The following is a 140,692-nucleotide window of genomic DNA, read 5'->3' as shown; positions in this document are numbered from 1 at the left end:
GTTCACTGCTTGATGAGGTTTTGTAACTTAATTACCAGCATGTATATCAGCAGTGCTTAATGTTCTAGGTGAACCTGTTTCAACAAGAGGGCTGGGCTAGATGATCTCTGGATGTCTCTTCAACTTCAACCATTAAGGATTCTGATAACAGCAATATAGCACTTTATGTAACAATTAATTCAGTGAATTATTTCTATACGTGTAAAATAAATTACTAAGTACTTCAGCTCTTCCATGCACAGAATAGAGATGTTCTATTTGGTTTCACATAAAAGATTCACATTCAACTTCCCAGTATAAAAGTCCAAATGTAACTGGAGAGTAGCATTGTGGGTATGTTTGGATAATTAACTTGAAATTAAGGACCTATAAAGAACAGGTTTATTTACAACTTTACACCCCCTTCATTTTCAGTGCTGTTTGAAGAGGACAAGTACAACAATAAACATTTTCAAAAGCACTTCAAGATCACAAGAGGTGCCCAATATTATTATTGCAATGGGTCTTACAGATGCTTAAAAGCACAGAGCAGATATTAATATCTTCTTTCATTTCATTGCTGCATTTACTGAAGCAAGAGTTTTATGAGAATTTAGTATTGTTGTCACTGACCTTTCCTCCTGAAAACATTTAATGCCATATTCACCATCATTCTTTCTTTCAACGGCATCTGTTTAAGGAAAAACAAATCTTTTATTTATTCTCTTTATAGCTTAATCTTTTTTTTTTCCCCCTGTTATTATTTTGACTTAATAAAAGGCTTTTTAAAATGATCAGTAACCATGCCTGTGAAATGTACCATCTGGGAGCAGAAACAGACCCAGAATACAGATGAGTCTTAGAAGTATTTTACAAAACAAAGCAGCCACATAAAAAAGGGAGATTTTTTTTTTTAATTTTTATTTTTTTCATTCTACCCCATCAAATATGGTTTCCACTACATGACAGAGAGGAGGGCGAACTAGAGAAGACACTGCACTAGTGAAAGACAAACAGCTTTTTCTCCTGTGTAATTTATGCTTGGGGTTACAATGCAGGAAATACTTAAGCCTTCTGTGATTCAAGGTTCATATGAAAACAAGCAAGTCCTCTGATTTAAAAGTTAATAAATCACTCTCAGGTTATCAGCTGTGGCAGTGATAGGAACATTCTCTCCTTGTTTCTGCGTTTATGACGTTTCTTTTACATTGCTATAAAGAGATGTTCAACTATCAACATGAAAATATGTGGCAGGCAACAAAAATAATCTTGGAACACGGAAGGATTATAGGGAAAAAAACATCCCAGATTTCCATCCAGTTCTTCAGCATCTGAGACACCCATTAAGAAGGTCCACACTTAATGCATTATCATGACCTAGTTCTATTACAGTCTGAGAGCTCTGAAAGTGCTTTTCACCCCTGTGTTCAGCAATTATTGGTATTGCTAGAAAAGCAGCCATCCCTGACATGAAGCACCCAAGGCCATTTTGTGCTATAAAATAGCACATCTGTTGAGTGCTTGGGAAGGATAGTGCAGACTTGCTGCCATGGAATAATTCCATGCAGTGCAGTTAGCCTTGACTGCAATCAAAAGCAACTGATTTACCCTGTTGAAAATGATTAAAATCTCTTGTGCTTGCTATTGGGTTTATGAATGATGTCATGCACATCATGAGAAGAGTGCCTTTAAATAGCGCATGACATTTCCTGTGCTGGGGATATTTCCAGAATCCATGCTTCCCATATTTCAGAAGGATAGCTGTGATTCACTAGCTGTTTAAGGTGTGTAATGATAAAAGGCTATTTCCTATGCAGGGAATATTTATCTAGGAAATGTATTTTTTCTGCTTTGTGCTCATGCAATTCCTCTGTAATACTACAGTGTATTTGTACAATCAAAAGTTCTGCCAGCTACGTGAACAACTAAAAAGTGAAAAAAACAAAACAGAAGGACATGTAACCTGACAGTTTAGACACTCTAAGATGGGTCTCTTCACACCATTCTATGAGGTCAGAGAATCATAGAAACATTCAGTCAGAAGGAACTCTGGGAGACCATCTGGTCTATTCGCTTCCTCAAAACAGGGATGCTTTCAAAGTTAAGTCCAAGGAATGCATTAAATATCTCAGGTGTAACTACTGGAGCTGGAACCAAGAAACATCTGCTGTTGTAGGTCTCATAAAAAGGAAAAAACCAAGAAGCATCTAGGGAAGAAAGTGAGGTTATCTGGTGGTTTGAAAGGATCCACTCAGCCACTGGGTGTGCCACTTGATTCAAACCAGGATTCTCCACTGGGATGCCAGTCGAGTGTTCCATGAGGACAAGAGTCTCTGGATCCTGACACAAACTCCCTTGCTGTTAAACCAGAGTCCCTAGATGTCAAAATGTCACTTCACCCATTCTTGGCCCATAAGTGATGTTCCCTATACTGGGAACTGTGTCAGACTGCCAGTAATCACCCAGAAAAATGAGCTAACAATGGAGTTACCTGAGGCTGGGTCTTCAGCCCAGCATGACAAAAGCTTTTCTCATCAATATAATGCCCCTTTTTCCCAGCTCAGAAGTGAACCATACACAGGTGGGTTTACTGCTCCTTACAAAGGTTTTTGGAGCCTTGAAGGCAGTAATAACACAGCCTCACCATGATTCTTATCTAGATATGAAGCACAGTCTTGAGGCACAAAAAACTAAGTTACCAGTCTTACTTTGCCAGAAATATATGTTCAATTATCTGTCTGCTTCAATGGTGTTAGTAATTTCAAAGCTGTAAGTAAAAAGAAAATGCAGGCTCTTTGTGTGTATACTGCCCAATCATAAAGTGAGTTAATGAACCTGAGAGATTAAACATAAGACATTTACAAATGAACATGGAAGGCAGAAAGCCACCAAGTGCAATTCTTGCTGCCATTTCTCTGCTGAACCATTTCAAAGTTTAATTTGCCTGTATTTGAGTCAGCAATCAAAGCAAACATTAAAACACCTGAGAGCTAAATTATCTAATAAATCAACACAAATTCAGCCCTTTGCTCACCTAAAGAAGCTTGTCTTTAAGACAAACCCATACCAGTTTCTTCCTGGAACAGTCCTAGGAGTCTTCATTTAGACATCTCTTAACTAGAACCCCTTGGCAACCTTGGGTTAAAGATAATGAGCAAAAAGTGAGAATGCTCTTTTTTTTTAAAAAAAAGGGTGCAATGTTCAATCATTTTGTTCTTTCCTGTGCAGCTTCAGATTAAAATACCGATGTCTTGTTAATGAGACACTGTTTTATGAGATACATTAATCACAGCTGCACCTTCTGAAAGTGCAGCCACTGTGGTTTAAAGCCTGGTGTGCTTTGCACAGACGTAAAAACAAAGCTGGTGTGAGGTATTATTCCAATGTAGTGGCAGAGCCAAAGGCCCAGAGTATGAATTCCTTTGAACTCAGCAGGTTTTGTGGTACTGAGTACATTCTTTGGCAGTACTACTGTGAAGGACACCTTACCTGTGCCCATTTGCTCACACAGATGTGCTCTGAGTCTTGGAGATCTCTTTACCTGTTCATTTCAAACACCCACAGGGCTATGAAAGTTCCATTTATGCTGTTTTCCTCTTTTTCAGAAAGGTTGGAAGCTTTTTTTGGTGACATCTATTTGGCATGTATGAGTTTAGGTATGGTCAGAGATTTTGAGGTAGATAAATGTTCCTGTTATCTTCAGAATCACAGAATCATGGAATGGTTTGATTTGGAAGGGATCTTAAATATTATCCAATTCCCTCCACGGGAATGGACACCTGCCACCAGACCAGGTTTCTCAAAATCCATTCTGGCCTTCAGCAATTTCAGGGATGGGGCATCCACGGCTTCTCTGGGCAACCTGTTCCACTCTCTCACCACTCTCACAATGAACAAATGCTTTAATGCTGCTTCATTTTGTCAAGAACTTCAGGTTATCTGGAGGATGTGTAGAGCAGCTGTTGCAAAGAGGACCATGAATTTTGGAGCAAATTTAGAAAAGATTTGTCAAATTCACCATAAATTTGCATCATTTACCAAGATGGGACAGCTTCCCAAATGTGTAAGTCAACCACATCATTAGATACTCATTGGAGAAAACATGGAATTGGTTGGATCCAATTTTCTGACTGATGCTTCGCCTTAGATCACTTTGTACGACTTTCACAGTTCCTCTTGATGTTTGATAGGATGGTTAAATTCCAAGCATGAAGACGGCCTGAGCCAAAAATGCCTTCTCCTGCCATCCAGTAGATTGCCAGGATGCGTGCAGAGGTGCCAGGAGCAGTGGGGAGCACAGCAGGGATGTTGTGGGGCTGGGTCAGCAGTGCTCACACACTCCTACTTTGTACCTCTCACACCTGGCATGTGTGGAGGGCATCCTAAAACACAGAATGTTCCAGCAATAAGTATGTGTGATCCAACTGCAAAACACCATGCGCTAGTTGGAAATGCAATATTAGTCAATTAAGAATGGAATCACTTTAGTGTTATTTAGTGTTCAGTCTTTGTAACTACTTTTTAGCTATTTTTTTGATGATTATTATTTCCTTTTATTTCAGAACAGATTTAGGCTTCAAAAGCCCTAACAAATTGCATCTATATCCAAATCTACATTTTTCTTTCTGTTTTTATTCAACCACAAGGAATGTAAGTAATTTCTTGTCTCCTTTAAATGTTTATAAAATAAATCACATGAATATGCAAATTTAGCAGAACAGATTTCTCGTGGTTAAAGTATCTGGCATAGGGATCATGTTTCATGATAGAGAAAATACTTGCTACCAAGTAATTTCACATTTTAATTATGTTATTTTTTAGAAATACTTTTTAAAAAGCTTTATCACATTTTGAAAAAGTAAGTTTATGGTGGTGTTCAAAAGAATAATTAAAATAACATTTTTAATTTTTTTTCCTTCATGGATTCAAACTTATGCCTTTAATCTTCCCTAAACTTTGAAATAGGAGAAACACAACTTGTACCTCCTATTTCAAGAAGTTAGAAAAATCTTGGTACAAAAACTGAAACAAAATTTAAGGAAGTCTGAAAGTCTGGAGCTATCAGAAAGTGAGAAATGCAGCTTTCATAATTTGAACCTCTAAATTTGAAGTCCAACTTACTGAATTCTTCAATTTCATCAGAATTTGGGCCCAGTCTCACACCCTGTGTCATTCCTTCACCCACTTTTGGCAGCAGCCACCCATCATAGTGAGGCATACAACAGATATAATCCCAGCACAGTGCTTGTTCACTTGAGTTACAGCATCTCCTTTCCACCTCACAATCTGAGGTTTGTTCTACAAAATTTTCACCCTGTACATTAATGTCTTGTTTCTCAACCTTTTTCAGTGGTTCTGCAAATACTGATCTGTACTCAACAGATATTTTCTTTCTTTTGACTGTATGTAGACCTCACATAGTCACAGATCCTGTTAGAAGGGCTTTGAATTTGTAGACAGAATTTTAGTCTTGCAATCAGTCATACATTGAAATTTCCCTTTCAGGAAAAAAGGAATTTCATTAAGTTGTGTGACAAGACATCTTAAACACAAAAATAGCTCCAGGGCCAGGCAAGTGGTCATTAAGCTATAAGGAATATGACATTGATTTTCTCATGACAATTTAAACCAAGAGAAACAAGAATGCAACAAACAACCTACCTTCCTAGCTAGCACAGACACCAAATGGTGTAATTTTTTCACCACAAACAGCCTATTAAAAAACAAAAATAAAAATCTATGTAATGCTTCCTTGTAAAGGACAAACAGTTCATTTAAATAGGATTCATAACTTTCGTGCCAAGTTTGAGAACCTGGAAAATTAATCTCTGTGTGGGTGGAAGTAGTGAGCTTTTTTCCATGACTAAACACAACTTTCCTCATTTTAAAAAAGGGCCCTCCAAACCACAGTGGAACTTCTTCCTGTGGTCTCCCAGGTGACCTGCCATGGTGACAGTGGAAGCACGTCCCATGTGTTTCCTCTCCAGGTGTTAGTGAGGCTGCACCTGTGCCCAGAGAGCTTCTTCTCCTCCTGCACAGCCTGTTCCTGCCACTGCAGGCTTCCTCCTCTCCTCCCACCCTTGAACATCCCGGTGGCACCAGCTGGGATGGGCCAGGACACGGCAGGCACTGACCAGCTTGGTTTGGCTCCAGGGGGTGATAGTCCATGTTAGGCTGCTCCAGGTGTCAGCGCTCCCCAGCACCGCCCGTGGTCCCACCTCCATCTCTCTTACAGGGCATGGTCTGCAGAGCTTTCCCAGGGGAATTCAGGAAAATTGTTCTGCCCTTTGTGGGGCTGGGAGTGGAACAGGAGCTGTTGGGAAAGGGCCTGAGGGCCTGCAGATGTCCTTCTGCACTCGTATGGGTTGGTCTGTCCCTGCAGAGCAAGGAGAGAGGGTGCCAGAAGAATCCCAAGCAGAACCCAGGGAACAGCATCCAGGCATGGAAATCTGCTAATCCAGGTCAGAGGCTGCTCCACATAGGATCCTGCTTTAACTGTGCAGAGAAGACTCTGACTGACACAGCCACGATCTATATAAAACTCATTTTTCCCTTCCCTGCCACAGTGGTGACAAGTCATTTTAAAAGTATGTGCTCTTCATGAGCCTGACTAATAGTCCTTTGGGCGTCTTTCTAATTACTTCAGTAGGCTTGGGTGGGGTCTTGAGGGTTGTAGTTTAACTTTTCTGCAAACTTTAACTTTTGTGGTCAGCTGCTTCTCCTCTGGTGGTGTGTGTCCCCATGGGAGAGAGAGACAACAGGGGGAAGGAAGGTTTTGGCACGTACATCTTCTCTGCTCTCCAGGAATTCAGCAATGCCTCAGCAGCCTAATTAGCAAGCCACAGGGAACCACAGAGAGATGGCATTTGTTGTAATTAGAGATAAACTAAGAAGAGCGTTTGGGCAAAGAGGGAGGCAGAGTAAAGCACCGCAGGTAAACTGCAAAGCCAAAAACCTGGCACCCAGTGCTTGGCTCCCAGCCCACCTGTGCTCCTGCTGTTCCTTCAGCCCCAGAGCTGGATACCAGGAGGAAACAAGACACTGGGTCACTGCTAGAGGAGACTGTGGGACATGGAGGCAGAGAAAGGTAAGGATAGCTGCAGGAGAGAATGTAAATCCTCCCTAATTTGCAGCTGCTATGGGTGGTGCAGGTGCTCCCCATGGAGAGACAGCCTCTCTGCCTCACCATTTGACTGTCCTTTCTTCTTTCCACCAAACACCAAACATAAAGTTCTGCCCCATTGTGCTGGCTTTGCATTAACTGATTTTTGGAGAGGAGGGAAGTGATTTTTCTGAGAGGAGCTGTTAAGAGCTTCCTCCAGGCCTGACAAAAACAATCAGTGACTCGTTTGGAAGATTGATACCCAGTTAAACCACTCTAAAAAGCGAAACACATTTTAAAGACAAGCCCAGGAACCTTTCTCCTTCTTCCAGCCTGGTAACAGGGCAGCCTGGCCCCCTGCGTGGCTTCCAAAAAATCCTCCACCATAAGCAGCTCCAAGCCCTGCTTGGCAGAGGTCACTGGAACAGCAGCAGAGGTAAATTCCTGATGCAAGGCCCAGGCAAGATTAACTCTTTCAGAGCTTAAATTCCCTTACAAACAAACATTAATCGTCTCTCAAGTGAGAGAAAAGGACAGAGTGAAGACATGTAGAAAACAACATGAAAACACCAAGGTCAGTGAAGAAAGAGTTAAATCCCAGATGGGAGGAGATACCTTAGTCTTGGGCTGAAATTCCTTTGGTAAGGCCACAGTGATAGACTGTGATACACTAGAATATCTCTGAATTCATGGAAAAGCATGGGGGGATGGAGTGTTCGAGCTGTAGGACATGAGCAGAGTCATCCATGCTGAAGCAAAGCAGATGTTGAAGTAGCTGTGATCCAACTGAGAAGCTTGAACACAGGGAAAGAAGACTAAAAAACCTTTGTTCACAGAGATGAAGGTGATCTTAGAGATAAATGAAGAGAACTTTTGCTTGTGAGCAGCTCAGCCTTAAAAGTGTACCCCATTAGCCAAAGACTGAGCCCTCAAAAACAGTTGTGGGGAAAGCTGTCAGTCGAGGGAAGGGACTTTCAGACGGCAAACAGATTTCTATCTCCAAGGTGGCTGATTCGCTGTGACATTGAAGCCACCAGAGACCTGTTTCTTGTAGAGAAGTCTCCATGGCATGGCGAGAGAAACTCCTCTCCCTAAGTAGACTGAAGACTATTGTAGAGGTGGTAAACTGACTGAAAGTCCAAAGTTTTGTCTCTTTACGTTGCTAGTTGGAAAGGAAAGAAGTTGTGGGGAGGGGGGGAGGAGTTCTGAAAGTTTTATTCCAATTCTTATTATTCTTTTAGTTCTGTTAATAATTTTTTCTTTATACCCTTTGAAGTCTGAGCCTGCTTTGCTCTCCTAATTCTTATCTCACAACAGAAAATTAGTAAATAATTCTAGGAGGTGCATTGGCGTTTGGCCAGAATTAGACCCACTGCATTAATTGCTGCATTGCCTGGGAAACTCAAATTGGTGAACCAAAACCACTACACCCATTCAGCTATCTGTGAAGACCAAACAGCTCTGTTGCAAATAATATTCTGTGATTAAAATAGGGCTCCTGAAATATGTTTGGGCTCCTTGCCTGGGAGAGTGTTTCAGGACCAAGCCCTAGTTTATTAGGAAAAATTAGAATAACATCATCACTATTATCTCCCTGGGAGACATGCTTAAAATCATTTATCTGCTCAGTGTCTTTCTGCTCTCCAACTAAAGACAGTAGGACATGCACATCCCCAGAGGGAGGAGGTGGGGGAAATAAAGGAGGTTATTGTCACAGAGGTAGTAACCTGCAAAATATGCGAAGCTGCCTTCACCTTTTCCCTTTGCTGTTTCAACAACCTAGCTCAGCCGTTGGTTTTCTATTAGGCTTGCTGTCAAAATAGAAATAAAAAAGAAAGATGGTGGCTGAAAGAGAGAGAGAAGGAAAAGAGAAGGGAACAGCCATCTTCTTTTTATAATTTCATAAAGGATTATGTTAAATTTCTTTTTCTTTCCCCGCTTCCCCAGTTTGTTAACATTTACATTTAAACTCTTTGATATTTCCCAGAATCTGTTTCCACTTAATTTGTCTTCTTCCCTTATTCTCCTGTTTTAACTCAAATGTGGCATAACCATTAGATCCAGCTCTTAAGAGTACAGGGTCAGTTTTGCTTTCTCTCATTTCTGCTGTCAACAGCCAGCATCATATGAGGACACAGAGGGACCTGTTAGAAGTGAAATGTGTATCATTTTGAAACCCTCCATTCATCTGGACGCTTTGTTTTAACTTAATGATCAAGAAATTTCACAGGTCACAGAAGGAGGTTATCTGATAATGACCTTAATAGTGACACAGACCTACGTTCAGAGATCATTGGGACGTGGAAGTGGTCACAAGAGGACTGTTATCTGAGAAATTTTCCCTACTCTTTTTTCAAGTCTTCTCTGGTTCCTTAACAACCTGCTAGCACAGACTATGCACAGGGCCTGCCTGTGTTCAGATAAAATTTGCCACACATGTCTTCTGTAGCTAGCCAGCCTGGCGGAGAAGGCACAAGATCTGTCCTGGAGGGGCAGCTCCAGGCCAGTGAGACCCAGCAGTTCCCAGCTGCACCATCCTGAGCAGCAAACTGGCCAAGAGGGGCCCCAGAGCTGTAATGAAGCCATGTAGGGTGGGGAGCCTGTCCTCATCCCCCAGCATGAAGCACAGGCTTCTCCTGGTGTCCAGGAGGAAGAGGGGTGCTCCTGGTGCAGTAAAGCACCTTGGGGAATGAGCTTCTGTGGAAACAGCAAGCTGGAAATGCCCAGTATCCTGAGGCTATAAAGCTCTGGAGTGGTGTTGTGACTAAATCCTCAGAGCATTGTGCTAAAATGGATTTTCTGTACTTTTCTCTTATCTCCAGCCATGCTGTGCAGTTCAACTCAAACCTTTGCTTCCAGCTACAATTGCACATGCATTAGATTGAGGTTAGCTCTTCCAGATTTCTTCTCCTCTGCTTTTTTCCTCCTTTTACTGCCTGCCCTGCAGCTTTGCCTCGATGGCATTATTCCTTATCTGCCATTTACACCTCTGCATGCTCTTGACCACTGTGAGAGCTTTTCAGTGTCAGCTGCCTCAGACAATCTCACCATGCCAGTGGTGCTGCACAGCTGTTCCCCCATGGAGTGGGGACGTTCTACTAACAGGGGGATGTGTCTGCTGTGGTTCTGCCCAGCTCCCATCACACCTTCCTCTGACTCTGTTGATGCTTTTGTGTTTCCAGCACTCTGAATATTGATACTGAGGCACCCCCCATTGATGCTGAGCTCTTTAAGATCCACATTATTAGAGAAATGAATTCTGCTTGAGGAAGCCTCATATCTGAAGCTTGGATAAAGGATGTCTCAGCCATGCAAACACAGATGTATGAAAAGGAGACAGGCATCTTGTTTTGCACTAGGCATTTTCACATCTCTACAAAGAGGATAATCATAAAACCTGTGTCTACAGATAAAACCAAGGCTTTCTGTGGAGCCTGAACATAATTTGGCTCCAAGGAAAGACAAACTTCTTCGTTTCTTCAACTGTTTGCATAATCCTTTTGAGCTCTGTAAGCTCCATTAAAGGTACTATATCTAAGCCATTACTGGTTTGAATTTTGGTGCCCAAACCTCTCTTAATGAGGTATTAAACATAGTTCAGCTCATCATAATGTCCTGTTACAGGGGCATAATTAATGCTGAATGGAAACCAGGTTTCCTGCCCTGCAAAAGATTTTACATTGTCAAGAATGTTCAGACAAATCCACCACCTTTCATAGAAAGAAAAGTTTGACTTCAGTCCTTTTGTTAAAGTGGTTTCTTTTTGTATAAGCGAATACTCATTAAGAAGGGTGAGGAAGGTGCTCATTAGGTTTAGAAAAGGCTGACAGGATGTGAAGGAGACAAATTGAAATCCCTGTCTCCATTAATACTGATTTTCTTGAAGGAGATGGAGGAGTCTGAAGGATTCTCTCCACATGTAGGTAAGTCACAGGTAAGGTTCTTGTCTCAAATGTGGGAGTTACAAGGATTTGAATCCAAATTTTCCATGTTTTTGTAGGAAAACGTTAAAAGATTTCATTCATTCACTGAGGACTGAATGCTCTATTAAGTTGGACCAACAGTTCTCTCTGGGTTTTAGAAACCTTTCCACATATTTTCCCCAATTCAGAAAATTTTGGTTTCATTTAGTTGACATTTTCCAAGAAGAAAGATATGAACCATACAGTTCCCCTCCACCTTTAAGTTTAACTGAATCTTATTGATTTTACTGTTTAGAAAAGGGAGATGGTACTTTGTCTCTGCCTTCTGCAGCATGGGTACTGGGGAGGGAGGGAAGGGAGGGAGGGAGGAAGTGGCGGAAGGAAGTGGCGGAAGGCAGGCAGGCAGGCAGGAAGGCAGGAAGGCAGGAAGGCAGGAAGGAAGGCAGGAAGGAAGGCAGGAAGGCAGGAAGGCAGGAAGGCAGGCAGGAAGGAAGGCAGGAAGGAAGGCAGGAAGGAAGGCAGGAAGGCGGGAAGGCAGGAAGGCAGGAAGGAAGGCAGGAAGGCAGGCAGGAAGGCAGGAAGGCAGGAAGGCAGGAAGGAAGGAAGGAAGGAAGGCAGGAAGGAAGGCAGGAAGGAAGGCAGGAAGGAAGGCAGGAAGGCGGGAAGGCAGGAAGGCAGGAAGGAAGGCAGGAAGGCGGGAAGGCAGGCAGGAAGGCAGGCAGGAAGGCAGGAAGGCAGGAAGGCAGGAAGGAAGGCAGGAAGGAAGGCAGGAAGGAAGGCAGGAAGGAAGGCAGGAAGGAAGGCAGGAAGGAAGGCAGGAAGGAAGGAAGGAAGGAAGGAAGGAAGGAAGGAAGGAAGGAAGGAAGGAAGGAAGGAAGGAAGGAAGGAAGGAAGGAAGGAAGGAAGGAAGGAAGGAAGGAAGGAAGGAAGGAAGGAAGGAAGGAAGGAAGGAAGGAAGGAAGGAAGGAAGGAAGGAAGGAAGGAAGGAAGGAAGGAAGGAAGGAAGGAAGGACATATAAAGAACAGGGTCAGTCTGTCCTCCATGACATTTTTTGCTACTGTGCATGACAGAAGGTGTTGGGAACAAAAGTCATGGTTCAAGTCCCACTGAACTGAAGTAACAGTGACAGAGAATTGTTCAGCTGACAGGTAGGAGGGAGGTCTCAGTGGATCCTCAGTTCACTGGAGGCTTGGTGCAAGTCAAGCTAATGAGAGTGTTCCCCTGGTGTCTTGGCACTTGATAGGGCCCAGGATGCAAAGGAGCAGCCAATAGAACCTCTGATGAGTGCCAACCATCAGAGGGGGAATGTTGCTGTGGTGCAGTAGCTTCTGTGCTACTGGGATTCACAGGCATAAAGACAACTTGTCCCCCCGCCGAGGGAGCTGCTGTCAGCAGTGAGCTCTCTCCCACTGTGTGATTGCACACAGACATGTGTACATGCCTCCATGTATAGCTCTTCAAGGAAAACAGAGGAGGTGAGAATTTCCTGGTTTTTCCATTACATTTGCCCTCAAGCTTTCGTGCCAAGCTGAAGAAGAAAGTGAGAGCACATCGGAGAGAGACCAGCCCACACCCTTCTCAGCAACAAGAGACGTACTTGGTTGTGCTGTCACCCCTGCACTGTGACGTGCATGATCAAGAAATCTTGGCAGATAGTGAGAAAGCTATGCTATAAATCTGTGTGGTTTGTGGGTGCTGGCGCAGCAGGGGCAGCCTGTTCTGGAAGGGATCAGAGGAACAGGGCAGGCAGCAGCAGCAAAAGATCAATTTTCCCCCCTCCCGAGGCAACATGTCTGACACAATTGGCAGCTCATTTCTCCTGCCCTCAGATGTGAGCTGCCTCTGAATGCCTCCCTTGTGCTGGGGCTGGTACTGAGCTAAATGTGGGCCTGGTGCCAACGATTACAATTCCCATTAGCTGGAATATACATTAACTTCAGAGGTTTCAGACCTCTCCAGCAAGGGAATTGCCTGCTGTATGCATCCATTATTTTTCTGGAAGAGAAAGAACTCTGTTTCATGCCTGTTATTCACTCACACAATCTGTTTGTTTTGGTTTATTCTGGGATTTTTTAGGAAGCTGGCACTGTTAGAAACAGTTTTATAAAGGCCCTGAGGCAGTTTTGTCACCACAGTGCAGTATTTTATGCTGTCGTGCAACGTGGCACTGGCAGCTGCTGGGGATGAGGACATGCCCCAGGCAGCTCCAGGAGCCTGGTGGGATGGCTGGAGGGCTGCACCTACCTCTGCCCCACCACCTGTGTGCACACAAGGTGAGAGGATGCCCTGTGAGCCCCGGCAGAGAGCCAGGGATCACAGCTGGGAGAAGTCTCTTGAAAGCTGCACTGATATAAAGCAGTCCTGAGAGCTCTTTTAAAGCCAGGGCATTACCTGTGCTTTCCATTCACCTTTGCTTCTTTATCCTTGATCAAATCTTGCATCCTGGACAGATTTTAGCTATAAACCTGAGTTGTTAAATCAATGAGCTCACTCCTCTCCTGAAGCCTAAGGTACAGTCTAGGGCTTTAGCATGCTATTCACATGACAGCTGTTTATCAAGAAAAATCCTGGTTCACGAGTCTGAAAAATGTGTTTTGAACTGAAATCCAACACTTAATGTCTTCAGGTTATTGATTTTTACTTTATTCTGTGCAGCCTAGGATATTTAATTGGTTCAGACCTCCTTTTCCCCTCCAACCTGTGTGTTATTTTCTGTGCTCTCAGTAAAACTGTGTCTCAACTCCTACCACTATGATATAGTTGCTAAAGGCAGCCAAAGAAAGTCCTGGAGAGGTGAGTTGATCTGCTGTCCCTCTTATGTATCCTCACACATCCCTACACCTGAAACCTGTTTTCTTAATTTTTAATTATTAATCTTAATTTTTAAGCTGAAGAATGTGGTCACTTTTTTAATCTCCTAAGGCTTCTAAACGAATCTGTGTGCTAAATATGGCTGGAATATTTCAGCTGGGAATCCTTCAGGATACCTGTTAGAATAAAATAAAGTGAAAATTCCTTTCTCCTTCATCTTGGTGGCTCATTGCAATCATAGGCAGAGTATGAGGGATTGGTCAGACATCTAAAGCACCCCAGGGCATCAGCAGAGGTGAGGTTGGTTAGTGTGGCATAGACAGGCTCTGGCTGAAGGATTTTAGTCTAAAGAGATAAACAGACAAAGATCAAGGGCAGTGTTGTCCTTACTTTTCTGCTCAGAGGTAAACAGGGCAGAAAAAAAGTCAGTGTTTTACTCAAAGTTTGCCCGAAGCAAATGTTTGCCTGCATCACACAGTGAAAGAAATGGAAGTGTCCCCAAATTACTCCTGAAGACCTTTGCTACAAATTTGTTCTCATATTTGAAAACTGCTGCTTCAGGAAATGATGAATGGGTTCCCTGGAGGTGTGACAGCCAAGTGTACTGGCAGCAAGGAAAAGTAACTCCTGCCTCTCTAAAGATCTGCACATTCTCAGTGGATCTGAGGGGTCAGACGCACTTCAGAACTCACATTTTTTGAGGATGTTTTGGCTTCCTGCATCTACCTAACTGCAAACTGGTTTAAGGGGCCTATTTAGGAACTGTCAATTTTCATTCTGCAGGAAAAATGCAATTGGTTTGTGATTCCTCAGTGTCAAAAGGCTTGGTGTGGCAGAGAATGCTCATTTTCCAGAGGGCAGTATCTGGAAGAGTCAGGCTGTGCTTTGCAGGCCTCCTGTTGCATCTCTCATTGCTTTGTTCTCTTGGCTGCCCAAGAAGAAGGGAAGAGCCGAATCACCCTTCTGCTTCTGCCTGAAGGGAATAGTTTGAGTTGTCTTCTCATCCCTCTCCTGTATTTAGTCCCCCACCCTTCCCTGAAGAGCCCCACCAGTGTTCCACTGGAGTAAACAAGTGGGAATATCAGTGTGTTAAAAGGCAGAAGCAGTGGATGAAGGCTGTCAGATCATGAACTGAACTTCATAAACTTCACACTGCACTCCCCTTTGGCTCTGGTTTGATCTCAGGGCTTTTGGAGAAGAGCCCAGCTCTGTTCAGCTCCTGTGTCTGTTTGCTCATGTCATAACCTCACCTGCATCTGGCACCCACTCCTAACCCTCCCCCTCTTCTGTCATTCTCTTTGCATCATCCAATCTCACCCCACTCATCTGAGCCTTCATGCAATGCTACTTCATTGCAGCCCACCTCTAATTCTATCACCACATAATCCATCTTTTTTTTTTGTCTCCAATCTCTTTATTCTATAATTACTAGCCAGAGTCTTTGCCTCTCTCTTTACCCCAGAACAATTTTATCCACAATTTCGATAAGCTGATGAACTAATACTCTGAAATAAAATGTAAAATCTCTAGAAAGCTCTGGTCTGGCTATTCTTGATAATGAGTGGAAATGAGCTTATGTTCAGCATTCGGTATTTCACTCTTCTCCTGCGATAGCACCAGTTATTCCTGGGCTTGTATTGTCAAGCTCTGTTTTTGTTTTGCTTTGGATTTAACATTTCATAACATTTGCTGAGGAGACTTTTTTTTTTCCCCCTGCAGTTCTGAGGATTTAATCATGAAACTTGCCCTGTGAATGTTCACTGCTGTCATTACTGGCTTTGCAGGCTGAAAAGCAGGAAATGCTCAGCATAGCTGACCTTCCTTTATGATATTAGCAGTGATTTGTGGCAGATATTTGTCTGCTGCATTTCAGACCCCGTTTTACAGTAGCACTGCTAACAGCATTTTCTGTTGCTGAAGCTGTAAGTCACGGCCCTGGTGTTTCCATTGGATTTGTGCCACTGGAGCTTACACTGCTGGCCCCAACAGGTTGCAACAAAGCAGAACTGATGGGATCTTTGGAAAATGAAACCATCCAAAAGGGTCATGCTGCATTTCCCAGCAAGGGCTACGTGCTTATAGGCTGGTATCAATCCTCAGAGAGTCTCTCAGGGAGCTGTAGCTGCAGTGATTTACATCAGCACTGCCCAAGCAGCCACAAGGAAAGTTAACAATCTGCATTTTATAAGGTGCAGCAAGAGAAAGAAATCAGCCTCCCTTCAGTGACTTTCTGTGCTATCTCCTGCTGACTCTTTCTCCTATCTCCATGCTCCTTCCACTGTGGATTGCTGTGAGCAGCAGCACCCTGACTGATGCTTGAGGGACTGAACATAAAAAGCCCTTGCATTTGCATCACGAGGTAGCAGCATTCATTTCTACGTAGTCTAACACACGTTTGACCAAAGCTGCCCTACTGACACCTCATTTTCTATGAAGTCTTGGTTTAGGAAAGACTCTGGCTCACTGCTGCTGGGCTGAAACTGTGAGCACCCCTCTGAGCTTTATTCACAGCTCCAGTTTCAGTATCTGAGCTGTATTCACAGCTCCAGTTTCAGTATCTGAGCTATCTGTACAGTGCCTGGGGAGAAAGCCTGATTTCTGAGAATGTTTCACGTAATCCAGGCTGAAACACAGAGACTCTAAGCTAGTCAAGAGGAAATACCAAGAAGAAAGGGGCGTATTAAATTTTGTGTCTCTTTGGAGTTTAAAGCTAGTGGGAGTTATTTGTCTCCGCTCAAGTTTTCATTGCAAACATGAGTCCTCTCCCTTTTTTTTGTATCTAAAGCAGGAGAGAGAGATCTCTTCTTTGATACTTAACATACTCTAGTAAGAACCAAGAACGTGGATTCAAATACCTCTTCTACTTGAGGCAACTTGAACTTTTATATGAGCTTGGTAAGTAATGCAGTATCCATGGAATGTATCCTGCTTCCAAATAAAAAAGATGGCTAGGCAGTAAAACCTGCATCTTACGTGTGAGTGCTGTGATCGTGGCAAAGAGCACCACCCTCCTTTTCCTTCTCTCTGCCACAATAAATATTTAATTACCACCCACAGAAAGTAAGAGGTTCAGCAGCAGAGTTGAAAAGCTCCATCCCAGAAGTTCCTGTCGTTCAGGTCCTAGGGTATTTCTTATGGTGTATATCCACATCTCCTCAGGCAGAGAATGGGCTGGGCCAGGACACCTTATGAAGCAGAGAACTTCTCAAACACACAAGTCACGGAGAAATATGTTCCCCATCTGCTTCCTGAATATGTGGAAAAAACTGAAATGTGCAACATGGGACTGGAAAGGGGCCTTTGCAGACATTTGTTTTTGTGAGTAGTACTACAAGTCTCAACATTTTGTTTGAAATATGAACTAGGATGTAAGAAGCTCTGGGTTTTTTTTAGGTAGATACAGTGATACAAGCATTTAAGAAGCCTCACAGGGGAAGCTGAAGCGCACAAAGAATTCAGATATCTGCAAAGCTGCATGTGCAGAATTTAAATTTCAGTTTTTCAAAAGTAAATCTGTAAAGTACCAGCTCAGCATCTAAGTGCTCCTGTGAATGGGAGCTCAGGCAGCTAGATGAAGGCAACAAGGGAGCTGTGGGGCACAAGGACAACTAAAAGGTGCCCTAAAGTCCCTTCCAGCTTCCAACTCATGGCACTGTGTGGCCGTGTAAGGTTCATCCTGGCTGTGGTTGCTCAGAGGCTTGCTGAGAATCTGACATCCAAATTGTTGCTGCAGGAAGCTGCAAGCTCAGCTGAGAGGCCAGCAATAGTCATTATGGACTATGGGGTTCAAATGCCAGCAGTTTAGTTTCAAAAGATCTTTTCTTCTCTTTGGAGCTTGTGCACAGCTATTTTTATTTTTTTTTCTGTCTCTTTATTCTCCTTGTTAAGAGGGTATTTCTTTTCCTCTTGCAGAAATCACTTTCTCTTTTTGGTAGATGGCAGTGTGAGCTCCTGCAGTGTCAGAGCAGTCCCTCATATTTTGGGCAGAGGAATGGATCTGCTCTCAGTGTCTGTGCCCAGCTCTGCCATCAGCTCGTTCAGTGGGTGAGTCACTCGTGTGCATGTCTCCATTTCTCCATCCCTATGGCAGGCAGGACATCAGTGGCTGTGTCACACTCATTGTTCCACTGGGCTGGCAGATCCTGCAATGCCTGTGGCACAGGGCTCTGGCTGCAGAGCAGAGAGTCTTGCTCAGAGGAGCTTTCCATATGCACTCTGTTTACCTGTTGAAACAGGGTACATCTTAAAAAAACCCAACAAACTGTCTGTTTGACAGAAGGTTTACAAGGGACATTCACAGCAACTGAGGTATCAGGGCAGGCTGCCCTGTCCTGCCTTGGGTTTGGGAGAAGCTCATCAGAGCCAGAGCTGGTATCATGAGTTGGTATTCCCCAGTGAAAGAGATTATTTTCCTTGGAAAAAAGACCCACAGGCTCCTGATCACTCATTCCTTGTTTCCCCTTCCATTCACTTTTTAATTATGTCATTTCACACAGTAAGCTACTTAAAGGAACACAAGGGACACCCCGCTTGATACACTGGTCACTCCACAGCATCTCCTGGGAAATTCAGGATTTCTATGTATCCAGCTGTCTGAAGATGTCCTTTCCCCATGACAGCATCTGTGATGGGAAGGAAGACAGCTTTGGAGTACCACTACAAGCCCTGCTCTGCAAAATGTCAGCTGGCAGCTTCCCTGTTGGGGTGTTCATGCACTTCTTTGTACCCTGCCCTATTTCCAGGTTCCTCAAAAGGACTGTGTGGGAATAGCAGTGACAGCCACTGACAGCATCAGGATGGAAGACTCAAATGGAAGAGTTGCTACTTATTATCTAGTCATTGGAGCTGCATAAATGTCGATTTTCACCCCAAAAAGCCAGCAAGAGGCGGCAGGTGCACCTTTCCTGTGCCTGACATGGTTCACAGGTACTGGGAGCGCTGGAGCAGCTCCAACACCTACACTTGTGAGAGTTGGTAAACATAAATATTCACCTTAACATAACTGTGACACTTAAGTCTAGCAGTACTCTGATTTAAGACCTGTATATTGACCTGCCAGCAGCCCTCAGCTTCCTGGCTTCAGCAGCGTGGCACCCTCTCCTTCTGGATGCAACTTCAGGATGAATTCTTCACTCTAAAGCTCCCCTGCTATATATTTCCAAAGCAATGTAGGCATGGTTAATATTTATAAATAGTGAGGATTTCTACCCTGCTTCAGCATTCATTATAGTTGCAGTGATTCAAACCTCCAGCATAGACAGGAACTGCCTTGAGCTGAAATTGAGGAACTATCTAATAAAATATAGTCATGAGATGAATAGGAGTTATACAGTTGAAGTGCCTTGAGCATGCTTGAAAGATTTATTTCCTGGCTTCCTCTGGAGGGCTTTTTAATAGGGAGGATTTGACTCTGTGTGTGTGCATACATCCATATAAGAGAGAAAAATATTTTAAAGTTTTAAGGGGGGAAGGGGACATTTACACTTCTCGAGGAGGTGCTACAGAGAAAGCATTCTTTATTTTCCATGGACCTGCTATATTTACAGCTACTGAATTTCCTGTAAGAAAACAGATGTGAGTGCACCATTCACAGTCTTACAGGAAAATCTGCTGTACAGTTGTGGTACATGCAGGGAGACAAAGCTGTAGTGCCTGAAGACTTCACTGTGGAGTGGGATGTGGGCAGAGATTGTATTTGAGCTCAGAGGAGGAAGAGGCTGCTGGAGAGGATTCTGTAGCCAGACTCAGATTAAGGAGAAATAAACACCAATTAAAAAATATGTATTATGTAACTTCAGAGCAACAACTCCAGGGTCTGAAAAAGGAGAGCTCAGTTATCATTTCCTACTCTCATATCCCTTTGATCTGTATGCCTGTCTTACCACACATCTCATTTGTCTCAGATGCAACTCCTCCATTGCTCCTAGGATTCTTGCTCCAGAGGCTGTAAGTAGGGGGGAAATTAGGCAAGGAAATTCCTAGGACTCTTCTCCTCAGCCTTTCTGGGCTGCATAGATAAAGCAGTGACAATTCAAAAACAGAGAGTGTCCCATTGTTGCCAGCCAGAAGAGAGAGCCATTCCAAAGGGCTCTTTAGAATATGGTTCTGATTCTGCCTTAGGGGGGGAAAGAGTCTGTTTGACCTCCTTAATCCTCTCTTATCACTGTTATTACCTTAAGTATAAGTTACACAATACAGCACCTCAGAGGTGTTCTCCAAATAACACTGTAAAGATGTTCCTTTGTCACCCCATGGGATTTTAGGTTCTCTCATAATTTTCTTCCATTTCTAAAGCCTGCAGCATACATCCCAAGTAATGCTTCTCCCTTGTTTACCTGACTTTGAAACACCTAGTTCGCAGACCCTGCTGATGTTAAGATCATTGTTCTTGATGCACATCACCTCAGAACTGGCCAAGCTGATGACTGAATCTACCTCCTTTAAGAACAGCTCATCCTATCCTAGGTGACCTGAGCAAAGTAGGAATAATCCTCTCTCTTTCTCTCTCCCCTTCTCTAGGGAGGATAGAACTCAGTTTCCTCCAGCTCTGTAATTTCTGGACAGACACAGGAGTGAGCCCACGCCTAAATTTAACCCTGCATCCAGACCCACCCCTAGTATGCTATGGTAACAGGAGTGGAACAGAGTTGGTGAGCCACTCTCCACTTGAATTGCACCTTTTGTCATCTCCTTGGCATGTAAAATACTGTCTTGCATTCATGTGCTGTTCATGTGGGAGTAACCTGGGGCAGTCTGAGCATAGGAAAATCTGTACATGTAGGAAAAGAAGTGGAGTTGCCTTCAGCAAGACAGCCTCATTTGACCCTCCTCCTTCCTTTACAGTTGCTGTTTCAGCTGGGACAGAGAAGAATGAGGGGACTGAGGCTAAGGCCAGATGTTGGCATCAGGCACACAGGAGCTGAACAGGTTTTCTCCATGCCTTCCTGCCAGTGCACATTAATCCTGAGCCACAGTGCCCTCTGTCATTCCAGCTCTTGATCCTTTCCCTTAATCCTTCTATTTATACCTTCTGAGCTGGAGTCTCCTTTCTTATGTGCCAGTTTTACACCGGTATAAATTCATGGATATCTGTGGGTTTGTTACTGGCTTACTCTCACCCACAAAAGAAGAGAATTAGACTCATCACTTCTGGGTACCAAATGGAATCTCCCCTATCCCTTGGTTTTGTAAATACTTCTTGTGTTCCTATTTTTCATCAGCCTGCTCTAACACACATCAGCCTGATGTTATTTTGGTGCTAGGTTCCCAAAATGTACCCCACGGTGCTGCTGCTGAAGCTGTGTCAGGGACAGTAGATACCTGCAACTTCCTCCATGCTGAGTCAGTTTGGGATAGACTCTTCCAGGGTTGTGTTCCTTGGCACTAGCATCAGCCAGGAGATGTCCACCAGCAGCCTTTTATTTTTCTGAGCTTCACCCCTCCACATTCAGCCTGGCTAATGTAGTATGTCCCTAAGATTGTTTAGCACTCCTCACAGTTCCATTGAGGAGAGCCAGTTAAGGATTTGGACCTTCCTGTTATCCATACTGGCCAAATGGAGGAAAAGGCCAGGACTTGTCTTGCCTAGAACTGAAATCTAAAGGCAGCATGATATGTTCTTAATAAAGGAGTGATTATATGAATCACAGTAGCAAAATGTTCTGCAGAGCACATGCCCCACTCCCTGACTTAAGCATCCAAGGGCAGATGTCCATCATTCCAGAGGAGGGAGTCTCCTGGGACAGGGGTTAGTGTGAAGCCCCCTGTGTTACAGAGGAGTAGCTGCAACCCAGAGTCTCTTTTAAAGAAGTTGCTTGTGGCTGTTTATTGGACGAAAATAAATTCCGACTGGCCCATATAACAAATGAAACTCAACTACAAAAATGTAATGATATTTATTCACCCAGCTGCCAGCAAATTCACATGCACTATGAGTCATTCCAGATGTGGATAAAAACAAAGTCTGTCTGTGAAAGTAAGTTTCCTGATCCCGAGGAGACTTGGTTTGGGAGAGGAGCTGCTCGCTGACTTCAGCTCTACTCAGAAGAACAGACAGGTTCTTCTGCAAAGGGGGAGGGGGAGAGGAAAAGCCATTATTTATTCCTGAAAAGAAAGGAGCTTGGAAAATAAAAAAAAGCTACTGTACAGCTAGACATAAGTATTTTAGAGAGAAGGATGCTTTGGAAGACTTTGGTGCTGCTGCTGTTCTATTACAGTGCTCATGCCACTCTAACCCACAGATGGAGCAGAGGTAAGATTTCAACCTGAAAAACTATTTAAGGAAAAAATTTGAGTTGTAGATTTGTTATGAAATTATGTTGCATTAAACATGTGTCTGTGTATATATAGATGTATACACACATATATATATATATGTGTATATATATATATACTATGATAATTTTATTCCCTCCCAACTCTAGAATTTTTTTTCTGCGTTAAACCGGTCAGGTAAAAAATACATAGATAAATAAAAAATACACATGAATAAGTGCAAAAAGGTAAAATGGTATATGTATTCTATTATAATAAAAATATATAAAATAGCCCGAGAACCAGAATTACATTATTGCACTTTTCCCCCTCTTAAATCTAATTTTTCACCTGCATTAACAAAAAAATATAGCTTATGAAACCTTAAAGTGAAAGCCTGTGCAGTCACAGAAGGCATAATCTACTCTAGCAGGAAGGTACCTGGCAAGAGTAAAGCAAAGAATGTCTAGATTGTTCGAGGTGCCTGGGAACGCTGCTGTCCTACCCTGGCAGAGGAGCACAGAGCACAGAAAGCACAGAGAAAGTGGCCTGGTGTGTTACCAGGCTTCAGCTGCCAATGTGACAATACATGGTTGTGAATCAATTGTAATTTTTTTAAGTGTGACAGCAGCATATGGAATGTTTGGGGATATTGGATTGCATAGGAGATGCTTGCTTCAAAGCTAGTGATGATGTCCTTTCCCTTTTTTGGTTTTATTCTCTCCTCTGGTATTTGGCACTGGTTCAGTAGCTGCTGGAAGTGGAGAAAGGAAACACCTCCCAAAAGATTTCTTTGGTTCTGATATTGAGATTCAGAGGCATTTAAAAGAACCAGAGTCTGCTAAAAAAAATAGAGCATTCAAATGCCTCCCTCCCTACTCCACTCTTCTGTGTCTTTCTCATCTCATAGCTGGTACCATTCCAGTCTGTCATTTGGGTTTGCTTTTGATTTTGTAGGAGAGGGAATGGTTGAGGGAATTGAAGAGGGGCTACACCATCTGTCTCAGGCTATATGAATGCTTAATTTTTCCTTACAATGCTTAATTATTCCTTTCAAAATCCCCTGTTAGTGGGAGCTCACTGGCAGGGCATTGACCTGGGACTCACCATAGCAGGTTCTTTCCACAACTTCTTCATCAGACTCTTGGCTGATATTGCATGGGTCATTGTACCTGCATGTACCTTACTTTTCTCTTCTGGTGTAAGACTGGAAATAGCACCAATATTTGTCATAAGATCCTGTAATTCTGTAGGTAAGAATTTGTTGTTCCAGTGGTGGCACAAAAATGTGAGAAGATCAGAACTAGATCTCTATATATTAATAAAAAAACCACAGCCCCACCCTTTGGAAGAACGATGTCACCTTGCCTAAGAAATAAAAACAAAAAATTTAAAAAAAAGGGAATTCAATTTCATGTAATAATCACTATGCAATTTAAGGATGTCCTTCACTTTTGCTAACACACTAATTTTAATTAAACAACATCAACAGCCCTAAAAGGAATTCATGCAACTATTAAAGTTCAGTTTTAATCACCATGAATATTTAAAGAAAATCATCAGAACTCTATTGTGCCTTTTGGGAAAGTAGATTTATTGTGTTTTTTTTTTCAAGCTGGAAGCTCTAGCACTTATTTTTGGAGACTTCAGAGGGAAGAGAATATTCATTCCCTGTCATAATAAGGAGTTCAGTTGTCACAAATTGTGTGTACAGATATTTTTTGAGGAGGAGACCAGATTTCTTTTCCACATCTACTGGGATTGTTCTGCTCTAAAGATGTTTTAGAGGCACGACTCCTTCAGCAATAATTACTTCAGTGGACCTCCACTCCCTTGAATTGTGTGTCAACCCAACCAAATCTGCAATATTTTGAAAGGATCCAAGCACTGTCTTAATTTTTGAATTGCTTAGAAACTAAGATAAAATTTGAGTACTGAGAAATGACACATTCTTCTGCATACTCAGAGCTCTTCCCTCCCTCCACAAATGACAACTGAGTCTTGTTTAGGTTAAACTTCAGTCATTTAAGTCTTATCCAAGTCCTGATTTGAGTTTTGCAATGACAAGGCAAAGACAGATCAGCATCTGGTCTGACGGAAATGAAAGTCAGATCTGTGTGTCAGCTCTATGTTGTCTTGTCATCCAGATTGTTTACAAAACAGTAGGGCAAAGGTCTTGCTTTAATTGCCAGCAGTTGTTGTTTGCAGTAGAAATGAGCAGTCAATATTGTATACAACAATGCCTGGCTTTGACCATTTTTCCTCTGGGAAGCACTGGGGCAGCCTGGGATCCCCAACCCTTGTAACCAATTGTCCAAGCTTTGGCTCAAGGAAAATTCAGACATGAGAAAAAGATGAACACACTCATACTGACTGGTGGCTGGAAACTCCTGACTGCTCCCTCCCTTTTCCCTTTGCTTGGAAGCACTAATGAGTGGGGAGAAAAGAAAATAATAAGCAATTCTGGCAGGAAAACAGAGGGCTTTATTAATTCTTTTTTTCTTTTTAAAGTGCCCCAGTCCTTTGCATTAAAAATCTCACACTCCTCAACCTGCCTTGACTGAGCTGTGGACACGAGTCTAGAAGTCACAGGCAAAACTTAGTCCCTAGGATGGGTGTGTTTAAAATAACAAAGACAAGATCCTGAGTGATGATTAAACGATTTTCTTGTCATCACCTCAAGTTTCCTCGAGCCTTTTCTAGCTGCATGGAAGTATTCTCTCAGATTTTGTGAAGCCCCCATCTAGGGGAAAAAAAAGGTAACAAAAAAAAGGCAATTAGAAGTCTCTACTGACTAAGTATTATTCCCTGTGCAGTGACAGAGGTGAGGTCATATAAATCCTTCAAGTTCCAAATAAGAATTTCAGATCTTAAGAGATGTTACTTCTGAAGAAACCAAGGAACAAACCCTGGGTTTTAACAACACAAATAAGCAAAAAACCCCTTCCATACAGCTATGGCAACCAGTGTCCCCGCTTGCCATCAAACTTTGAGAAGTACCAATCCACTGGAGAGCAGAAGCCAGCCTTGTGAGCATTACTAGAGCTGTCTGTTCCTGGAGGAGAAACCCTAAGGCAATCCTTATTAGCACATCTCAGGGAGGGAAGATGCAGATTCTTATGGTTGTGGCTTTTGGGCAGTGCAGAAGCAGCTGCAAGGGTGAGTTCACCCCTCAGTGGAGACTGGAGAAGGAGATGTTAAAAAACACAAAATAAGAAGGTAGAATGTTTTTCATTCGTCAGTGTCAAATGGATATATTAGCACCACAGAGGTTTCATGCTTTTGGGGAGTTTTTGTGCTCTTCCTTCTGGACCTCAAAAGCAGCATTACCATTCCATCCAGATCTGTCTGGTCCATGTGCATTGTTTTCTACCCAATCTATAGTGGCTGGTGAAAGTCAAATGGCTGTGTGAGAACACCAGGGGAACAGTCTGCTCTCCTCAAAGGTTTTCTGCAGAAGGGATTGCTTGGAAGAAAAGAAGGTCCATTCTCCTTGATTTCCCCACAACTTTGCAAACTCTTAGTATCTGATCTAGTGTGGTGAGAGTTCACTGTGGGTTTGATGGAGCAGCTGCTGCCTGAGCAACTTTTGCCTGCTACTTCTGCTTGTGGACTTAACTGGAGAAGGCTGGCAGCTCTCCAGTGCCAGGAGAGGGAAGACTGTAAAAGAGGAAGAGAGATTGGCTGTTGCTAGAAAGCCAGCCAGCACCTTTGTAAGGAAGCACTGTGAATATTCAAAATATTCTAATCTCTGCGGTCATTTGTCTGCTGGCGATCTCTGCTGTGTGCGCAAAGATTGAGTGCCTCAGAAATTGGAGCACGCCCTTTATCCCTACTCCTGTTCATCTTATTTCCCTCTCTTCCCTGCTACATCTCATGCTGCATCCCTACAGCCAGGCACTCCCTGCTTGAGCAGCTTTGGGATTCCACCACCAAGAGTAACTCTTGTGGGACATCTTTGACTTGGAGAGCGAGAGCAAAGGGGATGTGGCCTGAACACAGCCTGTAAGTGCAACACAAATGGTCAAACACATTTATGTACCCAGTGGTCCTTCAGTAAAACAGGTCATGGTCTGCGTTTTTTGATATGTGACAAGGTTTCCAGAGGTCTGGTCCAAGAGTAAAAAGAAGTTACATCAGCTGGACCAGCTATACCAGAAATGTTCAAATTGTAACATCTATCTAGCTTCCTTTAATTTCTATAAAGTTCTTGTTATCCAATCTTAAAATGTGCAGTGCAAATGAAAGATATGAAATGCTGTGGAATAGTGCAAACTCCAAGCCTGGCTGTGTAAAGAATGCTACTTCTTATGAGGAAAAGGCAATATTTCCCTTTTCTCTGGCTCTCATGTGATCACCTGGAAAATGCCTCAACTTCCCTGCTTGTTGGGCCCATCCCAACCTCACTGGAGCTGCAGAAGGCGTGATTGATCTGCTGCAGGGGTTTGTCCCACCTACCCAGAGTCTGTTCCATGACCCTGCCCAGTTCCTGGCAATGTGTGTTTGTGGGCTGGAGCCCCCTGATGCAAATTATTTCTGCACCAAATATTGCAACTCTGTCTGTAAGGAGATGAAGGCATCTCCTAAAGAGGGTCTGGAAAGGGATTAGTTGTAAGTAATGACCAAGCTGCTGGTGTTGCAAAGGTAGCTGGAATATCACAGTCTCTGAATGGATTTTAACCATGGCAGGATAAATATCCAGTAAGGTAGGGCTGTGACTGCAATCAAAATCCATTCTATCATGTCCTGATTCCCAAAATGCTCTTTTAAGGGCCAGTCTTAATTAATTTAACCTGCATGGAGGATGATCCCTGAATCAGAATTCAAAGTGGATACTTGAATCTGAAAGACATGCAAAGGATGATTAAAAAAAAAAATAAATCAAAGTTTCTAATCTCTTCTAGGGCAAAGATGCTAAACTCTGATGAGATCAGAGGAAAGATAGATTATAGAAGTTTTCACATTTTAGTTTAGATCACAAATGGATTTTATACTCTTTAACAGCAGTCATGCTGTTAGGAAGGAAGGATCTAAGTGATCCTGAGACTTTATTCACCACAGGAAGCAGCCAAAAAATGGCCAAAGCTTACTGCTCACACAATAAAAATAAAAAAGAGATTGGAACTAGACAATGTTGAGGAAACCTGAGTAAACAAGAGGAAGATACATGAAGTAAAGCTGTTTTCTCTTTGATATGTCCTATTGAGATCTATTTGCTGAAAGTGGCACCTGTAGAATCTTCCAGGTGATCCCAGTTCCATTCCAGTACTGAGGACTGGCAAGTCAGTTAGACAATTGCTGCCATTTTGGTCATCTTTTTGAGAATTCCTGCATGCTGTAGTGGCACATCTATTTGCCAGTTCCAGGAATAGAGCTGTCCTGGGATCTGGAAGAGTTTGCACAAAGGTCCTCCTGCCCCAGCCAAAGCTCCTCTGGGAAGCACCTCCTGCCCTTGAAGCCCCTCTTTCCACTTTCAGCTGGAAACAGCTCCCTTCACCTCAACTCCAACAACCATCTCACTGCTCTTAGTGCCTGTTGATCAGTCAGTGTTTTCCATAGGTGAGGCAGCTCTGGGATGAATGAAATAACTCATGCAAAGACTGTAAAACACTGAGAGTCATGGTTTCCTTATACTCAACTGCTGGGCCCAGACACCTCAATGAAACCTGGCATCGTGCAAACACACAGAATAAAAAATAAACTGTCCTCCTCTAGAGAACTTTCAGTGTAATTAAGGAAGTAAATATTAGCATCCATTTTTATTGTGAGGCACAGTCATTAAATCCCTTGCCCAAGATCTCTTCAGGATGGCCGTGTGTGTGTTTAGTCCTGTGTATCGTTAATAGCTGTTATTATCATTTTTTATTTTTTTTTAATTCTGTTTCTGAAGCACAAAGTGCTTTTCTTGTTCTCCTGGGGTAGATCATGCCAGATTCAGCAGGAGTGTAATGACTTCTCACGCAGAAAGGAATCCTGTCAGAAGCCCTGAATAGCGCAATCTAATTGAAAGGGAAGTCAGCAGACCTTAATGAACATCATCAGGCTGCAGAGGCTCTGATTATTCGGATGTTGAGAGGCAAGATGTAAATTGCTGAGGTGAAGAACTGAGTGGGGCAGGAATTAACTTTGCATGCAGTGCCTGTGCTCGGGTCCAAGGCAGGGCAGGACCCACAGGGCACGTCCAGGGTGCTGGAGGAGAAACTGGTGATTGTTCACAGGCACAGCCAGGGCTCTGTGAATCTCCCTGCACCCCAGCTGAGGGGAGCTGAGTCCATCCAAGATGCAGGGAAGCCAGCTGGGTACACGGACCTGGCTGCAGCAAAACTGGGAGCTGTGTGTCTTGGTTTGAAGGGGACAAACCTGGCCCTTGATTTGACTTTAAAAGCACTTCAGTGTGCAAACCAGCATGACAAAAGTCAACAGCAGCTTTTCTGCTCTCAGGAGTGAGGCCACAATTCATTATAAGGAATTCTGTTTCCTTGACTCTCCAGCCCAAATCAGTTATTTATTATTTAAAGGAGGTTTCAGCAAAAGGGCACTGGCATGGGTGGAGGTAATGCAGGTACAGAGAGCTGATAGTGGGAAGCAAAGGGGGAAATGTATCAAAGCATCATTAAAAGGGAAAAAAAAAACAAACCAGCAACTTGTAAATAAGCTGCAAACTACACTTGTTATTTAACACTAACAAAAAACCCCAAGGGGACTGTCATCTATGGGGTTTTCTCTCTAACTACAGAGAAGGAAAGAAAGTCAAGGCAGGGATCCTGTATCTCTCTATTGTTCCCGTCTCTCATTGCACCCAAACCCTGTTTAATTTGGGAGCTGCTATGGCAGCGTTATGGTATATCCCCATATATATCTATGGTATATCCCCTTTATGGTATATATATAGTATATGTATGGTATATACTTGCTCATTCAGAGCCATTAAAGCAGTCCAAATCTGCACCAGGAGCTGGGGTGTTCCCATGCCTGCTCAGTGACTCCCTTTACCCTCCCTGAGATGCTCCAGGTGCAGCAATGACCCGTCTCCGCTTCTTCACTATCACAGCGCTTGTTACAGCACAGGAACAGCTCAGTGCCAGGCTGCAGGCTGAGAATGTGAGCAAAGCAAAGTTAAATAAGCTCTACTACTCCCAGTTTCCACAAACATTCCTTTCCTCTGGTGAAAGCACATGTGAGGCCTTTCCTGGCCCGGTTTGCTGGTTAGGTTTGGCAGCCCCCTGGTTCCCCTGAGAGCAGCCTGCATACCACTCGTCCTCTGGAAATTCCTCCCTAGCCACAGGGAAACAGGTCACCAGCCAGAAACCAGGCTCCAAACCACTGAGCCTCCCTCTCCTCAGGAGGAGCCAGGTGGGTAGCTGAAAAAAAGATGCTGAGAAAGGGAAAAAGAAGTTGTTCAGTGCTCAGAAGCTATTTGTGAGGCAATGGGATGGTGGGAGGACAATGCTGTGCTTCAATCTCACAATTGAAGTTGTGAGTTGTGAGTTGGCAACCCGAACTCACAAGGTCTTCTGCCTGGTCCTCTCACACCCTGGCAGGGCACAGGGGAAGCAGGACACTTCAGATAGGTTCTACCTAATTGTAAAGAGAGTAAACTGCACTGGACTGGATGTGGATATCTGCTGCAAGCCAGAACATCAGGATGTGATTGTCTCCACCACCTTTATGGCAGGGGTGGTGTGCCATAAAAGGACTTGATGCTTTTGATCTCTGTCTTGGGCAGAGTAGAGACTTTATGACCTGGCAGTGATGATTTGAGCCCCAAAGAGGGAGACAGAGGCAAAGGATAGATATGCTGAGAAAGAACAGGGAAAAAGCTGGAGGTAAAAATGAAAATGGTGTGAAGGAGAAGAAAAATGAAGATAAAAGAAAGATGTAGGGAGAGAAAATGGATAAATATGGATGGGAAATATTAAACTGCACCACATCAGTATTGGAGTAGCATTGTCTCCCTTGTCAGCACAGTATGCATCCCCATTTGAACCCACACTTCAGCAGATGCCCATCTGTCACAGCTGGTCTTCATCTTACCCATCTGCCTCTCAGGCTCTTGGAAGGGTTGCTTGTCTTTGGAGCTGGCTCTGCCTTTCTCTCGTGTAAGCAGGACTCAAGTTTATTTCCAGACCCCAACAGCCTCTCATCCTACCAAGATATTGAGAGCTTCTAGTCTGGGCAATTGACCCCTAGTCACAGTATAAAAATTAAAGTCACTGCTACTGAATCATCACTGTGTCAGGATTTCTTCACTTTTTTAAACCCCTCCCTTTGATTTTTTACACTATGTAGTTATGCAAAAAGATTCTTGCCACTGCCCAAGAAACAGCCTGTTTTATTCCACAGAGGCAGCAGGAATCTTGCAGTTTTACAGGACTATGGAGCTACAGCATTTCCCGTTAACATCAGTCATAAGAAACAGCACCACAACTGCACAAGTCCCTGTATCTCCCTACTAGCCCCTGGAGGAATGGATCAAGTTTTGAAAGCCCTAATTTTCCTCCCTGGTTTGCATAATGCTCACAGCCATGACATTACTTTTTTGTTTATGCTTGGCTCTGAAGAAACACAAAGTGTTTATTGAATTTATTTATTAAGCACAGATTTTATATCTCAGGGAACTGTTCTTAAGCCCCCTTTTAAAATAAAAAACATTTAAAACATGTTTCATTTTTTATTTACTGTAATTATTCATGGCTTGGCACTGAATTAACTCCATTTCCAGTTAAACACTACTTGTGGACCTCCTAATATAGTACAGCATGTGTTGAGTGAAACCATCCACTTCTCATAGTTGCAGCAACTTCTGTTTTCCTGGATTACCATGCCAATTTGGCAGAAAGTTTTGGAATAGTCTAATTATAAAAATGTATACACTACTTGTTCTGTTGCTTTCTACTGCCAGTTTTTGTAATAAACAGAACTCAAAAGGGGCTGTCCTACCTTGACTTGTACTTAGCAAACATAAAGCTTGGTTGGGTCCTCACAAAGAAATGAGGATAGAAAAAGATTTGTCCACACTGGGCTTCCCATAGCAGGAATCAGAAGTAATCAGCAAAAATCAGATCTGCCAGCCCCAGTTAGGCCCAAGTGGCAGGAGACACTGTGTGTCTGCCCTGTTGGGCTCTCCAGCAGGAGGAGGATGATGATGTGGCCCTGGTGACACACAGGACATCTGGGAAAAACCAGGGTGAAATGAATGGGCAGCACTGCATCCGATCTCTCCCTAAAACCATCCTCCTGCTCTGAGGGAAGACAGCAGCCACTTGGCTGAGGCCTGGGCACTGCTGCATATCAGGGCTGGAGGGAATCCTGCAGGAAGGCCGAGAGCAGGATGGAGATGTTTAGCAGAGGGACTGAGAGGGATGGGGCAGTCACACAGACTGGGGAGCAATGTTGCCATGGTGCTGCATTTTCCATGTTCACAGCAGGGAAGTGCTGTGGGCTTCAGCTCATCAAGTCTGGTTTTGAAGAATCTGCCTGGTAAATACCTAAGTGTTAGAGATACTGTAACAAATTGTATTTCCCTAGAAAGATGCTCCTTTTCAAGCCAGAAGCTGTATTTTTGGGAGCAGGCTGCCGGACACTTGCTGGAAATTTCTGGATACCCTTCAAACCCTGAATGACTAACTGCATGTGCCATAGCCCAGCAATCCATCATGCACCCAGCTCTGTCAGCCCCACTCCCTGTGTGTGCTGCTCACAGCCAGTGTGAGTGAGTGCTCATAGCCAAAGTGAATGCTAGAGCTGAAAAACATGTGCACTTAGATCCTCCAGAGGAGCATAGAGGGACTCTGGACTGAAATACCACCATCAAGGCAGAGAGCTCAGTTTCTACTTGCACAAGTTTGGCAGTGTAACTAAATCATCACGTCTTAAAGACTCCCTTTCTATTTTCATGATCAAAGATGGAAATGTGTGTCATGCCCAGCTGGCTTTTTACACCCATCTGTGATGCTCCCCCAGGAGCTTTTCCCTCCTGGTTGAATTCATGCTACCCACCACGATGTGAGCTGTCAGAGAAGCAGATACATCATCCCTGATTCCTCTGCACGTGAATGCTGCTAAACCTGAGGCTGGAGCTCATCTCCCCCTGGATGTCTGCCCGCTGAGGTGGAAAAGAGTGCCAGTCCTTCTCATTGCAATTCCAGCTGGGAGCAACTGCTGGAGCACACTGTGGTTCACTGAGCTGTTTTCAAAGCCCAGTGCATTTCCCTATGGGTGCTTTTGCTGACAAATTAACACATGTATCATTTAGACAAAGTTAATAAATCACCTTCTGAGTGCTCCTTTCACAACAAACCAGCGTGCTCGTGGCAGCCTGTCTCTGTAACCCAACACGATGGGTAACAGCTACTAATCCAAGGAGCTCAGCCATGACAAGCTAGCTCTCAGTCTCCCTCACCCATCCTTAATCCTTGGCACTCAGAGGTCAAAGCAGAACTTAAAGATTACTGGGGCTAGCATTTGGAATTATAAATAAGGAGACAAGTAGCCCCTGCCTTATTTTGTGGCCACACTAAATGTCAATCTACCCCTACAAATGACTACTGTGTTCCAGTATCTCAGACAATGATAAAAAACAACCTGACAAAAGGAAATCATACGAAGATGATGGGTATCAATCACATATTCATAACCAGGTGGTGTCTATAAGCTTACCTGGGAGATCATCATCCCTAGCAAGCTGAGGAAGATCTCTCATGCAAATATATCACATGCTGAAGTCCAGCTTTGGCAAGGAGTGATTCTCTAGGCCAAAGCAACAGACAGCAGACTGACCAGAAGATTTTTCTCTAGCAGGATGTAACCCACATGCCAGCAAAAGCTTTTCTAAATAAGCTCATTTCATTATGCAAGGTTCAGAGTCTCTGAACTAGTAAGTGGGAAAGCCCAAATGTAGGAAACAACAGGATGAGATTTACAATGAGTATCACAGCTTCTTAAAGTGCTTCTCCACAGTAATAATGCCTTCACACACGGAGGAGTTAAACCAAAGAACTGACTCACAGCTGGTTTCAGTCAGCAGCATGCTAGAGGGTTTCATTGGAAATCAGGCCTTCCTCCCTTTCTCTAAATTTATTCATCCTAAATTTAGAAGATGAGGTCATTTTTTCCTTAAACATCTATTTACAGTATTGTCCCATGAGCCAAAATCTATTTTACAAGCTAAGCTGAAATGGCCCCTAGAAGAGGGTGTACATTAAGGAAGAAAGCACTGAGTTCAAAGGGATAAATTGGCAGGGTCCTCTTGGGCTGGAAGTTCACTGGGAGATGACACCTGTAGGGGTGCAGCAGTGAAAGAGCTTGAGAAAGGTTTTGAATTTCCATCAACTTCAGGCACAGCTGTCAGAATTCTGTGCCTTTCAGGTCTCTCTTCTCAGGAAACAGGGTTTTTGTGTTGTTCTGTTGGTTGTAAGATTTCTGTAACCCTGACTCTACCTTTCCTGTCTCCTTTGTGATCTCAAGCATGTGTTTCACAGCACAGGACTCTCTGTGACCTGGCTGCCAGCAGAGCAGCATCACAGGGCTGGTGGTGCCAGCTCAGGTCATCTGAGGATCTCACCCACAGTGTTCAGCAGCCTTTAACAATTTGCAACATTCCAAGTTTTGGCAAGTCTTTCTGTATTTAGCAGTGAATCCAGCTGAACGTCAGTCTCAGCTTTATTTCAGCAGATCTTGAAACCTGAAAGATCTAGAAATAGACAGGTTTTTAGGAGAGTTTGGAATAACAATGAAGACTGGAAAAATGTCGGTTTTGTAAAATGGAAATTCCATTTGTGTGTTTGTGAAATGGGGGATGCAGCTATAAACCCAACCCATTTTACATTCATCCTCTATATTTCTGTGCTATGTTTATGGCAGTATCACAAAGAGTGTCGTGGCCCAACATCGCATCTGCACACACTGAAATCCACTGATCAGATTTAGTGGAGGATTATATTTGAGTTTCACTAGTATTTTAATATTGTTTCTACAGAGATGCAGACATTAATGCACCAGGACATGCACACAGGCGTGTACTTGACAGAATGGATGTCTTCCCGTGCTGATCCTCACTCACCCCTCCAGGAGAAACATGCTTGCCCTGACTCTCACCCAGGGGTACAGCCCAGCTTTCCATCCTTCATGGGCTGCTCATGTAGCAAAGCAGCTGTACCAGTCCAGTTCAGAGACAAACCCAAATCCATCTTCACATTTTGAGTCTCTTTCTCAGACTTATCTTTATTGACACTACAAGAAATCGTACAATGATTTAAAAAGTCAGTGCCTCCAAAAATAACACATTTCTTTACGAAAAGGACCCAGTATCCCCATTCTTTTTGTTTACTGGGCAAGGCTGATTTATGCTCCTTCTCATCCAGCACATATTCATGTCATTAAGAAAACCCCAGCAGGTGCACTGACATTTGGAGCTCAATGAACAGCTGGAAAAGCAGCTGGGGTTTCCTTGCTTTTGAAGAGCAAGTGAAATCCCAGAGCAGAGGAAGCAGAAAACTGGTATTTATGTATTCACTTCCTAACAATTTATTTCAATTTGGATGGGGATCTGAAAGAAAAAGGGAGACATTTTGGGTTGTTTCTAATTGGAGTGAGAAGAAATGGTCAATCTAATGTTTATTCCTCCTCAGTTCTGAGCTGTGATATTCATATTTAGTGAGGATGAGAAGTACCTTGTTGCTTCATGTGTGTGAGCAGTTCATACACGAATAAAATAATAAGAGTTGGCAATCAGATCAGAGACTGCTCCTAGACCCACTGTCAGACACTTGAATTTATTTGCTAGTTGAAAGCATTCACAGATGGCTTAAGTGAATAATTTCAGGGTCCCTGGCATTTCTGAGCTGCCATGTGATCATGAAATAAAATTTCATATTACTCCCTGCTAGGTCTATGGTTCAAACTGGACCTTTGACCCTTTTCTCTTCATCCAGCCTGGGAAAAAATTTTAATATTTTTTCTTCCAGTTGAATTTCCTCTGTTAAAATCTCAGTGAGGTGTAAGTATAGAAGGGGAAGAAATGTTTGGCAGCTAATGGTCCTGCAGCCAACCCTCACCTCTAGCAGGAGCAATGACTACCCTTGTTGAGGTGGCCATCAACAAAAAAAAAAAAAAAAAAAAAAAAAAAAAAGAGGATCTTGTCCATCTGGTGGTTAGATCAAGGGTGTGAAGGTATGAGGAAGGGCTTCTGCTTTTCCTCCCAGGGCTGATTTCCATCCTTGGGTCATCTGAGGACTCGAATCGTCACCAGACGCACTAAGAGCAGTTAGAGCACAACTGCACTGGGAGTTTCTCACACGTAGAAATGCTGCTGGTGTAGCAAATGCGTTGTGAAGTGAGACAGCTAAAAACTACCAGGGTTTTTTTTTTGTTGTTTGCTTTTCCCCATCATTCACGACCAGGCAGATTCCTGGCTGAGCTGCGTGCGTGGCAAAGCGGTGTCGGTGTGTGCACAGAGGGAAGGATGGAGTGCGGGGCAGGAGCTGCCCTTTGCAGCCACAGCTTGGTCAGGTCAGGTCAGACTCAGCAAAACCCTGGCCAGGGGCAGTCACCTCTGCCTGCCAAGGCACAGAGGAAACCCAGCCATTCTCAGCTACCGAGTGAATGCCTTTTCTCAGTGCCCAGGGACTCAGCTCGGAGGAAATACATACCTGGCTCGAGCCTGCCCCTTTGGGCTCTGCCATATTGATACAAAAAGGGCAGAGAGCTGGTGAGAGTGATTTGGTGTTGAAGGGCTTTCCTTCCAGAGCATCAATAGCACCGTGTAGGAAGCTCTTGGAGTAGTTCTGTCCTTTCCTGTGAAGCAGAGCTGTGATTTCCTTTCCTCTCCCTCCACTGCTCAACAGCAGAGGCAGCTGCTTCGTTCTGCTCCTCCCTGTTGCCGGAGATTTCGGCTGAGCCCCTTGGGATGCTCCCTCATGGAGAGTTTCCCTTATCTCAGTTCTGTTTCAGGAATGATGCTCCAAAGGCTCGTTAGCTTCTTGTTTCTTGTATTTATTAATATATAATCAAAAGGCTTGGCAGGTCTTCCCCAGACTTCCTGCTCAAGTTCAGCCCACCATCGCCTGGCTCAGGTTGGCTGGAAAAGCACAAAATGGCCTCAGACTACGCAGCTTTTTTATCTTTATAAAAAATACTTTTTAATTTTTATATTTTTTCATCATTTCATTTTTGAAATGAAATTTCATTTCATGAAATGACAATTCATTTCATCATTTCATTTTATATATAAATAAATTTAATTATTTATATTCTCACCCAATTAACTAGACACATAAATTATTTTTCTTAATGACTCAGTGACCCAACACCTGTGTGCTGTACTGCAGCATTCTCTATCCAATCACTTACTACTACCCAAAAACCTCTAGAAGATGATGAAGAAGAAAGAAGGAAAAGAGACAGCACCCTAAACCCTCCATCTTGTGTTCTGTTCTCTAAACTAGCTTAAACTCTAACTTTTTCACCCAGTGACTTAAGTAAACTCTCTAATCTACACACTTACACTTTTAGTTTTTCTACTTAACAGTCGTTTTCATGATGTTATATGAAATTCAGTGTTCTCTTGGGTGTCAGAGCTAGGCATCAGAGACAAGGGCACACTCTGTGCCTCAGATTCCAACACTTCCCCACAGCTCAGCACCAAAACACAAATTTTTTGCTCTATTTCTTCCTTCCTTCCCTCTCCTGGGAGAAGTGGAAGCAGGCTGGATCATCATTGTACCCCTTCACTTGTTCATTTGTAAGAAATTATTTCAAATGTGTTTAATTAAGACTGCTTGGTGCCTTTCCCTTGGATCAGGACCATTGTGAGCAGCACAGACAAGGAAGGAGAGGTGGCCCTGCAATGAAGACAGGAGTATAAAGTACTGATCTGTTTCCTGACTCTGCCTGACATTAACTGTGTTACCACAATCATTTATGGCCTGTGCATTAAACCTGTGGGGCAGGGTTGATATTTCTTTCCTTTATTTCTGCCCTTCACTTACACAGTTTTTGCCATAGTTTATCCCCAGTTTGTTGTAATATAGCAGCAAACTGAAGGATAAGAATTCAATATATTTCACTTCTTTCCTTCAGTTTGTCTGGGTGCATTTTTTCTCCTCACACCTTTACTCCAGCATATTAAAGGCTGACTGGAATGTTTTTTTATGAGCATAAATAATTCTAGGTGGGGACCCCTCCTTATCACACCAAGGGAAAAATAAATAACACAGTATACATTGTTTCAGGCTGGGAAGAGGTGAAAATGCTGCATAATGGAAATTCCATATGAGGGAATAAATTCTCAGACCATTTTAGTCGGTGCTAGTGATATCTTTGAAACCATTTCACTTAAGTCATAAATGTAAATATCCTCCACCTCTCACAAACACAGGCTCAGCTGAGCCATTTTCTTCTCTACCAATATCAATTTCTGCAAGCATAATGTTTTTTTGGTCTTTCTAACACACCTTTACATTTTTTACTTGTGCCAAGTAGCTAGATAGGCAATTACTGCTCTAGATTTTGTATGGGAACTCCATTGTACATTAATCTAATCTCACACATCTCAGGCCATTTATGAAGCTCAGAAATTTATGTAGGAATGGGTTCTGGTTTATGCAACTGAGGCACCCTTTCAGAACTTGTTTGTTTCTTAAAAAGGAGATAAATTAGTAAAAGCTAACTTACTTTGAAAAAAACAGATTATGTTTCATAGTTTCACTATGGAATTGAATAAAACCTGCTATTAATTTAAAGTGTTTTAAACTGCTTTTTTTCCTAGTTGCCTGTTGACAGCTTTTGTAGGGAGATCTACTCCCTACATCCTTATTGACAAAACTTTTCAAGACAAAGCTTTTCTTTTCCTTTAACCATTTTTTAGTAATTAAAGATGATGCTAATGTCCATTCTCACTTTTAGTCAACAGTCAGGAATTACATTTAGCCTTAAGAGCTACCATAGCAAGGATATAAACTGAGGGCAAAAAGAAGCACATTCTCTTGGTAGATGCTTTTAAACATGTGCTAATTCAAGTTGTTTAGTAATTAAAATGTTTTCTCCATTTGACTGTTGTGTTCTCCTAAAGGGCATCGGGATTTAATCCCCCAATGATGGAGATTTAAATGTATCAAAATTGGAATGTAAAAGTATTTGCACTGCACTTGTTGTCATTGAAGCTACTTATGTGAATGACTGCAAACAAATCCAGAACAAGTTTCAGATGCTAAACTGTAGCAATGCAGCATTTTTTCCTTGTCTTTCTAGGATTTTGTGTGTGTTTCCCATATTTTATAGCCCTTAGTCTTCCTTCCAAATCCCCAGGCTGTCAGTTTCTCCTGCACTGGGACAAAGTGTTCAATGATTTCTAATATGAAATTTTGCAGTTTTGATACAAAAAAGCAAAAAAATCAGGGAGTGTAGCCAAAACTCTGCCCTGGTAACAGCTGCAGGCCCAGGTCAGTACAAGCACCTTGCAGATGGTGAAGATGCCTCCTTCTGGGGATGAGCCAAGCACAGGACAAGGAGTAAAATGCATAAAACACATTAATCCTTTAATCATCCTGCCCTTTTTGTGATTTACATTACCACTTTCACTGCCCAACACACCTGTCACAGGTCAATACACACATCAAATCCTTCTTGTTACTCTTCTCCTCCCGTCCTTCACGAAAGGGATATTACAGATGCAGTGAGATAACTTTTTTCCATGCCTCTGATGACAATCAAAATAATTCCTTCTGAGTTACAACCCAAATTGAACTGTTCATGTCCTAGAGTGCAGGGGAGCTGTACTTGCTTTGGAAAAATGGTCTGCACAGGTCCCAAATCGTGCTTCATACCTTTTCACAGGGGAAGAAAAGGGCATTGGTGATGCAGAAATAACTGAGAACTCCTGCAGCTGTGCTCTGTGCTTATTGAGCAAACACATCACAGGAAGCAACTGGGAAATAATGAGCAGATGCATGAACTGGAAAGCAAAACTAAACATCTGTACCCTCACCAATCAAACTGCAGGGAAAACCTGGGAGGGGATCACAAATATTTACCCCACGGCTAATGAAGTGCAGAAATTTCTGGCAGAATCTCTTAAGAGGGATGAAAACATCTTTAAAATGAGGCTACTGTCAGCCTCAAATGTGATGTTATGTTTAAACCATAAAGATGCATCAGCTAAGTAGATAGAAGTAGGTCAATGAGTTGGCAAGCACGGCTTTCTTTCTGTTTAAGAGCCTGGGCAGTCTTGAAGGAGGATGGAATTGAGTCAACAGAGCTGTAGGAAACTGGATGGGCTCCTGCAGCAAGCAGAAAATAGAGTTTTCTGAGCCAGTTTTGATGGGCTCTTTTAACCAGCCTTAGCAGGAGATGTGTGGGCTGCCTGCAGTCCTCAGGCAGAGGCAGTGGTGCACTCCAGGGCACAGGATGAGGCTGTGCAGGGTCAGGCAGGGAGGCTTGCAGGGGTGCAGCTATGCTGCTCTCTCTGATCCACCTCCAGCCCTGAGTCCTGAGCAGGCAGTAAGGCAGAACTCCCAAGGCCCCTCTGGAGAAGGGATTTGGAAGAGGATGAGAGTACACAGATATATAATAGAAAATGTTTTCAGTAAGGATAATGAAAAGCTTGTTTTTCCTAACTCGTCTTCTCAGATCATAAGCTTTTTGTTACGTGACTGACCAGCCCTTAGGACAGAAGCAGCCACACTTACATGGGAGATGTCTTAACACATTTGTAAGAGAAATAAAAACAATAAATCAACAGGAGACTCTCCACTGACTTCAGAGATCACTGGGCTGGGCTTTCTCTGTCAATAGTAATTTGTGATCTCTGCTGCTTAGATATTCATGGCTACTGCCAATGAAATGAATTGGCTGCAATATCAACATAAAGGGATGCACATCACTCTGCATCTCCAATTGCTTGATAGCTTCGTAAAGAAGTCCCTTGAGAAAGAAATTGGTAAAGAGTTCTAAACTCTTCTACTGTTCTTTGATGTCCTCAGACAACTTGTGTCAGAGATGGAAGTAAATGCAGGAAGACGTAAGAGTCAGCAAAAAAGTTTCAAGTGGAATTCAAAATCATTAAATGCATAAACTGACTAAAAATCTTTCTATATCTCAGCTTTTGTGCTCAACTGACACGTGTGTTAAGTCAGTACAATGAAAATCAGAGTGCTTGTTCCAAATGTTCATACTGTCTTGGAGGAACTCGTGAATTCATGGAGAGGACCGTGGAGGGAGTGATGGGGGAAGGATTTGACTACTGAGCAGGAAGAAAGATAAAGAGAAGGACTGAATAAAATGCAAATCAGGAAAATCAGATAACTATGACAAATACAAATGAGCTCTGAAAGACTTTCTGAGTAGAGTCTCTAAGAACTGTAACAAACTTTAATATGTTTTGGGAACAAGATAATGAGACGAGGGAGTCAGTGCTACAGAGGCTGGCATGCTTCTGGTACACATAAATATCCCTTCTCACCACAAAGCAGCTCAAGCCCTTGTCCCTTTGAATCTCCTACCCTAAGGCATCGTGGGAAGAGCAGGGTGGGAAAACCCTGCTTCTTCTGAGGTGTTGCCTGTGTCTCAGCAAGTGGGCCAGTACTGAAGCGCTAGATGGAGGATGGCATTCATTTTTGTGTGAGTCCTTTGCTGAGGCTTTTCTGGGTGAGTGGTGATGGGCTGAAGCTGCTGGCTCCCAGCTCAGCTCCATGGTGGGAATCTCTGCTTGGGATGAAGCTTCAAAGCAATCAGTGTGACTACAAGAAGCATGACAGCACTGAAGCAAGATGCCACAGACACATTTTCCATGGCTCAGGGGATATTTAAGTTGTAAACCATCTGCATATGTGGAGGTACTCTGTGCTCTGAGGCTGTTTTCACCAAAAGGACATCTAAAAACTAAAAGAGATAAAAATGAATAGTCATCATTATGGACTGGATTTCTGCCAGCTGCTAAGTAATTAGAGTTTTAATTGCCCAGTAATAAAAGTTTTAATTACTCAGCAATTAGTGTTTGAAGTTTCAAGTGCTTCACATGCACTCAGTTGCATCCTTGAATTGTCAAGAGTAAAAAATGGAGTAGCTCCAGTGTGCCTCAGCAAAGCTCTGAGCAAGAGAGGGAAACATCAGGGATGGGGCAGCTATGCCTGAAACCCATCCTAACTGCTCTATCTACCTGCAATATATTTATTGCAATTCAACAAAATATTTTACCTATTCCCTAGCTAATTTAAGGCCAAAATACCCTTTGTTGTGTCAGGTATGTGTTGCTTCATACCTAGCATTATTGTGATTCATTTTTCATATGATTTATTATCCATAAAGGTCCCAAAGCTCTGGTTTCTCTCTTCTTGCTTTACTAGAACTTAAATATCATTAACAAGCCAAACTATAACAAAGTCAGCAGTTGCCAATGCTGCAGGAAGCAGCAGGGCTGCATTTAGGGTACAGAGACTAGAAGAAGCTGCATATTTATGATCTGCTTGGGTAACCCAAAAGAGGTAAATTGTCTGACAAACCATGTAGTCAGAGAGCTGGGACAGCTTTTCCATAACATAATTACAGTTGCTCCAGCTTTTTTTTTTTTTTTTTTTTTTTTTTTAATGTCCAGAGGGGAGAGCTTTAAATGATGTTCAGGTCATTTACAGGCAGCATGCAAAATCCATCAGAAGAACTTTGGCAAAACCAGACAAAATTGATTTAGTATAAATGTTTTATGGAAAAAAAAATCTGGTAGAGGAAGGGTGGGTTGAAACTTTCCAGAAATTCAGAGTAAGCTTCATGTTCTATTACATGTTACTCATAACTCTAAAGAATCTTACTTTTGACAGGGGAATCATAGTGACTTTCAAAATGTGGGGATTTGTTTCCTTTTTTCTTAGACTGGTTTCCAAATTTATCTATTGGTAAAGAGAGTTAAAGTAGAGAAGTGAAGTTTATGGGAAACATACCAACAGTCACATAAGCACTGATTTAAAAAAATACACCTTCCTATTCCTTACTGAATATTAGAAAAAACCCAACAAATTCAAATTATGAAACACCAAAATTAAATAATATGCAAATAATAATATATAAATTAAACACTAAACAAAGTCTTCCACTTCTGCTCCGAAAGTAATTTAGACCTTTTAACAGTACATGGATGGTTAGTAACCTAGTTAATAACTCAAAGCATTTAGTAATGCTTCTCTAAGGCAGCATCAGATGTTTTCTATACCCTGGACTGTCCAGGTCATTGATTCCACAAATACTCCACTTCACTGGGGTGCTGAGTTCAGGGACTGTACATATGTTCCCTGTCTCATTTCCTTGAGACAATGTCTGTAGTGCACTTCACAGTGGGCCACAGATACCTGATGGTAGCAGGCTCTGTTTTTTCCAGTTATTACACTGCAGAGTATTAAAGTCACACTAAGCTGGGATTCACCTCACTGGATGTGGCTGTCTTGTCTAAGCTGGTAACAGGCTCAGGGAAGGGACACAGACAGCTGGGTGAGTCACTCCTTCCAAGTGTAAATGCCCAGGACAGATGAGCTAATTACTCTCTGGTGGATCTGTCTCTAATAAATAAGGGGAGATCAACATTTAGATAATTGAAACCAGGAGAAATGTGGACTCTCAGAAGCATGACAGTAGAAGAATGGACCAGGAAAAGTAGGATTTTTTGAGTATCGGTGCTGGTTTCCCCTTTCAGATCCAGGAAAAGGGCCTGTATTTCAGACAAGGTTAATGTGCAATTATTATTCCTTTCACCTCTGAGGCTGAAACTCACAGTCCCAGGCTTGGATAACAAAGCACCCTATGTTAGGCACCCTGTGGACCCAGGACAAAGGGCTGACCTCCATCCTTGGTAGATCAGGGCTAAAGCAGTCCCTGCCACACATTTCATTTATAGTGAAAGGCCGTACTGTGCAGTAAGACCTTGCAAGGGGCAGTTCTTTACATGACTCTGCTATTGAAAAGTGCTGCTTCTTGTCAGTGTTTGGCACCTTATAGAACTTCTGTCTTCCCATTACTATTTTCCAGCTATGCTTTTCCCATCTGCTCAGCGATTCAAGAGGTCCTCAGCTGCCTTTCTCAACCCAGTGCTACAAAACTCTGTGGAAGATGTGGTCCTGCTTTATGAGGTTCAGTATACGGTGCCAAGATTGGGGGTACTGGCCATACTGGGGTTGCCCATTATCTGGCTTCATGTCACTTTTATTCACCCCATTATTCAGTAAACCTGTGGCTGTGTGATAGTTCACCAGAAGGGTGGGAACACATAGAAAAATTCCGGTCTTCCCCACCTCCAGACAGTGCAACTGTCTCCATTTGTAAATGTAAAAAGTAAAGACCCAAGGACATGTTGTTAATTCACATGTACTCTGTCTAGAGTCTCCTGGAGAGAATAAATAGCTTTCTGTGTTCTGATTTTGTACCAGTTTCTTTTAGCTGAGCTTGACATTGACAAAGGTCAGAGGATCTCCATCAAAGATGAGGAGCTGGCTTCCCTGAGGAAGGCTGCTGAGTTCAACACCATCTGCAACGAGATTATCCCCAAGAGCATCCCAGAGATCCGCAGGCTGAGCAGCAGGCTGTCTTCCTACCCGAGGGTCCTCAAGAAAGAGGACTTTGAAAGGACAGTGCTGACCATGGTCTACGCGGCCTACAGAGCTGCTCAGTCCCAGGGGCACCAGAGGGACACTTGGGCTGAATCCTTTGTCCACCTCTACAAAGCCCTGAAGAACGACTTGATGCTCTCCTACAGCAAGCAGCCCTCATAGTGGCAGAGGAGCAGCGCCTCAGCCACCTGCTCTGGTTGAGGAAGGACACAATGGAGAACACCCAACACTTTATTTTCTAAAGAGTTCAATAGCCTGCTTCGTGGACGATTGTTCGTTTTCTGGCTCCCTCTTGTGGAATCCGCTTTCTAGTGCCATGCTAAACGGTGAAAAACGTCTTCAGTCCTGAGAATTCGATTTTTGTGCTGGCTTGGAGGCACGTTCTGTGACAGGAAAATAAGGGAGTTACACCCAGGCAGACCCTTGTTTCAGGCCAACCCTTGATTTCATCCTTCGGGTTTCCTATAAGCAATACATAAATGTACTGTGCTTATGCTCACGTGCTGATGTGTAAGTGCTGGAGACTGCTGCTCTCCTAGCTGGGGAAACAAGGTCATGTTTTGGCTGGCCAGTAAGAGAATATTACCCAGAGGTGAAGGCCCGCTGGAAAAGGAAGATGTTTCATAACAGTCAGCCTTCAGAAATGATGCCACATTTTATTCATTCCAAATGTTCTCATAAATAAGCCCTCTCTGATTCGCTTAATTTGGCTGAGCCAGTGTTTAATTGCAATAACATTTGTAGAAGACAAAGGGCATTGTGAAGACCAGCAGCAAACAATGCCTGTGAACATATTCCCAGCTTCCTGGAGCTGTCCTCCCAAACAGTCTGCAACGATTCTTTCATTATTTGCACATGACTTTGCTTCTGCTGCTTGTTTTTTTGAAAGGAACATGTATTTGTCCTCAGTGGAATCCAAGGCAAGACAAAGGCCCGATTTAATTTAATAATGACACATTTTTTCCTGGTTCTATCACTTGAACGTAGATCATCAAAACCCATGTTTCAGAATCCCTCTGAGGCAAGGGAGGAAGGTGCATTAAAACATACCTGGTGCTCAATTTGGCACTGTGGCTCTTTTTTTAACAGTAAATTGTATATTCATTTGAGTATATGTGTGTATGTGTGTGTCTCTGTGTCTATGTTCACGCATGTGTGTGCACATAAGTGCTGAGTATGTAGAAGAATCCCAAATTTTTCAGTCAGTGAACAATTGCATCTGAGCACTTAGCAGAAGAGGCTATTTATCAATTCAGTGGTGCGAATTATGAATTTGGGCAGCAAAGGAAAAACTGTACAAATACTGCAACCAATTATAATAAACTCCCCAAAAAAATCATGAACAGAAAAAAGGCACAAAAAGGAGACATATTTTGTCAGACAGATGACTAGCTATCAAAAATCTAAATTCTTCTAAATCAAACCCCCCATTTTTTGTGCAGAAGTGATATAAACTCTGTTTTTCTATTGATATTGTTTTCCAGACCATGGGAAAATAGCTGCACCTTTATTCATCCTTTCCTACCATCATTCTCTATCTTTCTATTGCATAATATCTTAAGGGCTCAGGCCCAAATCACAAATCCCCAAGACTAAAGCAGACCTAAGAATTCCAGCCCAAGTTCTGAACCAGGTTTAACTATTTTTGCATCACTTGAACCAAAGGAATCAATTCCTCTGTATCCCTTGAAAGGGGTACCTCAAGGACTGGAGCTGAAAAAACCCACCCATAAGCGCAGCAAGGAGCAGAGTGCAAGCAGTCAGGGCGCGCTGGGTTTGGCAAACACCTGTGGGAACGTGGAAGCACAGCAGCCTTAGGGGCAGTCTGGCCATGGCATTAGCAGCTGGACAAAGGGCTTATAAAAGACAGAGTGAGTCTTGTTTCCCCCAGGAGTTTCTGGATTTGTGTGGGCGAGTGTGCGCTTTCCTTCAGACACACCCGTGTGCAGGAGCACTTTTACACCTGAGGAATTCTGCTGCCCATTTTCAGAGCCTGTCTGGCAGGTGGTGAAGGAAACTGCAAACCTCAGCCACAAAGCTGTGGGCCACGAATATCTCTGTCTCCTCTGCTTGCACACAAAGAGCTCAGCACCCCCAAAGCAGCCTTGTGCTCCTGCCCACATGCCCTTTGAGCCCTCAGCTTTAACTCCGATGATCTGCTTGTGATTTCTTCCCCCACCATGCTTTATAAACACATGAAGGAGAAATGCCACAGAATGCAACACTGCCTTTCCAGCTCTGCTTCCTGGCTCCCTGGAACACTACTTGCTGGAAGAGCTTGGAACCAGGGGAATTCATAAATGCCTCATAGCCAGCCACTCCAAGTCTGCAAAAATAGCTGGAGAGCAAAATAGAGCAAATATTAATTGCTAGCAGTCACCAATCAGAGAAATACCTCCCAGCCATGTTCCTCACCCCAAAACAGGACTGTCCAGCAGAGTTTACTAATCATAAAATGTTCCATAAAAAAGAATTACAATTTTTAATATCTTATAATTCCCGCTGGTATACGTACCTTACCCTACTTACAAATTGGCAACTGAAACATTTATCTCCTCAACAGAGAATAAAGGTTTTATGAGATTGTTTCGCTCATCCTTTTACTGTGTGTAATGTAAGAAAAAGATTTATTCCTTGGGAAAGTGCTTGGTCTACCCAGGTTAATTTAACAGAGACTCTCGATGTAATAATAAAAACATTCTACAAAAAAATCCTTGCCTTTGCATTGTATTGATTTCAGCAGCAGATTTACTATTTTGCAACTTCAGCTTGAGTAACTGCTTGTCTCAGACTGTGAAACTCTTTGTGGGAGCAATGGTACAAGAGAGAAGAGGGAGCAGCCCTTCCCTCTGAAGGAGATAATAAATAGAAATGAAGGTGCCTCCTTTTTCCAGAGTTCAGGTGGAAAGGAGCACTGCCTTCAAGGAAGTTCTTTGGGCTCAGGGCATTTCCCTCACTCAGTCTTGTTTAAGATGCAGGTGCAGATTGCCTTCTCCCTCTCTCAGTTTTTGTCTTATCATTTTGGACTGAATCTTCTTTAGGGGTAGTTCTTATCTCACAGGTTAGAAAACCATTACCCCTAAATGGTACATTTTATCTACCCTTTGACCTTATGGATCATAAAAATATGAAATAAGATTGTATTTTTCCATTTAAAAAAATATATTTTTTTTAATATTTAAGACCTTTTTTATTATTATTTACTTAGTTTCTCTGAAAAAATTGAGAAAAGAGATCCTGAGCTGTACAGGCCAACCCAAAATCTTCACATTAACTATAGCTTTTCTTCCAGAGCTAGTTGTTAAATTTACCTGAAAGGTCTCAAGGTTCTGTTGCTTGATGGAAGTTTTGAGATATAGAAGTCTGAGATACAATTATTAATTTCAGGAAGAATTCACCCTGCACATCAAACTCCTCTGCATTTTCCAGCTTTCCAGGGCCCAGAGTCACAGAGGCATGGCAGTCCAGTCTGGGGAGCCCAGTTTGTCACTGACTAGAAGAGGGTGGGCAGAGGACAGGCAAGCAAGTTTTGGGGTCATGGAAAATCCTAGATGTGTTCTTCCCATGAGATACAGGGCAAATGTACCTTTTCTTACGTGTACAGATCATGCATGTAACCAGCCAGTGGGTTCAGTCCTAAATCTCCAGTGCTTTCCACCCCACAAAAAGCATTAATAACAGAAAAGTTGGAGAAATGGTTTTTTCCCCTAGAAGACAAGAGTAGAAAGTCTAAAAATTCTCAATTTGATTTTGAACCCTATGGTTATTCAGGGCACACAAGTCAGCACAGAGATCAGCCCATGCCTTATGAATTAGTAACATTCAAGGGTCGTGATGGGAGAAACATGAAGACAAAAGATACTGTTCAGAAAACAATGATTATTTATTTATCAGCAGTACTGGGACCTTGAAACAATAACAAACTGTTCAGCCGCCTAAAAAAGGTCTTTTTATACATGAATGTCAGAAGGCTGTTGATTTTCTCAAATGTTCTGACTGGGTTTGGGACAATGGGTGGAGCAACTTCTACCTTCTGCAGTCCTCATTGGTGAATTAGAGTTGCCTGTAGCTTTTTAACAAATTTTATCTTGAGATCAAGTATAATCCATGTTGGAATTACTGCCCTGTGAATTCCAAGCTCAGGGCAAAAGTAGGGTAAAGGTAGATACAAAATAAAAGCAAAGAAATAAAATCCAAAGGAGCTGCAAATGGAGGAGGGATTTGGTCCTTTCTTTAAAGAAGAAGTACCTGAAAAATCTACTTCTATGCATTGAAAAATAAATTGTTTGGTTTCATAATTTTCCAGCAGAAAGGAAACTGTATTCGAGACTTTCAGAATATCAAACAGGAGGAAAAGCAGCAGCTCAAAACGTATCTCCCCTGGTTTATGGAAACGGAAATAACACCACTAGATGATGGAAGAAAAAATCTTCATAAAACATGGGAATAAGGATACAACACATCTACAACTGTGAGTCTGAATTATAAAGAAGATTTGTCAAAAGATCACTATGCTCCAGCTTGCAAACCTCTGTGTGCTATGGTGTGATAATAATTCGGATGTGCTGGTGAGCCCTACATAGATTGAATGTCTTTTTAATCGAAAAACCTTTTCAAAACAACAGATTGAAGAATAAATAAACTAAGAAAGGTATTTTCGGTGACTGTGGGGATAAGAGATGAGGTTGTGAGGGATCTCTGGGGGAAATCCAGGCACAGGTGAAGGAAAACGTGGTGTGAAAATTGGAATACCTGAGGAACCAGAGGAGAAGAAGAAAGCCACCATAAGGAATATGGCAGTGATGAAGGAGATTCTCCGATCCAGAAATCTCTTGCTCGTTGTTCTCATTCCACTTCTGCTGCTTCCTCTGCCACTCATATACCCCAGCAGTGTAAGTACATTTTCATTCTCTTTTTAACAAAGCCTTTGAGTGCAGCAGTAGTCCTGCTGATTAAGTTTACAGTGTGCAAAAAAAACCCAAAGACATCAAGAAGCACAGGTCTTAGAAAAATCAAAGGCTCAAATTTGAAGGACTGTGAGGGTCCCTGAGAAATCATCACTGAGCTTAGAGCTACCTTGAGTCGTGTCACAGGCAGAGCTGAAGAGCCAGGTGAAGCTAGAAAAGCACTGCTTTAAAGCAGAAATGTTGGATCTCTTTCTAAAAAAATATCTGTGTGGAAGGGGGAGCAGAACAAACACATCCATGATATTTTCCTTCAGGAGAGGTCTTTAAAAGGGATGCTTATGGAGTCTTGAGTTTTTTAGCAGTAAGTATGCATGGGGGGACTTTCAGTTTAGTGAGGGTTTATAAAGACAGCGACTCAGGTGAGGCAGGACCCAGGACTCGGTGACAAGGCATTGGCTGCTCCAGAGCAGGTGTAGGCACCTCTGCTGGAACATTGCAGCTCTGACAGTGGCTCCTAAATGCTGCCCCAGAGACATGCACAGCAGTGCAAAGGAGGGAATATCCTGTGCCTAACACACTCACTCCAAGGAAGGAGGGAATGCAGCTGTGTTCCCGACACTGCTTTGGAGATACCGAATACCTTGACCGTGTGGTAGAGTCCTTTCTTTGCACATCTCTACAGTTGTAACCCATGAAATAGCAATGTTCTGCTACCTTACAGAGGTGGTATTTAACTTAGCAAAATCTGCAATGTATTAAAAATCTGCAGCTTGTCCTTCCCCATCGACCTAGACATAAATCTGTCCAAAAGGTGCAGCAATATCCATTCCATCCTCTACCCTGCTAAAGATTAATTCTTCCTTAAAGTATCAGAGGATTCATGAATACTAGCACTTTATCCAACAGAAATGCAAAGGATTGGAAATTGCATAGCTGATTTCAAAAACAAAACAGTAACGTTTTGTTTGGAAAATAAACCAGGATTTGTAGAAAGGAAATGTTCCTGCACCACTGAACTGTATGTTGCACTTTGAGTTTTCCTGCTTTGAGCTTCAACGTAGTTTAGCTGTTCTCTTACAGTAGTTTTTCATCTCTTTTATCTCAAGAGAGGGAATGAATAACAGACAATTGTGCCCTTCAGGGAGCAGAAAGGGTCACCCTTTCACAGAGGCTTGTTTTACAGAAGGGTTTAATCTCCCCTGATGTCACTGGAAAGGTGACATGAAAAGAGATGCTCCCTGGCATGCTCAGCCAAGGGGGTTGTAAAGCACCTTAAGGTTGCTGAAGCAGGAGTTCACTGACAGGATTGCTGCAAGAATTGCTATTGCACAGTACAAGCTCCTCTGCACTGTTACTCTGCACCTGGTGGTGCTGCTTTACTGCAAAGTGATGTGAAAATCCATCCAGTTTACATGCATTTTGTACATATCTGGGTGACCACAGAGGGTAAGGTACAGCTGACAATCTGACCAAGAGCTGGACAAATGTTTATAGTGCTTTAAGAAAGCATCTACACCAAATAAACTCAGCTTCAAGTGCTTTTGTGCAGATTTTACTTTGTTACAACCCATTGACTATGATTACTTTTTGAATATGAAGATTAAATTAGATGCCTGCTCAGATGCTTATATTTTTACAATTATATTAGTTTTTTTGTCATTTTTATAGAGATTGAAACTACCAGGTCATTTATATTTGCATTTCTGGAGGGAAACAGTTTGCAGTTTCTTTGATGATACCAGCACATCTCTGGAAATGTCAAAGGAGAATTATATGTAGTGGCAAGAGAGATCAAAGGGAGCACAAGAGCTCAGGATTGTTTGTAGATGCTGCTAATGGGAATAAAGTCCACAGCTTCTTTTATGATATTTGTGAAAATAATTGGTTGGGTGAAAAATAAATTTGAGAAAATTTGCTTGAATTCTCTTTCCCCTTCAAAACCCACAGGTTTGGACATACATAAATGCCTTTCAGGTTAAAAAAAAGTGAGTGTTTTACAAACTGAGGGTCTTTTTCATTCTGTCCTTATTTCCTTCATTGTTTACAGCGACATGGGAGCATTTTTGCTTCTGTTTTGTAATCTTTATCTACTTTTTTTTTTTTTTTTTTTTGTCATAAAGCCACCAGAGATGCCATAAGGCATGCCACATGATTTCAGTCACTTGGGGACAGGCTTTCTGTGACCACTGTTCCTGTGGCCACACTGCACCCAGACATTTGGATGACTCCTGAAAGTCACCTGTTGGCAGAGTTGTGACACCTGCAGTACCAGGAGATGTTGGCATCTTGATATGCCAAATCTGCAGAATGGACCCTAAAACACAGAATATTCTCTGAAGAGCCACAGTTGACATATTTTCATTCCCCTTTGGTTTTATTTACACAAGCTGAAGGATGGAATTTTAGCATGATCCCATAAAATCAAAGATGTTATTCCAGAGGCTGGACTACCTCCTTGCAGAGCTTAACCACATGTCTGCATGAAAAATATGCAAAGGGAAAATAAGTGGGCAAATTTCCAACTTAGACTTTATTCTTCCTTTTAACAATTCCAAGATCCTTGGATATTTTAATTACAGAAGTAAATGCATGACCCTTGGGGTAGAGTTTTTAGCCATGGTTTCCTTCCAGCTCCTCTTTTCTTTCACCTAAGGGACTGGCTGAAGACAGATACTTAGATGAGAGTCCCTCCAACCATCCCATGTTTTCCTACTCCCCGTTTCAAGCTCTGAGGTGGGTTTAACAGAAATTTTCAGCTGTAAAACAAGTGAGGAGGGTGAAACAGTTAAAATTACACTGGCACTGCTTCAGTGTAATACTCAGTAGCTCTGGTAACCATTAATTAAATATATAAACTCAGTTAATTAAATAGAAGAGATTAATATGGTTTCTCTTGGAAATAAACTGAGAAAAAAAAAATGAAGTTGCCAGACAAGCTGATTAAGTTTTTAGTGGAGATTAGCAAGCTTGGCTTTCCCAGTACTTGCTTATAGTTTTGTACCATTTAAAAATACAGTTTATCTGGGGTTTTTTTTGTAAAATTATTAAAACCTACTGTTATAGGAAATACAACAACTTAGTTGCCATCCCAGTTAGGTTTTAGTAGAGATGAAAATTCCCTTTGTCCTATTCCATTTTCACTACCAGCCTACTTTATTGATACACACAGAGTAATAAAATATAACAACAATCACCCAAAGAAATTAAAGAGAAGTACATTTTTGGAGTGAGAAAATAGTCTGCATTCAGCTTAGGCTGAAATTTACCTTATTAATTTTGGCACAACACACATCTGGACTGCTCTAAAATAAAAATTATTGATTCTTCTTTCATTAGAAGTTCTTTTTCTCCTCAGACAACTGCTGAATCTGATACAGAGCCCATGCAAACATTAGCAGAAGATGATGAGTTAAAAATTAAAAATGTGTCAGAGTCACGAGATCACAAAAAAGGCCCTATACTCTCCTCTCTGTGGAATATTAACTTGAGGCATAATGTAGTTAAAGGTGACTGAGCAGCAAGTTGGCTAATCCAGAGCTGAATTTCTCCAGCAGCCTTTCAGATACTCTTTTCAACCTCTCAAGTGATTGGCATTTTTCTGCTCAAAGGAAGTTAGGTTTTCTTATAAATTTCTTTCAGTTATATTGGTGTCCCTGCTTAATAGAATCACAAAGTCATAGGATCATTTGGAAAAGTTGGGAAAGATTTCTAAGATCATCAAGTCCAACTGCTAACTCATCACCTCCATGTTCACCCCTAAACCATATTCCCAAGGGCCACATCCACATGTCCTTTGAAAGCTTCCAGGGGTGGTGGATCCACCACCTCTCTGGGCAATCTATTCCAAACCCTGACCAAAATACCAGTGAAGAAATTTTTCCTAATATCCCATATAAATCTGACATGACCTAAACCTAATTTGTTGAATTATACCAGTTTAATGTTGCACTTTTCTGAAATAGGAGTCAGAGAAAGACCTGACAGCTAATTTAAATCCAAGCTTCTGAGCAACTTTGGTTACAATTCTTACACAGGTAAAAGAAATAGTACATATCAATCTGTCTTACATTCCTCTCTGGACTGTGTTCTGCCTGGTGTTACTGTAATCTGTACTTCAGAAAAAAAGATGAACAGCTGATTGTGGCTCTTTATTAGAGGTAATGTAAAAATGACATCTATAAAGAATTTAAATACAAGCTATTGATTCATTCCATTGAACCTACATCCCTGTATAATTTCACTAGGCTTTGCCACTTTGTTCACAAAACTGATTGAAAACAATGAAATTTAAAACACGCTCTTCGATTTGCACATAGATCTGTGAGAATTGCTTGTGTGACCTCTTGAAAGCTGCTTGATTTAGAAGTCATCCAGCCAGGATGGATGTATAATGTATAAAATTATATTTTAAGAGACTCAAATAGCATTTGTGAAAAATTAATTTCCTAAACAATAGCCATTTGTGAGCTGAGACTCCATACAGCTCGATGAGCTCATATGGAACATCTGGTGCACAATGAAGAACAAATAAATTTATAGCTGAAGTAAATCAGTGCAGACCTACTACCTGCCATAGAACAGCAAGTTAAGGCCAATACAGGACTTGGCTTTAAATTTGAGAAAGAAAAAAAAAGGTAAAACCTTTTCTTGATGATAGTTTCTGTAATTATTATCAGCAGATATCCCCAGGTTTCGAAGTATAGCATCAGGAGAACTCCAATGAGAGGCATAAATAAAGACATATCTTAGGAATGGACCAGAAGACTTCCACACACTAGCTGTGTTTTCCTGTAAGAATATTCATCAGATAGCACTTTTCTCTATCATATCCCAGCTCCCATGACTGCTCACCATGATGCTTTCACGCCTTTTTCTACCAGAACCTTGGACAGCACCAAATTTGTTTAACTCCAGCCACCCATTGTCTCCAACCCTGAAGACCTGTGGTCATCCAAAGGTTTGTAGAAACGACCTGAGCAAATACAACCAGCTAAAAAAAGTGTTTTCACACTGTTCAAACAAATAAACAAACAAACAACTCAAGTTTCCAGAGCATTTCCCAAAATAACTGCAGGACAGCTTTATGGCAGATATGAATGCTGTAATCTGGTCCTGAGAACTAGCAGTTCTTCTGTTTGTCCAGGACTGGAGAGAAAAATATGCAGAGATAACAGGTCAACAGGTCTAATCTGATGAGCCATGACTGTATGCTTGGTAAATATTGGATTAGGGAAATCAAACAAATTTGCAAATGCACTTGAAGCCATTATTTTGCTGACAAATGGGCTTATCCCAATGCTTTGCCCTGGATTACGTGTGAAAACGTTCATTAGGGTCATCTTCTGACACGTCCTTTGTCCTTTGGATGTCCTTTACATCCACTACCAGATGGTAGCCAAGATTTCACACCCAAACAGCTGCACCTTTGGAGGTCCCAAGGCAGTCCTTTTTGGTTTTTTTTAAACCCAGGCACCCACACTCTGCAGAATGCTGTGGGTGAGTTCTCAGGGCTCCCCACTGATTCTCTGTGCTCTGTCCCTGCAGGAAGCCTCGTGTGCCTACGTGCTCGTGGTGACAGCTGTGTACTGGGTCTCTGAAGCAGTGCCTCTCGGGGCAGCAGCCTTGGTTCCTGCTTTCCTGTACCCTCTCTTTGGGGTCATGAAGTCCAGCCAGGTCAGACCGTTGTGTGTTTGTATCATTTAATGTTCTTACTCTCTGCTAATTATTTGGACGAGGCTGATCTTAGTGCAACAGCAAGACTCCAGGGTATGGGAGGCAGAAGTGTACATCTTGTAAGGTGTAGCTGGGTCCCACCAGCTCCTTCTTCACCTGAAGATAGATATAGAATATAAATAGGCTATATTAGCCAGGAGAGATGTCTATCTTTTCCTCTACTGCACCAACAACGATTACCAAAACCATTGCACCAAAGGATCCCACCTTTGCCCTCCTCAAATCCGTGTAAACTGCAGCTCTAGGATACTCTGAAAAGTTTCCTTCCAATTTTATTTATTATGGATGTCATATAAGGCAAGAGGCTATATATGCTAAAACCAATTACCATTTATTGCAAAAGACTAGATAATTTTGATATCCAGGTGAATGTCTAGTCCTTTTTCAAAGCTGTAATCTACTGCTGCACTGTAGCCAGGAGTTCTCAGGCAAAGGAGCAGCTGTACAAAAAGGTCTCTATGATCAGCCAGTCCTGAATATGCTTACTTGAGGTTTTTTTGAATGCTAATTTCTTTCATCATATGCCAAGATTTATTTTCTTTTTTATTTTCCCCACAGCTTTTTTTGCCCTGCTTTTTTCTATCTCTTTTTGGAGGATGAGGGGACAGCACATTTGATTTAAGGACAAGTAGTACAGATAAGAATACAGAGGAATATATAGAAACCATAAAATTGTTGGATTTCTCTCACAATCTAGCAGTGGGAATGCCTATAAATGGACGGAGACAAGCATGAAATGCAAGTTTTATGACTGCTTATTCCCCCAAGTTTTGTAATAAAATGAGAAACATTTTCATACAGAATTCAGTATTTTCACAATCTTTTCTTCCTAATATAAAGGTAAAGTAGTTGGGCATTTTCATTAAAAATTTGGCAGCACATTGGAGAAGGAAATTTAATGTCACCCTGGGAGAAATTCAATGCAATAGCAAATAAAGTGACAGTGAGACTACTGCAAAGAATGTATTATTTGCTTTAGGAACTGAAATAAATCCCTGCATTCAAAAATAAACAAATATGAAGATGTTGCAGTATTTCCAATCTGCTGTTCTGGAGCGATTCTTGCCTAGATAATTACTACTGTTTAAGCTGCAAATTACTCACAGGGGCTTAAGAACATGAGCCAGTGTGTCATATATATTTATGTTGATATTAATAAGACTATTAGCATTCATTTATTTTTCCAAAGTGGCTATGAAAGGAATAAAGGAGAAAAAAACCAAACAGATTCTTCATGCTACTGGATTGATGCATTTCCTCCATTCACCTCATTATTTTTTGAAAAGGTAGCAGGAAAATAAAGTTAATGAAAAAGAAATCAATGTAAGAAAGCCAAAAAGATGATATTTAAAAGTTCTGGCACACAATTATGATGCCCAAGTCTATTTAGTCACCACAGGGATTTATTAAATAAATGTCATTAAATATATAACTTGTTGCAGATTTCACAAAATAACATTATTGTCATCCTTGCACTTTATGGAGAAGAAATAGAAAGGACAATAGAAAAATTATTGCTTCCTCTGATCTTACTTGTTTTAAAACACTGGCACCTACATTTGATTAGAGAACTAGTTTTAAACTGAAGAAATTATGGTTTTGAACAATTTTCCAGAAACAGCATAGGGAAGATTGCATCAAAATGATATGAAAATTTTTGCTAGACCCCAAGCATCTGTTTGTAAGTTTTACTTTCTCCCATTTTGTTTGTTTTTGCAGAAGTATGTGTGTATGTTTGTGCAAGAATTTTATGGTTTGCCTAATTTGTCATTTTTGAAGTTGCTTCACAGAATATCTTCTCATATTTTAGCAAGACCCACATCCACAATTCTTGGTTTGGAGGTGGTTTCTGAATACTTTACTGAATGATGGTTTTTCTCATTGTCTTTAACTTAATTAAAGTTATTTTTCTTGAAATTTTTCCCTCTTTTCCTGATAAAATGGAAATGGATTTCCAGTGTGACAAGTTTTGGCTCAGGATTTGTGGATCACTGCAGAAATATACCAACCATTTTTTATTGCCTTCAAAGACCAAGTCCCAAAGGACTTCTTTTCTGATGCTGTAGTCTCTAGGGATGCCACACTTTGCCCAAAAGCTGAACAAGACAAGAATAAATATAGGCAAGACAGACAACAATACCTCCAGAATGAAAAAGCAGATGAAGCACATGAATAAGCTGCCCTCAGTGCAGTTTTGTCTGTGCTTGTTTCCGACTGAGCCTAGTTGAGTATGACTGAATTACTGCAGGCACTGAGCATCCTGCTTGCAGATATAACATTTCTCTTGATCTCTTCGAAACTGAGAAGACTATAAACAATAGGGGAGAGAGCCTTATTTGTGAACACAACAAGAAAGAGATTAAAGAGAATATTTTGATTTATGAATACTTCATTTTCTCCAGCTCCCTGTCCTTCCTACTCCAGGGAGTGCAAAAATGCACAATGCTATATTTCTTCTCATTCACACGCTTTCTGTGTGCTTCCTTAACTGACTGCTTCCCCCTGGCCCTTAATGCAGGTGGCTGCTGAATATTTCAAGAACACAACTTTGCTCCTCATGGGTGTGATTTGTGTGGCAGCTTCTGTGGAAAAGTGGAATCTCCACAAGCGGATTGCCCTGCGCATGGTGATGATGGCTGGAGCCAAGCCAGGCATGTGAGTGAACCTTTGGCTTTGGGGTAGTCTGAGGCTGAGAGCAGCAGCTTGAAACCACTCTGATCTTCCCATCCACGGGCAAAAAGCTGCCTCGGTTTGGGGCATTTTTCACACCCATCTTTCCTTTCAGAGTTTGAAAGCTTACAGGTTTTCCCCTCCTTTTTCTGCCACCTCTGGCTCCCCGTGCCTCCCCGCGCCGCGCTCCAGGCTGCTCCTCTGCTTTATGTGCTGCACCACGGCGCTCTCCATGTGGCTTTCCAACACCTCCACCACAGCCATGGTGATGCCAATCGTGGAGGCAGTGCTCCAGGAGCTGGTGAATACTGAGGAGGAGTGCGAGGTCATCACGACTGCAGGCAGCACCGTTGCCGAAGAAAACAAGCCAATAGGTATTTGTCTCTTTTCTCATTTGTTTATCAGTGACCAGACTTGTTGATATTGTTCAAATTCTATCCAGGTCTGATCTGTCTGACTTATACTGCCAAAAACACTGATATGCACTCTTTCTTTTTTGTGATATTCCTTTCAAAATATGTAAGGAAGTCTTAGGAGTGACGGAAGAATAGGACTTTGGAAAATATTTATATTGAATTAGGGTGTCTGATGTATCTGTGTGTCATAAACTCTTGGTCGTAGGATTTTACAGGGTAGTTAGAAGGAAACCTTTGGTAATAAAGTCCAGGAAATTTGGAAGACGCTCAGAAGTTTTGTCTTGACAATCCCATAATAAAAAATTGATAAGAGCTCTAATGTTCACTTTGTTCATTCCTTCCCAGATGGAAAAAGTTTAGGAAGAAAATAATTCCTTTTTTTCTCTCACTTTACAGTCTCCCGGCTGAAAATTATTTAATCCAACCTTGTCTCTTACATGTAGGCATCACTGCCTTTTAATTGCCAGATGCACATGATCAGTACACTACAAAACAATAAAATGCCACATCAAGAGTGCACTACCTGGGACTGTTTGGACCAGCTTCTGTTTGCAGCAGCTCCTCCAGGTGCAGTGGTGGGAGCCAGGGGCCCAGCTCAGCTCTCACCCCACGGGCTGCTCTCTGTTCCTCTGTTGCAGGTCTCAGCGAAAAGCACGGCCAGCCTTCACTGGAGCTTATCTTCATCAATGAGGAGTAAGAATGAGCCCTGTACACCAGGACTGGACATTTGAGCCCTACACAGGTTGCAATGAGATGAACCCAGGAGTAGAGCCAGGAAGGGCAAGCAAGACCTTACAAGTGAATGTTTCACATGTGACTGACAAGGAAGGCTTACATGACAAATGGGATTAATGCGATGGTCTGGATCTCACTAAAACTTCACAGTATTCATTTATTTCTTAACACTATGGATATTCTAGGGAGAAGGAAAATATTTCTGGGGGTTTGAGAGCTCTTTTGAGGTCTGGGTTTGTGCTGTGTGAAAAAGTGCTGTCCATGGATTTTTATTTCTGTTCCCCTGAAGGAACAGTGATGGACAGGATCCAAGCGCAGCATGGACTGCCCACAGGACATATCCAGAGGGACAGCACTTACAGAGTGTTCCTGAAGAAAGTCTGAGCTGCCTGCATTTCAGAGAGAGATGAGAGTGGAGGGTGAGGGGACATGGGGGGAGGAAGAACCCACAAGAAAACCACCTCTCATCCCATAATAAATTTGTTAAAGTTTTCTTTAAATATAGACAAATTTCTTTGTAAGTTTGAAACACTAGTAGTTTCTATTTGGGATAGAATCTAGTAAGGGGAAAGGATAAAACAAGAAAATTGCTTTGTCAAATTATCTAATTAGCTATCAGTTCAAGATACACAAGACAGCATGCAAAGTTAGTGTCCTAAAAATTTATTATAGGCCAATTTTGAGGAGCATCTTGTGAACTGTGAGAACAAAACTGCACAGTCCCTTTTTGAGCTCCTTCTGTATCGTTCATAACTATTCAAAATAAAAGAGAAACATTTTTCTTTTACTTTAAATTTTAATCAAAATTATTTGGGTTCTCCAATATTTATGGTTATCTCTTTTTATCCCAGCCATATTTTCTGTGCAATATAGAATCAAATATTCGGATTGGCATTGTGCCATTTAATCCCTTTAAACCCTATTGAAGAGCATGTGTGGGATATTCTGTACAGAACTATTATTAAAATAGGATTACTTGAAAAAGAGCTTTGAATTTGGCAGGAAAAGTAGCACATCTTCTGGAAATAAGCTCAGTGGATTGTTTGCATGATCCACATGCCACACAGGGCAGGTTTTAGGGAAGGCTTTAATGTGGTACAGGTAGGTACTCAGAAACAACATTGGAAAAGTTGGCAGAGGAAGAACTTGACTCAAACAGGCAGCAGCAGTGCTGGATTGCCTGGTGATTCACTCCTCTCCTAGAATGGGGTAAATACTACCAAGAAACAAATCTTTTCTTGCATGGAGGTGGAACTCCACGCTTACACAGCTAGAGACTGAACTGTGAAACATAATAATGACCCTTATTGTTTGGCCAAGAGCTCACATAAGAGGTTTGTAATGAGTGGTGTTCAGCATTTCAGTAGGCACTAGCTCTCCTGCAGATGTTGCCCCTCCTACCCACGACATGTTCCTCTTGCAGGAGCTGGGTGAACAGGCATTTTTAAAGTATATTTCCCTTTCTTTGTTTTTAGTGCTACTACTGACTTCAGCTCCTTGATGCACTCAAAGGTATTGTCATAAGTGGTATCTTCTGTGCTACGCCATCTTCTAATGCAGGAACCAGCAGAACAAAATGCACACAGCTCTGAAAAAAACTTCTGGTCCCTTTATTTCAAATGTGTGGTGCTAAAGGAGGTATTGCAGAATGCCCTGCTTTGTATTTAACCTGTCAGCCTGCTTGCACAAATCAATAGGGGAACATTAGCTCTATAACAGCAGCAGCAGCATAAATACAAAACAATCTAAGTCTGTTGTACTCCTTGCTGCAGACCCTGAGATCCAGTCAGCAAACTAACAATTCCATATGGTTTCAGCAGCCTGCACATATCACAAACTCACAGGCTCAAGGGACCTGGTAGAGTCTCCTACATGACAGAGGAAGAAGACATAATATCATTATAACCTGACTTTAAAAAAAAAGAGCAGGGGGTTTAAACCTTTTTCCTATCCCCAGAGTAAAACTAACAGCTGATTTTTAGTGGGTTGGATTTTCTTATAGTTTTGGAAACTTTTTTTCTTTTTCCTTTTTGGCCACAAAGCCTGCCACCCACTACCTTTACAAAGCATCACAAATTCTATTCCAAGTGCCCCTAGGAACACAATAAAGACTAATCCAAAGGTATTTTCCTTCTTGCAGAGTATGAATGGTGTGCACATGATAGCCAACCCTATTGGAACAATGAATACCACGAGCAACGGGCAGCACCTCCCTCAGGTAAGGAAATGTTAGACCTGGGGATGAGGCAAAAGAAAGACAGGAATATCACCTGCTTCCCACTGTTTCAGATTTGTTCCTTGAAAGAAATCATTCTCCATGGTCCCACCACAGCCACAGCTTGGCCCTTTGCCAGTTCTTGCTTTCTTGCTTCCATTTAGATGCACCCACCACAGGTATGTTCAGAAGACCCTTCCCCAATGCCTGGGACAATTCATTTAATTTTCCATCCAGTAATGTGATCACGAGTTTCCTTTATTATTTGACTGTAATAGTCACTTTGTTTCTGCAAATCCTCCTTGGACAATAGCCCAACTCAAAAATAAAAACCCCTGGCACACAAAACCCTACTCAGAATGAAAAAAGCAGCAGGCACAGACCATTAATCTGTTCAGCCACTTTGTTAGGTACTCTTAATAGCCACTTCCTTTTTTGTCTTCCAAAATACCCAGGCTCAAAATCCTCCATTTAATCAATTCATTCTGGTATTTCTACTTCTCTTGAGTGGATCCAGGATGAAACTGCATAGTATCCTAATGGCATAAGTTTATGTCCATGAAAGAATAGGCTAAAATCAACACATGAATTTGCCTTCACAGTTCAAAAACAAATCAAAATACAAATTAGTAAATGTAACAAGCCTTTCTGAACTGCTTGCTGCTGTTTTCCTCATTCTTAAATTACAGGGTGAATGAGAAGTGCCTTGAAGTACTGTACCATTTTTCCCAGTACAAGGATTTGATCTACCAACACAGATTGTTTCTTGTCACTAATAAGAAAGCTGCTTTTGGAGCAAAATTTTCTGGCATCTTTTCCTTCTGTATTCGCACCGCTCAGCCTTTTCCACACCATTTTGAGGTCCCCAGCTCTCCATGCCTAATTAGAGGCCCTGAGCCAGTTTAAGTGTGAAAAGTTCACCAAGCCTTTGTGTGGTGGCAGCTCCTAAGCCTCAAGGATTATGGATTCTTTCTGCTCAGTGCTGGCATCCCGTCCCTGCAGCCCTCAAAGGCTTTTGGTGTCCCACTGCTATTCCAGTCAGACCTGGAGCTGGCCCAAACCTTAGCCAGAAGTCTGATTACTGCTTGTTCTACATTTTTGTCACAGACCAGGCAATTTCAGGCCCTGGGGCAGGTTTCCAGGACTGATCCCAGTTAATCCCTGAGAAGAAAAACCTGGCCTCTTACACAAACCTGTTGCTTCTCTGGGCCCCCCATGACTCTGGCATTAGAGCAAGCTGGGCTGCAGTTCTGATCACCTGCTTTCCTTGTGAATGTGTCCCCTCACAGGCTCAGATCCTGGTCCTGCCCCCTGAGCCCTCGGATCTCGGCCTGAGCAGCAAGTACCAGACCAGGCACGACCACATGGTCTGCAAATGCCTCTCACTGAGCATCTCCTACGCAGCCACCATCGGGGGGCTCAGCACCATCATCGGCACCTCCACCAGCCTCATATTCCTCGAGCACTTCAACAAGTAAGAGACACTGGGGTTTGGTGAGAATGGTGGGTGAGTCATTATCATCCTTGTGGGTCATTTCCTGCCTCAAGAACACTCTCTCCGAAGGAAAATTTTACTCTAATGTTATTACCAATGGTTAATGTTTGAAAGTTAATACATATCCATGTCTTTCATGCAAAGTGCAAACTCCTTAGCATGTGGTAACACTGAGGTAACATCAACTTCTTTTGATTTGACATACTGATTATCATGAAAGCAGCAGACACTCTGGAAAAGTAAACACTAAAGCTATGAAGAAAGAGCAAAGAGGACAAAGAGGTACTCACAGAAGAAGAAATGTCATAAAAACTGCTGCTCAACATGCAGTGAAAAAAAAAACCCACAAAAACAAACCAACTTAGATATGTGGCCTTACACATTTGCTCCAGAGAAGATGAGAAGCAGCTCCCTGATCACCCAAGTACTTCCTTTGTGATAGACCCAGGGCTCTCAAAGACATCAATGGTTCAATGTCAGAAACATGAATGTTTTTCTGTCGGAAGACTGGTGGTACTTCTCATGCACAGAAACACATCCAAGCTCAGATCTGATTCTGACCATCTACTGCTGCCAACACTGCCTTGATATCTCTCATTTTTCTCTCTTAAACAGTGGTAGCAAAGAAGACTAAGTTCAGAAGTCATGCTCAATCCAAGGATTTGGATTTTATAGAATTTTCCAATATTTTGCTTTTATGATAATTGCATCAAATGTACACATCCAACATCTTTGTCAGAGCACAGCAGAATTCAGTCAATATTTGTGTGTCCCATGAGAAGACATAGAAAGAGGTTCTGGGGTGAAATCATTCTGAAGTCTGACAACCCTAAAAGAAGCTTTAATATAAACCACAGGTAGGGATGCAATTTCACTTCAGGTATTTCCAAGTGTTTTTGAAGCTGGCCAGACAATCCAGACTATCTGGTGTTAAAGGTTTGGAGAGCTATACTGTTTGTTGGTTTCAGTCTCCATAGGTAATGCAGCAGCTGCAAATGCAAACTGATGGAATTTTTCTTTCACCCCATGTCAGATATGTGTGCCTATAGATGTGTGTGCAACTAGGACTACTGGAGACCCCTGTCCCTTTACTATTCTAACCTCTCATGCATCCTCTTTTTCATTTACAGCCAGTACCCAAAAGCTGAAGTGGTGAATTTTGGAACCTGGTTCCTGTTCAGTTTCCCCATCTCCCTCATCATGTTGGTGCTGACTTGGTTCTGGCTGCACTGGCTGTTCTTGGGCTGCAAGTGAGTGGAAATTGTTCAAGATACACAGATTACAAAAGCAGGGCACCCGCAGCTCCTCTCAAACCTGTCTCATAATGAAGTTTTGACTGGCAAATGACAGAATTTAAGGCACAATTTCCTCCTTCATGCCAGAACAATTACCAGAGGAAATCTCACTGCTTAGCTACCCTTTACAGTACCTTCTGCACAGACAAAAGTGTAGAGTATTGCTGCTTGAGATTGAAGTGCCCAGGTATTCTTGCTAGAAATCTGCACTAAACATTCAGTTGGTTTGGGCTTTTTTCATTCTTATGACAATGAGGATTCCCTTGTGGACCAAAAATCTTGCTATAAGTCCTTTTCAAAAAGCACAGTTTAAAAGATAAATAGAAAAATAGCTGCAAGTGAAAAAGTTACTTTTCAGATCTGCCTCCATCTCAATGAAATTAACATAAAACCAGGTAAAATTAAAGGTAGACTCCATATATATTTTTCTTTAAAGTGGAAAGGACTCGCAGCCTAAGAGACAAATACCTTTAATACCAGTAAGTCCCTAAGCCCCAAAATAAGAAAAAGTTTCAGTCTTCTAGTTCATATGTCTAGCACATATTGTCTTTACAAAGTTAATGAACACTGCCTAAATGTGTGCATTTAGAATGGATTAGTTAATCTGAATTAAATTGTGATGCAGATCATTTATTATTTCATCTGACACATTTATTCAGAATTAAATTGGCCATTAATTTGATTTAGTTTACTCTTAAAAGTAAATTGAGCTGACATCACTGTTTCACCCAGGTCAATAAATAAATTGATAATGAGTTCTGTTTGCTTCTGACCTTGACTAGATTTGAAGTAATTTAGAGGTGAATGGCTCCACACCCCTCTCAGTCAGACTCTGAGTCTTGTAATTCCAAATGAAAAGGCTAAAATAAATATATATTTTCCCTCTAATATAAATTCCCTCTACATTTTTTCCTTTTAATCTTGAAAAGAAACAAGTCCTAACACGACCCTCAAATAATTTGGTTTAAAAAAAATAAAATTGAAACTCCACATTGCATCCAAGACTCCATGCTGATTAATGTTGTTCTAAATAATACCAGAGACTGCAGCATTATTGACTTTTTGAGAAGCACTAGTTGATTCCAAGGCTCCTTAATCTCTGAGTTCTATTCACTGCACTTCATTAAAGAACATAATGTTGGGAGCTGGGCTTCAATACTCTGCCTTCACATCCTCCTGAGCCTGGAAACACTTAGAACATGTTGAAACAGCTGCCTAATGCTTGTGCATGAATGTTTAATGAATTCCCGTAATGTTATTTTCCTAAGAAGCCCTGTGCCATCAATCTGTTCTTACTTGGCTCAGCTGAGCAGCATTTCAGACTTTAAGGCCCTTGACCAGGTCAAGGCTGAAAGAGAATGGACACATCAAGGGATCTTTGCCAGCAAAGAAGAGCTAAGGGTAGGAGTTGTACAGAAATGTCCTTTATAAACCATTATCTAGCTCTTCTCCTCCAGCTTGGAAGCTCTTCCAGCCTCGTCTCTCCCTCTGGCAGAGTTTACCAAAATCTAACAGCAAGATTTTCAAGAAAATTTAAAATTAGATGAAGGGCAGTGCTAAGTGAGCTAAATAAATGCATTACATATTCCCATTTGCCCATGGGAAATGAAAACCCTGGTTAAGACTTTTTGTTGACCAGACAGGACCCATCTGGATCTCAAACAATGAAAATTCCTTTGTGAGTCTGGCCTTAAGCAGATACATTGAGGGAGATTGCAGTCCGTGTTTTGGCCAGTGCTTGGGTGCCTAGTGAGGTACTAAGTGACATATTAAAATAGCAGGAACCATAAAAGCACCCATTATCAGCTAAAAGTTGTGCTGCCATGGTACCTGAGTCACTGCTGCTGCCTCTTTTAGACTGGCTTAGGTCCTGTTACACCCCTGTGTACAGGACAGAGGGTACAGCTGGAGTGAAAAACAGGGATCTGTGGCTCAAAGCACAGTAAAATAACACTTCTGGAAAGAAGAGAATGAGAGGGCTAAAGTGAGCTTGAAAGCATCTTAATTTCAATTAAGAATGTCCATGACTTCTTATAGAACGAAGGCAAACTGAATAAACTAAGGAATTCACTTAAAATCCATACAAATGTTTAAGATGATCAATATAGCCAGCTAGGGAATATGCTTGTGTTTTCATGTCCCTGGCAGAAGTACAGGCATTTTTCACCTGGACAGAGCACCAGGCTGACTCCCCTGGCCTCTGTGGTGCTTTTCTGGCTGTGCCTGATTTAGAAACAGCAGTTATTGTGACAGTATAAGCATAAGCAGACAGGTTGTGGCAGCTAACACGATCCCGAGCACAGCTTTCTGTCAGTATGAATCCTAAATATTCAAGGCAAATATGGTCTCAAAAGCCAGAGCAGGCCCCAAATATGTTGGATAACCCTGATCTAACTGGAAAGCATAGTTAGCCCATGAAAAATTTCTATTGATAGCTGACCTCTGTCACAATCTCTCCATGTGGTGAGAGACACTAGCCATGCCTTTTGGATTTTTCTGGCAGCTCTCTGAGGAAGCCTACGCAGAGGGAGCCCAGCCATGGCTCAAGATGGCTCAGTGATACCAAGCAGTACTAGTCAGAGCACCCTGGGGACCTTCCAACTATGTCTACAACAGAATCTTAAAAGAACTTGAAACCAGATTAATGAAATATTACACGCAATAATTTCCTTTCCCATTGCCATCAGTCCTTGCTCCAGTCACATATCTCCCAATAGACCCTGATACCAGAATTTTCAATCTAACTCACTGCCAGGAGGTTTTTTTTAACTACTTTTTCTCCCCCTCTTTATGCCCTTGACTAATTTTATTGTGCTATCTCAGTTTTAAAGAGACTTGTTCTGTGAGCAAGAAGAAGAAGACCAAACGGGAAGAAATGTCAGAGAGAAGAATTCAAGAGGAATACAAGAAACTGGGAAATGTTAGGTAAACCAGACCTGCCTTCCTTGGGAATTTGCCTCTCTAGGCCAAACCATTCTCTCCTATTGCTCTCCATGTTGCCTTGGGCTCATGTAGCTTATTCTAAAGCTCCCAGCTCATTTTCCTCCCTTCCAGGACAGAAATAGAACTAAATGCAAAAATGAACAAAAATCAAAGACTTTGATACGAGCATGCCTAAGTTAACATGTGACTCATTTATTTCTGAGGAAAATGGGGGGAAAAAAGGGAGGATTTGAGTTTATTACAGGGTTCAAAGGTTATCTGAGTCAAGGTTTTTCTTTGAACACTAAACGATCCCTTCTCCTAATTCAGGCACATACTTATTTTAGTGGATAGAGTTCAGCAAAGGCTTTTTCCTATGCCATGAGTTGTCCAGCCTTCCCAGTTGTCTATAATATTTATGCACAATGGCAAGAAATGTCTCTTGAAAAGATTATTTGGCAAGATTTTCATTTTCGAAAGGGCTAATATGGCACAGAATTCTTCCTTCACAAAACAGCTTTGTGTTGTTTTAATGGAAATATTGGCAGATCAACTGCCTGAATATGATAAACTCTGAAACTAGACTGTTGTTCAGGCTGTGCCTAAATATGAAATCTTTCTTAATTTAAATCTATGCTAAATTAAAAATCCTTAAGCCACCTCAAGTATCCTCAAGTCACCTTGTGTGCACCATCTGTGCTAATTTACATTGTCATTTGCACTTAGGTTTTCTAAACTTCTAAAAAATGCAAGACTGTGTTTACAGTGGAATGCTAATATGAACGTCACCTTGTTAACACATTTAATCAGATAATAATGCAAATACAAAACAAGCATTTAGAAATATTTTCCTTCAGGTCTTGCTCATGAATGATCGTCTTGCAAATACAGATGGCTATTTTTAGCCTATTTCTTACTGGGTTTAGATGGTTTCAAGCTGGGAGCCAAATGTAGAATTCTTTAATTCAAACTAATCTTCCTTGCTATTTTTCACATGGTTTTTATCCTTTTTTGAAGCCAGTTTCTACTTTCTTACTTCTTCTGGAACTTGCTCTGCAGACAGACCTTGGAATTACTTCCTAGCTTTCTCTGTTTTTCATTTCTAGCTATCCTGAGATGGTGACTGCATTCTTCTTCATCCTGATGACCTTGCTGTGGTTCACTCGTGAGCCTGGCTTTGTACCAGGATGGTCATCTTTTTTTGAGAAGTGAGTAAAATCCCCTAAACAACTGCACAGGAATACAACTTTGCTCCTTATGACTTCCTAATATATATATTTTCCCCTAAGACATCATCAGCCACATTTAATGAAGCAATGGAAAAGGGAGTCTTTATTAAAAAATTAGGATTTTTTTTTTTTCTTTAATTATATTTGTTTGTATGATGAAAAATTCCATTCATTCTCAGTATTCAAAGTAAATTATGTAAAGAAAGTAAATTAAACCACTTCAAATGTAATAGAATAGGAGGGTCAGATGTTGAGCTTAAAATATTTTAGTGCATTAATAAAGAAGTTTTCACTAGAATATATTGCAAGTATAATTGAAATTAAAACTTTTGACAAAAAGTCTTTTATCAAGCAAATGTCCACTCAATTAAATATTGCTGAGAATGATGACTGAAGCAAATAATTTCTCTTTTATTTTAAATAATATTGAAACAAATTACATTAAAGCTTATTTTAACACACTTTGCACATCAAAGTATAAGTGATCTGAATGTAAGTTTTCTTTATATTGCTACTGTATAAAATTAATTTTTATTCCAATTTTGAGAGAAAAATGATTTCTAATAATGTGATTTTCTGATGATCACTGGAGTTTGGCACTCCTCAAAATACTTTTACAGAAAGAGTTTTAAACATTTAATTTAAAATCAATCTACAGTTCAATTCTAAAGGATCAGTTGGGCTTGGCTTTTCCCCAGAATGTGTTTACTGTTTCTTACCACCACAGTAAACACACTATATTTCTGTACCTCCAAGTTAATAGATTTGTAAACCAAAAGGGACTATTTTTTCTTCAACCAGAATGTTAAAAATTATTGAGCTGTGATTGAAGCTGGCTACCAGACTCAGTTAATAAATGGGAAAAAAATCCAATTTGTTCCCTTGATATGCAGGCATACTTTTCTAGTGGGCTGTTAGTATGACTTCAGATGTGGGAATACAACTGTACCTGCAGAAATGTGCTTGGAGCTATGTACCTGCTTTGGAAATATTTCTGTTAATGTGCCTTTATGAAAATAAATCCCGCTGTTTCTTTCCTAGGAAAGGTTACCGGACTGATGCCACTGTTTCTGTATTTCTTGGGTTTCTCCTTTTCTTGATTCCAGCAAAAAAGCCATGTTTTGGAAAAAGGAGAAAAGGTGAGGAGAATGCAGTAAGAAAGAGAGCTGGTACATTTTTCAATGATTTTTCAATGATTTTTCTTTTTTTTTTGGTCTGTAAAAAGTTCCCAGAAGATATTTTTATGTTGGTAAGTTAAGGTTCAGTTTCTCCTCTGATACCAGCCCTTCCTGCATCAGATCTCCTTTTTCTTTGCCTTAATTCATATTGTCTCATTCAGAGGATGACAAACAGGTCTTGAACCTGAGACTGACACCTCTTCTGTGCTAGCAGAGTTATTAAAATTTAGGACCAAGGACTAAGCTTTAGGAAAGGTTTAGATGGAGTTCCGTATTAAAAAACTATATTGCAAAATCAGCTCAAGATAAACCCAAGTAAAAAAATTAGTCATCATTTATACAGTGGAAATCTCTGTAATATCTTAAGATAAACAAAAAAGAAATCATAAAGTGCCAAACAATATTCCAATTTTGTGAAATGCTTCTCTCACAGACTTCTTGATAATGACATTATTTCACATTTGTTTGGGTAGCACTCAGTGGCTTGATTGGTTGGCTGTGCCAGTCTTTCAGCACTGCTGTATGTAACTAGAATTTTCTGCACAGTCTTGTGCAGAGATTATAAATTTATATAAACATATATGTCTATATTAATATTTCTATATAAATATATAATAAATATATTCTTTATTTAAAAACATATAAATTTCTGTATTATATGTATATAACATATAATATATTTGTCATATATTATACAAGTTTTAGGAAAATATGAAACTCTCTAACTCCTCCTTCAAGAAAACACTCAGGCACTAAAAAAACCCAAATGTCCTTAGATAAAATCTAGGGGCCTAAATGCACTTCATCAAGCATCAGGGCCTGCTTCATAGCCCTTCTTTGATAATATAATCCCATTATAACACCATCTCTGTGGTCTACAAATATATGTACATGCATATCACAGCTCACAGTCCCTCAAAAAGCTGTAACATGAAAAATAGTTTGCAACTATTTACATCAACAGAGCAGCCAAGGGAAAGTCAGGGTGTGTGGAATGAATACACTGCATTTTCTGAGGCCAGGCTATCCAGAGAAACAGGCTATGCACTGCCTCTTTGCCTCTCTCTCAGGTAGTCCCATGCACATTCAATTATTTATGTTCTTGTGAATAAATGTGAAGATCTTTGCAAAAAGGGCTGTACAACACCAGTCACACACTTTATTTGATATAGGAGATGGTGAAAAGTCAACAGACATTAACACACTGGAGCCCATCATTACCTGGAAGGACTTCCAAAAGACCATGCCCTGGGAGATCGTAGTGTTGGTTGGAGGAGGTTATGCCTTAGCAGCTGGATGCAAGGTACTGGTGTAGTTTGGGGGTTTTTTTTATCCACCTTCCTAAACATATTATCAACCTGCTCTTTTATTCCTTTTTATGCTCCTCAGTTTGGATTTATGATGTGGACTCTTACAAGTTTGTACATAATGTAGTAGGCTGCACTCCCTGCACTCAATATATGTCTTCCTTGCTATTTATTAAACACTGCAGTGAAATCTAGCTTACTGAGCAAAAGGAAATGCAGAAAGCATAGACCTAAACATTATTTTCTGGTGGGATTCTCTAATGTAAACTGGCACAGAAAGAAGAATCTGTTTTTTACAAACATACCAAGCATTTAGTAATTCTTGTGCTTCTGTCCTTTCCCCAGACCTCCGGCCTCTCTACATGGATTGGACGTCAAATGCTCTCCCTGAGCAGCCTTCCCTACTGGGCTGTAACTCTGCTGGCTTGCATCTTGGTGTCCATAGTAACAGAATTTGTTAGTAATCCAGCAACCATCACCATCTTCCTACCTATTTTATGCAGCATGGTGAGTTAAAATAGTGACATTTTTAGTCTGTTGTTTCCTCACAAGCCTGTGGGAATTTTTCAGGATGTCAGGGTCTTGGCCCTCTGTTCACATGCCTCACCACGTTCACCCAGCCTGTTCCCAAGCTACTGTTCTGTGGTCTTGGAACTAGGTGAAATAATATAATTGGGCGGCCAAAAGTGTATCTGAGCATCAAGGAATTTAGAATACCTATCAGGCAAAGTGCATTGAGGAATTCATATGCCAGGTACAGAAAAGGTGACTATGGAATCAACGAGTTAGGTGAATTTCACATCAAGCTTGAGATGCTTTTGGCAGTGTTATTTTAAAGGTGTTGTTCATTACATAGTAGTCACCTGCTCCCTACTTGTGAGAAAAGACTGGAGTCCTGAATTTTATTTCAGAATTAGAAGTGTTCAAGGGGTTGATCTGGTAAGCATACTGTCTTCCACCATGGAAAGCAGAGATGTTTGTAAGGGGCAGAAAAACATCAGGATGCTGTTGACAAAGGTAGAAGAAAGAGATAGTAATTTAATTTTATGTTGGAATAGCAGTTACAGAAAAATTTCCTTTTTTATTTGTTACGTAATGTGAAAATTTTCTTACCAAGAATGGAGGTCATAAATCATCTTTCCCATTATAACTATTTAATGGGATTGTCCTAAAGCATATTATGGGAACAGTTCTGAGTAAATATTAAGATGTGGTCAGATCAAAATATGTAATTGTGTTTCTGTGGCTTAGGAATTCAGATTTGCCTCTGCTCCATGCAGAAAGGGATTCTCCTGAAAAAATATTCCGAGCAGCAATCTACTTGTAGCATAAAATGCCATCTTAAGGCAGACTCTCTTTTTAGATTGCAAAAGTAACCTGGAGACACTTCCCTCCCCAAAATAATTGTGGCCTTGCTTAGCCTTCCTTCTCCCTCTCATATAAAACTGGGCCAAAGCGATGTAAATGAAAATGGAAAATTTTACCACCACTGAACACTGCATTCTTTAGCCCACTGTAAAGAACATTCCATCATCTCTGCCTTCTCACCATGCAAGTTTGGATCATGAATAGCTGGTTCTCTTAAGCACTATTCAGGAGGACATCACATAACGGCCTCACAACATATTCAACAACGGGAAGAAGCCAGTTCTTTGTGTTAAACTTGTTGTGAGTTCTTGTGGATGAGCACTGAAGCAACGGTCAGTGTTAAAGTCCAAAAGACACAATACAGAATGACACAGAGAACAAGTGGGAGAAAGAGTGAAGGTGTCCTACTATAGTAGCAAACTCCACCCTCCCTCATGGTGAAATGTCTCAAGAGAGATCCCTGGAGCCTCAAAATTATAGCACTGTTATAAAAAACCCCAGCCAACCAATAAATACTTCCACACCTAAGTTTAGAAATTTGTCAGGTGAGATTCACAGCAAACAGAGAGAGTCCTTTCATACTAATTGTCAGCTGTGACTTTTATGGGTTAGGTGAAACCCTTCTGTCCCTCTGTTCTTCCAGTCAGAAACCCTGCTTATCAACCCTTTATACACCCTGATTCCTGTCACCATGTGCATCTCATTTGCGGTGATGCTGCCTGTGGGGAACCCTCCAAATGCCATTGTCTTCAGTTATGGGCACTGCCAGATCAAAGATATGGTGAGTCTTGGCACTGGGTGTATCCTCCTGTGCTTCATGCAACTCCAACACCTAGTCCCACATCCAGCAGCCAACAATAATAATCAATAATAATAATTGCATTGGTGCAATAAAAAGTATTATATTGGTGCTAATATTAATTAGTGATGTCTGCACTGCTTTTACACAATAGAGCTGTCAGGTTAAGAACAATCACAGATCTGCTGTAGGATGCACACATTTCTTAGCTGTATTTTTTTATGAATGTAATGGTCTAAAGAGCTTTAGAAGTATGCAATCCTTTGCACTGACCTACTAAGACAAGCACAAGAGAGCATAAGAAATTAGATTTATCACACAGCTCCACACTAAGTTGTGTGTGTGTGGTTTAATTCCCCATTCTGATTATCCAATTGAGAACTCCAAGTGGCAAACTGAGCAGTGAATGAACGGCATCAGTCTCTAACTATCATTCCTGAATACTCCAACATATACCCTGACACATATTCTCTCATTTATGCTTTTTTTCTTTTGTTCTAGAAATCACTATACATAAATTATCACACTATATATGAGTCAGTATAGATCCTAATGCTTTTTTTTTTCTTTTTTTTTCTTTTTTTTTCCCTATGTTAACTGTTTTTGATCAAGTTGCTCTGATGCATTTTGCTTTTGCAGGTGAAAGCTGGCCTGGGTGTAAATCTAATTGGTCTGGCTGTTGTCATGGTGGCCATCAACACGTGGGGAATTAGGCTCTTCCAGCTGAACACCTTTCCAGAATGGGCAACAGTCAGCAACATCACAAGCCAAACATAATCTTCAATGAAAAAAAGAGCGAAAGTGCAAGACCAAAGCAAGTTGGAACAAAATATTGAACATACATTTCACCTATGAAAGAAAGAAGGAAACTTATGCATAGATAGAACCAGGATCCACTGCAAAACCATGAAAAAATCCACTGGGAAGTCTTCTGCAACAGCTTTTCAGTTCAGAAAATCAGCATGAGTTAAAAGGGGAGATTAGCTTTGCTCTATTGCTGTCTTCTCTGGGATACCATAACTCAGAAAAAATCCACTCCTCCAAATTACCTGCCTATAGCTTTTTCACACCTTAGAGCAGTTATGTAGGACTTGTATGTAGGACTCCAGTAGCAGAAGACAAGTACACATACACTGGTGTACTCAGCAGTAGCAAATTCAGTCCTACTATTGGCTTCTACACTGAATGCAGGGTGAGCCTTATTCCCAAATCCAGAGGAGTTTTTATAAGCCTACTTCTTTTGAAGGCAAATTCTTATTTTTTTTGAGATGACTCATCACTGTTTTGCAAAAACCACTTTTCCACCTAACTCATATGACCTGGACAGAAATCCCGCTACCAACTACCAGCTACAGCACTTCAAAGGGATAATAGAAACCACCAGAGAGGAAGGAGAAATCTCCTTGGGAGGAGAATATGGGAGGTTTTTTTGCACAGCACTAGTATAAGTTTCCAATATTGCAGTACTTGCAGTCTCAGCTTTGGAAGGAAGCTTCAGGAACAGAAAGTTTTGCTCAAGACCTTTTTAATTATTGCTGCAGTGGGAGTTCTTTCAGCAGGGGAAGCTTGAGCAGCAAAACCTTACCAGGCCAACACCCCCTATCGCTCTCCTGTCTCTTTGGCTGCTGTTAAGCACTTGTGATTCCCCTGACAGACAAAGTCTCATCCCCGATGGCACTCAGTGCTACTCCATGAGTAAGAAGGGAGAGGGCTGAAGTGGAGTGGTGCTGGTGTATCTCCCCATCCTATGCATTCACTGAAATGTCACACCCCCTGCTCTCTAGCAGCCCAGAGAGCAGGAACTTCCAAGGTAGGAAACTGGCTCGAGAGCAAATAACTACAAAGCCAAAAGGCCAACCTCTTTATCTCTCATCAACAAAGTGAATGCCCTGCTTTCCTCACTGGATCCCTCTGACACTCATTAAGTCTTTTCATGTATTATGTCCAGTTTTTAATAATTTCTTTAATGTCAATACAGTTAACCTGTAGATTAGAATGATTGAATCTCATGTAATCACACATACACTTTAATGAATTTTTATGCTTTCCACTTTTAATCTAGTCTCTCTAGTTGATAGTGTGAATGTCTATTCTGCAAAAATAAAATGTCAATAAAATAAATTATTCATTACTGCACATTCTGGGGCTCCATGCGAACATCAATTGGATATATTTCACCCATAACCCAGAAACCCTTAGAGAAGCAGTGTTGAGACAGCAGGAGGTGTTAGTTTACTGCTTCTGTCAAAACAGAGGGATCCCACAGACCCATCTTGGAAATAAACAGGTACAATAAAAGGTCTTAGGCTGGCAGAGGGGAGAATTATGGGGAAAAAAAAAAAAAAAGCATGTCTCAGCCCTTGTTCCAAAAGCAGGAAGGGGCATCTTTTAGCAAGATAATTGCTATTCCTGGTAGTTCCTGTAAATTTCATTTTGAATAGCAACGTTTCTGTGCATCAGTCACTTAAAGCATCCCCATGGCCCCTTATGGGTAAAACAAAACCTCAGCCTCACTTTTTCACCTCTTCTCCCATCTCAGCTGTTCCTGTGTTTGCCCCAGCCTGAGCCTGCTCCTGCACCACACTCCATCACACAAAGCTCACAGCAGCCTGTCCCATGCAGATCCTCCACCCTTTCTGCTCCTCTCCCTGCCTGTTTCCCTGCTCTCCAGCAGGAGGCTGCTGCTGAACATGGACCCCAAAATGGGCTCAGAGCAGAGGTGCTCTGGCCTCCCCTGACATGAGCTCCAGCCTGAAGCCCCAGGAGCAGGAGAGCAAGGGGCTGCAATGCCTGTCCACCAGCATGGGCAACCTCCTCCAGAACAAGCACTACGGCGGCTGGGCGTGTCTGCAATACCAAGTTTTGTCCCTACACACAGCAAGCAGAACATCTCTTTGTTCACAGTGCCTAAAGTTACTTTTGACCATTCTCTCCCTGCCATGAAATTCTTTCTGGCTTGTTTTCCTCCCAGGGCTTTAGGTGCTCTACACCTTTTACTGTGCACTCATCTTTTAATCCTTTTCATGCTTCATCCACCAGCATCTTCCAATTGCTTTACTGCTCAGCAACAAAGCACTCTCTGCCCTCCTAATACTGATTTCTCAGCTCTGCTCAGCTCCCATCACACCTTGCTCTCCCAGAGCTTTCCCAGGGGATATGAACACAGGATATTCTCATTTGTGACAGATGAGCAGCTGGCATTCCAGCCAGCCTTAGGGAGACCTGGGATTACTCACAAATCAAACAGGGTGTCCAGCAATGCTTTTCAGTAAGGACAGCAATAGCAGCAGGTAAATGAAATGACTTGGTGCTATTGTGCATCTCCAACATTTCTTCAGAAACATCTCCAGGAGACTCTGGAATAGCTTCTGTCTCACAAGATTGGTGCAGAGGCATTTGGAGTGGACTGAGGCAAGGAATTCCCCAACAGACTGTTCCTCCTGCTTTGGTGCTCCTGGCACATTCCACATTCACAGCTGCTGCCATTTGTCACTGCCATGTCCCAGCAGGTAGATGTAGGAAGGCAGTGTGCTGTCCTGGCCTTTTTTCCACATGAGATCAGGCAGTACATGCCCCACCACCAGGCTCCGCTCTTATTGTTGTGTAGCAGTAGTAGTAGTAGTAGTAGTATTAATGGCAAGTAGACAAGTCAGAAATTTTCACTCATAAATAAAGTGTACTGTCACTCTACCTCAAATTTTTCTTTACCAACAACCAAGGCAGAAATATTCTCTTCAGAGGACAAATAAGTCTGATTTCAAATTAAAGTGATTTCAAGGTGCTTTCAAGATTCAGCACATACATCAAGCCTTGAAAACAAAAATTCTGCTTTCAGCTCGGTATTTATCCAAAGAGTGGAACTGCATTAACTAATAGAAGTATAATATTTCATCTTACAACTTTATATTACCTTCTACTAAAATCCTATTAAGGCTTCATATATGGACTTTTTTAATATACCTGACTTAAAATCTGAACAATTTAACTGAAGCGAATTGAGGTGATTTCTATTGAGCAATTATTCATTCCATAGCTGATAATGTTTTATTTCTCAGGGAAAAAAGCAGAGCATGATAGCTGTACTTAATACTTGTACATGGCTGTTCAAGTCTCTCTTGTTTGCAGAAAATTTGAGTAATAGAATTTAAAACAGGCCCTTGTATTATTTTTTTTTTTACATGATGATTAGTATCTTACTCACTGCATTTCATCTTTGGGCCCAAGAAGTGCTGTGGTCAGAGAAAGGCCTTAATCTGTGGAATTATTCTGTTGCAGACTCCATGTTTCCATACAGGAAAAAAAAAATAGTGTGTTCCACTCCAGCATTTGGGCTCACAGCATAGGAAAGATATTGTGTAGTTATGGTTTGAGACAGTGATTTACAGGATTGGCATATTCATTTTTTTTTCCATGTGCATTTAAAGACTAAAGCCAGAACTGAGTTTGGCAGGAGCACCTATTCTGAGGGCAAATTATGAAATTTATTTTTCAGAAAGTAAAACTCATCATCTGTGAACAATGTATGTTTCAGGTGAAAAAGCAAATAACCTGCAGAGTTATTTTATCTTAGTACAAATTCAATAAAAATGACCTCGGTTTAGGACTTTGTAAAATAAATGTTAACACGTACCACCAAGAAGCCTATCAAATAAAACTACATCTCTCTTTTTTGTTCTTCTGAGGCAAAAATAAAAAGAACAGTACAGTAGATTTTTTTCTGGATTTTAGCAGCAACTTACATACTGATATCTACCTAATGTCCAAAGTAATTCTGCTTCCCATACAGAATATTGATATTGATTTTTACTTTTGAATATCGATGCACAATCTTGTTTCTGCAAACACAGATATTATCTAGGCTTATGAAATTAACACATTGCTAATTCCAAAAATTCCAGTTTCTTGCTTTGAAACCAAAACATTTCACCATGGATGGAGCACATATCATGCAGCAGCAGGCTGTGGTTCTGGGATGTAAAACCACAGAACATTCATGTAATTAAGTTCTGCGAGGTGCATCCACCAACCTTACCTGGGTTCTGGTGCCCAGTAAGCTAATAATTAGCTTTGCTATCTGGCTTTTTGTTTATTTTGGTTATTAACCCTTGACTGTTTAATGGCAGAAGAGCCTTAGGGCAGCATTTTCCAAACAGGATAATACTCTCAACCCACAGTAAATATTTTAGAAGTCTGTTAGTAGCTCATATATTCCTTTCCTCCCATTTTGCTTTGAACCTTCATCTCCAGAATACGTCTCAAAATAATGAATACATGCACACAACTGTTTTTCAGCAAAGGAAGGAAGCCTGCATATTTTAGTTGGCAATTTTAGCTATCCACACAGGCATTTGAAATGGGCAGATATTCACAAAGCCTGTGTTAAGTGGGAAATTTGTTCCTAGGTAATTTCATGGAGCATCCATCTTTTGTGCCCTGCTATGGCACGAGTGCATCCAAGGCACTCTGAGCCCCCAGATGCAAGACCCGCATCAAGCAGTCATTATCTGTGCCCACCCTCTGCCCTCTGAAAGGTAAGGTTAAATTTTAGGATCACCTAGGATAACCTCAGGCTAGGCAAAATGCATTATATAGCAGTTGCAAAGTCCACATCAGCTGTGCTATAACATTATTTAGATGTGTAACATCTCAATAATTATTATGCGGGAAGAAAAAACCTAGCTTGAGCTAAAAGGGAAAGTGTTGCAAACAGTGTGAAACACCTCAGAAATCCTTTCTTCAATATTAATGAGCATATATTTTTTCTACAGCTTTACATCTGCAGCTTCTCAATTCCTAATATGATAGGAAAAAAATAAATCCTAACATCTGTTTGGAATGCACAGCTGAAAGAGTCAGCTCCAAAAACACTTTTAGAGTAACTGGTCTGTTTGGCAACAAACGCCAAGATTTGGAACATTATTTCACTCCTTATCTCCACGTAAAGAAAGGGAAGAATATAAAGTATGTTTAAGGAAAGAAATAATCCAATTTTAAACATTAATATAATTTTATATGGTGAGCAAAGAAAAAAAGAAATGGGTTAAGGACAATATTTTTCAATGCTCAAGAATATGAAAGGGAGGTGAGGGAGAGGAAGTTGGAGGAAATCTAAGTTCATCATGTTCATGAAAGCACCAAAACAGCTGTGCAGCGCTGTCACTCTATGGAAACATTTTTGTGCATGGAAGAAAATTCCTTCAGTCAGGTCTGAAGTCTGTGAAAGGTAGTGGAAAGCTCTTGCAAGAAGCAGAACATACAGCACTAACTCAGTAAAAGCTCAACATAATTGTACTTCAGTAGGGAATTCCCTTCACCAAGCACATTCTGGGTATCTTCCTCACATGCTGCTAACACATATTTTCTGATAGCTGGGGTTAGGTCCCACAACCATTCCTCCGTGTCAGAGGTTCTTGGGGTGCTTACTGTAGAGAAAATTGGTTGCATCACTACTAAGATTGCCTGACTTTTAAACTTGACAAATAACCCTTTGCAAAGACTGAAAGCTTTTATGTCAGCTACACATTTCAGGGCAGAGGTGAAAGGATTTAAAATTACAGGTGAAATATTCTTTAGATATATTAATATTGCTTAAGAAGGAGAATCTTTGCCTGAGGAATACCTTCCCCTGTTTCAGGAGCGCATTGTGGAAGAACTCTGGCACCACCAAACTTTGGCAAAAGATGTATCTGGTGTATGGTACTCTGTAAATGTGTCCTTACTGATCCAGTAAGAACTCCTGAACTAGGAGTCCACTCAGATATATCCAAATTAAAGGCTTTGGGGTAAAGGGTCAAAATTACAGTGGGTACATAGAGAGTTCCATACTTTAAAGCTTTGATGCTATGTTTATATCAAACAGCACAGGTCACTGACAAAGCAAGACAATTAATGCCCAGAGCTTGGGCTCTTTTCCTTCTGAGTGTCTCTAGACCTGTCTAATGGACTAAACTCCCATTAGAGATCAAAGCACATATTCTGATTTAGTCTCTTCTGAGAGGAATACAGACCATATGCTCGACAGTTCCCCTATGATGAGAATGAAAACATAGTAAAAGGACAAACCACTTTGAAGGCACAATCCTCATCCTAATTAAAACATTAATGGAGAAGCACTTTAGGTATGCTTTAATCTAGAGCCTGAACAAATAGAGGTTATTCTCTGTGCTTGTCTGGAGCAGTCCATCACCAGGCATTCTTAATAAAAGCAAGAATATTTTCCTGACACTTTTCTTTGTTCTTCATGTCCTGAGAAAGACTGTCAAGGTGACTGTCATTTAAGCCATGTTACAGAGTTGATAGAATTCTTCCATTCTAAGGGAAAAAAATTATTTGATAGATTCTTGCATTAATAAAACTGACATATATTCAAATAATTTCAACTTTTTTTTCAGAATTCACAACAGGATTTTTGCAGAATTATGGTTTCAAGCAGAAGACAATAGAATGTGTGTTTTCTTACACACCAGATTTAATAGCTGCTTTTTTTGCTTTGTGTGTGTGTGTGGCTGAAGGATAGTGAAAGATCACTGCTCACAACAAATGACAAGAAACTCTGAAAGTTACTTCTTGATGCATTTAATTTCTTTTGTGCTGTTCTAAGAGCTAGGGTATTATCAAGTGTGAGGAACACATTGTAACAGGACCAAAAGCACTCCAGTTGGATCAGGTAAAAACAGGTTACAAAATATTAGGAAAAGAAATACTGAAAAATACAAATGATATCATCCAGTCAAGGTATCAGCTGCAAATCCAAATTCTGAAACCTTTGAAAATCAGTCCCAGGAAAAGTTCACCACTGCCCTTTCAAAAGAAGGATATTCCAGTTCTAGGAGACTAAGCATGCCAACCCTCTACTTGACCTTTGCTGCCTGAAAGGTAAATTGCATCCTCGGTGCACACACAGAGTTGACCTGGGGAACATTGCTCTTTCAGGACTTGTCATTAGGAGGTTTCTTCTTGGCTTCCACATCCTTCTTAAAATCTTCCAGCTTCTTTGCAATGTTAGGAATCTTTAAAGACAAAACAAAACAATCAAACCCCATGCAACAAAAAAATCCAGGGCTACGTAAGTTTCATCAGGAAAGACAATACCATACACACAGCAAGAAATTCTATAAAGTTTAAACTGGTTTTTAAAAGGTATTTCCAGTATCTGTTACCTTGCACAGAGATTAAATCTAAGCAGTATCAGGCAAACAGCAGATGAGAGCACCTCACATGAAGCTTCAGGAAATACTTCAGTTATTAAGGCTATAAGTCAGCCAGTGGTGATGGGAACAGGAGGAAGGAAAAAAGATTACTTTACAGGAAATTTAGCATGACCAGTCTGGCTTCCTGACTGAAAGAAGACAAACTGCCAAGAATAAGCAGATTTAAACACTGATGCACAGGCTTTTGAAGGGGAAATTAGATTGCACTATACTGGTCATAACCCAGGAGAAAAGAGATGCTCAAGAGCATTAAATATGTTCTCAAGAAATTTATTAAGAAATATTTCTCCTAGTTCATCTTGTGGGAAACAAAATTCTTCACTGGGGAATTCTACTGCATTGCAAATTGGCACACTTTTGCAGTTTCACACTTGAATGAAAATTCAATTTACTGTTTGTGAGCTTCAAACCTTCAGCTTTCTCTAACAAATAAAATAATTTTGATAAAATAATCCAGCAGTAAATTTTGATAACTTGAAAAAGAAAAAAAGCTGAGGCTCTTAATAGCAAAGAAAAGGTTATGACTAGCTAAAACTGGGAACTGATAATGCATGATTTTACAAGTTGATTAAAACAAAATTAAAGCAAATTTTCCACTCTTAGCTGTTAAATATATATATATATAGTTATATATACATATATATATATATATCTCCTGGGTTTTTACTTCATATCTAACCTATATGTGACCAGAGCAGAAGTTAATCCAAACAGAATGCAGTTCTCTTATTGAATGGTCTGAGGTTCACAGAACTGGTAAGGTAAGTTCCTCTTACCTTCCTTTTCAGAATTAAGCTCTGTTTGACCAAATGAAATTAAGAGCCCAGCCTGTAACACGCCTGACATTTAAACTACACCAAGAGAACTCCACCACTGTCAGCAGAACCCTCCATGTACTTATTACTGAGCACACTGTGTGTACAGCTGCAGAATTAGGACCTCATTATGACAAGCTTATATAAAATGTCATCTCAAACCAATCATCTTCAACACCAGCAATAAAATTTCCATGTTCATCCTGCAAGTCAGTGCTGCACTTCCAGGGAATCACTTCCAGCAAATCAAAAGCCTGAGTCCCCCTCTTGTGGCAATTCTTTATCAGTGCTGCCAGAAAAGCACCATAGAATGCTTGTGATGCATTTGATACATCCAAATGTATTCTTGTGACTACATCTTTTTAACACCGTAAAACATACATTGCACAGAAACACCAGCCTTTCATTAGTCCTTTTTCTGGAGTAACTGACAGCAAAAATTACCAAAGTTTGTGCATGAACAAAGAGCAAAATGTAAGATTTGTTTTTTAAGCATGAAGACTTCAATACTGAAGATGAGAGGAAAGGAAAACAGAAATGTCACCAAAGCCTCAAAAACTTTGTTTGTTTGGTTTTTTTTTTTTAATTAAGGCTAATACAGATTGCATAAGAATGTTAAAAAATTTAAGTTAAATGTTATTAACTCCTCTAGCCAGAAAGTGAAGCGGCACTGATCTTACAAGAGATCCTGTTGACTCTGCAGAAATTAAAAGCATGTTTTGAAGTCTCAGCTTGAAATCTTCCTCTGCCCTCTCACACTGAAAACTCTGTTAACTGAGAGCTAAAAAAGAGAAAGTTCTCTTTCTTTTCTCACTGTGAGAAAAGAAGGAAAGAAAGATTGCAGGTCAATACACTTTTTGAAGTAGAAGAAAGTATTGAATTTTCAAAAAAAGCTGGCAAAACTTATTTTCATTATTGGTCTGGGAGACAGACATTTCTCATGCTCTGAGGACTTCTATTAGCAAAAAGTTATATTGAATGGAGAACACTGTAAGAAGACAGGCTATCCAAGACAGGAAACAGTATTTTAATGCTGGTAAAATCCATGAGGAATTGATAAACCTTTTCTGATCCTCCTGTCTTTCTGTAGATGCCTGGGCTCTAGGACTGAAGTCCTAGAAGTTTAAGCTTTAAGCAGTACTCTGCCACAGAGAAGATGATGCTTTGCTTCCACTTTTTTTTTTTTTTTTTTGTTCCTATTAAGTTTGGAAAAGACCTACAAGATCACAGAATCCAATCTTTGACCAATCATCACTTTGTGAACTAGACCACAGCATTAAGTGCTATGTTCAGTCATTCCTTGAACACCTCAGGGGTGATGACCCCACCAATTCCCTGTGCAGCCTGTTCCAATGGCTGACCACTCTTCCAGTGAGGTAATTCTGCTGTGAAAGTCTGAGTTCTCCTGTCCTAAAGTCAGCATGATCTGCACTCTGTCTAAAATATATAAACCATCAAAATAAAGCTGATTCAATTCTATTTGAGGGAAAACAGCCATATATCTTCCGATCAGAACAGGTTTCCCTCTGAGAATACCATAATACTTACCTCATAGTTCTGAGCCAGATACATCCCAACCACGTTGCCAAGAGTAAAACCAAGCTAAAAAGGAAGAAAGGGTGAAGAGTTAACATCCTTCCATCAAAAGTTTATTGGCTAAAATAAAGAAAAAGGGATATTGCAAGTTATTTAACGAGTTTCAACTCCACTCCTACTTAATTTCTCATCTTTCAAACAGAGAGGTGCAATTTTACCCATCTTCCTCACCAGAAACACCTCGCCATCATTTCCAAAATACCACACGGTTTTGTTATTCAATCCACATCCCCAAGACTATTTGAATCAAGCTATGTTAATCCTTGTAAGGTTCTCTACACACCCACAAAGGCAGTAACTCCTAGAAAAATGGTGGAGACAGCAGCAGGGACCAACATATCACAGAGCTCTTGGTCCATGCTGGGAATGCCTAAAGCAACACCCCACTAGAACCATGCTCAGTGCTGGAAAGGGACATACATGTTTTAGTATAAGTAAAAAGAACCAAACTTCACAACATGGACTTAAACTGATGTAAACCTGCTTCTTCTATTCTGCAGCAACAGCTGTGCATCTTCCAGACAAACCCTCCTGACCCCAAGAGATTAGTTCTCAGCCAAATCCACTCTGATCTAGGGGCTCCTCCAAGGTAGTACAGTTGGTTGTAAGCCGGGCACAACCTCTTCTGACAACTGTGCACTTACAGTTGATGAAGGGTGTCCATAAAAATGCACTCTGGAAGTAGAGCAAGAGCAAAACACAACCAGTTTCTGGCCCAGACCTTGTCTGCCAGCTGAGTAAAATCCTCAAGCATAATAACACTTCTGAAGTGAAAGAAATTTTTCTCTTAAAAGACAGATGATGAGATTTTCATTCATCTTCTCCTCAGTATCTCATATTTTATTTTTGTTGTTACACTTCAAACTAAGTCTGCCTTTTACCATGAAAGCTCATTTAACTATTTTGAAATAGTTAATTATTTCAAGTTAATACTTGGAAATACTAACAATACTAACAATATTGAAATAGTCAATACTAACTATTTCAATTAACTACTAACTAATAATACTAATATTGTGCTTTCATTTGTTGTTAGTAGACAAATCACCCTTTGTAACAGTTGAGGCCAGCTCTATTTAAGAAAATTGTTATTGCTCATGGTCACTGCTGTGAAAATAAGACTATTTTAAGGAAAATAAAACCAGTGTCCACAAAACAATTTTGCCATCACTTACTGACCAGACATCTTTTCCAGGCCCAAAGCAGCACAGAGCACAATTCATCTTTTCTGTGATTCAGACTCCATAAGCAGCACTGCCGAAAATCTATCTATAGAAAACTAAAACTGGATGAGAGCTGTCATACTGACTTCAAGTTACTTCAGTATTACCTTAAACAGATCTTTGATCTTATTCCTTGTTTATAATCACATTTTTTAAGCTTAGCTTTAACAGTTTAAGAACAAGAAGAATTATTCTTGTGTGTACTGCCCTGGTTAGCATGTGCTCTTGTTGTTTCAATTACCAGATAAGCAGGTACTCTAGAAGATACTAACAAATAATGCACCGATGAAAAACAGACCTGTGATTCCTCTTAATTCAGAGCATCACTCTAGCAGAGGAAAATTTCCTGTACCTTTAATAGTTTCTGGGAAGCTGCCTGGAAACACAAACCAAATCCTTGTTTATTAGGAGTATTCTAGGCTTTTACCCTAGAACCTCTCCAACATAAGTCATATTCTGTTGTGTGGTAACCCCAAATCAGCAGAGATAGTACTGAGACCAGTATTCCCTTTAAATGTAGTCCTTTAGTGGAAAGTCCAGCACTGCATCCACCCAGTTACACTTATTTTTAGAGATGACAATTTGAGCAATGGGGAAAATTAAAGTCACTATTTAAGACTTCACTTATATGGAAACCAAAGCACATAGCCAATGAAAATGTGCATGTTGACTAAAAACAACAGGGCTGATGAGAGTTCAGGGTCTTCCAATTTCCACGCAGCATTTCAAGATGCATTGAAAACAAATAGCTTATTTAATGCTTAACTCTGGACTGCAAAAACACAAGGTTTGTGAGATTATTCCTTTATCTCTCTGCTACAGCCCTAACCAGGCAGAGCAAGAGTCAAACTCCCAATCTACACCCAAGCAGGGAAAAACCACAGAATTAGTATATCTTTTGTCTAACTTTCACACACTAATGAGGCGTTGTAAATATAAAGTATTTTTATCTAGCAACAGCAATTGAAAATACAGCAGAAAACAGTGGAGCTGATAAACACAGAAACTCTGAGAAAGGCTAACCATATTTAGCCTTACTCAAGGTTTTCACTGGCGTGATGAGGGGATTATAAACAGCTTCAGAAATGACTGAGGGTTTCATACTTGTTCTTATGAAGCTGGGATGAGAGATAGGCCTCATTTATTTATTCTATAAAAATAGGCGATATTCTTCCAGCTTATAATAGGCCATCACTTCTTGCTCTGTATCAACACCCCCTATGAAACTCGTTAGCCAGCTGAATTATTTTGCCCCAACAAAAGATGAAGTCTAATAATTCTGCTGCTCCTCGGGGCAGTAAAGACATGCGATCCCTTGCCTTAATTTCCGTATATCCACATCTCCAGCAGTATAAGGGTGTACAAAATGGCAAGGGCTCACGCCCCTGCTGCCACTGAAGGAGCGAGGTATTTATGCTTACACAAAGAAATTTGAGTAGCAAGGGCAGCATCGCCGTGAGCAAGCGGAATCTCCAGGGCAAATTAAGAGCACGACTTGGGAGGAAAAACAAGCCGCGGAACTCCATTTTCAGAGCATCTTTAAGGCAGCGTTCTGCGAGAACAAGGGGGACGGGGGGGGAAGGAGCGGGAGAAGGGAAGCAGCTCGAGGGGGAAGCCGCCCAAGGATGGGGAGCTGCCGGGGAGCCAACACCGGGCTCAGCCGCCCCACTGTCAGGGGCCGGGGCACGGCCGAACATGGGGCCGAGGGGTGGCCGACACGGAACCAGGGAGTGGCTGAACATGGGGCCGGGGGGTGGCCGAACATGGGGCCGGGGAGTGGCCGAACACGGAACCGGGGGGTGGCCGGACGACGGCCGAACATGGGGCCGGGGGGTGTCGGACACCGCGCCCTTCCTCCCTCGGCCGGGCAGCGGCCGCATCGTGCCCTGGCAGCGCGCCGCGCCTCAGAGCCCAGAGCCTTACCAAGAACTGCAGCATGGTGCCCGCTGCCCGCGCTGCCGCCCCGCCCGACAGCCGGGGAAGTCAGGCGGGCGCTGGCTGCTCCCCTTCCGGGCCCGCCCTCACCGCCCTCACCGCCCTCACCGCCCTCACCGCCCTCACCGCCCTCACCGCCCTCACCGCCCTCACCGCCCTCACCGCCCTCACCGCCCTCACCGCCCTCACCGCCATGGCGGGGAAAGGCTCCGGCCCTGCCCCCGGCCCGGCCCCCGGGCAGGCCCCGCCGCGCCCCGCCGTGAGGGGAAGCCGCGACCGCAGCGCTCCCGGCCGCTGCTGAGGGGCTGCACGGAGATGCCGAGCGGTGGTTGTCGTTTGTTTTCGGTTTTTTTTGGGTTTTTTTAGGTTGCATGAGTAGTTCTTTGTGAATCGCTTTGGGTTCAGCTTCTTTTAATGGCTAAACCTTATTCATTGATTCATTAATATTAATTAGGAAGAGTTCTCCTTTTGCAAGTCAGTAAGGGATTGCAAGCTTTATCGCAATTTATTTCAAAACTCGTTCCCCTTCCCCGTATATATATTTATATATGTAAATAGAAATGTATTTATTTATAAATAAATAAAAATAAAAATAAGTTTAAAAAACAAACTCACGAGATATGTAAATTTTTGAGCTATTGGGAAACTACCCTGAAGGCAAGTTACCTCCCATTATGTCTCAGTTCCCAGAGAGCTCAACTGCTCCATCTAATAGGAAGCATGTAGCTTCTGCCTTTTTGGGGAAGGTACCTTGGTGAAGTAAAGAAGTATCTCCTACCCACTTCAGGAAAAAAAGCACAGAAAGATACGAAGTAACATTTTGTTGTTGTTCTGGTGATACCCCAGTAAGGATCCAGACTTGAGACCACTCTCTCCTGAATTTCAGGGTGTCCCAAAGCTGCTGCGTTGTTCTTCCCACCCTGAGCGAGAGCTGACACCTGGAAATAGCACAAAGATTTGAATGGATGTGGCACAAGAGCCGGGGCTGGGCTTCCTTATCCCCTGGGATCACCGGCTCTTCCAGGGGTCTCACAAATGAGCTTCGTTCTGGAAAGAAGAACAAATGAGCTGCTAATGAGTATTTTCCTAATTCTGAAGCCTTCTCCATGTGTGCAGGATCAGAGCACTGAGATAATATTATGCTCAAGCCTGAGCACATGTCAGAAACCAGATGGGGCAAACAGGGCTTTCAGTAGTTATAATGCCTCCACAATATCACAGGGAGATAAGGTTCTTTAAAAATGTTGTTATTATGTTTAGGCTATAATTGAATACAGCGTGTTAGACATCCTTGGCTCAACACTGCTCTGCACAGTTATTTTCCTACATGCCATGATTTTCCTCTGTGACATTTAGCAGACTGCCAAAACTTTTTTTTTTTTTCCTTTAAAGTAGAACTATTCCATTTGTATTAGCCAATGCTGAATCATTTTGGGTCAGAGACTGGAGAGGGTACGTGCTGTGGATGGCATATATTAGTGGAAAGAAGAGCTCAGTCTGGTAGTTATAAATGCAACTCTTATGCTTTTATAAATGGGTGGGGGAGAAGCTAAACCAAAAAAAAAAACAAAAAACAAAAAACCACCAAAAAACCAACCTAAACTTACTTGTCTTGCTGCTAGGGAAGACTTTCTCAATGTTATCTACTGCACTCCGGTGTTCTGCAAGTGCATTCAAGCCCCTGAGGCATGCAGAAAGCTTGTTTGTCAGGAAGTACTGGCTACTCAACATTATTCTCAATTCCTAAATCATATTTGAAGATGCATTCATGTTGATTTAATATTGTTTTTATAGTCTGTGTGCAGTATATATGTACTCCACTTGGGGAAAGTCAGAATACCTTTTTTAAAGGATAACATTTAAATTACCCTGCTTTTGCAATAAATTTGCTGGTTTATGAACATATGAGGACAAGGATGTTTTATATGTTAGGCCCAGTAGAAAAAGAAGGCTGTTCTGTCATGGTATTTTGAGAATTACTAAAAAAGAAGAGCTTACATTCTGATTTCCACATGAGTCTATGTGCCTGGACAAAATCTGCCCCAGTGTGAGAGAAGTGGCTGACATTGCTGCTGGCACTGTTTGTCATACTGAAATTTATAATTAAAAGTTATGGAGATCAGAGGGTATCTTTTATGACAGGAAGAGGACAAATGTCAGACATATCTACAAGAAGAGCCCAAAAGAAGGCCCAGGAAACTAAAGACACATTAGTGTTGCTTCAACCTCCGAGGCAGTGATGGATCAAACTCCTCCTAAAAACTGTTGCAAACCAAATGAAGTAGGTGATTTTTCTGTACAGACAGTAAATATGCTATTGTGAGATCTGAAAGCAGCACCAATGAAATATTTGATGTGAAAACTTGTGATAATTATGTTGCAAATATTTGAGAGTTTGTTTGAATAAAGCGGTAGTATTGATTTAGCCATCATGAGGATGTAAGCAAAGAAAGGTTAGTAGGGAGGAAAAGTATTTTGCCATTCTAAGCAGTATCCTAAGGAGAAATTATAATTTTGCCATAGAAGCCCTTTCTCAGAGCTGAAAATTATTTTAGTCACAGGATATAAAAACTAATTTTAAAAAGTATTCTTTTACTTTCACAATAAATAATATACAACTTTGAATGTAAGTCCTCAGGATACATATGTTAAACATTTTAATACCACTCTTCATTTCCCATGTGTAGCTGGAAAGAGAAATGGAAATCATACTTCTTTCAGCTAGCAATTTTGTAAAATGAGCACCAGATGGAGCCAGAAAACCACCTATTAAAATTTCTGTTAAAGATTTATTATGTTTAATCTGTACAGTTCTGCCCATTTTCTTTGCATTAGTAAAATATCTTTTATAATCTGTGATGTGATTTCAAGGTTTCTGAGAAGTTGTAATTATCCAGGACGTTTTGGTCTTTCCATGGAGACATGCACTATTATAGTACACGATAGATATAGAATGTATTATGCACTTGACATGTGTTGAATTCATAATAAGAAATCAGAACAGCAGGGCAGTCAGTTTGTCAAAAACTTAGTAGAACTTATGACCTTTCAGTAAACCAAGTGTAATTGCCTACCTCAAAAAAAATAGGTAGCCTTTAATCTAAAATTTTTCCTGGTGGAGGTGCAGTTTATTGTTAATTAAAGTTGTTGAAAACATATTTTCCATAATAACTTTCAGTGCCTTTTCTCTTGTCTTAGTGGCTGTATTTCAAAGGCCCTCTGGAGTTCTCAGATCAACAGCCTACTACATTTTCGACTGAAAAACAGAAGGCATCCCTGACTCACCATGTGAGTCAAACTGTTTAAGGCCAAATTTTCAAATGTAGTTATGACTAGAAGAGGTAGTTGGGTTTGGTGGTTCATAACAACCCTCTCAAAGTCAATTTTTACACAGAGCACTCTGAGAGCTGATTCTGTACCCTGGAGTCTGCCTGGCTTTGTGTGAATGATTTGTCAGAGGCACAGAGAGCAGCTTAGCCCTTGGTACCAGCCCTCAGCCAACCTGCTGTGTGTGCCACCTGGGAGCAAACAATCCTCAGCACCTGCTGGAACACAGAGATGTCAGGCAGTTCTGAACCCAGAGTGAGCTCCACAGTGCACTCCAGAGCACTCCCTTCTCCTAAAAGTGCTCCTTAGGAGAAAGTGGGGAAACTTTAGAGCACGAGGAACATCAGCCCCAGGAGAACCAGGAGAGAAAAACCTTCAGAAGGTCTCTGAGCAGCAGGGCTGAAAGGCAGAATGAATCATAAGTTGGACTTGAGGGGTCTGTCACACTCCCAGGGTGACACAACAACGCAGAACCCAGGCCCCCCCTTCAGTGAACATTGTTTCTGCATTTCCAATAAAACAAGAAAGTGGTCCTTATTCCCATGGCATGGTCTGATGATAGATGTTCTAATTCAGTCTATGAATCTAAACATCTAGGGCATGCACCTCTCTAGGCTAACTTCACAAGTCACCTGGCACAAGGGGAGGGACTCAAAGGGACTTGATGAACAGCTAGAAAACACAAAATACAGGCAAGATTTTCTCTATGTGCAAAATAATAGCAATGGGAATGTCCTACAACAAACCAACCATGGTAATTTGAAATACTTTGAGTGAAAAAAAAAACAAAACAGCATAACCACACTTCTTTTTTTCTTGTTGATGCATGAAACTGCATTTTGTGACCCACTTAGCTATTCATTCCATCCTAGCATTGCAACTTAATTCTGCATTTCCACAGAAGGACATCTACAAGCCCTATGTAAGATTTTATCATATGCTTTGAAGTATCTCACAGATTGATACATACAGGCCTACATATGGCTGTAACTTGCCTGCTTAATATCTGACCACACACCTTACTGCCTCTGATTTAACCCATGGAAATGGCTCTGCTTTATCATTTTATCTCTACTCATTCACTATATTTATATGTATAGACAACTTTTATTTGACTTGAACTCAGCCTTCAACTGTTTCATCATGAGGTCAATGAGATGATGGTGCAGGTTGGTCAGAGAGGCTGTGCCATACCCATCTTTCAGGTTTTCTTTTTTTCTTTTGATAGAAGAAGGAGATTTTTCAGTCTTTGCATGCAAAAATAAATAAATAACCATCTACCCTGCCAGGAGAAATAGAAACCTGTTCAATATAAGTTCCAGTATACAATGAAAAAAAATCCCTCAAACCCAAAAGACTGATAATTTTATTTATAGGCAGGATAGTGGAGTATCTTGAATGCAAATGAGTAATGATTTTAAGTTTTTACCCTGGAGCTACAACATCTAGAAATGTTCTTTAAACAACTCCTCCCTCAGCCAGTTGAGATGTTCTCATGATCACATGTCCCTGAGATTAGAAATTCAAAAAGTGGAGGCTGAGTCAAGCAATAAATTATTGAGTAATGATATCTTTCAGCTCTAGCTGCTGGGCTGTGGCCTGAAAAAGGCAATATATGAGAAGTAGATAATATATGAGGAATATATAATTCTCCAGTGATTCAAAACAAGGCATAATTGCATGAGTAGATAATAGATGTGTAATGAATTCCACCCTGTGCCAGCCCCACAGAGTGCACGGGTGCTAGTCATGCAGATTTAGCTGGCATTTCAAGCTGTAGCTGTTCATCCAGCTGTGGGAGCTCCTGGTTGCACTCCTGACATTCTGGTTTAGAGACAATCATCACAATAACATCAGGTGTGAGACACTGGGGAAATAGTCCCATCACTCATAGGATGACAGCCATCACCAGCACACCAGTTTTCTGAAATTGTTTCTCAGAACAACACTGGAGCTCTTTAAGAACTCAAATCCTATCAAAAGTACAGAAAAATGAGCAAAGAAAACCTATTTGTGGCTAAGCTTTCTTGCTGCAGTTAAGGCCCTGAATGCACCCACAGACTTTACAGCCTTGGCTACCACCCCTGGGTTGTGAGACAGAGCTGGGAGAAACCCCACTGGGGACCTCAGTGCCTTGGATCTGAAGCTGAGCTTGCTTCCTGCTGCTAAGGTGTTTCTGGCTACTAAAACAATAAAACATCACAGTGGAATTAGCTGATGGCTCACAATACACAAGCTTTCCTTCACATGTGTTCAAGAGTCATCCAGAACTTCTGGAGTTAAGTTTATGATGTTGCACACAAGTAAAATAGACACAAGGGAAGCATGATACAGGAATTTCAGTAATGATCAGTAGATGGTGCTCTTTTCCTAAGTAAGAATGTAAGAAATATTTTCAATTTATCAAAAACAGTATCAACATATTTAAATGGTTTTATTCCAGAATTAGGTAGTATTTTTTAAAAATTATTTCAAACACTGTTTTCTCCCAAAACTCACTCCAGATTTTCACTAGATAGTGTATCTATTCTCATAAGAGACAGAGAGACAAGGGTTTAACTGACCCACTTCATTAAACTTGGTGGAATAATTTAATTGTGGTGTTGCACTTTAAAAAGAAGCCCTTCAAAAAGAGTAAGATTATCTGTCCAGATTTTAATTAGCTCTCCACATTCTATCATGTTTGTTCTGCTTTTTATGAAAACAACAAAACAAAACCAACCTGTCACCCCCAAAAACCCAAGCCCCTTGAGCTGCCTGGAGTTATTTTGTTGGACATAATTTCTTCATTTAATTAAAATAATCAGAAGGAATATAGAGCTCAGCTAAAGGGTGACCTGTCCTCCTTATAGTAGTAATGTCAAAAATAAGAGAATTTTTGTTAAAAATTCCCCAGGACTCTTGTCTTGAAGAGACTTCCAGTTGTACAGTGGGAAGTTCAGGTGACAAGTCAGAGATGTCATGGACTGTGGCTTGCAGGACTGTGGCTCTAAATATTCAGTTAATCTCTGACACAAGAAAATCCACACTGGTGCTTTCTGCTGAGCCCTGATCATATTTCTTTTTAGTCTTCAATGCAAGCAATAACCTGCATGCATCCCATAGTACTGAGAAACCCCACACTTGATTACAGTTATTTGGTATTCATGCACTTTCTGTTTTTCTGTGGTGACTGTCACTACTAAACACTACTAAACCTAAAACTAAAGCTTCATGTGAGAGCTGCCCTTACAGAATGGAAAACTGACAAGAATTTAACAGAAGCAAAAGAAAGTCTGGAACTCATACTGTATACATAATTTTTCCTGCAATGATCTTTTGAATCATTTAAATGATTCTTCTGATTCAACCAATGTGGTGTTACAGGAAGAATGCAAATCACTGTGATTTCATACTGCTAAAGTCAAGATTATAAGATGTGAGATTTTAGCTTAAGCAAAATATATATTTATTTAATTCTTAAGAGATTGATGAATGTAGGATCAAATCTGTGCTTTGTGCTTGTCTGTAATACGTAATTCAGAACAGGCAGTTTCCTTCTGTTTCAGTAACTGAGTGCTCTCTCTTTCATAGGCTGATTTAGATGCCGACAATGACATCCTTTACTTCAATAGCACAATTCTTTTAGATGGATGATGGATATGTCTCTGTTATACTTGGAAGCATTGAGGCTGCAGAGGTGTAAATTCCATGGATGAGGAAATGTGGTAGACTTAGAGGCCTAACTCCAAATTATGAAAAGCACTGGACATTTAAGGCCTAATGTACAAAAGGGTTAACTTAATGCCTTGCCTTCTGAGAGGTTACTGAAGTAGAAAGCTGAGATGATCCAGCTGACCCTAACTTCTTCCTGGTGGTGTGTCAAGAAACAGCGGGGCAAGCTCATGCTTTCCATGAACAGACATTGTTAATTGTGCTGTCAAATTTATATGCTATTAAAATAAAACACCGTGTTGGCATCTGTGTCATGTATATTTTGTATAGTATCACATATTTATATTAGAGTGGTTTAAAAGTCTAAATTAAATGAAATTACACAACCTGATGATTATAAAGGGAAAGAATTTTCACTCTCAAGGAAGCATTTTAAAAGTGTATCTATTTTTTGTTCAAGTTAAAACATACATTTCTGTTGACATTTAGTTTCTGAAAGGGTGAGTTTTGAGTAAGCTTAGGGGTGAATTTCTATGTGTATTTGATTCTGTGATCTTGTCCTAAGAGCTTTATGAAGTGCTATTGTGTTGTACAATGTGTACTAGATCTTGCAAGTTCTTGTCATAATATTCTTGACCTCTTTTAACTACCATAGACCAAAACTAGCATGTATGTTCTCATTCTGATAGTATAGTCTCATAATGAATGAATTATTCTCATTTAGCATGGGAAAAAAACATAGAGAGACACAAGTGCTCCACTTTCACCTCCACTTTCACCTTTTCATATTACTCATGGTCTCCAACAACACGTAGAGCCAGATGCACTTAATCTTCTCTTGCAGGCAGTTCTGACCTGTCAGTCCTCAGTATCTACTAAGGGCTACTGGGTATTTCAGTCCTTTCTTGTTTTGCTAATTTCACAGGTTTTTTCAGCAAATATGCCCTGCTGTTTTCCAGTTCAGATCTCCTTCAGAATTGTGTTTACAAATGCTTTTTGGATATTTCTTATTCCATGGAAGCAAAAATTGTTCAAATAAAAAGATCTCTACTTCTCAAGATTTATCTTAATATACTGATAGTAGTTGAAAGTTCTTTTCACGTTAGTTCTTGCTACTTTGGTTGAAGCAAGGTGGTTCTGGCAACATCCATTTTAGAGTGAATATTAAAAAACAATGTGAAAGGTAATGAGCATGAGGTTACAGACTTCAATCACAGGTATCGAATGCATGCTCCTGTTGCCTTAGTAACCATTCCTTCCCCACTGAGAATTTAATTTAACCCACTATGCAATGTAAATTTAACCCACCACTATTCAGATATTTCCCTGTTACAGTAAAGGGAAACATTTCCAAGAGACTGAATGAAATTGCTGTAAAAAATAGTGGCTAATTTGTAACATTATAGCAAATCTTTGGCTCAGTTCCCTGTTCACCTCTCATACAACCTAGGAACAGGACAGTTTCCAGCACCCTTTTTTGTTTAATATGCACATAAGAGTCAAAAGCTTCATAAAAATTCACTGTTCATCTGAGGATGACTTTATGTGGAAGCCCACAGGTAAAAAAGAAATATTGTTTTGAAATCACTGATTCTGTTTAGCAAAGTTTAACAAAATCAGAAAGATTATATTATTTTCCCCTCTTGTCCCTTATTTCACAAGTGCCCAGGCAATTATCCTTGCAGCTCATTCCAGGAGCTACCTCTAATTATTATAGTTACATCTGCTGAGGCATGAAAAGAATTATGCCGAAGCTTAAAGTAAAAAAAGCCAAAGTACTGAAGTGTTAAGCTGGAGCCAGAGCTGGTTCTGTACTCAGGAAATTTTGCACAATGCACTGTCACATCTTAAAGATATAAAAGGAGAAAGGGAATCAAACTGCTGTCCCCTCGTGTCTTCTTGAACTGGCCCCTAAAACACCTGATATCAGATGACCTTCTACAGTAAAAATTTGTGCTGGCATTGCTCAAGGATATGAGAAGGTGTGATCCCTGAGTAACAGACCTATGCTAGGAGAGAAACCTTGGCAAGAAGCAGTTACAAAAAGAAAAAACACACTTGAATGTGTTGCAGGGTGCACTGTATGAAATGTATCTTCAGAGCTGTTTTAGCAATCAAAGCCCTTTGCATCAGTATACCCTGGAGTCAGTGAGGCCTCACTAAACATTCTCCTTTTGTTTAGATTTTACCAGATGTGTATCTTTCTTTTTTTTTTTTTTTTTTTCCTGATATTTTGGTTTGCTGTTTCAAAAGTTTCATTTTCCTTCTGTCTAAAACAGTTGGAAAAGCACAGCTGTGTCATGCCACGTGGGCCTGGTAAGGCTCTTGTGTGCAGCAACATATAAAACAAGATCATTTGGAATGGTCTATTGAGCTGATGGCCTGGACCTCAGGCAGGAATGCTTAAACACAGTCTCCAGAGAGGCTGGAGACTGCTTGGTATGAGGAAGGGTGCCTGCTGAGAAAAACACTTGTAAGCATGAAATGAAAGCTTAAGGGACTATGTAGGAGCAGAACTGCACAAAGGGAAGAAGTACAACTGAAAAGGTCACCTCAGTCCTAGTACTTCCTAATTTTATTGTGTACTATATAATTATTTTGCATGAAGTATACTATTTATGAGGTGAAGGCCTCAGGATAAGCTAAATGATTTTCAAAGTCCCATCCCACTTCAAATAAAAAGCCTATAGAAACAGAAGACAAATATTTTAACTATGCAAGTAAGTTTTGTTTGGAGAAAAAAAAAATTGGTTCTGTTCATAAATTATCCTTGACTTTAATATCAGTTAAGCATTTTTTCCCCATCAGTATCTCCATGCTCTTTGCCCAAGGATCCCAGACAGTTTGTCCTGACGCTTCTATCACTGGTACTATCTCCTTTATTCCTTGGTACAGGTTAAAGCCTAAAGCTCAGAAACCCTGAGAAGAGCCTTTGTTGCAAAACCCAGACTGCAGACAAGGTAAAATAAGCATGCTCTTCCCCACTATTTGAATATGTTTCTTTGAGGGAAAACAATAACCCAGATACAACATTGCAAGATGCCACTGCAATGCTTTCTTTGCACAGATGAAAGTAATCCTGTCATGTAATTTCTTTTTGTGGTCCTTCCTTTCTTTCTTCCAGCAAACCTATGCAACATTGCACTTAGAATGGAAGCAGGAAAAGCCTTTCTGAGGAACCCACATCTCATCCTGAACAGAAAACTAATCTATGTCTCATTTCTTTTGGGAATTGAATGGTAAAATAATGGGATGGAGTTAGTGCAAAAGCTGCTAAATCTTAATTTCTTGGAAAAACTGAGTATTGGAAAGAAGGTCCCCTTTATGCATGTATTCTCATCTCACTCTTTTTCCATTCCATATCTTGCAAATAAAAAAAGTTATTGTTCACTGTTGTGTTGTTAGTAGCAGAATTTGACAATGTTTTTGTGTCTACAGACTGTGCATATGTTGGCTGTCAAGTCTTATTCAGATTCTTTTTTGCTTTGAGAGAGGTGTATGTTAACATTAAAAAAGGTACCCAACAACCGTCCTACAATAAAGCTTTTGATGGGCATGAATATCAAGAGGCCAGCCAGGCAGGTTGCTGTTCAGGGTCTGCTAGACTGGGAGTGTGAAAAGGAACCTCTGAAAACAGGTTCTTAGACCCAGAGAGATTTTCTTTTCTCTTTTCTCTTTCTTCCCCTTGTATTTCTGAGACTCACAGGGCAAAACGTGAAAGTTCGGAATATTGGAAATGTTGTGGAGTAAGCAATGCTAAAGGGTACAAATGTAGCTGACACAAATTCACTGGAAACTTCCATTATAGATCCCTGAGTTCTCTGAGGTAATGAAACCTTCCTGTGTTCTCTGTGCAAGTGCTGTGATCTGATAAGGCTCTTAAATTGTAACACAATACCGTAGGAAAGAAAAGTTCAGTGAAAAGCAGTGTACTGAGTAGGAGGTAAAAACTCTGACACTGACACAGTGAAATCAAGCTCATGGCTATTGTTTTAACCAACTCACACTAGTGAGAAATAGCTGTAAGTGATTTTCAGTCCATTAACATGAAATATTTTTCACTAGAAGATCTCAACACAGTCCATGACTAAGTCAGTGTCATTGGCATAATTTTGGAAATGTAGCAATTGAGGCATAGAGAAGTAACAGTTTGATGCAAGGTGACCCATCTCTCTGACTGTACCACTATGAATGCAATCCAGGAACCTGTAGACTGAATCCAACATTTTCTGCAATATTATCTTGTTGAAGGAGTGTGTGTGGGACTGACATTTGGCATGTAGGTGCTCACACATCTATGCACAAACTCTTATACTAGCAGATATTCTAGAAATAACTGGAAGTATAATTCTCTACTATCCCATACTAGTAATAACCTTGTCAAGAGGGCATTGAGCACATCTTATCAGAGTGCAGAATAATCTCATCTCTAATCACTTTCACCTTTTCAATCCATTAAGAGACCCATCTCTGTTGTGCCTTCCATCTAATTTTTTTTTTTAAGAGACCCTACTGATCTAACATGTATTGATCTGATCTTGTCTTCCAAATTACTGATTTGCTTATATGCTCCTAAGTGGCTCTAGCAGTGTTTCTGCCAGGAATCTGGCAGAATCTGAAATAGAATATATCTAAAATATCTTTTTGATAAACAATCATACAACTTTTATCATTTTTATAATAATGTTTGATTAACGTTCATAATTTTTCACAAAATACTTCAGTGTAGTAAAGGACAGCACCTTTAAGACAACACTACCTGCCTTTGGGTACAAAGGCTACTTTTATAAATGCTGCAATTTATCATTTTAGTGAACCAATTTAATCAAGTTGAAGCTATCCTGCCTGAAGTTGTCCCAAGGGAAAAATGGCATATACTTTTTATTTTTCAAAAGGTACATTTGCATTATCAGAGACCCTGAAAATTAAAGTCATATTGGCTATTATAAAAAAAATAATAACTTAGCAAGTATAGAATGCAAGCCACCAAGAGAAAAAAATCAAATTTGTCTCATTTTCCCTGTTATATTTGTCATATATTTGTACTTAATTTGTTGTGACGCTGTTCTGATCCTCTGTTATTTTAAGAATCAGAACTGATTAGAAATTTTCTACCAATACTTCTACTAGAAATCCCATTTTTATACACTTTCTTTGGATATTTGTTTAGGTTTTCATAAGAAATGGTAGTATAATGGTTCCACATTAATGTAGGTCTTAGTGTAACTTCTGAGAAAGTTATTTTTCCTTTAGATCACTGTTAATACTTAAGAAAATCTCTAGATGAAATATTATAAAATCATAGAATGGTTTGTGTTGGAAAAGACCCTAAAGGCCACCTAATTCCAACCCCCCCCTTGCCATGGGCAAGGAACCTTTCACTATTCCTTCCAATCTGTCCTTAAACACTCCCTGGGAATGGGGCATCCTGTGGAGCAACCTGTTCCAGTGCACTGAAATGAAATGCTAATTTTCATCCTAATAGCTGCTGGGGATACTAAGTTAGATCACCAGAAACTCTGATTCCTTAAGCCACCATTGGGCTGTCAACTGGGGACTTTCAACCATGTAATGGTTGCATGTTCTGTATGTTCCTGGTGCTGGAGGTAATAATCTTCCTTCTTCAGCAGGTGGCTGAGTCTGAGGTTGGATATGGATGCAAGCTTGGCACTAAGGGGCTGAGCCTACTGGAAGTCACTCAGTTTGCCCTCTTTTGCAGGCTGTTTTCCTTAGGGATCTGCTAAATTCCAGCTCAATTCATTGTAGTTTGTCTGTCTGTACTCTCAAGAAAAAAAAAAATTCCCTCTTCATTTCCATTCTGAACCAATAACTTGCATGCTTGCTGTCAGTCTCCAGTCCATCTCAACAGGCTTATTATCATCTACTGTCCAACATAAAAGCATCTAAGTGTCATGTTTTCAACTCAGAAAACCCAGGAGAAAAGTCATAGCTGCAGAGAGAGAGCAGCCTTTTCTCACTCTTCCATGCCATCTTTGGATCTGTTTGATTACCTTTCCATTTTATCTTTTTGTAACTCTCTGTAATGTTCCTCCCTGGCACAGGTTTGGGATGCTTCAAAAGTAGAGGGAAGAGACAGACAACTTTTTAACCATGTAAGTGAAATTTTTCTCTTACTACAAGAGCAGCAAGCCAGCCAAGGAAGCATTTGAGAAGCTACCAAGAAATGTTTGTTTTACTCTTTCTTGCATAGAGTAAGAGCTGCACTTTTGAGAACTGGAAAAGAGCAAAGTCTCTGTGCAGAGCCTGGGCACGGTGGGAAAAATTCGCAGATGCCTCTGTCCTACTGCACTGACTTTGTGAAATTAAAGCACACGGTATAAGTTGATATCTAAGACATATTGCATTTATGAAATTACATTTATATAATCGTTTTAATGCTGTTTTTCCCTCTGTAGTGTTGGAGTTATTGATTATGAGCTAGAAAATTAATTCTGTTGCTTTCTCAGCATAAAGAGAAATGTGGAAATGTGGACACATCCAGGAGGTTTCTTTCTGTTTTGCTGGCAACTCAGAATGCCCCCAGGAGTTGTAACAATGCAGAGGACATCTCAGAAAAACACAGAATATAAAGATATCAGCTCCCATGTAGACAAGCCTTTGGATGTGAGAGACTGATGTTTTACCAGATTTCCCTATGGCCAAAATTTACCTAGACAATGCTTCATTTGGTCATATGGATATCTCACAATTTACTGAGGCTCCTGGGTGTCCAACTGAGTGCACATGTGCTTGTCTGCCATCTGCCAGTAATGGTTCATCTATAAAACACACCCTGCCAGTAAATGGATAAAAACAAGTAGAGTCAAGAGACTTGACCACAGAAGACTTCTCCTCATTACAACAAACTGTCTGAAGGCCCCGACAATTTATTTCATTACAAGACTTGCTTATGCAGACAGACCTTAACAGAATTCTGCCAGTGATCCACTGTGGAGTAGCAGTTATCTTGCACTTTTCATTTAGAGTTGTTTTTCTTTCACCATCTTCCTCTAGGTTTTTTCTTAGGACAACATTAAAAGGCACATTTCAGTCTACCAGGCTGATGTTGTTAAGCTCATGCACTGAATTCCCATGGGAGGAAAAAAACAACAAAACTTTCTGCTGAAAAGGGGGAAACAAAACTCTCCGCTCCAATTATGTTAATCAGGAATCTGTCTGCAGGAAGGGAAGAAAGTGCTAAGTGGAATTAATAGAGGAGGAAAAGCCCTGTTTTATTATTTATATTAGAGTGAGTGCACCTGACATCTTGCACTCCAGGAACCTTGCTGTCAATAAAAATATGCCACCAAACATTGTTAAAGAACTGTACAGCAGCATTCCTTAGGAAGCAGGAAATAAATTAAAATATATGTCAGAATTATACAGTCATAGAAAATAGGGCTGGAAGGGATCTTATTTAATCAACAGGCTCATATTGGCACCTCATGCCTAAAATACACCTGGAAGACATCTGGAAAACCTCAAGCAGTGGACATCCCACAGTCTTTTTGGACTAACAGTTCCTTATCTTTAGTATTACTCTCCTGTAAGAAAGCACACACATTTCCCTGAAGCCCTGCCCTGTTCTACCAAAACCCAGCATTTACAGTACCAGTGGAAGCTGCTGTAGAGCACTGGAGTTGGCCCTGACAGTCTCTCTCTTTCCTCTTTATGCAATATTATCCTAATCAAACAGGTCTGATGGCAGCTGTTGCTAAGCAGAGCCTAAGGACAAAGATGTTTTCTCAGATATTTGTCTCAGGTGTGTCTGGATTCTGCCCATTCACAAGTGTGGGTGCAAGAAGAAGGAACAGAAAAGGAAACTGAGAGAGGAGCAGATACAACACCTTTAAAATATTGGTGTGCCCTGGCATTGGATGCATAAGTTCTGCCAATTTTCCTTGGAGTTGTGTGGCAGGAGCAACGAGAAGTGATGGTAGATGTCACAAGGGTAAATAGGGTAGGTCAAGTGTGATAGGCCATGAGGCTTTCATACACTGCTAACCAGGAATTTGGGGAAATGCCTGTTTTCCCCTCCTTTTTACTACAGCAATTGCCACCATGTGCCCTTACCACCAGAAGGACAGGGACAGTAGCTGGACCCTCCTGGATGCACACAGCTTCAGTTTTGCCCTGAGCAATTTGTTTTTAAACAGAGTCAGAAGTGCCTGGAATTGTGGGGTTTAGATAGTTTTATTTTGTCTTTCTTTCTTTTTTTTAATTCTGTTTTCCATTACCTATGGAGCACCATGTCAAGTAGCAGCACACAATTGCACATTGTTTCTTTCATTTCATCTGGTACCTGGAGCTTTGGGGTTGTACCCTGCAGACAAACCTCTCCTCATGATGCATAGATTTATATCATCTAGAAAAATATTCTTTATTGAAGTATAATGCCTAGCAGCCTCTGCTATTTGGGTGTGATTTTCACAAACAAAATTACTTCCATAATTGTGTTCTTGGCTCTTGAGAATCTATCTGCTGTGTATTTTTAGCACAAATTTACTTTCACCCAAAACCAGTTTAAAATATTTTACTGCTGAATTAGGATAATGATATGTTAGATCTTTTAGGAGAAAATGAACCTATTTCTAATTTAAATGTTGTAGGTTTGAAAAAAAAAAACATCACTTTACATACTGTTGGGAAAACCTACCATTTTATGGAACTGAAAATTCACCAGCCACAACTGGTAAAATAATCAAGAATTCCATTTCTGCATAGTGGGCAGGAGAAAATAAGTGACTCCAAGCAGTTTGTTTGCTTGACAGAGGAGAGAGTTCTAAAAATGGCATTGGGGCCTGTGAGCTCAGAGACACATCCTGATGTGGTGCTCTTCCAAACAGTCTCTCCTCAGCAAACATGGCCTGTGATGAAGACCCATCTCATGTCAAAATTGCCAGGCAAGTCACAGTGAATCCCTGGCATCGTGATAAGGATTCTGCTTTGTTCCCTTTATTTATGCACAATTTCCATGGGAGCAGAAGTGGTTTGGTTTGGGAGTGTTTTCTGCTTCGCACAGTAGGTGGGTTTGCTGAGGAAAGGGAAGGCATTAAGCTCGCTGGGAGCTCTGTGCTGCTCTGTACAGCATTAAAGCAAGGGGTTGGCTGTGCCCTTGTACATCACCCTCCTTCCTTCTGCCCTGACTCCCCCAGGCCAGCTGCAGCCAGCTTTATTATCCAGCAGTGCTCATTGCTGAGGATGGTGATGCTAACACTTCATGCATAAGGCAATGATCGGTAAAATCTGCAGGCTGAGGGATGGAGAGTGTTCCCCTCCCGTTTTGAAAGAGCATCCACAGCTCTCACCTCATCCCTTCCAAAGTCGGCAGGAAAACAAACATCTCCATTACTTTTTCAATCTACTTTTTAACACAGTGCTGGGGCAGGGTGAGTTTGGTCTCTTTGAGGGACAGATAAGGGGCAGAGAGATGCAAATTCCCTAAGCAATGCTTTTCTGTGAAGGATGAGGGATGCAATCTGAGGCACACTGGAGAGCCAAGGGGATGATTTTAGACAGCCTGCTTCCTGGTGTAACATATTTATCTATTTATCATTTTAGGCTTTGTTTATAAACAAACATGCTGGCTATATCTGTAAGTATTTAAAATAGTTCAGTTGGTGGTAGACGTGGGAAGGGGATCCAAACAGGGACTCTGGGCATTTTCCTTGCTGTTCCTTCTGACATGTCAGTTCAGAGCAGTTGGTAACATAGCGACAGGCTGCAGCACTTCATTATCACCACAATCTGCTACCTTTTTAGTATAGTATCTGGCATTTCAGTCAGACAGAGGTCTGAGTCCTTAAGCTGGCAGGAACTCTGTCTTGCACTTGAGAACATCATTTTGCTGGGTGTGAGCACAGGCTGCCAGTGTTCATCTAGATATGCCAAAGCACAGCATTCAGGTGAAAGGCAAAAATATATAAATCCTACTGGAAAATTGCCAACAAGATCCAAACCATCCTCTGCCACCTGGAAAAACATTTCCCTGTTATGCAGTTTCCAGCAAGGGCTCACACAAGTGTTTGTTCAAGAGGACAAAACCCAGTGCCACTGTTGGCAGAGCTGAGGTACCCAGCTCTGGTGTTGCCTGTGCCACGAGGTTGTAGGGAAGATGCCAACACTGAAAGTGGTGTGGCCACAGGGTTGAAACTGTTAGCCAGGCAAGGGGCACAGTCAGGACTGTACTTTTGGGACTGCAGTGCTGGGAAAAATTTGAGCTTGGAAAGGTCTGACTTGAAAGAAGTAACTCTATGCCCTAGTCTTTTCCTTAGGTATGTTAGAGATTTATTATTTCAGACCTGCCTTCTTTTGTGTGGCTTTGTGTGGCTCACCCTGACTGGTCTGTTTTGCTCTGCCTATTTGCCCTTGCTGGGAATCTGCTATCAGGAAACCTAAATAAATGGCAGAAGGGGAAATGTGTAATTATATATATAGCTTACTTGAACCTCTGAATCTCAAGACCTCTCATAAAATCTTTAATAAAATCAGACCTGGAAAACAGGTGTTACTAATTCTAATTTTCCAGATGGGTAAACTGAGGCACAAGCAGTTACTGGCCATGCACAGGCTTTCCTACCTTTACTGGGTAGCAGAGTTTCTCCCAGGAAGACTGTGAAATTTAAATATTACAAATAAGTAACCTAACTTTGAGATCAGACAGTTTTGTTTTGCTGAATTTTTGCTTTGCCACTTTGACAACACTGGCAAGCCTGATGTTTCCTGTTACAGCCCATCGAGATTTCAGCCAGGGCTCCCATCATAACTGAGAAGTTTAAATGCTGTGCTAGATGCTGATCAGCAGAAGGGCTGCCCTGTTTGCCCCACAGCTACACAGGAGTAACGTGTGAAATCCTCATTGTTTGTAATGCTTTCTGTGTTATCCAACTTGAAAGAATAGATGAGCTTTTGTTAATATTTCAGCAAATTTTATATCTTAAACAAATTTTTGATCAAAGCTTAAAATCACCTCGTTTGATCTAAGCTGACTTAACAGGTAGAAGTAGAATAAGGGGATGATTTTCAGTACTCTATTTTATCTTGGCTGGAATAGTTTTTCTCAATAATTCATGCATTACAACATCCATAATCTTTCTTTTATTATGGCTAAACTATTTGCTTCAATACTAGGTTTAAAATGTCACATAGGATAACTATGGGGGTTCTGTGAACTGAATTAACAGCAATTTTCTGCTTTGTAATTCATTTAAACCATAGGCTGATTCTGAAAATAAAAGCCTGTGACCCTTTAAGTCATACTAACATATAATGATTGTTGCAGTGAAAAGAAAGGTGAAATCTTTTTCTTGTCAAAGAGAAGTATGTAAAACACAATCCTGGTCTGATTTGTGAGCAGTGTTTAGCACAGTGATTTAGTGGAAACTTTATGAAAGCTCCCCAGTAATTTGGGACATTTATCTTAATTTTTAAAATAATCTACAACCTGTGAAATCCTAATATTCAGGTAGACTTGAACTCCTAAGTGTCTAAAGCTTTTTGAAAAACAATTATTCAATTCTCAGAAGCCTGTTTTTCCTTCTAAAACTCTCAGTTAAAATTCAGGGGTTTTGTTTGGGTTTTTTTAATGTGTTAAACTTCCTTAATACCAACACAAGTTTGTCTTAAAGGGTCTTTCACACTGAGTGAGTTTATGTGGGAAATATGTATGATTCCATGCTATACCAAAACACATCTTGCATCACCTGGGAAAGACTGAACTTTCTCACTGAAGCTCACTGCCTGTGAATAATAACATAATAAAATACTAAGAGAGGATGCTGAGAGTGCATTAATTGATCTGACACACTTCTTGCCCCGTGGAGGGCTGGCAAACACCAGCAGGCAATCCTTGTGGTTAAGGAAGGGTATCAGGCAGTGAGAATGTACCTGGGAATCATCCTAATGCTGTTTCTAGGTGTGTTGAACATGCTTTTCACAGTGCTTGGAAGTCACTAGTGTGTTGGAGGTCTGATAAAGCTGTCAGTCAGCTCAGAAATATCAGGAGATATCAGATGGCAGGCACATGAAGAGCTTTTGAATTCCAGGTCACAGTGACCGGAGCTGCAAGGCAGATTGAGTTTGCTGTGCAAAACCAGGTTCCTACTCTTTGTTACATTGTGTAACAGAAATCGGTTGACAAATATCATCAAAGGATGTGAAACAAACACTTCAGAGCCTGAAGAGCTTCAGTGCTAAGGTTGTTTTCCACTATTTTGCTTGATCAGAATGAGGGGAAAGGGATTTGTCACCATTATGGCACTAGAGTGTGCAGTTCTTTGCTGAGACCACTCCAGAGTTTGCACCTCATTTTGTAGCAGCAATTTCGCTGACAAGAGGCGCTTGCTGAGTGTATTGGTTTACCCCAATACCTGTTCCAATTGGTTTACCTGGTAGCTAAGCCCCACACAGCTGCTCACTCACTTCCCCTGGTGGGATGGGAGAGAGAATCAGAAGATTGAAAGTGAAATAAGCCATGGGCTGAGATGAGGGCAGTGTAAGAGGTAAAGCAAAAGCCACACACACAGGCAAAGCCAAACGAGGAGCTCATTTCCCATTTCCCATGGGCAGGCAGGAGTTCAGCCATTCCCAGGAAAGCAGGGTGCCATCACATGCAATGGTGACTTGGGAAGACAAACTCCATCACTCCAAACATCCCCCACTTCCCCCTTCTTCCCCAGCCTTGCCTGGTGAACATGACAGTGGATGGTGTGGGGCATCCCTTGGGTCAGGTGGGATCAGCTGTCCTGGCTGTGCCTCCTTGCAGCTCCCCGTGCACCCCCAGCCCACTCCCTGCGGGGGGAGAGGCAGAAAAGGCCCTGACCCTGGGTAAGCCCAGCTCAGCTGCAGCTTTCCATACTTCTGTGGTATAAATAGTGTTTCCAGAGCAAACCAAAAACATAGCCTGTGCTAACTACTGTGAAGAAAATTAACTCTGTCCCAGACACAAACACCACACCATGGCAGTCTGGATCTAAAAATAGTGCTGATGCTAATGGAAGAAAAGAATGAGATGTGAATGAAAAATTGAATACATTATATTGATGTCTCAACTAAAGAGAGATTTCTGACAGTACTTCTGCCGCAGTTTTGTAAAACAGTACTTCCATTTTATTAACAATGACTGAAAGGAATAAACAATTGCCTTCATATTTCCTAGGGAGAATTTTCTCCTTCTGAAATCCTTATAATGAATGGCCATTCTCCCTGCCTGTCTCAAACCAATTTCTTCATAATTGCTACCTTCAAAAAAGAATGTCTGATGATTTCAGTTTTCATCTTCCAGTCCAGATCTTTAAAGTACAGATGCAAAACAAATGACCTCAAGCTAAAAAATTCTCCTTTTTTGTGTGTTTTCTGGTTTGCTTTCTTTTTTATTACTTTTTCACAAAAATAAGAGTTAAAACAATAGAACAGGCCCATGCTCCATGATGCTCTAAACTTTAGCAAAACCATAAGATCCAGAAGTTTCCTATCAAGAAATTGCTTAATTGTGAAACATTATACAGCTTTATAAAGCAAAAACCAGAAATGTCTGCCTACCTCCAATGACTGATCCTTTGTATTCCATGGTAGACAAGAAAAGACTTGTGAATCTCATAAGTCAATATCAGAGAAAAATAACCCTGACAGTTAATGGAAAGGAACCTGCTGTAGGTCATTTTGGGTACATTTCAGAGTTTATCATTGATTCACAGCACTGCACTGAGAAAGTAACTTGATCTCTTTGCAGTCTACTTTATATCACTATTTATAAGTTGCAATGAAATCTACCTTCCAAGGGTTTTTTCCAGTCTTATTGTTCATAAGACACCAGGACAGGACCAGGCACTAGAGAGATTTCAAAGTATAATTAGTGTCAGAGGATTACTAGGCTGTTTCCTACTTTGATAAGCAATTAACCCTGTAGGCACCTCAGAGTGCTTAAATCCCCAGATTCACTCCATGGAACACTGATAGTCTTAATTTACAGTAGGACCAAAAAATAGACAAAGATAAATATATAAAGATAGATTAATAGATAAATAAATAAGGATAAAGATAAAGAGAAAACTTGAAAACTCCTTTGGATGGGTCTACAAGCTGTCAAGTAAAGTGAGCTGCAAGTAAATGCCAAATTAGCAGTGGTGAATCTGTTTTTCCTCTTGACCATATTGCTGATATTCCTCAGTTTGTTCCAAGATGTTGCTATTAGGAGTCTTGAATGTAAAGCAAGCATTTTGACAGTGTATCTGAATTAACTTTCTGTGAAAAAAGAGATGATATTTTAGAAGTTGTCTACGATATCGCACTGCAATTGTATTGTACTGGAATATATTCATCATTGCTGCTAGTTGCTGAGCTAAGAATAGCCAAAGTACAAGGTAAATACTCTCCTTTTGGGGTAAACCAAAGGAGCAATTAACCATTTGGATAGGCAGGGCTAGGTGCACTGAGCACTTGCACCATGTGGCTCAGGAGGGCAGATGCCAGAGCAGCTGCCACGAGTGGGTCCAGGAGCTCCGGCTTATCTTGTGCCACGTAAATCTGAATTTGGGGGCTCAGCTGGTGTGGTGCTGGCCCCTGCCAGCAGTGCTGGGAAGCATAAGGCAGAGCAGAAGGGGAGCAGCACGGATGAGTGGGTTCTGGGGGAGCTGGCTGCCAGCACGGCCACCGGGGTGCGGGCGGATTGCGGAACATTGCGTGCGGATCTGTGCGTGGCAGAAATGAGAGCAGCCAGTGCTAGCAACACTTTGAGGGAGCCCATATTTCGTTTTGTAAACACAGTTTTCTTCCTCAAGGCATTCTTTTCTGCTTATTTCTTGGAAAGTTTGACTTATGCTGTGTTATAGGAGACAATGGAACCAGCTTTAACCAGTTTCTTCTTCTTCTGTCAGTAGTTGCATCTCACAGTTTCAAAGCTCTGCACCTGTGTCTTGGAATAAGAGATCCTTGCCCCTTCTGGGAAGATTTATTTTTTAAAAAAATAATTGGACAGAGATTCAGCTTGTGTTTATTGAGTAATAGAGAAGATGAATATTTATCATTTGCTTTTCCTTAGCAGTTTAGGAATTAGGTCTTCTAGAGAAAGTAAACAAATCCCAATATATTCAAAGCACCCTGAAGAAGAAGTTCAGGATTCTTGTCCAGAAAATCTTTGCTTTTCAAAAGTAAAAAATTTATACTTCAAATTTAAATTGTCTATAAAATTCAAAATCTTCCCATTACAAAGAGTTTAAAACTAGTATTCAAATTAAATTAATATACTAGATATGAGAAAAAAAAAAAAAGAAGGAATTATCCTATGCATCCTTTTATGTGTATATGGGTTTTTTCCTTAGGTATGTCATTGTATTTTATGCTAAAGTTTATATTCTGAAAAACAAACATTTTTAAATGTATGTTTGCTTCTGTTTTATTAGGACAATAATTTACATTCCCATGTTTAGCAGTCACCTCAGCTTACAGCATCACATGTGTTTATACTCTTCAGAGCCTCCTCCAGAAAGAGGTAAATCTAATTTCTCTTCCATTTTCTTCAAAATTTTAGTTCCTGCATCACATGATTCTTACACATAAGGTTGCTGAAAGTACCTTTCTTTATTAAAGTTGTGATTTTTTTCCTTTTTTTATATTTCCCCCCCTAAGGGCCAACAGTGATTAACCTGTGTATGATGTCATTGTAGTGCCAGTACCAAAGTAGCAGTTTTAAGTGTTCAGAACCCTACAACTCATTTTGGATTTAAGGCAGTCAACCACTGTGAGCTTGGATGAAGATTCAAGAACTAAGTTTATATTAATATGTCAATGAAAGAGCCAATGTTGGATAAAAATAAATAAGCATAGGAAAGTGGTGAAACCAGAATGCTATAGATTAAAACTTCACTAAAGGTAGGGCACTGCTGCAGATAACCTCCTTGCTGAAATGAAGTGATTTGGCCCATGTAGGACAGAAAAACAATGTTACTGCATCCCATTCAGGCTCATCTGATCCCATTCAGGCTCATCTGTAGGAAGAACCTTCTGTGGCTGCAAAATGAAAATGCACCAGAGGGGGATCTGATTCCAGCTGTTCTTCAAAGGCTCTAAATCTGTCAGCAGGTCTCGTCACCTGCAGATCACTTTGCGAAACTTTTTCAGATGTCTCCCTAAATGTGGGACTTATTGTTTGAAAATCGATTTGTCAGATACTGTAGAAAGAGTCAGAGCACAGCAGTGTTATCAGAAGAACAGCTGGTGACCTTTGTGAGCTCCCTGTATCCCTAACTGCATCTCCTTGATCACTTAACATGAGGTCCCACACTGCCCAATGCCATAGAATAAGGGGGGAGAGTGATATTTTACAGGGTCTTTTTGGCTGGGATAGGGTTAATTTTCTTTATAGCAGCTGGTGAACTCCTGAGAACACACATTTGAAGAGTTTTGTATAATCGGGAGAAAAATACTGAGCATCATTATTTTCTGGTTTTGAAATGGGAAAAAACCCCAGTGCAATAAAATAATCGGCACCAAGTTATCTAAAATGTCAAGTGCTTCAATTTCTATCAATTCCACATACATCTAAGTTTAAATATATTTTTAAAATTGAATAAAGTGCTTACAAATGTTTTAGAAATACCAGGTGCTATGCTGCCATTTTATTAGATACAGATTACATTACGTTGGAAGCTGAAAAAAGAGTGGAATTCTCACCAAGCCCTGGAGGTGGATGACAGGATTTGTTTCTCACTTGGCTTGGGTCTGTGGTCTTGGTCCAGCATTGTGGATGAGTACAAATATGGAAGGTAAAAGAAATTAAACTGAAAAGGGGAAGATTCAGCAATGAAAAGTAAACTGAAAAGACCATGACCATGTTGGACAGGAGCCATACAGTGTCTGCTGTGATAAATCCAGACAAACCTTTCCCCCCTGCTTGTTCCTTCTATTGCTGCTGTGCCCAGGTGAAGTTGACTCAGTCACTACCACTGCTTGACTAATTCATACCTTCCCCCCAAAAATCCATAAAATTCCACCCACAAAAAATGCCAAGGAAATTCAGTAGCCAGTGTGACTGTCAGTTTTATGGAGAGTTTTAAGTGCTTTCTTTAAGGATTCAGTTCCAATTCAGGAGTTTAGAAGGTGACATTTTAAGCAAATGTCACTCAGCAGCTCATATTTTGTGCAGTATATAATATCTGTACTCAAAGGTTATATCTACAGTTTAAAAACAATTCTATTTCCCAGAGTGTGGAAGCACTGTGAGTGCTGTGGAGTTGTACCATTTCAGGGCCCCCAAAAAAGAGCTGTCTCCCAAACCTCCCCACTTTTTCTATGAAGGGATTTATTCCAAGCATCCACTGAAGTGTATTCCCTTCATCCCTACTACCAGGCAATGGTGGACTCAGAGGAAAAATAAGTATTTGTGTTCCCTCTGTTGTCAAAATAAGAAATGGAGAAAAAGAACAGAAAGCAGCACATGACACACAGAATGGCAAGGAGGCACATAAGGAATGTCCTTGATAAGAAACCTGCTGAAGGCAGAAAAACTTAATAGGAGTTTTTCAAAATACATCAAAGTCGGAGCAAAACAGATTCAGCCAAGACAGAAAATTATCCAGGTGTTAAAGGGAAGGGGAAAAAGTGAAAAAATTAAATTTTGATGTTATACCTCACTTTTCCCTATGGAGAGGTTTAAAAGAGAGTCCTGCACTCAGGCAAAAGTCTGAGAACCTTTTAGAAAAAGAAAGGCTGGCAGAAGACATATTCAGAACAAACTTATACAAATGATAATAACTGTTAAAATTGTTTACTAAACCATTCAGTAAGGCTTTGATCAAAAAACAGAGGAAGTTAAGTCAGTTTTTAAGAGTGATTTTACAGAAATACATCTCAGTAGATCTGATTTCCACAGTAGGAAAAGTGGCAGACTTCATAATAAAGCAGGAATAGTTTCTGATACACATGTATAAAACATTGGGGAAAAATCAACATTTTTGTCATGCACCACAGATCTGTCAGATTCTTTGGAACAGTTTACAGGCAAGCAATAAAAGGGCCTTGGTTAATACAGCATTATTGAATTTCAATTCATTTATTGAAGACTTGAAAAGCTATTGCAAATGTAAATAAATGGCTTGTCATTGATATTTTCACTCAAGAGTCTTTGTAGAGATTGTGCTATTCCTCGTAATCATAAATGAACAGAAAGAAGGGGAAATTAGTGAGATAAAATTGGTTGCTGACACAAAATTAGTCATAATAGTAAAAATTGAATCTCAAAACCTATTCACAGGGAAGTGTTTTTTCAATGGTGAATTGGCAATTTTGGAACTTTTTCTCTAGAATATCATGAGTATAGAAATTATTAACCCATTCAAACGTTAGACAAATTCATCTAAATCCTGTAACTACTCATTTCTCCACACAAGGCCAACATTCAGGAAGAACTACTCACACCTGGCTTTTATGCCATGTTCTTCCCTGGGCATCTTCCAGGCACAGTCAGAGACAAAAAGCCGGGAGAGAAAAATTGTGTCTGTCTCCCATTTCCATCTCCACCTTCCCCTGAATCCTGGTTTCTGAGGAGGCTGTAGAAATTCTGCAGTGTTTTGGGGCAGGGACTGAAATGTGGGACAGGCTCCCTGTGTCCCATGTGGGAAGTGTGGGGTGATTCCCAGTCCTGTCCTATGGGTGCATGATAATTCATGACAGTTCATGCCTTCATCAAATGTGGGTAAGAGCTTGCAGGAAGCTGCAGAATTCTTATTCAGCACAGTAGGATGCTGTGGGAAACACACCCTGAAAAAAACCCCAACGTTCCAAACCAGCTCCTACCAAAGTTCTGTCCCTTATCATAAAACAAAGAACAATTTTGGTTTTCAGTGTTGCATTAGAGACAGGTTGATACCTGGTACTCATGAGAAGCTTATCAATGCCAAAGGCAGGGAATTGTTGAAGAATAAAAGTTGGGATATCAGTTAAGTTGCTCATTGTTATTTATTAACACTGTTCCCTGGTTAAGAAACCATGACTCTTCTGAAAATTTTCTACCAAATAAACCCTTTTTTTTCACAGCCTAGCACCTTTGGGGGCTTATGAGGGTGCTAAAGGCCTCCAATAATCCACCCCAGATCTCATTTCTCTTTGCTATCTTTGTGTATTTGCATGCTCCAGCTACTCATAATTAAACCTGTCAGTCAGACAAGTGTCCTGACATGCTCTGAGCGAGAGAAAAATGTAGCAGACATCGTGCTGAGGTGTTGCTAATGTGGCAACCTTGGAAAACAAGTCCAAGCAATGAATCTGGGACAAGAACAGGAAAAAAGGATGCTGAACCCTTCAGGGAACTGGCTGGTTAAGAGGACCTGAGTGACGAACTGCCTTTTACATTATTAGTCAGAATTTGTTCAGCATTACCTTATATTACATTTGTACAGCGTTACCATTGTTGGTGTGAACTAAAATTTGCCCTGAGAACCTCAAACACTGCATCAGGAATAAAATTAAGTTTAAACACATGGGGGTAGAGGTAATGAGGATGGGGTGGGCAGTAAAGGCCCAAAAAATCTTGCTTTGCTTCTGCCAATGTCGTTTTTTTGCTCCACAGAAAGAGATGACAGCTCTCACATGTTTCATCCTGGCACCCTTTCATTAGTACTAAATTTGCTTTCTAAAATCAGGCAGTAGCACTGGGAACTTTGATCAGAGCAATTTTTAAACAGAGATCATTGATGAATCAGTGCCCAAATTGTCAGCTCCAGATCTTGGCCTTTGAAAACATATAGAACTGTGCTGTTAGTTTGATAAACCAAAGAGATCTCTGAGGAAAAGGTGTATTTCTAGACTTGAGCTGTCATACTTTCCCTTCAGAAAAACAGAACATATCTGGATTACTATGTTTTGTTTTTTCTTTCTAAGCAATTTAGTAGATTTTAAGCCATAAGCATTATCTATTCTGACTTACCACTTCATCTGACTCACTGAATTTCATCCAGTTATTTCTGTTCTGAATCTAATAGCCTGTAAATGAACTAGAACTTTTCTCCTGGGTAGACATGCAATCAAGGAAAACATTGATTTTATATTTGTGGCGTATTGGTTTCGGAAAGTGTTTTCTCTGCACATATCTTTTTTAAAATATGACAACAAAACATTTTAAAACAGTCTTGGGATATCACACTGTCTGGACAGAGAAATCTGTTCAAATTCTTGTCTGACAATATCCCTAAAATCGTTTCTAAGGGAAAAAAATCTTATTCCAGGTTTACTTTAAACCTCAAAATTACATAATTGTGTCTTATTTCCAAGTGATACGTGAATGCTGTTGTGTTGATACCTTTAGTTTTGTGAAACAGCCTGAACTCTGTTTCTTGGGGTGCAAGGGACAGCTTGCTGATATCATTCACCAGATATTTTTCTGGAGGAATAGAAAGACTCAAACCTAGGAAAATAACTAAAAGGCATTTCTCCATGCATTTCTAAAAGGTTCCTATTTTGGAAATGTTTGGTTTAAAATATATAAACCCTAAAGCACCAGAGCCCTATATAAAGGATCAGAGTGGGGGTTTTTAGCACTGAAAAGAACATTGTAGCAGTCAGAGGGCATTCACAAAGATCATTTAAGGGTTTTTTTGGATGCTTGAAAAGAACATTGTAGCAGTCAGAGGGCATTCACAAAGATCATTTAAGGGTTTTTTTGGATGCTGTCTGTAGGCTTGGGTTCCTTAACTGCAAACAGAAGAAATGCACTGAAATTACTGCTGGGCTTCAGCCAAATATGAGGAGACTCCTGTAAGTCTTGTCAGACCCTACGCAGACAGGTGAGACGGTCAAAGCCAGAGGCTGCTATGTTGTCATGGGCTTCTGAGTAAGGTGATTCTCCCATGAAGTCTCTGCCTCTTTCTGTATCTATATTTTATCCATTGCATGTTCAAAGTGATTTTGTCAGACCCCACACCCACCCTAGAGCATGGCTTTTGCTGGGACTTCAATGAAATCGCAGTAGAGTTAAACTGCCCAGTACCTTTTCATCACAGAGCTCACCAAGATGCACTTGCCCTTCTGCCCAGCTCTCACACATGCAGAGGCTTCACCACAGCTCTAGGGCAGAATTGTTAAGCTCCTGGGCCTTTACAATTCATGGGAAGACATGAAAGAGGAAGCAAGAGGTGTTGAGGTGAGGTGTGGAACCTGTTAACAGAGCTGGGGATGTTTCAACCGTGCCTGGCGTATCAGAGGTGTTAAAATCAGAGATGTAAGGGTATTGTTGACAGTGTGAGGCCCCAACAGAGCAGGGCACTGAGTATTTCAAACCTGTTTAAAAGGAGCCTGCGTGGCGTCAGCTTCTTTATTCTCTGTCCAGGCTGTAGAAGGATCCTAGCAAAAGTCTCTGTTCCATGCCAGAAATGTTCAGAAGCTTGTCCTGATGGCTCAGCTCTAGAGGAGAGCAGTCTTTGTTAGTGTGGCTCCCAACGTGGTGGAGCTGCCACCTGCTAGTCTGGCTAGAAATGTCACATAAAGACCTGAGAACAAAACAGCTGTAGACAGGTTTCCTCTCATCTGACTTTTCAATAGAGGCATTATTACATTTCAATATTTCCATTCCCACTGCCTGCTCTCAGAGCAAACAGTGTATAATTTCACCCTAAAACACATCCACTCCATCTTGGATTCTACTACAGTAAGCTGAAGACACACAATACTCTACATTTTACACACATTTCATGAGATAGCATTTTCACTTGTCTTCCACAATGCAACCTAAGAACTTTCTCAATATTCATCAAAATAAGACGTCTTGTCTTCCACTCCTATCAATCTCGGTCATATTTCTTCTTTCTAAGCAAAAAGATAAATAAAATAAATACTTTTACAATAAAAATAGTCTGAATGTAAAATAAGTTCTACAGAGTTTAGCTGTCATCTTTCTGAAGGGCAGCTTCATGATTCAGCCATTCATGATGGTTGAATAAGATTTGGCTTTGTTCAACTCACAATTCCTTGAATTAAAGAACGTTAGAAATTGTGAATAAAATAATTTTATTTCTTGCACACTTTCATCAGATTTTTCAAAGATAAATTAATTTCAAAGACAGATCAATTCACACGTTTCTCTCCACTGATTGGAAGAACACCTTTGTAGGCATCATCTCATTTATATTTCTCATATTTCTCTATCAAATATATACTCCCATGTTAGACTTTTTATTCCTCCCCATTAACTCCATATCAAGTTTAAGAGTTTTTGATTCAGATAAGGACAACAAAGAATATGTCAGAAATATAGAAGGCTGCAAATGTAGTGGAAGAGGAATTGCCAATTTAATGGGTTTCTTTTACATTGTGTAGGAAGTAAAACAAACAAATTACTGTAGTGAAGTATTTGAGTTGATAGAGTTGATTTATTTCCTTTCTCTGTTGGTTTATACTCCCACCTAACCAGTCACAGCTTAGTATAGAAAACAGAAGTAGATAGTGATTTTCCAAATGGAGAAACAAAGTAAAATCAACAAAGCTCTTTTCAATATTGCCTTTCGTGAAAAATTACATTTTTCACAATGAAAGCTTTAAACAAAGCACAAACACACCAGGCAGTAGGTGGCAGTTCAGGGTGGTATCTGATGACAGAACATTTCCACAGAAAAAGAACCTGAACTACAATTGTTCTGTTCTATGAGAATCACTAGATATCTTTGCTTCACACCAGTTGGTTTCCATCATCTCTTTTTCATTATATTGAAATAATTGATACAAATTTAAAATAAAAATTAGAAAAACTGAGAAGGAAGAGCACAGAAAAAAAAACCATGCCAATGTCTTCTGAACAGATGAAGGGGTTTGAGGAAGCTGAATAGAGCAAAAAGGAGCCCCATGCCATAAATTATGTTGGCCAGTGATTTGGAACAGAGAGCATGTTTAATCCTGTGAGAGTGCGATAACTTGCATCTTGTACAAGTGCCTCACAGACAGAAGTGATTGTCAACATTTATAATATAAATGACCATATCTGTGTAACAGGGTTCATTACTAGCTAATTCTTTATCTGGGCTGAAAAATTAAATTGTATAACAATAACAATACAATAGTTCTCTTGGCAATAGAGCACAGCAGGCAATTGTTGAACTGAAGCAACTCTTTGCAAGGTCAGTTAGAGACCTCCAAAATGCAACAAATCCTGTGTTCCTCTGTGCAACATGTCCTGTGTTCCTCTTCTCAGCCATGACACTCACAAACCCAGGGGTCTGTAGAAACCACTGTTTTTGCTTTGTGTGTGTGAGAAAATAAATTTTCTCATTCAAAATGTTACAGCTATTCTTATATGTGGTTCCACTAGAAATCCACTTTATAACAAAAACCCCAGGCTTTTTGATGAGTACAGCTGCCAGAGGATTCACAAACACTCTGAGCAGGGTGATGAACTAATATTGGATTTACCTATTAAAGATAAGATTGTCTGAGAAGCCATTGTCCTTGGTCACTTCAGAGTCTGCTGGGAGAGCTGTGAGGAGCCTTTGTGAAGCTGTGCTGACTTTCTCACACAAAGCACATAAGCCATATTCTGCGGGCTGAAATTGGCTTTTCCAATTTGTGGATGTCTTTGGCCATATTAACAGGAATTTGAGAAGAGCTTAAGGAGAATTAGAAATCCTTATTTAGAACCCAGTAGCTTAGCTGCTGGTTATTATTCTGAGCTGCTAGTTTTTCTACTATCAATTTCATGATTTTAATTTCAGAAGAATCATCTTAATAACACATTGGGAGCATGAATAATATATGGAAATGTTTGGAGGCAACTGGCTTAATAAATATAATTTCTATTCAGACCATCTATTCTGCTAGAATTTTTTACAGCACTCTTTCTTTTCTTTCTTTCTTTCTTTCTTTCTTTCTTTCTTTCTTTCTTTCTTTCTTTCTTTCTTTCTTTCTTTCTTTCTTTCTTTCTTTCTTTCTTTCTTTCTTTCTTTCTTTCTTTCTTTCTTTCTTTCTTTCTTTCTTTCTTTCTTTCTTTCTTTCTTTCTTTCTTTCTTTCTTTCTTTCTTTCTTTCTTTCTTTCTTTCTTTCTTTCTTTCTTTCTTTCTTTCTTTCTTTCTTTCTTTCTTTCTTTCTTTCTTTCTTTCTTTCTTTCTTTCTTTCTTTCTTTCTTTCTTTCTTTCTTTCTTTCTTTCTTTCTTTCTTTCTTTCTCCTTTCCCTTTCCCTTTCCCTTTCCCTTTCCCTTTCCCTTTCCCTTTCCCTTTCCCTTTCCCTTTTCTTTTTTCTTTCTTTTCTTTTTCTTTCTTTTCTCTCTTTCTCTCTTTCTCTCTTTTCTTTCTTTTCTTTTCTTTCTTTCCTTTCTTTCTTTCTTTTCTATTCTTTCTTTTCTTTTCTTTCTTTCTTTTCTTTCTTTCTCTATCTCTCTCTCTCTCTATCCCATATTTATTCTGGTAAAATTGGAAATCATCAGAAGTGAGTTTTAATTCCTCCTCTAGAGTTAATACAAAGAGAGAGTAAAACTCTCTTGCTTCAAACTGACTTAGTGCAGCAAGACCATAAAGCTCTGCACAGCTTTGAAGGGAACTATTAATGAGCAGAATCTTTGCTTGAATGTCTAAAATAACACAAGGCTATTTTTTGGCCTACTGTGTCTTGTTTAATACCAAAATACTTGTGGCAAATGCAGCACAGTCAGAGCAGAAAGAATTGAGAATAATATTTTTTATGCGTTAGAACTGAAGGTCCACATTGTGGTAGAAAATACAAAGTCATTTCAACATGCACCCAATGTAGACTGGAAGTCCAGACAGGGAAGGAAAAATCAGACAGATGAAAGAAAGCTGCAAAATTTGCTTGGGAGCAAGCATATCTGAAATCAGCCATTGAGACTATTCTGGGAAAATAGTATTGGAAAAAATACTATTGTTACCCACTGTAAGAGGAACTCTGACCATGGCAGGAGTACTGATGAAGCTTTCCACTAACTTTCCTAAACAGTAAATGCAATCCAGAGATCCAGCAGCTGATCATGATTCAGGTCTGAGGTTCATTGACAAAATCCCATTTTCCCTTGTTTATTAGACTCTCTCATAACTAGTCTCCTCCCTGTAAAACATAAAAATCCCCCAAGACAAAGGGATCTCATATATGAAGGAGAAAAGTGTTCAAATTAAAGGTATGTTTTCTATTGGGTCATGAGATTGTAAGAACACTTTTTTCTTCATCTAGGTCACATTTTTTTTTAATACTCCCGCAGTTTTAACCAGAGTAAGGTGTTGCACAAAAAATGTGCTACGGGAACAAGAAGGGGAAAATCTCCTCCACCTGCTGTCTCTGATCCCACTACTAAAATCCAGTTTGCAGTTTCTAGCACCACAGGAGCACACTGGAGCTTTGTGTTCAGTTTGTTGTTCACCAGAACCCCCAAGTCCTTTCCTTCATGGTTTCCATTCAGCTGTCCAGTCCCCAGTTTACTCAAGTCTGGTTATTGCAGGACTTTCATCTGTCCTTGTTGAAATTATTGACTAATAATTATCAACTAATAATAATAAAAATTATTATTATTAGTCCTCTTCACCCACATCTCCAGGCTATTAAGGTCCCCCAGAATGGCTGCCCTACTATCCAGTATATCAACCACTCTCCCAATATGCTCTTGTTTGGCAGCCGATTGGGTGGGTATTTGACACTGCCAGTAATTAATGAAGATTTAAAATAATATCAGTGCCAACTACAAAGAGGTGCCGTTGTTACCCAGCTGGATTTTAAACCTCTGACCATCAGCCTTTTAGACCAGAAAAAAAAAAAATTCCAGCAGTTTTCTACTTTATACTGCATCTATCCAAAATACAGTTCTTCAGTTTAGCATCATGGAATACCATGCTGACACTCTTCCTGGAGTCAGGGTAAACAACATCTGTTGCTGTGGCTGCTTGTGCATGGATCAAGTCATCTCCTCATGGAAAACAAATCAAGTTGATCAGCTGTGCTTTCTATTGCTAAACCCATCCTGGCTGCTCCTAATCACTTCTTGTGTTTCGTGTGCCTGCAAATAGTTTACACAAGAATTTACTGCAAAATCTCACCAAAACTGAGGTTAGATTCACCAGCCTGTAGTTCCCCAGATTCTCCCTGTTGCTTTTCTTCTGCATGTTTGTTCTCTCAGAGTGAGGATAGATGCCTCAAGTTCAATTAAACACCTTTCCTTTTATTTCCCACCCTCTTAGATTTGGACCAGACTCCCTCTTCATTCAACAGACCTGAACTGATGGTGAGAAAAATGTTCATTCACATGGACCTGAGTTCATAGCAGTGAGTCTGTGACATCCTGATGACAGGGAAGGCTAAAGTGATAAATAGCAGAGGGCTGGTTTGGGATTTGGCCTCTGCTTGTGTGTATTAATTCTGGTGGACATTTTTGCAGGTACTATTTTAGGGTCTTGGCTGTCGTCCTTAGATGGAGGGGGTTTTTTTTCTCTTGTGGCATCCATTATTTTGCTGGATATGAGAAATCATTGGTTCAGATCTAGTAGTATCCACCTGTCCTCACATGCTTGTAAAATTACTGCCTCCAAGTTCCACTGGTGTCTATATACAAAATTAATTCCATGGTACCACCTAAATTTCAAAGCATTAAGAATTTCAGTGAGCACAGTTGCTCCTATTAAACATGTTTGCACACACAGCAGATAATTTCATTCAGAAAAATATCTTGTTACACAAGGGATCAATTAAAGAGACCGTGTCTACTGGAAACTCAATTAGGACTAATCAGTTTTATCCCACTTAGCTAAGAAAAAAGTTGACTTAGACTGTCAATGGTAGGACCTGGACATATAATTTAAATTACATTACTATTTCCTTAGATACTTTATTTTGTCACATCCCACCTGGTAGTTCACAGATAAACAGTTAAGGAATTACTTTCATAAAAATGAAAAACTATTTTCATTTCATGTAAAGCCATGGTACTTTCCACATCTTGCTCTGCAGCAGAGGAAACAGCAGGAGTGTAAGATAGGGAATCACAGAATCATAGAGTTGTTTTGGTTGGAAGAAACCATAAAGATCACCCAGTTCCAAACCCCAGCCATGGGCAGGGACACCAAACACCAAACCAGGTTGCTCAGAGCTCCATCCAACATGGCCTTGAACACTTCTAGAGATGGGGCAGCCACAGCTTCTCTGGGCAGCCTGTGCCAGGGCCTCACCACCCTCACAGCAGAGAAATTCTCCCAAATAACTGCTCTCTGTAAGTCTGAAGCCATTGCCCCTTGTCCTGTCATTATATGCATGTGTGGTATGGGACATATTGTGGCAAACTTGACAAATTCCATATCTACTGTGTCACTGTTAGTATCACTCACTTGAATAAATATGATATATATGGCCTGGATTTCTTTTGAGTTACAACATGAAAAAAATTATATTAATAGTAAGTGATTTGCAGAAGCCTGTCTTCTACTTCAAACTCTGAGTAGCTGAAAAATGCACTGAATTGCCATTGATGTGATTTAATGGATTTATTTCTGGAGTTACTTCTAATTAAATTTATAACAGTATTTGCTGTCTCTTCCCATTTTAGAAAAGGTGTAAAACAGTCAAAAACTGTTGTTTCCTATGGAAACCTATTCATCTTGTTAAGTCACAGTTTACACACAGAGTTTCTGTAATACTTATGAGATTCTATGTGCAGCTCTAACAGCACCCAGAATAACCAGGGTTCACACAAATGTCTCAATGCAAAGAGCAGCCTAAACAAACTTTCTATAAGATAGATCAGCCCTAAATATTTTATATCATATAGAAAGTAAAGTATGCCTTCAGCTGAAAGTAAGAATGTATTAAAACAGTGTCCAAATTGGAAACATCTCTACTTACTGATTGCTCTAAGAGCAGAGTTTAGCCTTTTATTCAGGTATATATCTCCACAGTAGTAGCACCTAGTTATATCAGTGAGGGGTCAGTGCTCTCCTACAAAGACAAGGGAAAGGAAGGCCTTTTTTATATGATGTGAGCTGTGAATGCCATAGCAGCCAGGAGGAGAAAAAAGGGGGTTTCACGGAATTTGTATATTATCTTTATAAGATACACTGAGTCTGTGTTGGCCAGCTCCAACCCAGCTGTAAGCTTTCTGGTAGAAGGTCTGGATTTAAAAAGAAATTACATTAAACTCCTCATTCATTATTATGAGGAAAGAGGGGAAATGGTCTGTGTTTCCATGTCATCTTGTCAGACTTATAGAGACTGCTGTAGTGGCATGAGAACAGAACATAGTTATTGGGATAGTGATGAGGCTCTCAACTTTGATTGTTAGCAAACCAGAACTTCATTACTGATGGCAGTCCTTCATTTAGGGATAGTCCCTTGCAAAAGGCATGAAATTGAAAACAAGCAGAAAACTTTGCAGGGAGAAATATATCCCTAAACCTAAGGGCTTCCCACCACATAACAACAGAAATAATTCAGCATAAACAACTTTATTAGTAAACCTCTTCAACCAGTTCCTCACACATCTTCTGTTCACCCTGGGGTATTCACAAGGGAAAAATTGAGCATGCAGTAGGAAACAGCTCAGAGATCTGGCTGAAGAACAGAGCCAGGACCCTCTCCCAGTGTGGCACCTGTGACCAGCTATCTCCCCTTTTAATTAATCAAACTCAACTGTGTTTTGTTACATTTATGAAGAGAATAAAATCCATTTGTTTCAGTTGCTGCTTTAATTGCGCCACAGGATCACTGCCTTGGAAACTGTAGGGCACTACCATAAGCACAGTCAGTGACAAAAGCAGCTTTAGGCTCATTCCTCAGCACTCAGGAGTAGGATTCAGGTGGAAGTCACACCCCAGTTCAGCTTAGGAAGGGTGAATGTCCCCAGTGGAGTGACCTATTTTCAAAACCAGGCAAAGGAAACCCCAAAGCACAGAGCCAGTTTGTGAGCTCTGTGGCTGTGGAAAGCAGTCGCAGAACAAGCTTTGCATCCTTGCTGCTTCTCCTGTCCCTCAGTTCTGCTGCCTTTCATGGTCAGGGATACACGCTTTTGCTGTGCTTTGGGATTCATCATCACCTGCTCTTTGGATTTACCATCTTCTTTACTTTAGTCCAGTTGATCTCCATAGTACCACAGGAAGGACTATGGGCAGTACTTTTTCTTTTGTGATTTATAAATATATTTATCTCATCCAATTGTTATTTATTCTTTGAAATGTTAACATTCACTTTTACCATTAGAGGGCTGTATTGTTTGTTACTTTTCTATCTGTTGTCCATTGCATTCTTGTTTATATCAGTCAAAAACTACATGAAATAACAGCCACAACATAAACGAGTTCTTGCCTTCCACCCAATAAGTGGCATGGATCTTGTTTGCCTTCATATCAGGGGTCCAACAGAAAGAAGTAAATTAGTAACTGTTCTATAAAATTGACCTTAGAGATCTCTTCTGCTGCTGCTGATCACTGAGGAGATGATTTGACTTCTTTCTCAAAGGGAAGAAGACAGAGCAGATTTGTATGGTGATTTCTGAGAGGGAAGTCCCAGAGAGAAAATCTGTCCTCACTGAGGTCAGCAGGAAATTCGCCACTGAATTGGGGTCAGGATTTCTCTTGTTTCTGCCTAACAATTCAAAAGTCATCGAGGAGAACTCCTACCAGTGCCTGAGGAGGCTAAGATGAAACTTTGTATGCAATCACATCTGTCTGTAACTTCTCAGTTTAGGATTTATTGCAGCTTCCTTTGTCACATTTGAAATACTGGCATCAGTGTCAAATACAGTCACAGGCTGAATGGGGAAGAGGAATTGCAGCAGTTTGTTCCTTACATCAAGAGCAAATCATACTTTCTCCTTAGGAGCTCTTAGGTCCAAAAAAGCCTGCAAAGAATTAATGCAGAAAGATAGATATGGTTTTTTTATAAATTAGAATTATTTTTTTATTATGCAAGCCAGAAGTGGTCAGGCTAATTTCATCAGGATTTTTTCAAGGCAATGGCTGTACCCTGTTTTTCTGACCATTAGGAAGTACAGATGTTTAAACACTGTGGTTTAGTGGTGTTAGCAGAGACATTCACTAGAGCTCTCATATATACATATACAAATTAAGGTGAAACAGACAGCACTTTCCAAAGTTACTTAAGTAATGCAGTGCCAAATCCAACTTTGTACAACACCTGGTTGGATAAAAGACAAAATTATTTGATATTTTCCATTATAGTGAGCTCACTGGGTTTTCTTTTATGACTTATCTCATGCATCCAGATTAGAAAATGTCAAACCATTAACTGGCTGTTCTTCTAAGCACTCAGTATCAAAACAGCACTCCACTGTATCACTGGGCTTCAGGGGACGTTTTCAAAGGCACAAATGACATGCAGACACCAACTTTCATTATCTGCTCCAGAAATTGTTTCAGAGGTTAGAAACATTAGGGGCTCTGACGTTATACATGAGGAGAATATTTTATCAAAATACCTTGTTAACCAGGGCACACAGAGAAAAGATTATCTTAACTCGTCATGAATAAAATTGTGGTCTCAATTCAGCAAATCTTTTAAAGACATGATTGTGTCCCTTGAAATTCAGTACCTCAATTTAGGAGAACATGGTAGCCATGTAGAGGGAGAAAGAGAAATTCCAGAAAAACTAGAATTTCAAATCCTGACATTACAAATTAAAATTAAAATTTAAAAAAGTACAGTACATTTCATATAACCAGTAGGACAGTTTAGTTTTAAAAATTCTACTCTGCTAATTTTCCATTGTAGTCAGGGCCCCTAACACACCTCTGCCCCTGAAATTTGAGCTGAAAAAGTACCTGTGTATAAAGGCTTTGAGAAAAGTTACCTGTTGTTCTTTCTGCTTCCTAATATTAGACCATACAAAAAGAACAAGAGCTTTCAGAAAAAGAGAAGCAAATTTAATGTGCCTTCCTAACATGTAGACCACATCATGTCTACCATGAGCTAAGGTATTTATTTTTATGCAAACTAGGTACAGAAAGCCATGGGTTAGAACAGCCAAACAAGCAAATGAAAATAATAATAATAAAAAAATAAAATAAAATAAAATAAAATAAAATAAAATAAAATAAAATAAAATAAAATAAAATAAAATAAAATAAAATAAAATAAAATAAAATAAAATAAAATAAAATAAAATAAAATAAAATAAAATAAAATGAAATGAAATAAAATGAAATAAAATAAAATAAAATAAAATAAAATAAAATAAAATAAAATAAAATAAAATAAAATAAAACAAAATAAAACAAAATAAAATAAAACAAAATAAAACAAAATAAAACAAAACAAAATAAAATAAAATAAAATAAAATAAAATAAAATAAAATAAAATAAAATAAAATAAAATAAAATAAAATAAAATAAAATAAAATAAAATAAAATAAAATAAAATAAAATAAAATAAAATAAAATAAAATAAAATAAGGAATGTTCCCTTTATTTTTTGCCTAAATACTGATTTATGTTTTAGTTTGCTTTTGACTGACAGAATATCAACATATGGATTAACTCCCTCTTGCCATTATTGGCAGGAATGTTAATGTGTCCTTTTAACACTTGTTGTGTCACAATATTACAGACTGTTTTAGAGAAAATGTTCATGAGCAGTTGACAGCAAAATTCTGCCAGGGTTCATGCACAGAAATTAATGTTGATTAGTTTGTTGTGACAAAACCCCCAACACCAATATTTCTAAACTACTGTGAAAATTACATGAATAATTTAAAAATAAAGATCATGAATACTGGCATCGTCAGTAAAATATTGGTAAAATTATTCTGATAATCACATCTACTTTTATTTGTTTAAATTATCCTACAGCCTTCATCTTTGAATTTTAGTCACAGTTTAGGATCCTGGTGTGTCAAATGCTGTAGGTTTGCTGCTGTGGACATATAAATCTTTTTTTCTGTTCAGAGTGATTAGAGTTAAACTTTATGACAAAACAGATGGACAGAGACAGATGAGAGGAGTAAAGGAAAATAATGAGGCAAAACTTGTGGGCGTGCTTGGCTTCTGATCTCAGAATATACCCAAATCCCAGCAGTCCCCACTTTTGTGAACACCTCATCACAGAAGAATGGCTGTTAAGCAGTGGTTTTAAAAGGAATAAACAGAGTTTCAGGGAAGGCTATAAGAAATAAAAGGTAGGTGAGGGTGTCACTGGAAGCCTGAATGCATGAAGTTCAGAATTTAACATGGGTGTGATGAAAGTTGGCCTCACAAAACACCTGCAGGAGGGAAATGTCAACTTGATACTGCAGTAAGACCCGAAGAGCTTGGAAAATTAAAAAAAAAAGTACTCTCTTTGATACAACCCAGAAGGTGAGAGCAATTGCAGAGTGTGAAAGTCAAAGTGATGGACTAGGAAAATGACCTTAGCAGCAGCCTGCCACATGCACACTGGCAGCACAAAAGTGCCTCTGACAGGAACAACATGATGCCACAGCAACTGAATTGTGAGATGGCAAAGCCTTAAGGATTTAAAGGGACAATGAACCTCTGCAGTGCTCTGCAAGCTCCCACCACCACCCCTGAAAAAGAACCTGTCACGTTTAAAAATAGATCTTACACGTCAGTGTTAAGAAGCACTCTAAATTAAAGATTAAACCTAGATTGCAAACCCAAGAGATAGATCAATTGAACCTGTAATGATGTAGAAGAGGGATGTCTCAGAGGTGAAAGACAAAGATGCATTTGTGAGGTAAAACGTGCCAGGAAGCTCCTCTTGGTAGTGAAAGCAGTGAAAAGGGAAGATAAAAAGAGTGCAAGGAAGACAAGCTGCAAGGTGAGGCCACTGGAACAATTAAAGGAGATGGGCAAAAGACAGTCAAGAAGCTTTTAACAGGTAAATGTAATAGTTTTAGAACAGGAAGACAAAAGCAATGCAAAAGCCTTCCTTTGATCAGGTTGCTCTTGGGAGGCTGAGAGGACTATTTGTGGAATCAGTAAAATGCTGGCTGCAGGGAGGAGATTCTCAAAGACAGTGACACGGTGATTGATGGCTGGGGTGAGAAAATCCACTAAATGTGAGGAGAACTGTTAACTGGGGAAGAAAGATAGAAAAGGTGTAGTAAATGTTTTGTGGCATTTATTCCACAAGTCTCCCAAGTCCAGAAAGGAGACCAAGGGGAAAAAGGATTGGATTCCAGCACAGGCTGAAATGGGGTAGGAAAGAAAATGCTTATATGAGGAAAAACAATCTTAACAAGTAATTATGTTGACAAAGAAAGGAGAATCAAAGGGAAATCAGGAGGAAGAGTGAATTTGAAGAAAGCTAAACTCTAAAGAGTGGAGGGAAAGACAGGTGATGTCAGGTCAGCAGGTTTCTCCAAGTCCTTAGGTAAGCTACTTGCTGAAGACTTTTCATAAAAACTGCTTAAAGAGAAATATGCCCTAGTGATTGTCAGAATCAAATGTCAAGGGGTCACTGCAGACTGACACCTTGGAGATGACCAAGGCTCTTTGTGGCAGGACAGTAGGCAAATATTACAGAGTGCATTTTTGCCTAGAGGAGTAGAGAGGGACTCAGTTTGATGTGAAAGCCATGAGTTCAGAACTACTGCAAAGATCAAAAGTCATGTTTAGAAAAACATTGAAAAATCCAGCAGGAAGCCAGTATTAAGAGAAAGCACAGGGGAATGGAATAAAAAAATTCATTATGAAAACACAACTCTGTCCTGTTCTACTGCAGTTCATATATAACACAGAGAAAGGAAATATTTTAAGATTAAATATCTAATCTAGGCTGCATTACCAAGTGTTTGTCATCTTAGTATTTTGGGATCTCACATCCATTGCTCAGGAGTCTATATTTGGAATGAAATGTGACTCACAATATATTAATGGCAGCTGAGGTGGGTACAAAACTGACTCAAAAGGGAGAAGACAGGGGAGGAAAACAGCAGTGCTCAAATTCCTTGAGGTGGGAATGTGTTTTCCTGTGTGTAACAACAAGCTCTCACCTGTCTTATGTGGAATGTGGTGACAATCTGTGTTTTCAGAAGTGAGCTGCAGGTCTTCACAACCTTCCCAAGTTTGCCCACTTTTCTTCACTGCCTAGGGATTTTCAGAACCAATAAATGTCCAGGGTTGTTTCAAATTCTTCTCATATATTTCCCATAGGTATCTGACTTCTTTCAGAGTCACTTTCCATTACTATCCGCTGTCCCTTCCTCCTTTCTAGTCCTTTGTAACATATTTCACATCATTTTCTTGAAGAGTAGTATGGAATTTGTGCAGAGCTCATAAATACTGGGAGTGAGAGGAAAAAAGATGTAAAAATAGCGTAAAGAGATCTCAGTCTAACTGAAAATACTTCACAAATAGATATTTTATTACAAGATTCCTTAGACAGTGCTCATAATGCCTAAATAACTGAATTCTGGGTGTATCTAAAGACAAAGAGTAGGAGAGATATGTAGTTATTTTTGAGATTTTTCTTTTGGAGATTTGTCTAAGATTCCAGAGGCATCTGGATCTCTGGGGCTGTCTTTCAGCACTGGGAAAATCTCATTCTCAATATCAGCATCTATTCTGCAGCCACAATTCACAGACTGTCACCTTGGAAGGTTCTGTCCTCCCAGATTTTATCCATGCACAATTAAATGTTCACTCTTTAAACTGCTTTTCTAGAGTCCTTCTACAGTTTCTAGAAATAGAAAGATACCCCAACCACAGCACAGAAATTGTACCCAGGATCTTCCAGGGTATTAAGCTACTTTTGCATGTTTGTCTTGAGAAAGGGATACCAGAGTTTTGCTCCAGGATTTCTGTAATTTGCAGACAACACAAGAGTAGTACAATGAGAGCAAAATGCCACAAGAAGGGCAGAGATAGGTTTGGGGCTTAATTTTATTGTTATAATTGGAAGGATTTTATGAAAGCATTAAATTACTGTTAACTACATTCAAGAGTTATACTAATGCAACAAATAATAATTTTTAAAACAAAAAAAAAAAAATTTTAATGTTGCATTCTTCTTAAAGTTAAAAAAACCCAAACATGTAGGGTTTGATGTGCAAGTGGTTGTATAAACACTCATAAAAGTTCTCACAAAATAGCTTCTGTTTGGCCCTTCTGCCAGTTCTGTAGGAAGTAATTTGGTCTCTAATATCTTATCATGAAAGCACATAAAGTAATAGGTCACAGCCTTCAGAATTATCGTGCAAAGAAATTAATGAGTGTTTCACAGTCATTTGTATTCAAAAATTGCAAGGGCTACACAAAAGCATAATTATTTTTGTAGGTAATAAGATATTTTCAGTGCAAGTGATGTGCAAAAAATGTAAAAATTGTTCAAAAGAGAAATCTGGGTTTCTTCCAACATAAACACTGAAAATAAAAGACAATATTGATTAATAATTATTTTATTATAAAAACTAGCTTATGATAAAAGACGTGTCCCCCTTGTGAACTTTGATTCAAGTTTTACTTTACAAACAAATAGTGTGAAAATATCTCACAATTTACTGTCTAGTAGAGACTGATAAGAAAGGAATCAAGGCCCAGTTTTGTGTCTGAGGGGACCTTTAAGGCAGCACCAGCAGCATTGTGAGACAATTCAGTACTGCTTTTTTTCACTAATTTTTACCTCTTAACCAAACAAACAAGAAGCACTACAATCAGTAGGAGAAAGAAACACCAGTGTGTGCTGATCCAGCAATCAGCAGGCAGAAAGCAGAGAATATGGACTGCAGTGAGGATCCTGAGTTATCTGGCATTCTGCAAGTTTCACCTGCAGGCCCAGGGTTAAGGACTGGGAATGGACAGCTGGGATTTGGAAGGCTGTAGTTACATGGCTCCTGGGAGGATTAGGAACCCAGTAGGTGCTGGTGGGATGCATGGCACCAAAAGCAACATTTTCATGTTTCTGGACATCCCCATCCCTTGTCCCAGTGCCAGCTTTGCAGCTATGCCAGGAGGGACTTTGGAGTCCCTGGTAGAAAAGTGGGCATTCAGAAATTTTGTAAATCAGGTCAGTGCTTAGATACAATCTGCAAAGTCAAAACGAAAGCTGCAGGCTCCAATGTCTGTTGTGCAGAGACACAGGCAGGGAAAATGCTCAGCACTGAAGAAATATTCACATTTCAGCCTGTGCTGACTCCCCTGCAGAGCCACTGTGCCAGACTGTGCAGCCCAAATCATAGAGCACAAAACCCAGGGAAGGAAAGTGGAGCCCTGACCAGGGAACAGCTGCAGAAAGAGGTTAGGAGGAAGGACAAAACAAAGACATTAATACATCTCAAATACCTAATTAGATATTTTTGAAGCACAACAGTAACAATAGGGCAAGGAGAAAGAGTGCAAAGCCTCTGCCAGGTGTCAGAGGGGATTTATTGATGGAAGGAGACATTGCCAAAATGCTAAATGTCTAAACTTGCTTTTCTAAAGAAAGGGAGACAGGCACATTTTTATTCTTACAAGAAAAATGATAATCAAGTGAATTCAAACATCTTGGAATATGGAACCAACAGAAAGTAGCAAAAAACCACCAAACCTCCTAGGAAATTTGAGACTAGAGTATGCAAATCCATTACATTAACTAGGGAAAAGGCAGCTGAGTGTGAATGGAAAAAACACAGTAGGGAATGAAATCTATGGATTATATGTGCAAAACTGATGTTTAGTGCACAGGAGAATCAGTTTAATCAATAATAAAATGATTTAAGAGAAGGACAGTAAACAGGATGGGGTTTAGAGGCCCAGCATTAATTTACTTTATAATGAAATAAAGATATTTCCAAGAATCTAATATATGATTGACCTGCATAGGTAAAGAGCTTGAGGCTCAAACCATACCCTGAAAAAGAAAGTTTATAACCAATGAGGATATTCTCATTTACAACAGAAAATAAAAGCTACTCATTTAAATTCTAAAGTTTCATTTACAGTGTCTGCAAGATGTTCTGTAAATGACCTTTTACAAACTTTTAATTAAAACCTAAGAACTCTTTTTTTTTTCCTTTTTAACATAAAAATTGTTTTAAAATGCAACCAGCTCTTCTAATTTGAGATACAGTATAGTCTTCTATGTATTACATGCAACTTAACCCAAAGGTTGAATTCTGAACTTCTGGATTGAGCAAGCTATTTGGCTGGTAGACTGGACTCTTAATTAAGTAAGATGTGCTAGCTTTGCTTTTCTACCCTTTACCAAGTGATAGGAGATGAAATGTTAATGGTAAAGTTCTTTTATACCTTCAGAAGAGACAGAGGGCAGCCATTTACCATCTTTTGAGGGCATCTGTTTATTTCTCTTTATCCCTCAGAACACCACAAACCATCCGAGGCATGGGAAAGGTCAGGGCTGTATTGATTTTGTTGTATGTTGAGGACAATCCCAGTGTAATGCTGTGCTGAAAGCACTGGTTCTGTGGAGATAAATGCCCACAGAATTCATTTCATGTTGCTTTCCCCCTTTCTACTTGAAGCAGTTTCTGGCTGCAGAAGTGACATAGATCTCTATCCATTACTAAGTTGAAAATCTGATCTAAAGCTCTGTGAACCTGCAGGCAGTGCTCAGTAAATTGGTATTAAAACCCATATGAGGAATTGCATAATCTTTTAAAGAACATTTCATTTGCCAGTGACCTTTTCAGCACTGGAACTAGTTGCTTGTTTGGCAATGATTTTTGCTAGAATAATCCTCAATACTTGCATGCACCCTTTATCTAGCATGAACCCTGATTTTTTTTTTCCAAAGACCTGTCATATTAGGCTATGGTTGTCCAGGTAGATGGCTTTAATACAGCCAATATCATCAAGATGTATTTGGTATATTGTTAGTAAGCTGTGAACAGTTGGCTGTAGGTGCAGCTGATGATACACTACCAGCTGTGTGCCGTGACCATAAAATTATTTACTTATGAAGCTGTTCTAGAAGCAATCTATTGGGCAGCAGCTTTAAACCCTCAAAATTGCAGAGTCCCATTGATATCAAACCTGGCTTAGAAAGATCAGGTGCAACAAGTCTGGGTGAGTGTGGGAAACATGGGAAACACTGGCTTTTGCTAGGATATTTTCAATGCTTTACATGTGATTTTGCAGTTGTTTGTTTTTTGGGTTTTTTTCTCCTGGCCACATCAAGTAAGCAGTCAGAGAAAATTAAGGGAGCCCTGGGGTAAATAGTGATGTTGAGCTATGTGTCAGCTTGGCCTCCTCCTCTGCTGATGGTTCCTCACCTTTTTTACCAGGAGTATAAAGCTTATTAAAATAATTGCTGACATTTGGGGGCTTTTTCCTCCCACTTGACATGCTAAAAGAACAGCAAGCAATACTTTTTTCCTTCTGAAATTGTCTGAAGATCCCTGGCTGTGGTGTTGTCATTGCCAGAGATGTCTGAATGAATCAAAACCCCAGGTACTCTTCAAGTTCAGATCAAGACTTTTCTTTATACAGGAACCTTTTAGTGATACCAGAAGATAAAGCTAAGGGGGGAAAAGATGGAGTCCAGCCACACTTCAGCTTTGCTTTTCAACTTTTGAGATCTTAATGACTGAAATTACTGACACACTGCAATGCCTTTACATAGGGAGGAAGACCCAGGAGCACAGAGTGCTTCAGAGGGTGTTATGAAAGACAGCAGATATCATATTGCAGTTATATTAGCAAAGTTAGTAATTAAAAATATACAGGAATAATTGTTATGTATGTTTCCAGTAGACAAAAACAAGAACTAGTCTATTCATTCTCTCAGACATGCTGTGGCACAGACACCTCTTGTCAACAACTGTGAATAGAGATGTAAAACCGAATCACAAGTCTGGAAGTAAAATTTCTCTTGATAAAATCTTCTTCTAAGAAATTTTATCAAGAGGTTGTCCTCAGCAGAGAGTTGGGGAAGGAAATTATTTTTGTGGCTGTTATTACTCTAATATGAACCTTTTGAGCTGGAGGTTGAAATGAATCTTATCCTCAGACTCAAAAGAATACTTTACACAAAGCTTTCAGACTTAAAAAGGCTTTGCTGGCATCTTACTAATTCTTTCACCACTTTTTTTCTTAGAAAGTCAAAAACATTCTCTCTTCATCAGAAGATAATATGACTTATGATGAGCAAAAGGCAAACCAGGAGAAGGCACTTTTGAAAAACTATTTGAGGGTGACTACCAGGCCACTTTGCTCCATCAGCCTCTCATTTAGATTAAAGGTAATTAAATGAATAACAACCAGGTATAGGAATATAAGTATAGGAATAGGTAGTGTATACAGCTCTAAATTCACTGATTTCTCTAAGTCCATGTTACATACATGTTGAAAAAAATCAGGAAAATTCAAGTATTTATGAAGTCCCCCACCAAAGACTTCATCTGAGTCCTAAGAAATATACTTGCACTGTTCTTGCAGGAACCAGTAAACTATGAAGATTAATTTAAACATTACAATTGTTATTAGACTGTGAAACCACATTATACTGTTGCCAGTACTTCATTTAATTTTTCTGCAGTCATTTAGTAATGTTCAATTTGTTTGTTAGATTGTTGTTTTTTCATCTCTGTTTTAAAACCCATACATTTTTCTCCCTTGAGAATTAGGTTGGGATTCACTTCAGAGAAATCTCTTTCTCCCTACCAAGGGATCAATCTGTATTAGTACATTTTTGCCACGTCAAAAATTGTACAGATTATGGATTCAATGCCAATGGCTTAAAACAGTCTCCAAAGTGCAACTGGATTTTCTGTAAAAGTGCCCTCCACATACCTGAAAAGCATCCCAGAGTCAGGTGAAATAACATCTTGACATGAGACAGTCCATATTGCTGAGTGCTGTGATGCTATTTGTACAAGTCCCATACTTGGAAGCTCTTTCTGTGGGAAATCCACAGTGATGTCCATTACTTGTGGCAGTGAGTGAAAATGTTTTTATTTTTAATTTTTTTATTATTTTTTTAAAGTTATAGGGGTCAAGGTGTAGCAAGCAGTAAAAATTGCTAAATTTTAAATTTTAATTGTTCCCATCTGGTGTGGCAAACAGTAAAAATTGCTAAACACTGTTGTTGTTATTAGTTCAACAGTAATAAAGATGTCTTGTTGTTTTCATTTAGCAATAACAGCTTGTATCATGGAAATGGTAGTGCAAACAGGAAATTGAACATGCAGAATAATGGGAATAATAGGATTTGGCCACTGATTTTTACATGAAATAACAGAGGATGGGAAGACTGGGGGCTAAATAAATGAACAATCTAGTAACAATATTTTAGCAATGCAGTAAGTGAACCAGAAAATACATAAAGTAGGAAAACAAATTTTCACTACAGAAGAACAAAAAGCAGGCAAAAATAAAAGGAGGTGAATGCACTCCCTTACAAAACACTGCTGTTTGACTACAGCTGATCTGTACTTTAATGCAGCAGCAGAACCTCTACTGTAAGAACAAACTGAATAAAAAAGAACACTGGGGACAAGTCACTTAGAAAATTAGTTCTCACCCATTCTAAAGTGTTTTCATTCTCATTGGAATTCATTATGTGCAGTGTTACTCCTTCACAAGATAAAAAACATTTATTTCCATGTTTATGAAATGGCCTTTTAATTTATTCTATTGCTCTGTTACCAGCTTTTTATTTCCTTATGCCTGGAAATTTTCCTTTACTCATTGATCTCTTTTTGTTACCTCTTTCACTCAGTGTTTTGTTTTGTTTTTTCCCAGTTAAACAGAGAAAATTTACCAGAAAACAGAAGCTAAGTAGTCTTGGAGTTATAATTCCATATATCTCTTCCTGGAGCTACAGGAGACAAGACAAAATGTTTTCAGACAGTATCCAGTGTTTTCCTCACCTGGTCTCATTCAGTTCTGACTTCAGGACTTGATCTTGAAATAAGGTAGCTCAACAAATCTGGAAACCAGGTTGTTTTAATATCTGTTCTCTCTGGTTTGCCAGCACAGTACACAGAGATGGAAAAAGAAACTGCAAAACTTATTCATCTTGGACTTGGAACACCTGCAAACCTAATATGTGTTTTCTTCCTTTTTATAGTTCAATGGTTTCACAGTTCTTTTCCCCATCCGTTTTTACTGTAGTTGTTCAATCAGCCATTTTCATCTATATTATCTTGTGATCCTTTCCAATGTTTTTGGTGCTATTTACTTCACAAGCTGCTGACAATCAGTTTCTGCCAGATGTTCTTGAAATCAAAGCAGAAAGATGAGCTGAGACTGCAGCAGACAGCTGGGACAAACACTGTCTGGGATTTTTTGCATGTATTTTTTATTTTATATATGTGAATAAATCTATTCAAAATCATAGTCTGACAGCATGTGATGAAAAACAATGGGCTAATCAGCCGAGCAGTACGTGAAAGACAAAGTATTTCCTTCATGACTTTGAAACACATCATCAATACATGCTGTGAACAAGATGCTGTAAGGTTCTGTGAGCTTTACTGTTCATGCTTGTGTTAGTTGAGATTCCCACAGTCTGCACTGCTAAGCCTCCAAGGTCAGATTCCTCTTACTAAGAAAAGGGAGACCAGAGTTATGGTTCTTCATCATAAGGAGATCATCCAACCAGACAATGAACAAGAACAAAGGTGCATCAAACATGCCTTAAGAAGATGTCCAGGCACATGCCTGGAGTTTCACATTTTTCAAGTTAGAATGATTTCTGTTCTTATACTTACAGTGCCTATTTAATATTATAGGTCAGGAGGGGGAAAACATCAAACCATTCAGAATTATTATCCTCAAAACAGAAACTAAATGCCAAGATCTGACTGTGATCAAAGCAAATGAATTTCCATTGTATTCTTCTTCTTCACACTTTGCTAAGGGAATTTACTGCTTACAAAAGGTAACAGATTTACTGCCTTGTGAACAGAGGTCTTCTATTGATCCTCTGAACAAATCTGACAGTGTGACATGTTGTCTCACTCATGTACCACCTTTCTGGCCAGAGGGATCAGACAGAAATTCCTCTGCAGTTCCTGTGTGCAGGCACTCACTCACCCCAGGGCCACTGGGGTGCTGATCAGTGTCTGCCAGGAGGGCAGATGAGACTCTGCTTTAATCCCACCACACACTGCTGGTCTGCACCAAGACCTGAACCAACCAAGAGAAATGGGAAAGATGTGTATGTGTACATTTATCTGCTCTTTACTTTGTGTCTGGGTATTCATTTTCTCTTAAGCTCACTTTTAAAAGTGAGGAAACATGAAACTATAGAATATCCACCTTCACAAAAAAAAAAACAACAACAAAAAAACAACCCCACCACATCTTCAGGTTAAAATGAGTCTGTGAAGCTTCTAAAGTTAACATGCAGATTAAAATTCAAACATGAACATTTGGAGACCAAACACAGTTGAATTCACAACAGATTTCCCTGATTTGTTTGGATTTTACTGGACAAATTTTTTTCTAGCAAATGTTGTGGAATTTATGTTTTATCTGTGCAATAAACCTGCATAGATATAAACTTTCATTCACTTTTAAATAGAAGATGAGTTCTCAGCAATAAACTGGTACTCTCCTTGAAGCTTGTGAAGGCTCTGCCCCTTTCAAACTGCCAAGAATTTGAGACAGTCTTTATAATTTTTGTTTTCTAGATTTATCCTTCTGAGAAACACTAGAGCAAAACCTAGGGTCATTTGTCAAAACAAGACCTAGTTTTGTTTCTTTTCACACTACCTACAAGGGGAAAAGTCATTTAGGCTGAGAGACACACTAAAAAAAGAGAGATGCTTTGCAAGGGAACTGATAGAGTTCTTCAATTTAAAAAAAAAGTAAATTCAGTTTATCATTGTTGTGAGAAAAACTATCTTTGTGAGTTGTACGAAGCCAAAATTGGGTTAATAATTAAGTCTTGTCATGCAGTTGCATCCTCTAAATTAATTTTTAGTATCAGTAACCTTTATGCATCAAATTGAGGAAAAGTGCTCTGTTTACGTACGGTGAAGCAAAGACTCTCAAATTAGCCTTCTGCAAACTGCTGTTCCCTGGAAACCCTGTCTTGCTCTTAAGCAGGCACCTCTCTTCCTATCATTGCATCCTTCTCAAGAAGGAGTCCAATTACAGAACAAAATTACAGGCCAAAGAGATATTGAAATCAGTTTCCCTACATAATATTCAACCTGACAAATTGTTGTGAACCGCTCCTCCCCTCCTTTGGTGGAGAAAAGTTACTTCAAAGGAGAAAGGGTGACTTTCACCAAACCACAATACACACAGGACAGCTTGATGCTGAATGTCCCTATAGAATAAGAGTAATAAACAAAAATCTGAGACTCCAGTACTGCTACAAAAATCAAATGCTACTTTTTTTTTTCTCCTTGGTTTAGCATTTAATAGCAAGCTATTGTTGCAGCAAAGTCCCATAGGGCCTGATAAGTTGTGATGAATTAACATTAGACATTAATGGGTTTTAATTGCCTGGTTGGCATCAGAAGCATCAATCCCAGAGTTTATCAGAAGTGCTTTCTGCAAAGTTCTGGCCTTTTTGGTATTTCCATGATGCTAATTGCTATCATTAGCAAGTCCCTTCCTCACCAGAGATGCTTGTAAAGGACAAGTTTGTGGGATTGGTTTCTGGGTGATAAGTGTGCCATCTGCTTTCCTTTTACAGCTATCAGCCAGATAGATTCATCAGTGCCACTTAAAAAGACATGCCAGAGGGGAAGGAAAAAAGGGTTCTTTGCCAGATGTTACCCAATATTTTATGAGAGATGAAAGGCTAGAGAAATTGATGGTGATTAGAAAATTATTGCACTTTCACTTTTCTTTTTGGTTACATTTCAAAAGGATGTCTTCCGTAATAGCTACAGGCATGGAAAATCACACTGTAAGGCTAATTGTGTCAGCCTCGTGTTGCAACAAGGCCAGAGTTATGTGTTATTTTATCCATTTCATCTTTCGGGAGTCTTTTTACCTCTTTGGTGGGAAGGGCTCAGCAGAGTGTTTGAACACATCAGAGTTGTGACTCAGCTGTGCTTCTCCTTTCTGTCCCATTTCCTTCACAATGTTGTAATTTCTTTTCTCTGCACTCCCCCAGCTAATCTGAGCCACAGGGACAGCAGCTTCAGAGGGTTTCCCATTTCTCATCATCTCCCTCCTCAGGTGGCTGCAGGAAGGATTGACAGATAAACAGGCTTTCATCTCTTTGGCTGCAGCCTGCGTGTGGATGAGGAAGGGAGAGGAGGGAGAAATGGTGCTTCTAAGCACTCCCATGCAACCCAGAGTTTCATTTGAGGTCACAACAAACAGAACCTCAAATCACAAGGCAGATGAAATTTTAATCTGAAATTCTCCCTAGGATTTAGGATTAGCTGAAATGAAATGTCAGACCACTGTGAGATCACTGAGTCCCTGCAAGTACCAAAGCCCCAGAGTGGGGATTGAGCTTCAGTCCTGAAAGCAGGAAATGTTAACCACTTTGCACACAAAATCTTCTGGGCACTACGGGAAGGGCAGTGAAAATCTTTTTTCAGCTTTGTGGTGACGCACTCTGCTGATCAGGAGAGGCTGTCCAGGGCAGCTCAGGTGAGATTTTTAAAGGGAAATAGAGATGCTCCAGAACATGAAGGAGAAAGTTCAGGGTTATAAGTGCATTGTTGAATATTAGCCACTAAACCAAGGTGACCCAAAGTAAAATGTCATGAGCGGGAAGGTTTTCTCACCCTTCACTACCAACCCCTGATGAGGTGATTAGAGAATATTCTCCATGAAAGCTGTATTCCTGGTGGATACACTAGGGATCCAGTATGGATTCAGGCTCAAATTTCACAACTGTTAAATTGTTATTTAACTGAGTATACACAGAGTGCCATTTCCCATGCTGGGAAGATCACATCTCAGCTCTGCAGCTTAGAGACCTGAATTAAAATGTTTCTGACTTTGAAAGTTGCTTCAAGAGCCCAGTTAAGTCATGAGCCTGAAGACCCCCATACCAAAGGGTGGGAGAGCACAGTGTCATGAGGACATGAAGACACACTAATTTGAGAGATCTGAATTGATGCAGCCCTGTTAACATTTTACAAAGTTGAGTGTATCTTTTCCAAGCAGAAAAATATTGTGCAGACTGTACATGGGATGCAAGATGCATAAATATATGTGACAAGAGGAGCAATTGTGCTCCCTTGTCTGAAAAAACCCAAACAAACAAAAGGAACAAAGGTTGTTTTATTAATTGTTATGAATGGTAGTGCAACTCCTTCCCCTCACACCTTTTGGAAGGGTTGGGTGTAATCTTTAATGCTTTATTAAAGGTGAATTACTTTTAAAGGAACTAATTGTTATTAAATGGTTGCCCTAGCAACACAAAGAGGGTTACCATAGTAGCCTCTTTTATCCAAATTGAAATATAGCCAGTCTAAGGGCTCACAGGGCTGGGGAGTTAAAAAAACCCACAAAAAAACAAGGTAGGAAACATAAACTTCCTCCACATAGTGAGCCACTGACATTACATAAAGTCAAGGCTAGGTCAGACCCTGAGGTTCTTGGTGTTACCTTATTCCTGCTGTAGGAGGTCTTGTTTGATCTTCCCCTTCACTGAAAGTTTGAGGAAGGAAATTAATAAAGATTAAACTGCATGGTATCTGGGTATTTCACAATCTTGTCACATTCCTGAGCTAGTTCTTTTTCCATTAGACAATGTAGAAATCATACAGCTCTCTCTGTCCCTGCATTATCCATGACACTGGGCCAAAGAAAGGAACCTTCCCTATTTCTTTGCCTTCTGATAAAACTTTTTCATCAGCAAATTATTTAGATACGGATTCTAAGCATTCATGTGGAGCTCCAGAAACTCCTCTGAGCCAAGAAAGCACGGAATATTTGTCACAGTATCACTGTGAGGTCAGTAAGTGAGTTTGTCGCTGGCAAGAGATGACTGAATCACTGGTAATAAAGAGTGGTCCCAGCAGGTCACAAATCCCTGATGGATCTGACTGTTGCTGTTTCTGTCACTGTATTTTATTCATGTCTCTTTCTCTGTTCTTCTTCAGATGGAGTGCATGAATATTTGTGTCAGTGGTTGCAAACACTTATAAAACACAGCTAAACTATTTCCTAATCTCATGATAATGCCGCTGTTGTTGAATCAGATTTCAAAACAATTCCTAAACATTTAATTTAATGTTTTCCATAAAGCCAATTCAATAGTACCCAATTCAAAGGCCAGTGGGGGAATAAACATTTCTTTGAAAATGTGAAATGGGTTTCTAGTCCAACAGATTGTGGTAAAAAAACCTTTTAGGACCTCATTTCTCTCACTCCATGATCCCCTCAAGAATATTAAATGAATTCCAAATGCAATTGAAGTAACACCAATAAGCCTCAGACAATTTCAAGTCTTCCTAAAGTGTCATGCTTCCAGAGAGACTGCATCACTGTAAGTCAACATAGCAAAGCTGGAATTCTTATTTTCACTCCAACATCACAAAGTTAGCATCATAAAATTTCTCATAAAAATCACTTCTGGGTGATGTTTTTTCAAAGAGTCTCACGAGCAAAATAATCAAGTTATCCATGGAGTACAAACTCTACGACTCTTATTACCGAGGTTTCACTTCAAATGACGTTTCTCAGAGCCTGCACTTGTGCATCCATCCTTTGCCTCTGTAATTGCCCTGCCATGGAAGCTGGGGAAGTCTCCACAGCTCAGAGGGGAAAGCAGCTCCTTCCCTCTGAAAATCCGGCTCCAGCTCCTCATCCCTTTTACTGATGATGAGTGCCTTGGTCAAAGCTGGAGGCTTTGCATGCCGAATCCTGTGAGAAATGGGTTTCTCTTTGGATGGTTGTGAAGATAATGATTTCTTCTTTATCTGGTGAGACTGTGCTAACAAAGCTAAAATGACACTAAAAAGATAAATGTAATATTTATGCAGAAGGTACTGTCGATTGAAAATCTGATTAAATTAGAGACTAAGCAAAAAGTGCTTAAGTTTAATTAATTAACAGAAAGGTTTGCCTTTAATATTTTAAACTGCATTTTAAACTGACTGAACAATTCAGGAAGAAGCAATTACAACTCATTTACCTTTTGTTTCCTGAAAAGAACAGGAGATTCCTTTAAACCCTTATCTAAGGGTTTTCTAAGAAAGTCTTGCACATATGCACATAATCAGTTCTTGGAAGAAAGGCAGAAGCTGCACAAGAAATATTAGTCTGTTAATAAATCCAGTTTGCACTATAATAGCAGCTATGAATTAAAACAGAACTTAAACATTCAACATTTATGCCACTGAACTATTTCAAAGAACTCAGTTTGAGGAGTTGAGTTTCAAGAGAACTGTATGATGTAAAGTGAATTGATTTCTTGAGAGACTTCTTCCACTTCTTGTGGAAGTCGAATACAGATGCAGGATAGAAATATGAGATTACCCACTGCTGCTTATCTTTTTCAGTTTGTTTGTGTTTTTAAAAATTATTGATAATTTTTTTTATTGAAGAACATGTTTTATGAAGACTGCACAAATCAGAGAAACTCCCACTGGAGACAAAAGCCCTAGGCTTCTCAGCTGCTGTTCTAGACTTGTATTCTCTTCAGCAGCTGCATACAAAGTGAGGTTCTCTCTTCTGGGGAAAAAACATTCTTCTGCATACCTTATCGGAATCAATGTGGTTCTGAGACACATCTCTTAAATACCACCAAGTACTGAGGTGGAGCAGTGACTTTCAGTGAAAAAGCATTCACAGCAGTGAAGTGCACTTCTGTGCACTGCCATTTCTGGGTTGCTCTGGTAGCTACACTTTCCATGTCTGTTTTTCCCTCTTACTCCAGCCCCCCCAGGCCTGTCTGACATTACTGCTGTGTCCATGAGCTCACCACAGTGCTGTTGAAAAGGTGTCAGCATCCTGAGCTCGGGCTGTGCCCCGCAGCACACCTCCTACCCTGGCACAGGCCTGGAGAGGCACTCCTGGGAGCTTATCTCCCACGCTGCCAGCGCTGCAGAGGTACAGCCCTGAATAAATAATGGGCTTTGGAAGGCTCTGTCTGCTGCTTTGGCCCTTTTATGTGGGCAGATAAGGGTGCAGCTGAGAGCCTTGCTCTGTAAATCAGGCTGGAAGACGGACACGGTGTCTGTCTGGTGGTGCGTGCATGCTCAGATGTGCTGAGCTGCACCTGAAACA

General features: G+C 40.4%; 4 protein-coding genes across 6 annotated transcripts; 3 read left to right on the top strand and 1 right to left on the bottom strand.

Annotated features, from left to right (window-relative positions):
* The first annotated feature begins 21,737 nt into the window (after positions 1-21,737).
* Positions 21,738-44,760, top strand: FAM180A (family with sequence similarity 180 member A). Its single transcript, XM_023938867.2, has 3 exons — positions 21,738-22,067; positions 43,076-43,176; positions 43,474-44,760. Exons 1-3 carry the CDS (start codon positions 21,992-21,994, stop codon positions 43,813-43,815), a joined length of 519 nt encoding a protein of 172 aa, XP_023794635.1. The 5' UTR covers positions 21,738-21,991; the 3' UTR covers positions 43,816-44,760.
* Positions 44,761-47,959: 3,199 nt separating this feature from the next.
* SLC13A4 (solute carrier family 13 member 4) lies at positions 47,960-74,061 on the top strand. The gene is made up of 16 exons (XM_023937678.2): positions 47,960-48,545; positions 54,105-54,233; positions 56,812-56,948; positions 57,156-57,337; positions 58,018-58,072; positions 59,590-59,626; positions 60,255-60,332; positions 61,619-61,803; positions 62,955-63,074; positions 65,943-66,044; positions 67,148-67,249; positions 68,312-68,409; positions 69,621-69,751; positions 70,101-70,262; positions 71,767-71,904; positions 72,562-74,061. The coding sequence occupies exons 1-16, from the start codon at positions 48,447-48,449 to the stop codon at positions 72,697-72,699; spliced, it is 1,893 nt and encodes a 630-aa protein (XP_023793446.2). The 5' UTR covers positions 47,960-48,446; the 3' UTR covers positions 72,700-74,061.
* Positions 74,062-79,481: 5,420 nt separating this feature from the next.
* Positions 79,482-85,804, bottom strand: STMP1 (short transmembrane mitochondrial protein 1). Of its 3 annotated transcripts, XM_086884893.1 has the most exons (4): positions 85,690-85,782; positions 83,723-83,812; positions 82,496-82,549; positions 79,482-79,931 (listed from the first exon to the last, which is right to left on the bottom strand). In XM_086884893.1, exons 1-4 carry the CDS (start codon positions 85,702-85,704, stop codon positions 79,851-79,853), a joined length of 240 nt encoding a protein of 79 aa, XP_086741019.1. In that variant the 5' UTR covers positions 85,705-85,782; the 3' UTR covers positions 79,482-79,850. The 3 variants fall into 3 exon arrangements, with proteins under 3 accessions (XP_086741019.1, XP_086741020.1, XP_023793433.2); XM_086884894.1 differs by lacking the exon at positions 83,723-83,812 and having other exon boundaries at positions 85,690-85,804; XM_023937665.2 differs by lacking the exons at positions 83,723-83,812; positions 85,690-85,782 and adding an exon at positions 85,188-85,655.
* A 21,340-nt stretch (positions 85,805-107,144) lies between these two features.
* LOC147653658 (uncharacterized) lies at positions 107,145-134,357 on the top strand. The gene is made up of 5 exons (XM_086886290.1): positions 107,145-107,371; positions 108,081-108,169; positions 118,834-118,877; positions 131,631-131,774; positions 133,277-134,357. Exons 1-5 carry the CDS (start codon positions 107,145-107,147, stop codon positions 133,310-133,312), a joined length of 540 nt encoding a protein of 179 aa, XP_086742416.1. The 3' UTR covers positions 133,313-134,357.
* The last annotated feature ends 6,335 nt before the right edge of the window (positions 134,358-140,692 follow it).

This window comes from Cyanistes caeruleus, chromosome 4 (assembly GCF_971803275.1).
Source record: "Cyanistes caeruleus chromosome 4, bCyaCae1.hap1.1, whole genome shotgun sequence".
NCBI lineage: Eukaryota > Metazoa > Chordata > Aves > Passeriformes > Paridae > Cyanistes > Cyanistes caeruleus.
This window is presented reverse-complemented; position numbering and strand designations above follow the sequence as displayed.

Bases quoted from the DNA above. Each gene is read 5' to 3' on its own strand.
- FAM180A (XM_023938867.2), top strand. From the start codon at position 21,992: ATGCTTTGGAAGACTTTGGTGCTGCTGCTGTTCTATTACAGTGCTCAT. The intron at 22,068-43,075 runs GTAAGATTTCAA...ACTATTTTCCAG, and splicing joins AACCCACAGATGGAGCAGAG to CTATGCTTTTCCCATCTGCT. The intron at 43,177-43,473 runs GTTCAGTATACG...ATTTTGTACCAG, and splicing joins ATGTGGTCCTGCTTTATGAG to TTTCTTTTAGCTGAGCTTGA.
- SLC13A4 (XM_023937678.2), top strand. From the start codon at position 48,447: ATGGCAGTGATGAAGGAGATTCTCCGATCCAGAAATCTCTTGCTCGTT. The intron at 56,949-57,155 runs GTGAGTGAACCT...GCCGCGCTCCAG, and splicing joins GCTGGAGCCAAGCCAGGCAT to GCTGCTCCTCTGCTTTATGT. The intron at 69,752-70,100 runs GTACTGGTGTAG...TCCTTTCCCCAG, and splicing joins CCTTAGCAGCTGGATGCAAG to ACCTCCGGCCTCTCTACATG.
- STMP1 (XM_023937665.2), bottom strand. From the start codon at position 85,646: ATGCGGCCGCTGCCCGGCCGAGGGAGGAAGGGCGCGGTGTCCGACACC. The intron at 82,550-85,187 runs GTAAGCATAAAT...CTTCCTTTTTAG, and splicing joins TGCTACTCAAATTTCTTTGT to CTTGGTTTTACTCTTGGCAA. The intron at 79,932-82,495 runs GTAAGTATTATG...TTGTCTTTAAAG, and splicing joins ATCTGGCTCAGAACTATGAG to ATTCCTAACATTGCAAAGAA.
- LOC147653658 (XM_086886290.1), top strand. From the start codon at position 107,145: ATGCCAGAGCAGCTGCCACGAGTGGGTCCAGGAGCTCCGGCTTATCTT. The intron at 118,878-131,630 runs GTGAGAAAAATG...TTTTTTTCTTAG, and splicing joins TCAACAGACCTGAACTGATG to AAAGTCAAAAACATTCTCTC. The intron at 131,775-133,276 runs GTAATTAAATGA...GTTTTTTCCCAG, and splicing joins GCCTCTCATTTAGATTAAAG to TTAAACAGAGAAAATTTACC.